This window comes from Poeciliopsis prolifica, unplaced genomic scaffold (genome assembly GCF_027474105.1).
Source record: "Poeciliopsis prolifica strain line A6 unplaced genomic scaffold, Auburn_PproV2 SCAFFOLD117, whole genome shotgun sequence".
In the NCBI taxonomy this organism is placed as follows: Eukaryota; Metazoa; Chordata; class Actinopteri; order Cyprinodontiformes; family Poeciliidae; genus Poeciliopsis; species Poeciliopsis prolifica.
The window spans coordinates 677,174-821,352 of NW_026562492.1; the positions used below are offsets into that span (position 1 = coordinate 677,174).

General features: G+C 36.4%; 3 protein-coding genes and 1 long non-coding RNA gene across 14 annotated transcripts; 2 read left to right on the forward strand and 2 right to left on the reverse strand.

Annotated features, from left to right (window-relative positions):
- Window positions 1-874: 874 nt before the first annotated feature.
- LOC129354771 (vesicle transport protein GOT1B) lies at window positions 875-16,854 on the reverse strand. 6 transcript variants are annotated; one of them, XM_055024261.1, is made up of 6 exons: window positions 16,559-16,854; window positions 11,748-11,839; window positions 10,872-11,050; window positions 10,665-10,746; window positions 8,722-8,759; window positions 875-1,325 (listed from the first exon to the last, which is right to left on the reverse strand). In XM_055024261.1, the coding sequence occupies exons 1-5, from the start codon at window positions 16,656-16,658 to the stop codon at window positions 8,751-8,753; spliced, it is 462 nt and encodes a 153-aa protein (XP_054880236.1). In that variant the 5' UTR covers window positions 16,659-16,854; the 3' UTR covers window positions 875-1,325; window positions 8,722-8,750. The 6 variants fall into 6 exon arrangements, with proteins under 6 accessions (XP_054880236.1, XP_054880234.1, XP_054880240.1 ...); XM_055024259.1 differs by lacking the exon at window positions 8,722-8,759; XM_055024265.1 differs by lacking the exon at window positions 8,722-8,759 and having other exon boundaries at window positions 16,563-16,660.
- recql (RecQ helicase-like) lies at window positions 6,975-33,946 on the forward strand. 4 transcript variants are annotated; one of them, XM_055024256.1, is made up of 17 exons: window positions 6,975-7,396; window positions 7,478-7,755; window positions 15,894-15,945; window positions 18,282-18,500; window positions 18,623-18,802; window positions 21,994-22,100; window positions 23,177-23,375; window positions 24,340-24,506; window positions 25,510-25,591; window positions 25,695-25,843; window positions 26,088-26,205; window positions 27,785-27,923; window positions 27,995-28,086; window positions 28,180-28,396; window positions 30,862-30,991; window positions 31,983-32,127; window positions 33,386-33,946. In XM_055024256.1, exons 3-16 carry the CDS (start codon window positions 15,921-15,923, stop codon window positions 32,085-32,087), a joined length of 1,929 nt encoding a protein of 642 aa, XP_054880231.1. In that variant the 5' UTR covers window positions 6,975-7,396; window positions 7,478-7,755; window positions 15,894-15,920; the 3' UTR covers window positions 32,088-32,127; window positions 33,386-33,946. The 4 variants fall into 4 exon arrangements, with proteins under 4 accessions (XP_054880231.1, XP_054880230.1, XP_054880229.1 ...); XM_055024257.1 differs by lacking the exons at window positions 6,975-7,396; window positions 7,478-7,755 and adding exons at window positions 13,959-14,304; window positions 16,140-16,182; XM_055024255.1 differs by lacking the exons at window positions 6,975-7,396; window positions 7,478-7,755 and adding an exon at window positions 13,528-13,605.
- Window positions 33,947-34,337: 391 nt separating this feature from the next.
- Window positions 34,338-93,478, forward strand: ppp6r2a (protein phosphatase 6, regulatory subunit 2a). Of its 3 annotated transcripts, none has more exons than XM_055024226.1 (24): window positions 34,338-34,747; window positions 51,635-51,794; window positions 52,041-52,295; window positions 53,364-53,550; window positions 53,642-53,779; window positions 53,851-53,916; window positions 54,020-54,132; window positions 54,541-54,654; window positions 62,902-63,028; window positions 63,971-64,123; window positions 64,263-64,475; window positions 65,250-65,314; window positions 65,406-65,521; window positions 65,610-65,695; window positions 67,025-67,093; window positions 67,168-67,265; window positions 67,461-67,518; window positions 68,356-68,486; window positions 68,566-68,690; window positions 68,777-68,921; window positions 69,105-69,187; window positions 79,426-79,606; window positions 91,924-92,028; window positions 92,103-93,478. In XM_055024226.1, exons 3-24 carry the CDS (start codon window positions 52,069-52,071, stop codon window positions 92,149-92,151), a joined length of 2,649 nt encoding a protein of 882 aa, XP_054880201.1. In that variant the 5' UTR covers window positions 34,338-34,747; window positions 51,635-51,794; window positions 52,041-52,068; the 3' UTR covers window positions 92,152-93,478. The 3 variants fall into 3 exon arrangements, with proteins under 3 accessions (XP_054880201.1, XP_054880203.1, XP_054880202.1); XM_055024227.1 differs by lacking the exon at window positions 34,338-34,747 and adding an exon at window positions 50,371-50,429; XM_055024228.1 differs by lacking the exon at window positions 51,635-51,794.
- Window positions 73,018-74,797, reverse strand: LOC129354751 (uncharacterized). Its single transcript, XR_008605192.1, has 2 exons — window positions 74,065-74,797; window positions 73,018-73,854 (listed from the first exon to the last, which is right to left on the reverse strand). It is a non-coding gene; the product is annotated as an uncharacterized LOC129354751 (long non-coding RNA).
- Window positions 93,479-144,179: the final 50,701 nt, after the last annotated feature.

Here is a 144,179-nt window from a genome sequence, read left to right on the forward strand (position 1 = left end):
CCTAGAATAATAATAGAAACGTACACTTTATTGTAAATTACTTTAACAGCTGGTATACAGATGGAAACGAGTATTTTATTACCTGCAGTCGGAGAGGCCTCCTGCTCTGACTGCAGGAGGCCTCTAAACAATGTAGGGAATGTGTGCGAGAAAGCTGCTGAGAGAAATCGCCTGATCTGAAATACCTGGAACCTGCAGCTAGTCATTTCCTAGCTTGTCTGCTTCTGTGGTCGCAGTGGCTGGCCGTTCCAGGATGGCTCAGGTTGATGTTTGCAGGGAAGACACTGTGTCACACCGAGAACTGCAGAGAGATGGAGGAAGATGGCGGAATAGCGGAGCAGGAAGAGGCTGCTGCAGCTGTGGAGTGTCTCTGGTGTTGAGGGCAGCCACATCGGTCCCTCCAATGGCCGGAGATGCAGGTGCCAGGCTGTAGCCCTACCAGGCGGAGGACAGATTCCAAAACCTCCTGGCTCTTCTAGACTTTGAGGGACTGGATGTTGGCACCAAAGAGGGCATCAGGTGGTCCTCTGGATTAGAGTGGCCCAGGCAGCGATTCGTGAGGAACAAATCGCTGAGATGGCGCACAGGTTGAGTATGGTGTCAACCGCTTTGCAGAGAAAGCTTTTAATCTCCTCTGGCAAGGCAGCTTCCTCCAACCTCTTGGAGATGCTGTACGCCAACAATGCAACATTTTCGTGACAGCCATTATCTGATAGGCACACTGGTGGGCCTGATCAAAGAACCTGGTAATCGATGATCGTGCTTAGAAGGGGGCACAGGCCACAAACCCAATTTGACACAGGTTTGGAATGAACAAAACTAAGTATGAAATAAAGTGGTACACTCATCTTTTCAAAAAAAAAATTATCCTTAAGCAGTATCTGTCAACCATGACATGAACCAAATCAAACAGCTTAAAGGCAGAAACAGTGACTTAATAAAATTACTGCAAAAAAGAATGAGCTTTAATGCTGTGGCACAAAAATGAACTTTGGCAAGCTGAGAACCAACTCCTGCATGAAAGCATCTGGTATGCTAATAATAATTTGTACTTCCAACATTCTCAAATGAATCACTCTGAAGAAGGATAGATAGGATTTATGATAACATTAATGAAGCCATACTTGACACATCAGTGATTCAGAGCTCAGGAGGTCCATGACATAAAGGAAGCAGTCTTTGTCTGGTGGAAAGTAGAGTCTGACCATTTAACTACAGCTGCTTTCATTCAGGATCATTAGGAACTGTGTTAGAAAAACTGCTGCGGTGGAACCGGGTCCAAACAGTCATACCATGGTGTTGCCCTCAGTCACTTTGTCCATATACTGAAAGGAAAGAAAGGAAAGTCAGTTTCATTAATGTATAAAAGACGACATCGTAAATAAATAATGCATGTCTGTAACCTTGATGGTAGTGACGGGCCCTATCACCACCATTAAGACACAGACATTTTACAAATTTATGCTCTCATTATTTCTAGGTTATTTTCATAGTTGCACCATTCTAGAAGCCATTCTATTCAGATGTCGGAGCTGATTGCCTGACTGAAATTTTCTCCAGCTGTATGGTGGAGAAGACTCCACCATACAGCAGTGCACAGCATCTACTTGATGCTGTGTACACTGCTACTCAGCTGCCTGAAGTAAAGCTCCTGAATTTTCCTTTTTTTTAAAAGAAGTTTGGCGGGAAATTTTAAAGGATTACAACCTATTTTTTAAAGGATTACAACCTATTTTATTCAAGGATTACAACCTATTTTATTCAAGGGCAAGGTACTGTAAAACCTAGAGTTGGGGACTAGTGGCAGCTGAAAGCCGGATGAACTGAAATAGTAAACGCTTATGTTTGTGTTGCTCTAAAAACCAGCAGAATGGTGAAAAGAAGGAAGTTTGCAGTTCTTTTGCAGTATGGGTTGTTGACCTCGATTTATCTGAAAACAACCAGAGCATTAAGCAGGTGTATATACCCTACTTTTTACTAAAGTATGTGACACAATCAAAATAAAGACATGTGACAACCTCGTTTTCAAAGTAATAATGTGTTGCATTAGTTTATCAGGAGTAGGAACAATTGCTGTTTTTTCCCCCCTCTTTTTAAAAAAAGCAGTTGTGTTTTTGCACTCATTATTGTGACAGTGCATTACCAGTCACTGTCAGTAAACAGAATGAACGGAAGGCTGACAATCACTATTATATCAGATGAACACAAGCAGAATGTCTCTAGTCATTCTCAATAATTTATTAACGCTTATGTGTTTGTGTGTGGATTCACTAATGTCACTACACAAAATAGACATATATCCCTCAGAATTGTGGATCTCTGCAGATCAGCTTTTATTGTATTTCAGTATCTACCCTAACCCCTAACTATTTCATTAAAAGCCACTGATACCTTCTGCAACCTTTCAATCTGAAATTATTTGTCTTTGAATTGTCAGATTGGGACCAACAGGATCCTCGTTCTATATTTACATCTTCTAGCTCAGCTAGTGTCTCAGTTCAGTCATTTTTAAGCCACTACAGTTATCTCTAATGGCCTCTCCGCCAAAAGACAAGAAGCTGAGGCAATGTTCAGCCATTATCTTAAGCACAATAGCTGTGCTTAAGATAATGGCTGAACTAGAGAAATTTAGAGAAAAAATGCAAACCATAGAAGAAGACAAACGCATAAACGTAGAACAAGAAGCTGCTGCAATGTCACAACGCCATCGATAGGAAAGTGTGGAAATAGAATGCAAAAAGAGAAAAGGAGAAGGCGGCTATGATAAAGAGACAACAAGAGGAAAGTTCTGCAAGTGAAAGGTCAGTTGAGGACTTAAAAAGATCAATTGAAAGGCTGGAAAATCTGAAAGGACTCAAGGCAGCAAAGGCAAAATTACAAGTTTATGAAGACTACTTTTTAGTAAAGAATCACTCCAAATCCTGCAAACATACAGGCAACTTAGTTAAAGAACACTGCTAATCAATCCACATAACCACCACAGTTAAATGTTGTTCACGAGAGCACAGGTGAGCTTGTAAAGCTTTTGGCAGAAGCTATGTCATCTAATAGCTCCCGATTCCAGAGCCCTCAGAATTTTGTGGGGATCCACTTAAGTTTAAACATTAGAAAGCATCTTTTCAGACTCTAATTGAGAGAAAGAACATTCCCATTGCAGAAAAGATATTTTTCTTACAGAAGTATGTAAAAGAAGCCTTAGATGGCTATTTTCTGATTGGCTCTGAAGATTCCTATATTGAATATGCTTAATGAACGTTATGGAGAGCCTTTTGTCATTGCTAAGGCCTTTAGGGACAAGTTGCACACATGGCCAAAGCTCCAAGGTAAAGACACTGCAGAGTTAAGAAAGTTTGTGGATTTCTTACAAAGCTGTCAATCTGCAATGATTACCAATGAGAATCTGAACATCCTCAATGATGATAGAGAATCAAAGATTTGCTGCGAACCTGCCAGACTGGTTAAGCAACAGATGGAACCGAAAGGCTACAGAGTATCAGCTAGCGCACATACAGTTCCCACATTTCAGTTACTTTGTAACACTCCTGTAATTGGAGGCAAGTTTTGCATCCATTACATCATATCAAGCTATAAGACAAAGTGACTTTGACAAACCAAAGACAAAACCTCAACTTACACCCATTATAAGAAGCAAGATACAGCGAATATCTTCACAACCAACTACAGAAAGAAGCATGGTCTCTTGTGTGTTTTGTAAAAGAGTAGGACACAGCTTACACAAATATTGTAAGTTCACTGAGAAACCAGTCACTGAGAGAGTCAAGTTCATTCAAGGTGAAAAACTATGTTTTGGCTGCTTAAATTTCTCCAAGAACTGTAGCAATCGGATGACATGCAACACATGCTCAAAATAACATCCCACATGTCTGCATGAAGAAAGACAAAGACACGAGACAAAGAAAGAACAACCTAAAGAACAAGAAGTAGCTGAAGAAAAGGAAACGAAGGGACAGGTAACACAATCACAAGACGTAGTTAACGAAAGTACATCTAACAGAGTGACTCATGAAAGTAGACATCTGCAATAGTACCTGTCTATGTATCCACACAAAATGAGCCAAGCAAAGAAATACTTACCTACGCTCTGCAGGACAAGCAGAATGATTCATTCTTTTTCTCAATGAAGTAGCAAACAATCTGGACACAGCTAAAACCCAGTTTAAACTCAAATTATCTACAATGACATCCAAGAAAACAACTGTTGCATGTACAAAACTTGAAGCTCTGTAAATAAGAGGATTGTTTTCCAAAAAGAAACTCACTGTGCCCAGCTGCTTATACACATGATTTTATATCTGTCAATCGTAGCAGGAACAAAATTGCTGGAGTAGGAATGTAGGCCATGGCCATGCCGTGTCTGGCCAGGTCTTGAACACATTGCTCCACCATTGGACTGTGAGATAGGACTCCTGTTAGGCTATAACTGCACACAAGCCTTAATGCCCAGAGAATTCATATGTGGTGAAGAAAACCAGCCTTATGTCCAGAAAACAGATTTGGGTTGGAGCGTCATAAGTTACTGTATGATCCAGGTAGTGATGCAATTGGAGTAAGTCATCGCATCACTATAAAGCAAGTAATACCAGACCAGTGTCTGGTATTACTTTATTCTTTAGCTTTGTGGTTGGCTCAGTAGCCAACCATAAAGCTAAAGAATAAAGTTCATTACATATGCAAGACACAAATGAAAGAAGTAACAGGTAACTCAAATCAGATTTTACAGAGAGAGCAGTGGAAGAGACAAGCATTTCACAAGAAGATGTGTGTTTCATAAGAAAGCTACAAGAAAGAATCAAATAAAAGCAAGACGGACATTGTGAAATCCCCCTGCCTTTCAAAAATGACAGACCAAATCTTCCCAACATGTCAAGTGCAATACAACGGTTAAGCAGTCTCAAACGCTGATTTATAAGGGATCAAAAGTACTACTCTGATTATACAAAGTTTATTTAGGACATTATTGCATGCAGTGACGCAGAGAAAGTACCGGAGAAGGAACTCTATAATTCCCCTGCCTGGTATATTCCCCACCATGGGGTATAACACATTCAAAAGCCTGGTAAGATCCATGTAGTTTTTGACTGCTCTGCACAATATCAAGACACTTCGCTGAATGAACACCTGCTTACAGGGCCTGACCTCTCATACACTTTGGTGGTAGTACTCTGTAGGTTCAGGAAGGGCTCAGTGGCTGTAAGGTACGACATGGAGCTTATGTTTCATGAGTTCCATGTAACACCTCAAGACCAGGATTATTTACGCTTCTTATGGTGATCTGAGTGTTCTCAGTTTTTTGCGTGAAGGTTTACCTGTTTGGCGTAGCTTCTTTACCTGGTTGTGCCAATTTTGGTTTAAAACATCTAGCCACACAAGGCAAGGGAAAGTTCTCTCCAGACACAGTAAAGTTCATTCAAAGAAACTGTCATGTAGATGATGGACTTATAAGTGTTACATCAGAAGCAGAAGCAATAAAACTAGTTAAAAAAGCAAGAGAGCTGTGTAACACAGGTAAACTAAGATGACAAAAGTTCATATCAAACAGTGACAATGTGTTAAAGTCACTGCCCAGAGAGGAGTGTGCTGATAGTATTAAAGATTTGGATCTAGTACTTGGAGAGCCACTGATGGAAAGAGCACTTGGTGTTCAGTGGTGCATCTCTTCTGATGAGTTTCAATTCAGAATAACAGTCAAAGAGCACCCAATGACAAGAAGAGGAATCCTGTGCACAGTAGCATCAGTGTATGATTCACTGAGATTTGTGGCACCCTTCATCCAAAAAGGAAAACAAATCCTACAACAGAATTATGTCAAGAGAAAGTCAGATGGGATGAGCCTCTTTCGGATCAGCACTACAGAAAATGGGAATCCTGGCTCCTATATCTTCAAAATTTACCAAAGGCGAGGCTATGGACAATGTAGCTATTTAAGAACGGTCACATCCAAAGGGGATGTTCATTGTGCACTAGTCAAGGGAAAGGCATGGGTTGCCCCAACCAAAGTCACTATTGTCCCTTGATTTGAGTTAACAGCTGCTGTAGTTGCAGCAAGAACAAGTGTAATGCTAAAAAGTGAACTGGAGATCAGCAATCTTCAAGAATATTTCTGCACAGATTCCAAAGTGGTGTTAGAATGGTGTCAGATCTACCAGAGGACAGAATGGAAACAACACCCCCATTCTCTTACTGTGGTGTTGACTGTTTTGGACCTTATTATGTAAATGCAGACAGAAAGGAACTTAAAAAGTATGGTCTTTTGTTTACATGTATGTGTTCCAGGGCAACGAAAGATGACGAAAGGTCATCTTTCATTTAAGATGCCCTTACTACTGATGCTTTTACTAATGCATTGCGTTGTTTTATTTCTATTTGTGGACATGTAAGACAAATCAGGTGTGACCAAGGAACTAATTTTGTTGGTGCTAAGGGAGAGTTTTTGAATGCACTGAAGGACTGTGACAAAGAACAGTTGAAACAATATGTATGTGAGTTTGTTTTGAACACCCCGTCCTCAAGCCACATGGGAGGTGTTTGGGAGAGGCAGATTAGGACCATTAGAAGCGTTTTAACTGCTATTCTGGATAAAACTTCTCAGAGACTCGACAGTTCTTCCTTTCTTTCTAACAGTAGAAAACCCAAGTGATCCAAGTTCACACTAAATCATATTCTCATGATGAAGTCCAGTGTTATTCCACTCCCTCCTGGTGAGCCAGGACTTGTACCTGAGAAAGAGGTGGCACCAAGTTTAGTTTTTAGCCAATGAATTCTGGACAAGGTGAAAGAAAGAATTTCTTCTTAATCTTCAACAGAGACAAATCTGGCAAAGAAACAAGAGGAATGCAAAGGTAACAAGGAGAATTGTTACTCTTAAAGAGAACAATTCTCCAAGAAACAAGTGAAAACTGGCAAGAGTAACAGAGGTATATCCAAGCGCAGATGGAAGGATCAGGAAGGTGAAGCTGTTACTAAGTGACTCGACCTTGGATAAGGATGGAAAAAAGGCTGTCAAGCTAGTGTATCTTGATAGACCAATGCATAAAACTGTGTTGTCACTGGAAGCAGAGTAAATGCTAAAATGTAAATATTTCTATTGTAATGTTATTTGAAATCACCATAGGGGAGTGGTGGTAGTTTTACTGTCATAATTTTAGTTAACATGTTTTATTTTGTATTATTATTATTATTATTTTTGTTATTACAACTATTATTTTGAAAGGTTAAAGTAGGAAGTGGAATCAAGCATGTTGCTAGGGAACCAGAGAAAGAAGATGCAGTGATATGAAAGCATAACTTTAGCAACTGGTTTTAGAAAGGTGATTTAAGTTTAAAGAATTTCTGTATTAACCTAATTTCTGCCTCAGAGGAAGGGTCAGTCAGTGAGGTATGTTTATATGTTTTATATCTTTTTTTTTTGCTATTGTATTCATGACACCATCTCACTTAAGTTTATGTTGTATTTTAGTTCGACGTTGGTGTCAGTGAAACAAAGTGAAGCCGTAACAAGAACAACTTTAAAGAGTTTCATAAAGCTGACTTCACACCAGCAGTGCAAAAACTCTTGATTGCCATTAAGAAGAAGAGGTGGAAGACCTTTAGTTCCACTTTCTTCAGTTGCTTTTAGTTACTGAAGAAAGTTATTTCAGTGACTAAAATAGCATTGTTATGCCAACTACAAGATGCAAATGGAGAGAACAAGTGAAGATCAAGATGATGCCAAAAGGTACAAGATGATGCCAAAAGGTAAGATCAGAAAAAAGTGTGGAAGAGAAACTGTGATCACCAGCTGACAGAAGACTGAGGCTGCACAGCTTAAATTTACCTGTAATTCAACTAAACACTCTTAAAAATGTTCTTCTGTTGGAAAAGAAAAATGTTTTTTCTTTTAAACATGGCAAAACTTCCTGGTTTTGTGTTGTAGACACAGAATCATTAATGTCCTTGATGTGCTGAACATTTTAGAAGAACCACAACAGTATGATGGAAGTAGTAAAGAAATTTAAGTACGTGTTTTTCTTCTCTCTTCTGCCACCCAGAGGCAGAAGTAGGCCATCATGCAAATGAATAGTACCAACTGGTGGAGAGATGTTACTGAACGAGAAATCCCACTAAACTGCTGACAACAGAAAGTTCCTGCGTTGCTTCAGCATTAACACTGCTTCCCTTGAATTGTTTCATTTGCTGTCATCTGGTCTGGGGACCACAGTTCAAGAAAGACTGGTGAATGTTCATGTCTTTGTACAGCTGTGCATTTTTTTCATTTTCATATGATAGACTGATCAGAATTTTGTGAAATGGTAAAAATATGGGATATTGTTCTAGTGTCTAACCCTCATTTAAACTTCTCCCCTATGTCACCCTGACCTGCCTCCTGGGTTCCTGGGTTTCTGAAAGTGTGTTCAATACTTCTTTCATATTTCATTTAATTTTTTACACATAACTGCATTCCTGGTTTCTTTTGTATGTGTGGGTAATATCTGTCCTTGTCAACATCTTGTGTAAATTAGGAAGTAACTAAAGAAAGTCTGGGTTCTTGGCAGGAAATTATAAATAACTGAGAAATGGTTGGTAGACATTGCAAGTAAAAATCTAAAGTACATGGAAAATAGTGACAGTCATAATACTTCTAATGATGCTATTTTCTTATCTGAGATAAGAGACTGTGTTTGGGTGGGATTTAGCATGTAGTGGAAAATTGCAGTGACTGACCACAGCTGCTGGGTATCCTCAGAACCAGCTTACGGAGGCTTTAAAACAAACAGTTAAAAGAGACATAGATACAATTTAACCTTAATTGTTAATTCTCAAACAACAACATAATAACAACATATTTATATTTAAAGAATGAGGTTTATGTCAGATGCATTATTTGTTGATGCTGGTGAGACATTCTTATAATAACTTGAGCTTGAGTGAAAAAGAAAAAAAACTAATCAAGTTTATTTTAAATCAAATAAAATACATATATATTGCTGCAAAAATATGCAAAAATAATATAGCAGCTTGATTGGTAAAGCAAAAATGTAACATTTAACATCTGTTCAAGCTTATTTAGATTTTTGTACATCAATTTGAACAAAAATATAGAACAAACATTAAATTTAATAATAGTTTACAAGTGCTCATTGTACAAAATTTTAGAATACCAGGCTGACATTAGCTTCTTAGCATGTGTAGCTATCTGCTCATGTTGCTAGGCAGTAGACTGCTGCTTGAAGATTTTAACTACCATTTTAAAGCAGTCTCACAGAAAAGCTATGGCATGTAACTTGTAATTTTTTTTTTACATATTTGTTGAAACTGTCATTATGTTTCATAACAAATTGTGTTGTCCCGATGGACCGAGTCCACAATTAGTCTGAGCTGAACCAATACGAGAATGGCACGCACTGATCATGGCTGGATGCGTGCCACTTTTCCTCCTCTTCCCCTTGCTTTCTGCTACCATACAGCTTCTAGCAGTTGTGAATGCTAAAGCTAGTTAGCATGGGTAACGATAAAACCGGATAAATATTTTTTCTGTAATGGTAAGCTGATTCTTTCGCATTGAACAGCAAGTTCACAAAATTGTTTGTGGTCGGAAGCCTAACCCATAGTATTGTGGTTATGGTTAGGCTTGTAAGTTAACCAGCTTATAAAACAGGGCAAATGGGATATTAATGCTAAACTGACTTTGTTAAGTTGCAATAAATTGTATCTTGCTCAAGCAGCAAAACAATCTGTTGGTTCTTTTATGTTTTTTTATTGTGTGGTTATAGTTGTGACTGTGCCATTGTGCATAAACTTCCGGCCACTTAAAGTTTTATTAACCCCCTTCTGAAAGCATAACCTCAACCCTGGCAAATTTTGAAAAATTCCATATGGCTGAGTGTAAGAGGATGGAGGAGACGAGTGAATTGATAATAGAGGCACTGTTGTCAACTTACCCACTTTGTCACTATATTTATCAATTTTACAGACTCTTCCAGTGACCTTTGTCAAAACTACTAGTTGTTTTTTTCAGAAACAACTAGTCTTTGAGACTCTAGTGACTTCTTTTCAGTGTTGTTGGAGACTTTTATGGCAACAACGTTCTGCAGCTTGACCGCAGGCAGCCTTTCTGTCCTGAGTATGAAAGAAGCTATTGGCGACTCGTCATTAGCTGCCATTAGCTTCTCCTGCTTCCTCAGCACTGCAGCCAGACTCACACAGTCATCCATTCAACACCAAACCTTCACCAATAGTCAGACCAGAGGAGACACATTCTATTTAGTGTCCAAATTGCAAAAAAATCACACATTTGTAAGGCTGAGTAATGCTACTACCAGGTGCCACGGAAACACTCCAACTCCTGACTTGCTACCAGGTCAGGAGTTGGTGGGCAAGAGGGAGAAAACATCTTACCGGAACGTCACTAATTCTAACACCACACATATTTGGAGAACTGAGTTATTTTCTCTTTGTACTCTTAAACTATATGTTTACAGAACAAGAATTAATGCAGTCTCATAAACTTGCAGAAGATTTTGGATGTTGATATTTAACAGCTATTCGTGATGACAGCTGTGGCAATCGGCTGCTGTTGAGAGACTTGAGCAATGACCAATAAAATGATTCATGCATGTGAATATAGCACAGCTGCAAAGACTGCTGCAGTAGTGGTCAATACTCACAGCACTGATGAAGGGGAGGTTCAGGATAGAACCAAGAACTGGTATTCTTCTGATGAAGCCAACCACAACCGGGAAGAAGCCCCTGCACACAAACCCAGAAGCAGAGAGAGTGTCAGGAGAGAAAAAGCAAATTCAGAGTAGAGATCTGGGGTCTGAAAAAGATTGTGAGTACATAATGAAGTTGTAGTTATCTTCACTTCCTCTTACCTAAAAAGAAGGAAAAATCCATAGATTTCCAGCACAACTCCAATGATAGGCCAGCCAATAAGGACTACAAACACTCCTCCCAGGAAGAAACTAGTGGCCTTTAATTTGTGCTTCTGAAAGAAGAAGCGGAACGTTCGCTCCAAGCCGATGACGAAAGCCAGGCCAGCGACAAACAAGATCTATGGAGAAGAAAATGGTCAGTGTATCGTATAAAGGACAAAACAGCTAATCCACGTGATAGATAACGAACCTCCACCTTGAACAGATTTGTTCCAGGGTTTAAATTTTTACACCTCTCCAGACTCAAATTTCTTGAGTTGTCATTTTTAAAATAAGAAATAGAGCAATTCAGTGGATAGATGGATGTTTTAGATACATTGACAGAGAGTAAAGAGGGAAAACACAAATATTTTTAAGAACTTTTTTTTTCTCTTTTGTCTCTCATTTGGACCATGAAAACTTGTCAGACTGCAAAGAAACACCTGGTCAATCAGATCATCTCGGAAGAACTCAAACTGTAAATCAATACTATCTAGCGAATTTTTTCTTCCTTCTTCCCCCAAAAGACAATCAGAAGTACAAGAATTATGCTTCAAGCAATTGTTACTAAGCTTTAGATTTTAACTGGAAACAAAAAGTACACTAAAGTGCATGTATGACTGATCGACATCTGTTTATCAGAATTAAAGTGGAAGAGGGTTCTTAGTTTTGAAGGATTGGATGAACTATAAAAAAATCTGGTGAATTGGTTGAGTGGTTGGGACATCTCTTATAACCAAGTCACTAGAATGAACATACATTGCATTGCATTGTTGCCATGGATGACACTTCACATGTAGATTTTACAGCATTATTATCACAAAAAGCAATACTCACATTTCCAATGGCCAAAAGTGCTTTGTCAAAGAACAGGATCATCCCAAAGAACAGGAAAAATACGCCAAAACCTGTTAATCCCATTCCAATTTCTGACAAACATGCATGCACGCACGCACACACACACATATGGAGAGACACACACAGACACATATTCAAATCACTATAGCAGCCTGATGTTCATTCAACAATTTATGTATATTTTTTTTTTTACTTTTTTGCTGTTGCAATCCAAAAATATGGTTGTTTGAAGATACTTACAGGATAAACTGGTACTGATTAGGTGTTCTCTCCTATAACATGGACATCTTTAGTCTGGTAAAAACCAGCATCTTGTACTACGCTATTTGCTTTGTATAGAGGGTGCTGTTAATGTTAACTCGATATTTGGAAGTGTAGCCAACACAGACTTAGTGGCTTTGTTCATTTCCTCTGCTGCCATTGCCAAAACTACAGGCAGACTACAACGCAGAAAATTTATATCATTGATCACCACTTTTCCTGTTTGCTAACTAGTATGGTAGAAAATCTACCAGAGACAATTCAAGTTAGGGGAGAGAGCTGAGACTTGTCGAGTGGAATTGTAGAGGAGGGCAATGGTCAGGCTAATACAATGTTTATATTTATTTGTAAGGTCGTGATTGCATATAAGAACAAAAAGGTTACATATAGGTTGAAAAATGTGATGGAAAAGGTAATTTCTCCCAAAAATTCAATTCAAAAACTGAACTGATTCATTCCAGTTCACTTGTTGAACAGAAATATTTCTGTTCATTTAGAAACAGTATGAGTATTCTCACTCACGTAAGTTTGCAGGTATCCTATGCAAACTTTCTACCACCTCTTTCTACCACACTTTTCCCCTCCACTTAACGTTCCATTAATGTGTCTGAATAGTACTGACACTCTGAGCTGACAGCTTCTTAAAACAACCTAGTGTGGCTTATCTCCCTTTTGGATATCAGTGATTACTCTTCTTGTAAAAGTGTAGGCAACAACATTTCAATACCAAATATAGTTTTTATAGGTGTAAATAATGGTAAGTTATGGGTTTAAATAATATATAATGCCTATTCGAAACCTTTCTGCATCTGATCATTTACATTTAATATTATTGGTATTTTTTAAAATTATAACAATAATATAGGAATTTTATTCATTTATTGTGTTATTTAGTCGTTTCTTTATACTTTATATTTTAACATGTTTAAAATAAAGCCAGCCAAATTATCAGTAGCACCATTGGTAATATTTCATTATAAAGCAATAAAATAATAAGACTGCTTGAAAACTTCCTCGTTCACCTTGATTTTTACTTATAACTTAAGTATCTTACAATTCACTAAACAACAAGATGTTGGTGAAAGTAAGAGGTTTGCAAAACTGTTTAGCAATACGAAAACTTATTTCAATTGAGCCTATAAGTGAGACTGTTCATGACATGAAAAGTGTAGATTGGAAGCTTCTGTGGCTGAGATGGTGCCAGTTTGACCTGGCTACTTAGCTACAATTTCTGTTCAACAACTAATATCTTACTTTGAGAGTCCGTTAGCGAAATCATCCTGATGCTGAATTAGTAAGGTATAAAACAACACAAACAAAAATAATAATACAAATATATTTGAAATTCTTCTAATGGCTTGGATGACAGCTACCACAGAATCGGCAGCCACATCTTCCGGAAACACTTGTTATAGAATAGTAATCTTCCGGGACACCTTCGCGAGCTACATTACACACAGCAAACTTTATTTAACGTCACTCCACATGCATATTTTGGCGATGCAAAAGTATGCATGCGGACTTCAACCACGGAAACATATGTATTTGGATTTGTTGCAAAGGTCTGGAAAAAAAGGTAGTATTTGAGGAAATAGGCTACATTATAGAAGTCTCTATGTTAAGTTTCTTGAATGCGGCACACGAAGGTTTCGTGATATCTATGCCCTGTGAATTGTGTGACAGGCAGTACTAATGTAGCCGGAACCATGTAAAGTGTTTGTTTCAGACCAGACTTTACTCTTTATATGTTAAATGTAAACTGTAATACATTACTTTGAAAATTACACGTCGTAGCGCTCAAGTTGAAGAATCTGTGACATTTTTGGAAGAAATTATCTTACCTTTCTAAGGCTCAGTTCAACCAATTCGTCTAATGACTAACCTGGCGGACTTAATTTAGGGAATATTTCCATTTCCGTTTCCTGTGTGTTCACTTTTGCTATTGTAGCAACAATAGCGAGTAAATGAACCAAGGTGTTTGACTGGTTATTTCGCTGTTGGAATTAAGTTAGCGAAGCTTACTAAGCCAACCTTTAGCACATAGTTTCAACCAGGAGAAAAGCTAGCTTGTGGCATGTTAGAATGCTCAGTATCTTGATTTTCTGACAAAATCAATCAATCATCATCCTATCATTAAACTCTTGTAATTTTTTTTCGAGTTGACCCTTTCTTGACCGCCTTCTGTTACATGTGCGATATGTGAAACTGTTACTAAGGTCGACCACTTTTCGCGAGCAAAAGTCAACAAAAATAAGGTTGGGAAAGCTTAAAACCTGTAAGTATAAGTTTTCTTGATAATTTTTTGCAAAATGCAATTGGTACACTTTTTTAAAATGTGTGCCTAAGTACAGAATCACTTTTACATATTCTGTGACGTTACGGTGACTAACTTTGATGTATTTTATTGGAATTTATAGTGATAGACCAACAAACCTGTGAAAGCACTTCACATGATACAAATAGTGTATCATGTATGATACAATAAAATGTATCATTTTCACCATGCTTGAAAAGTGCAGCATCTCAGCTTCTGTAGACATTAAATCCAGTTCAACCAATTATATGTTAAATGTAAACTGTAATACATTACTTTGAAAATTACATGTCGTAGCGCTCAAGTTGAAGAATCTGTGACATTTTTGGAAGAAATTATCTTGCCTTTCTAAGGTTCAGTTCGAACCTTAGAAAGGTTCGAACTGAACCTTTCTAATTGTATTAATTGAGTCCATCTGTGTATGATTTAAAGAAAATTAATGATCAAGTAGTGCTGTCTACCCAAGGAACAGGGTAGACCGGTTCAGAGATAAAATTTAAAGGTATAGACTGATATATTTTATAATAGATCAGTCACAAGGGCTCAAACAAACGCTACAGATTTAGTTTGTATGAAGGAAGGACAAGAACATCTGCAGCTGCTCTCAAGATATAAAGGAGACACAGCACCCTGAACACACTCAGCAAAGACAGACTTGGTCATACAGCCAAAGCTACAGCATGTACACATTCATTAATTAGTTTGCAAAAGTTATCGTCTCTAAATGTGTAAAGTTGTTGGAGCTATTTCTCCAAAAGACTTAATAGCTGTATTTGCAGTGAAAGATAGGTGCACAAACCATTGACTCACAAGGAGCTTGAAATAAATTCTTATACACATGAATCTATATGACCACCAATACTACTAGTCCTGGGTGCTGTGGTTCTGAGTTTCCACTTTTCTGGTGGTCAAAATTAGGGTTATCAATTGACGCTGTTAATTGAGTTTTGTAGTTTGTCAATTGATTCTAAATCATTAGTGTCTGAATCTCAACACATCAACTAATAGGTTTTGTCCCTGCCAGGCAAATCATCACTCCTTCACCCAACCATGCTTGAAAGCTGGTTATAGTGTTTGAAGTGATTGACATCTTGTTCCATGGGTTTATGGCTCTTTGAGATGCAACTTCTCAAAATTAAGTTGTGCCTTCTGGCAACAAACTCACTTAAACTATGTTCATGATGGTTTTCCTCCCTTGCATAGTCACAACAGCACCTGTATGCTTTAGATTACTCAGCTGCCTGGACTCTGTTGGTGATCAGATAATTGATCATCATTTTGCTGTTACTTTTTCTCTTCACATGGCTTTTTAATTTGCTGTGTAAATTATGACTGAGTGTTTTTCTGTACTTGGGGTTATATCTAAATATTAGGACCTCATAAAGACCAAATAACTTCTTGATCATTTCTAATACTAGAATAATAAAAACAAAATATAACAAGCAATTTAAAAAAACTGACTGTAGATCATTTATACAAAATTAGAATGAAAGTCAACTTTGCTTCTGAAATAGACTTAACTAATGGAAAATCTGATTGTGGTTTAACAGACTGAAGATTGAAACATTACTGGAAAGATGGATTCTGGTGTTGGAACTAAAGGTGAGTGTTTCTTTAAAATTTATAATAGTCACCCCTAACTGAAGATAGAGATTGATGCTACAAGTGTAGCTCCCAGTCGTTTTCGTAGCAAAAATATTGTGAAAGTATGACTGCTTGGCAAGACATCACAGCTGCCTTATAGTGAAGACCAAGGAGGTGGATTTCAGAAGGGATAAGGATTCTCTTCATTTCAGATACTTTGGAGGAGCTTCTATTGCTGCCATGCCACAAAGTGATGTAAGTGGAGAGAATGCAATATATATACTGCTCAAAAAAATAAAGGGAACACTCAAACAACACAATATAACTCCAAGTAAATCAAACTTCTGTGAAATCAAACTGTTCACTTAGAAAGCAACACTGATTGACAATCAATATCACCTGCTGTTGTGCAAATGGAATAGGCAACAGGTGAAAATTATTTTCATATTTATTTCATTCATTCAGATCTAGAATGTGTTATTTGAGTGTTCCCTTTATTTTTTGAGAAATAATAAATAATTATATATATATATATATATATATATATATATAATATATATATATATATATATATATATATATATATATATATATATATAATATAAAAGGTATATAAAAATTTCCTTCTCACCCACCGCGGGTGGTTCTTGTCCTCTGAGCTCGGGTCCTCTACCAGAGTCCTGGGAGATTGAGGGTCCTGCAGTATCTTGGCTGTGCCAAGGACTGCACATTTCTGGACTGAGATGTTGTTCCTGGGATCTGTTGTAGCCATTGATCCAGTTTGGGGGTTACTGCCCCGAGGGCCCCAATGACCACAGGCACCACTGTGGTCTTCACCTTCCAGGCCCTCAAGGAATTATTCTAAAATCAGTGAAACTTGTGTTCATTGCCATATAGCTAAGGCAAATTTATCCCACATGTTCTGGACCTATAACACACTGTGCAACTTCTGGTCCACAATTTTTCAGATCCTATCTGAAGCTTTTGAAATAGGTATCCAACCCAGAGGTGAATTGGCAATATTTGGAATTCCAGGGGAGGGAATATCATTAACACACAATTTTAAAAATGTACTGGCTTTTTCAACTCTCCTCGCCTGAAGAAGAATATTATTAGTGTGGAAATCAGAACACCCACCCCAGGCTTCTTTTTGGTTAAAAGATCTGACCCTGTTCCTTAAATCAGAGAAGATAAAATTTTGTGTTAGAGGTTCGATCCAAAAATTTTATTAAACTTTGGCCCCTCTGTTATTTTATTTTGAAAGATTGGATGCCCTCCCTCGAGCCTGAGAGTTGCAGGAGAGCCAGCTCTGCTGTGTGTCTGCCTGTGCCTGTGCAGTTTTAAATAACCATGTCCTGTCTTGTTTTGTGTGCCCACACTTGTTGTATTATTACCTCATGCTGTCCACGTTTAAGTTCTTATCTTGGCCCCTGGGTTTTTTATGCTTGTGGGGTTTTTTTTTGTGTTGTTTTGTTTTTCAGCTGTATAATTATAACAATAGTTATTGTTGTTGTTTTTTATTATGTGCCTTTTTCCCCCCTTTTTCTTACTTTATTTTGTTGTTTTTGTTGTTTGCAGCCGGATATGGATGGATGTGGAGAGGTGGGGGATAGAACAAAAAGAATGAAAAGAAGGGGGTGAGAGGGATGGGAAGGGGAATGGAGGGAAGAAGAAAAAAGAAAAACAATGCTATGTTTGCTTTGTCCCTGTGTTTAATGTCCTGTTGTTGATAGTTGACTAAATAAAAAAATATATTAAAACCCTTAACCCTACCCTAAAAAAAAAAGGAATGATTTGTTCAGAGCAATGTGCAGTGTTAGGTTTCTGGAATTTTCCTGACAACAGTGGACCACACAAAAACACACACATATTACTAACGTTTTTTTTTTTGTTTTTTTGTGCTGTTGTAACCGTTAAAACATCTCCTCTTTAGTTCAGTGGAGATACATTGTTAATGTTACCATTATTAACTTGCAATTAAGTATTGTGAAACATCAATGTCATTTTTACAGGTGGTGGAGCGTTGTTGTTAGCAGCTGCTGAAAGTAACTAAAAAAGTTACTTTTAATGTAACTTAATTACTTTCGAAATCAAGTAGTCAGGAATCTAACTAATTTACTTTTCAAGGAGTAATCAGTTACTTTTTCAAAGTAACCGGTCCTATGTATGACAGTATGTGTGAATGTTCCAATAACCATGTGACTTGATCAGTGACAAACAGACCCCGATAACCCATCGAGCTCCTGGAAAAAAAAAAAAAAAGATATATTTCTATGTCAGTCACATGGCTTTAATGTTCAGTTTGTTTCAATGAGTGCTATGGATGCATTGCACTCATTGGTTTTTGTGTGCAGATGTGCAGGCAGAGTTGGACTTGGTGGAGGCTGAGCTGGAGGAGGTGGAGCTTCAAGTCACAGAGCTGCTGAAAAAGCAGGCCCAGTTGACGTCTCGCAAAAGCAATCTGCTGCTGCTACTGGAGGAGCCCTGCAACGCCATCGGTTCCTCATCCTCTACGACCTCAGTTCCCGAGTGGACGATGAGCAGGCAGGAGCTTCAGCGCTATGATGGCTCAGGTACCGGACAGCCATGCACCTCTGCTTTTTAAGCACCTCTGCTTTTTAAGCAGAGGTGCATGTCTGGATCCCAGTTTGATTACGGAGTTGTGGAATAAGTCATGGTTGACTCTTCTTGATAGATTTCCCTTGGTCCAAAGAGGTGGAGCAGCATCTGATAAGCTCCTTTGGTCTTTCTAAGTTCAGACCTTTGCAGCTCACAGCCATCAACCTAACCATGGCAGACAATGATGTGTTTTTGGTCATGCCTACAGGAAGAGGAAAAAGTCTCTGCTTTCAGCTGCCTGCAATCTGCTCAAAGGGTACAAACACACACACGCATAAACACCCGTGCATACAATCTGTGGTCTTCTGGATCTTTTTGACTTTTAGGTTGTTTTTTTTAAGACAAATCTGTTGCTACTTAACTGTCACCCACAAAACACTTCAATCAGTCAAGTTTATTTATATAGCACCTTTCAGCAACAAAGCATTTCAAGATGCTTTACATCACTATCACACAAAAGTACAACATCATAGAACACACAGTCAACAATTGAAACATTACATTTTGTCAAGTGTCATTGTTACACATCACAGTGTTGATTAATGTTTCATTTATGATGTTTCAAAGGTAACTCTAATCAGGTAGATTTAACGGCACTCAGTGTTTTGTGTGTTTTGCTGTTTTCAGCCTAGAGCCAGAAGACCTGAGAAGTCTGGAAGGTTGATACAGCAGCAGCAGATCTTGAATGTGTTTTGGGACTAAGTTGTTCAGTGATTTATTAACTAACAAAACTATTTTCAAGTCTATTCTCTGAACAGGGAGCTAGTGTATGGACTTTAAAACTGGGGTGATATGCGTTATCCTCCTGGTTTTGGTAAGAACACGAACAGCATGCAAATCAATGGGTTGATGAGGACACCATCAAGGTGTTAATTAGGCCCGAGGACCAAAGCGCTGCGAAGGCCTATTGTTTTTGCACTGTTTATTAGGCCCGAGCAGCTAAGCGCTGCGAAGGCCTATAGTTTTCATACTGTTTCTTATTATTAGGCCCGAGCAGCTAAGTGCTGCGAAGGCCTATTGTTTTTGTACTGTTTATTAGGCCCGTGCAGCTAAGCGCTGCGAAGGCCTATTGTTTTCATACTGTTTCTTATTATTATTCTTCCACCCAAGTGAATTGGCTTTTTGGGGGCTTTATCATATTGAAAAACTGACCAAACCTGGTGGAGGCCTCAAGCCTGTTTAAAAGTTTCGTATTTTAAAGTCGTCGCAAAAATCGCAAGAGAAATGGCTCAACGGCGCCACCTACAAATTTTCAAAGGACCCTTTGCTATTCACTTACTTCATCGTAGAGACATGAAATTTTGTACACTTGTAGAGCTCCCCAAGATGCTCTAAAATTAGAATTAATGTCATAGTGCAAGTATCACAGGAAGTCGTCCATTTTGGATTGAAGTTCCGATTTTGACCCCATTTTTGCCAATTACAGCCTTTGTATTTGATCGAACCATACGTTGCCATACGTTTGGCTCTCAATTCCACATGCTGCTTAATGCTTAAAGAAATATATGAATACTTATAATAATTAATATAATTATATATTTTGTAACGGACTTCTACAGTTTTTAATGTTTGCCTGAACTCTTGAACTCTGAGTAAAGAATTTATTATCCTGATAGCCAATACGCTCCCTGTCTGAAAACCCTCCTTAGGGAGTACAAGACTGTCTTCTGATTAGAAATTTATGTAAGTTTCAGAGAATCACCAGTTGTTTTAGTTTGGATCTTTATCTAAGTTTGTCTTAACGTAAAGGTTAGCCTATTTACGCTTGTGCTAATATAAAACCATATTTCAACAAAACCATTTCAGTAATTCGCCACTTGGGGTCAGTTTTACTCCACCAATGAAGAAACTTGCATGAGAAACACAGTGATGATGTGTTTCTCATGCAAGTTGATGAATATGAATTAATAATAAATTAAAGCCGCATGATGATGAATAACTATACTAGTATTTTGCCAGTAAGGGTCAATGTTACTCCACCAATTGCAAACAGATCGACGGGCGGATGGGCATGAAAACTGCGAGAGAATCTGCCTGATATTTCCAAAAGGACGTCATTTTCTCTTTTTTATAGAGGTGTATGATCTAACTCATCCCACAGTTTTTCAGATACAGACTCACTCCACCAATGAAAGAACTTGCATGCACAGCTAAAGATGATAAATAACTGTGCTAGTATTTTGCCAGTAGGTGTCAGTATTACTCCACCAATGAAACAACTTGCATTACAAAGACAGCTAAAGATGTCAAAACAAATCGACGGGCGGATGGGCGTGAAAACTTTGCGAGAGTGTCTGCCGTGACATTTTCAAAAGGAAATGTTTGTTGGCTTAAAAAACGCAATAAATGTGCTGGTTCTGGGAGCCACCATGTTTGGAACTGCTATTCCGAGCACGATGCTAACCGAGTCCCTCAGGCCTACAACGTTTGTAGAGCTAACGGAGTGCTTTTTGAATTCAAGAGACTGAATAGTGTGTTTGATACATTCAGCCTTGTTTGTTGTTACGTATAAAAACCTGTTTAAATGGTTGTTTCGAACAGCTCTGAGACAATGCTAAATATCTTATTACCAATCCACTGGGGTTGTAATATTTAATTGTAGCACTTGCTGTCATTAATACCTAATTAATGGGTGGGATTCAGCCTGTGCTATTGTTCTAATGTGCTGAAAGTTAACTGTGCTTTGTTAATGTGCATTGCCCTAGGTTTATTACTGACCAGTACGGTTTATTAAACTGGTACATCTTCAACTTTACAATTTTCCTCACTCATATTAGGATAAGGTTAAAGTTGCACTGCATTTAGAACTCAGATGTAGTTATCTTAGTCTTGTTATTGTGTTCAGTTACGCACACACACTGTTGCCAGTTAAGAGACATATTTCTCATTGTGAACTATTTGAACATTGTGAACTATTCTCAGGCAGATTCTCTCACCTGAGAGAATCTGCGTATTGTTCATAGGAAAAACTGAAACAGTGGTTACACTTACTTTTAAAGTTATTTATATGGATTTCTTTCAATGCAAAGTGACTTAAAATGATAATCTGATGAACTCTGTCAATGCTGTCTGCTGCCTGAACGATGTGGGCGTGGCTAAGTGTCAAACTTTGAATATTCGTCATGAGACATCAAAGTTCAATAACTTTGAACTTTTTAGGTGACACCTGCATAAGACTTGATATGTCTCAATACAAAGCAGTCCTTTTCACATTGTCATGGTCAGCTGATGTCATCACCTTAGCTCCGCCCACTTCCAACAGAAATGAACCTGTTTTGCATGGTGTTTATCTGCGGTGGCGGGCGGCGGTGCCAGAACCCCCGCAGTGGCCAATAGGCCGGAGTGGCTGCGCCTGACGCCACTATGCGGCTTGTTTGCATCGCTAGGGATCTTCTTTTTCCATTTACCTGTATGGCTGTGATTGACTGGTTGGTCATTATGTTGCAGGTCTCACATTGGTTATCACACCACTCGTGTCTCTGATGGAGGACCAGATCATGCACCTGAAGTCTGTTGGTATTCCTGCAGTCATGCTGAATGCATCAAGCAGTAAGGTAACTGGTAGTAACTGGTAGAATCTTAGATCATCTCTCAATCACTGGAGTATCATTGGTATGCAATAATTGGCCGAACTGTTGGTGCAGAGTCTCAGTCAATCCAGAGCACTCCACTGTGCCCCTGATCCACCTTGCATCATCGTCATAGATGTAAAAGGTGATATGAGATTGCAGAATGTGTGTGACGTGGTGATCTAATGCAAAGTTACTGAAAAAGACTGCTTGAGTGCAGTGCTTGGTAGGACATTACATTCGAAGTAATATGCATTCACAATATGCATGTACTTCCATACCTGATTTAGTTCTTTAGTGCCTGAGATGCTTAAACTCACAGAAAGCATGTATGTGGGGGGAGAGGGGTAGCCCATGTAATAAATATTGCAATTTAGCTCAATAAAAGCCAAATAGAATATTTTCCTAACATTCTGCAGCCTTATTTCTGTACTTCTTTCCTTCCTCTCTGCCTGCCTTTTTAAAAAATCCATCTTTTTATCCCTCTACATCCCTTCTGTTGATCTTTTTTATTTTCTTACTGCTTCTACTGTTTCTTCCTGAATGTCTTCTTTGTATCTTTCCTTCCTCAGTATTTGTGTGTCCATCATTCATACTTTTCAGTATACAGAGTTTGCAGATGACTTCTGTATCTGCCAAGCATTTATATAAAATTTTAGTTTTTATTATTACAAGAAGGATAGAAAACTCCTTCTGGACTAAGTTGTTCATGGATTTGTCCAATTCTGTGCATGGTTTACAATTTGCCTAAACGTAAGAGACTGGACTGGACTGTTTGCTGTTTGTCTCTTTTTTTTTTTTTTTGAAGTTTCACTTCTCAGGCTTCTTTAGATCTAATGATGGATGAGGAGCATCAAATTAATAATTTGCATGAAACCCATTAACCATAAACAGAATATTTACAGGGAAAATGTAAGTTCTCATCTTTATTTAACAGAAGGCTTCACAACAGAATTAACACATACTTTCTTGACCTCAAAAATGGAAGGCACATACAAAATAAAACAACAGTAAATTCAGACAGATTCTTCATATTTTATATGGCTTTCCTTTAACTGCAGGAGCATTCGAAGATTGTCATGGCTGGAATGACGGATGTGAAAGTCCCCTTCAAGATGGTGTATGTAACTCCAGAGAAGATTGCCAAGAGCAAGCTGCTGATGTCTCGACTGGAAAAAGCCTATAATGCCAAGCTGCTGAGTCGTATAGTTGTGGATGAGGTGCACTGCTGCAGCCAGTGGGGACACGACTTCAGACCAGGTGACAATTATTTTATTAGCCAACTATTAAAGTATTATTATTATTTTGTTATATTGTTTTCAGTGAAACTACTTCACATAATAAATGGATATAATGTCTTACTACAATTAGCACTGAAACGATCAAATATTGAAATAATCGTAAACTAACTTAGTAGTCACTTAATTAATTGATTGTGAACTTGAGTATACAGACTCAAAAGAGGCCATTGGCTAAAAAACACATGTTCAAAGCAAAAATTAAGCCACAAGTGTACAAAAACATATAAATTTTCCGTCTAAGGGAAACAACCTTGGCCTATAAATTTTATCCAAAATTCCATAATTCACCTGGTTCAGAAATACTAAATGAATGCTTTGTTACTGCATTTTAGATAATGTAATATTTATTCTCTTATTTTAAAATGAATTTAAGTATTTATTTGTTTATGTATTTTTGATTTATTTATAAAATTGTGTAAAGGCTTAAATGAAAAATCTCTAGAATTAACCATTTTTAAAATCTGATTAATTGTCAGAATAGATTAATTGCATAGATTCCTCAATTACTAAAATAATTGCTAAATGAAATTATTTTAGTAATAAAATAATTACTAAAATAATTGTATTTTATTTTACTAAAATAAAATACTGAACATTTTGATCAAAGTTCTCCAATAAAATACTTCTGCGCGGCGTCATACGTTAGTACAAACTGCAGCACAGCTTTTTATTCCACTAAAGTAATTTGAAGATGTCTCGTTTCTTTTAGCGCCTCGGTGGCTTTGACTTCACATTGTGGAAGCTCTGCGATGTGGAGGACATCAAAAATTAGCTTCAATTTGTGACACTTTTGTATTTCATTTTACTAAAATAAAATACAATTTTACTAAAAGTGGTCAAAGGTAGCTTGGAATCAATAAAGGTAGCTTGAAATCAAAGTATTTTTGAATTTGAATGACTCGTGTCTATTTTTTACTTTACAGATTATAAAATCCTGGGTATCTTAAAGAGACAGTTTCCTTCTGTGCCTCTCTTTGGCCTCACAGCCACAGCAACCAGCAGTGTCCTCAAGGACTGTGAGAAGATATTATGTGTGAAACAGCCAGTCATTATCACTGCCTCCTTCAATCGAACTAATCTCTTTTATGAGGTAACCATGACAACTGTGACAGCTAACATTTTTCAACAATATGCTTCATAGATAAGTGCATGCTAAACATCTGCGTACACATATTACATCACAACCACAAACTTCACAATATATTTTATGGATTGTATACAATAGATCAACACAAATTAGCACATAGCTACAAGCACAACGTGTTTTGGAAATGTTTTGGAGAAAGTTTGCAATAAACTCACAATTGTGCATTAGTGTGAAAAAATTTGACCGTCGTCTGATTTTTGCATGAATTTCCATGACTGCGAAAGTACTGGAGGGGAGATTAAAGCTGTCAGTGATCAATGAAGCGCTTACTTATTGTTTTTTCACTGAACATTTTGATCAAAGTTCTCCAATTACCTTTTATCTAGAATTGTTTCCTTGTGTGGGGCACAATGGAACCTGACAGTCTGAACTAACGTGTAGAGACAAATGTGACTGGAAGACCTTATGAGGTGAAAAAAAATTTAAAAGTTAAAATGGTATAAATACTTTAGCATGGCATTATATGCACTGCTCATTGAAAAAGTGTGGATTAAACACATGAAAGCACTCATTTAGTATTTAAGAAGCAATCTAATTTACTTTGCAAGAGTAAATCCCCACAACTCATTTTCCCCTAACAATACATCATAAGTGGTTTGTTTTAATCCCACACTTCCTGTTGCTTTATTTTCAGCCAATAGAAGTTGATCCTTTTAAAAAGCATATAAATCCACAAAGTCAAATTTTATGAAACAATATATTAGACAAATAGCTAAAGTCTATTGTCTATTTTTTATAAATGTCTTTCGTGCGCAGGATCAGTCAGAAAAGCTTAAATTCATTTTGACTCCTTGAAATTCTCCTTTTCTTTTGATCACAAAGACCAAATTAAACTCGTCAGTTATTGAATAAATAAATTAAGAAAGCATTCAATTCAGTACATCCCAGAGTGCAGTTGATGTGTACATTATATGCATTTTACTTTGCTTGCTTTGTTTTTTTCTAGGTTCGCAATAAAGACTCAGATGGTGATGCTTTAATGAGCGACATTACCTCTCTAATTAAAGGCAAATACAAGAACCAGTCAGGTAATTGTGCTTTGAAGTTAGTCGTTTCTTCTGTGGTTTTGTTTTCAGCTCACATATTGACATAGAGAGCAGCTACTTTGTGACAATGATGTATGTGCCACAGGCATTGTGTATGTGTTCTCTCAGAAGGATGCTGAGATGTTGTCTTCTGAACTCAAAAAACGTGACATCTCAGCATATCCTTATCATGCCAATATGGACCCAGAAGACAAGTCGCAAGTTCACTGCAGATGGACCTCAAACAAAATCCAGGTGATAAACTTGAGTGATCTTACAAAAATGCTGTAGTTTAACTAATTACATATACATATTAATACATGCATGTTTTATCATTCTGATATGTGTTTTGAATTTTACTGTTGATTGAGTGATTCTATTTCTATGGGATAAATTAGCTGATCTGTTTTAAATGTTTATGTTTTAGAGGTCCAACGACCCATTTGATTGTGGGAATCATAAGTGAGCATTTTCCTGAAATATCTCTATTGGCTTTCAGGTTGTGGTTGCCACGGTGGCGTTTGGCATGGGAATTGACAAACCAGATGTCAGGTTTGTCATCCACCACACCATGAGCAAGTCTGTTGAGAACTACTACCAAGAGAGTGGGCGTGCAGGTACACATCATATTAAGGGGTGCACTGATAAATCAGCCTTAATTTCCTTCATTCTGAGCAATTGGCTGACACTGGCATGACAAACCTATCTTATCCACCAATCTTATGCCTATGCCTGGTGTGGTGAACCAGTTCAGCATTAAGAGCCAAGTTAAACTCTTTGTCACCAGAAAGAACCACGTAGCAATTCAAGATTAGCTTTATACCACATTGCTGAAACTGTATTTTGTTAGACCCTATACCTTTAGTGGAACTCAAGGAAGTTTTTATTTTTTACCAATGTCTTTAGGTATGGTTTTTATTCTGTTATAGCTACTTTCATGTATATCATCAAGTACAGGACAATGATTAGAGTAAAAACTTATTCATCGATGTACAGAAAATATGTCTTTGTTTGCCAAACTGCCAGATGTGGAAGTGTCTCACGCAGGACATTTTTGAAACATGTAAGGGCAATTTAGTCACGGGGCTCAGATGTGTATCTATTTAAGGATATTGTGGTGACCTTGCATATTTTACACTGTGCTCAAACATTATTTTGGTGTAACATCACTGGACCCATTGAGCCCTGCTCAGTAGACTTAAGAAGGCCTTTAATTTAAACATTAATATTCAAACACTAATACTTTTGAATATTTGGAATGTGACGCGCTAAATTAAAACTCAATCAAAGGTTAAACACAGCAGGTCTGACGCACGTTATTAAATATCATTATTCATTTAAACTCAAAGGAGTCTTTGTTTCTTTCTGATTTTTCTGACTTTTGTTCTATTATTTTTGCAGTAGAAAAATTGCTCCATATCTCAAGTACATAGTTCTGCTACTCTGCACATCAGCGCAGTGCACACAGTATTGATTGCGTTATTGTGAGCAGAACCAGTTTGTTTTTCTCAGTGGCAGATTCTCAGCGGCACCAGAACCTGCTGCGCAAACTCTGACATAATGTTTGCTTGTATCTTTTTTACTGGTGGGAATGAACCACAGTCTTCTGAACTTGGATGTAGTGTGAAATGCACTGACTTGAAATAATGCAGCCAATAGAAATACAGAGATCTGTTGAGAAAAGCTGTTGCCATGGAAGCAGATTTTAATACTAAATGATTCAACTCCCATCTATCATCTAAAGTCTCCCAGACTGACAACTACTGGAGACTGGTAGCACTAGCCAGCACTGCTTTTTCCAGTGCTGCCTTCAGGGAGTGTGGGAAATTTTAGTATGAAAGAGCTGCACAGGATGCATCAGAGTTGCTGCTCAAGAGTTGAAGATTTGCCAGTCCTGGTATATGCAAAGATCTGAGAATCAGCCACTATTCTCTTTGCTCTGCCGTAAGAGAGGACTGACTGACTGTCCCACCAACCAGCTAGAGGTATACACAGAGGTAGAGGTAGCTGACAATACAGTGTTGTAGTAACTTTTTAGGAATAAAAATGGTGTCAACCAAAAATCTTAGTTAAAAGATCAGTGATCAGCTAGAAAAATCCAATTGGTGAACCCTAATCCTCTTACATTTAAGTTCTAATAGCAGTTTCAGTGCTCATTCATTCTTTGAAATACATAATGTTATTCTGAGACCTCAGGTCGGGATGATCTTCCAGCAGACTGCATCATATATTTTGGCTTTGCTGATATCTTTCGGATCAGCACTATGGTGGTCATGGAAAATACCGGCTACCAGAAGCTGCTGCAAATGGTCGCTTACTGCCAGAATGTTGACAGGTAACAAGCTACATGATTAATCTCTTGTTCACCCTTTAGCTAGAGATTATCTGATTGTTGGCTGTGTGAAGGTGTCGGCGCTCTCTCATGGCTGTCCACTTTGACGAGGTGTGGGACAATGAAAGATGTAACCAAATGTGTGATACATGCCGCCATGAAAAAGGTTTGTATACATAGCATACTTACACCTTGAATTTAGAAAGATTTTCAGTATGAATGTGTGTAGAGTATAAGTGTCAGCTCTATACCCCTTCAGGCTACACTTGTGTGGATATTACCCAGCATGCAAGACAAGTGGTGCTAATTCTAGAGCAAGCAGGGTCCATGAATGAAAAAGTGACCCCACTGAAGCTGGTGGAGACATGGATGGGGAGGGGCCCAGCCAAGCTCAGGAAGATGATCCAGACCACGGCTCTGTCTCGGCTGCAGGCTGAAGCTGTGATTATTTCTTTGCTTCTTCAGGGATATCTCAGGTGACTCATCCTGTTTCTGTGTTTAAATTTTGGTTACAGGGGCTAGTAAAACTTCCTAACTTACTTTTGCTTATTCTGACTGAAATGATTCAGTCAGAATAATCAAAAAAAATGCAGTAGAAAAATTGCTCCATATCTCAAGTACATAGTTCTGCTACTCTGCACATCAGCGCAGTGCACACAGTATTGATTGCGTTATTGTGAGCAGAACCAGTTTGTTTTTCTTAGTGGCAGATTCTCAGCGGCACCAGAACCCCCTGCGCAAACTCTGACATAATGATTGCTTGTATCTTTTTTACTGGTGGGAATGAACCACAGTCTTCTGAGCTTGGATGTAGTGTGAAATGCACCTGACTTGAAGGAGTGAAGGAGGGTAGGTCTGAAATTTTGCAGAATTTTCCTTGTTTATGATAGTTTTGTTTAAAAGAAATAAATAAAACAAGAATTCACATTAGTACATTTTTGTGATGGCAGAGTGAAGCAAGAGCAATTAAGATACTTTGCCCACCAATTTTAAAACTAGGGAGCAGCTTTCCTAAGGTCCAGTGACGCAAATGTTTATGGTTACTTTATACTTTGGTTTTTAGAGCAATGGTTCATAAACAATCTATAACATATATTACATCAATGGCAGAATTACCATTCCTACCATAATGACAGCACCAGATTAGAAAATGAACTTCATATTTTGTTGTATTATATCAAGCAAACAAAAGAGGGGGAAAAAATTGCCAATACTTTATAAGTTGTGCAGTAAAGTATCTGGTTTGAAGTTATTACAGCCCTGATTAGTCTAATAGTTAATAACTTAATTAATGAGAATTTATTAGGCCCGAGCATCAAAGCGCTGCGAAGGCCTATTGTTTTTGTACTGTTTCTTATTATTATTCTGCCCCCCTAAAGAGAGGCCTTTTTGGGGGCTTTATCATATTCAAAAACTCATCAAACTTGGCTGACGCATCAAGGGAGTTTCAAAATTTTGTATTTTAAGGTTGTTGCAAAAATCGCAAAAAAAACGGCTCAATGGCGCCACCTAGCAATTTTCAAAGGACTCTTTGCTATTCACTTCATTGTAGAGATATGAAATTAGGTGCACTTGTAGAGCTTCCCAAGAAGCTCAAAATTTCTAATTAATGTCATAGTACAAGTATAATAGGAAGTTGGCCATTTTGGATTGAAGTTCCGATTTTGACCCCATTTACATGGTCAGTTGATGACATCACTTTAGCCCCGCCCACTTTTAACAGGCAGTCACCTGTTTTTTCTGCTGTATGTTTTACTTTTATTCTATCATTTACATAGGTTTCATCCTGTGAAAACTGACTTAAAATGTTAAGATGATTAACTGAATACTGGCTGCTGACTGAAGCGTATAGGGTTGTAGATATGCAGTCCCTCGCCATGTGCATACGATCGGCTCTAAATCACACATGGATCAGCCGACTGGCGCCAAACTGGATATGTATGACCTTTGGTCACCTTGAAAGAGCCCAACAATATTTCAATGTAATTTGACTCCACTGCGCCTCGTAAGTTAATCCATTAGCTGTATCTCCTCTCTACATCCTCCGATCTGCACCAGATCTTTTGTGCGTCGCCGGGCAGCGCCGCCGACCATATCCATAAGTACCGCCTGGTGGACGGGCGTGGAAACTGTGCGAGACCTTCTGCGTTGTCTGGTGGGGAGCAGTGCTGAAAACTCAGCGAGAGCTTCTGCGGTGGCGGGCAGGTGGCGGTGCCGGAACCCCCACACTGGCCAACAGGCCGGAGCAGCGCTTAGCTGCGAGGGCTGCATGACTTCGCTTCGCGGCTTTAATTTTATTGTTACTTTTTAAAGCTTTCCCCATTGGTCCATCTTATAAAAAAGTAATGAAAATGTTACATTAGAACTATTGTTTTTTACTCTAACCTGGGAAGAAATGAATAAGACTAACTGGGAAGAAGACTAAATTTGCTGTATTGTTTTTTGTCTCAATTTGAGTTTTTTTTTTCTTTTAGTAAATTTATCCTGTTTATACTGTAAGTTTATAGTTTTGCTGCCTCTAACAGTTTTAAACCTACTTACTCTTCATTTTGAAGTCAGAGGTTAAATTTTGAAGTACTCAGGCTAAAGCAATAAAATGATATAATTAATGTGAGATTAACAATATAATATATAAAAAAATTTATGTCATGGGAATCAAGGTTTGTACATCAAATAACTCCCATTTGATGTAATGAAATGGGAATAATTTCATTCCCATTTCTTGATTACAGCGCCTCATTCAACTAGCATTGTAGTTCCAACTTACTAAAACTTTTTAAAAGATGACCCCTTTTTAAGCCACGTTGGGCTTTCAGTTGTGAGCTGGTCAAGCTGCCCATGTTACACTATAATGTTCAGGACTACCTGGTCACAATAAGACTATAACCTTCACTTCAGCCATCTATAAAAACAGCTCTGTTGGCTTGTGTATTGACTTTAGAGAGGATTACAGCTTCACCCCATACACCACCTACTTCTATATGAAACTCGGCCGCAAAGCTCCTCTGCTCAAGAAAGAGACTCACACAATCAACATGAACATGTGGCCAGCTGGAGATGGACCTTCTCTGGTGAGTGTTTAGTTTAAAAGGTTTGTTGTCTTTAATCAAAAAGGAGGGTTTTAAAGGTTAACTACAAATTCTTTTAAAGTTCCCTTCTCAGGTGAGTTTCACTTCTCATAAAATTTGGTCTGGATGGAGTTTCAGAAAACATTCCTCATTCAGGCTGGGCAACAAGGCTGTTTTAGAAAGGTCGGCAAGATCAGAAATGGGCCAGTTACCTGTCAAGTGTACAAAGGGTCTCCAAGTATGCCTGATGCTTAGAGTAACAAATTACTTTCCCACTGTCACATATTGCTCTTTTCCATCACTTTCCAGAAAACACAAGTATTTCAAATTGTAGAAATCAAAACTGAAAGTGCACCACTCTTATTAAGCTAATCGTTTCAAATCTGCTGTTTACATGCTATGAATTTTCTTAGTGAGTTCAGGTGAGTTGTACTAATATTATGGCATTTTTACTAATACAGAAATTATTCAAGTATTTGAAAACTGATGACATTCTAGTGAACTTGGGAGCAATAACAAGGAGTTATTGGCCTACCAATGGCCCAGAATTCCAGTAAAGTATTGAGAAAAGTTTGAGGAAGGAAAACCACAAAGTTTGACCCAAATCATGCAGTTCAAATGTAATGCTACTAAACACTGAGGAAATGTATGCAAACTTCTGATTTTGTAGACATAATTAAACAAACCTCTGATATACATTTTCTTGTATTATTATGGCAAATAAATAATAGAAATACATCTAGCAAATAGAAACAATTCTGATAATTGTATCTGACCTTAAAACAAGTGGTTTGGCGTTATTTGTCTTCTGGCTTCTACAAAGCCAGAAGACAAGTTAAATAATTCACCTAATACCTAATAAGGTACTAGGTGTATGTAAACTTCTGGAGGGAGTCTGGCATTAAAAATAAGAATGTGGTGTTCTTGCAGTATTCTTTTGGTTCACTCTAGCTGTGGACCATCTCAAATAAAGACTGTTGTTAATGACTTACAGGTCAAACCTGCAACTGATAAGGAAAAATCCAAGGAGGAAAAGAGATCAATTCAAAGCTCTGGGGACTCTCATGTGTCCAAGAAAGTCAAGACAAGACTTTCCTAGTCCCCTCAACCTCTACAAAGCCAGAAGACAAGTCAATAAAGTACAGTCCATCATTCTATACTCTGTTGTCTTCTGCTGCTATTGGCATCCCACCACCCTGATAATTGTGCTTGATGTTTGAAACTGAATGTTCGAGGTTGGTTTGGTAGGGAGGTAATTCTTGTCTAATATTAACAGGTTAAATCAGTAAAATCATTTTCACCAGCAAGCTTGGACAATGCATAGACAAAATTAACTTCCATCCACAGCAAATCGATGGCTAAATTTAAATTTCTTTTCAAGTGTCCAACCTCTGGAAACAAACTCATGAGGCCTGAACATGTTTCCATTGTATGAACAAATTAAGATATTACGGTAAGCTTTAGAATTCCTCTTAGCAGTATAGACACTGGGGGCAGTCTACCAAAAATTATGGATGATTGTAGTTTCCTGACTAATTGTTAATCTTTAAAAAGCCTGACCTGTCAATTTTGACTTTGGCCAACATCAATGATTTTCCTGAAAAACTTAACTTTGCAACCGTGGGATGAGTATTGTTAACTGTACAGACATGACTTTGTGGGGGGGTCTCTTAGTCTCTCTCATGGCTGAGTATAAGGGGACAGTGGATGATTTTCAGACTTTTGTATTGGCAAGACTGGTGGATAGGATCAGTTTTTAATGTTATAAAACCTACCTTAATCTTCGACAAAATAAAATGGACGAAATGAAACTTCCACAGGTAAAATGTGTTGATAAGAAATGAGTAAGCAGTATGTGACGTAGTATCGATGTGCACATGCACATTACCGCGAGGTAGGACAGATTCATGGATAGCACAGAAAGTTAGAACACTGGTTAAAAAAAAAAAAAGTGGAACACCAGAATGCGACTGCCCCAGGGCTTATCATGCATCCAGCATTTCAATAGGACAGAATGGGGCATAATAATGAAGTTGAACAAAGCAAATATTTCAATAAGTACTGGGAATTTTGAAAAGAAGTTTATCATTAAATTTAGAAATTATGAATTTAAAAATGTAAAGAAAGAATTTTTCTCAATCCAGTTTATTAGTCATTGTCCAAGCCTACTGTTCATTTCCTATATTACACCTTATATGTCACTGACATTTCACCCATTATCATATAACTGGTCAGTATATGCTCAGTATCTACACTTGTGAAACCTACTGTTGCTGATTGATGCTTTAGAAAACTGAATAAAAGTGATCTGTATTACTTTCTTTTTTTAATGCTTTTTGTCATATTGAGCCCTTTTTTGTTGCTATGTTGCTCATTTTCTATATTTCACACATATAGGACAAATCAGCTACTGAAGAGGTCTGTATGAGCCCTGATCCCCCTTCCATGAAGAACAGATGTCCCCCACACAAAAGAAACAAAAAAGAAAACAGAAGCTGCGGAAACGAGCTAAAACAATCCAGACAGGGAGCACAAAAGGACCCTGCTCACAGAAGGAGAGGAATAAGGATAGGATAATGTGAAAAAAAAATCAGAGCAGCAAATCAGAATTTTCAAAGATACAGCCCTGTCCTCACTGTGTCCAGCTCCCCCTCCCAGGTTTCACTAAAGTGAAATCAGAAAAGAATTTCACTTTAGTTTCTCGCTTAAAGAGTAAATCATTTCTGTCATACGAACAAACTCCTTCACCTTTTCGCCTAAGAATAGAAAAACATTTAATTTAGTTTATCGACCATATTCTGATACAGTGGTCCTCGTGATGACCATGAAGACTACAGCTTCTGTAACTTTAGGCTTATTGTTTCTTTAGTTTACAAATCGGTTTGTACCCTATCATCCTGTCACATTTCACTGACGTTTTTTTAAAATAAAATTTTCATTGATGTAATAAAAGATTTAAGAAAACTGACTTCCACTGACAATATTTCTTTATAAAAGTTGAAGCATTTTTTCATAGATAGCAAAAATGTAGTTTTCGGCATAACATCTCTGAGGGAACCTTCACAGGGATAAGATAATCCCAATGAATAATTTCTTCTTATCCCACTCAATAAGAAAATTTTTCTTTGATGGCCCTTTCGGTGAAACACATTAGGAACACATTATATGTATGTAAGTTCTTAATTTCTACCTGAACTCTAATATTTACTATCGCTGTCATACAATAATGGGATATGCGTTTTTATTATATAAATATATTCTCTTCATAAGTCTAGGTAAGCAACCTGACTCACCACGAGTGTATATTCAATGCACGTTCGCGTCTGTTGCGCGCCCTCGTCATAACCACGTCGCCATTTTGATTCGAAATTTATGACTTGAGTTTTTCCTGTCTTGCTTGCTAAACTTAGCCGCGCGTTGAATATCTTTAGTGAGCCCAAATCATACCTTGGACATATGCAATAATACGTATTACTGTTAATGCAAATGAGCTATTAATGCGTAAAAGTTGAGGATTTAATTGATTCCAAATGTATATTTGACTAACGTTAGCTAAGTTGGTCGAGTTCATGTTAGCCCAGTGCTGTCTTCAGACTGAACCATTTTCAAAACAAACCACTCACACGCTATCGAATGCTCGCCAGTTCTGCTAGCTAACAATTAGCTGGATAGCTTGTGACCTAGAACACTCTGCTTATGGATAAAACCCGCTAACGTTTAACAGTGAAGTAAGGGACAACACTGGATTTTCAGTGAAAGGTAAGTCTGTGCGTAAACATTTTCATTTAATGTAGTTAACCAACGAATGCTAGACTGCTACGGTAACGACAAAGTTTAATCTAAGTTCGGAAGCTGAGTTTGCTAACTTCGCTCAACAGTCAATGGCTAGTTAGCTTACACGCTAATCAGAAGAAAGAGGAACTAGCTAAGACGAGCTTGATTATTCGCCTGAGTAAGACCATTAATATTGTTAATAGGCTGATAATATTACTCAGTAGGTCGGAGTTTCTTGATAAGTCTATTCAGGTGTTGAGATCAATTGTTGCTATGTAACATAACATAATGGCTATGATTTGGACTGGTAAAGTTGCTGCTGTTGAGTGTGGTAGATTTTCCTATTGCAGTCAGATCATAATGCTTTGACTTCTTTTCTTTGGTGTATTGCCAATAATATGAAAACCAAGAAGGAGACGTTTGTTTTGTGTTTTTTTTTTTTTTTTTGCACACGGTCTTACTCGGCTGAGGCGAGGAAGAACTCAGCTTTTCTTGTTCGTGTAAAGTAAACATTGGCTTGTTCAAGCGAAAGTTTAGTCCGCGGAGTTGATTTCGAATTATTGTTTTGACATTGGGATTCATTGATTTTCGTCTGCCACCGGTCCCTCACTTGGTTTGAAGTAAACAGAAATCTGAGCTCCTACACCAAGTCAGTTGATGTGCATTTCATGCCAGAGGCTAAGTAACCTATTTTTTGTCATTTAGTTTTACTGAGCCTCTGCTTATTTATTGGTTTTATTTCAACCTATAGTTAAGGTGAGACCCTCTCTTGTCACAAAATATCCTGAAAGGTAAATACACATTTTTGCCATTCATTGTGATACAGTGATGGGATATGTGTTGTAATTACATACACACAAACACAGAATGCACAAAAACATTACTATATAGATTTTATATACCACCAGGTTAGTCCACCTCATTGTAACCCCATTGTCATTCCATGCACCTCCATGGAGGTACATGGAATCTAAACATATATATTTTCTACTTATGTACAATAATAGCACATAAATTGTGTGTCATTAGTATCTAATTGTGCAAATGAATGTAAAATGTTTCTGAATGTTCACATTTATTGTATATTATTTTCTAAAACTGTGTTAATAATGAAGTTCAGTATTACTCTGTTTTAAATAATTTTGATCCATATTCCTTTTTGGTCAGCTATTGCATAGGTAGTTGACAGATTATTACTTGAGGTGCACCAGTCAGCCTATTTCTGTTTGATGCAAATTTATGGTTTTTGTGTTTTTCTTTTCTATTTTTTTATGTCTTACCTGCTAATTTGGATTTTTTTCTTTTGTTACTGTTTTCTAAGAACTGTAACAAAAGAGAACGAGCATACTTTAGGAACTTTTATAGTAGACATAGAGTTGAATCTAACAGAAAATGAAGGAATTATGAGATTATGCCATTGATGCATAAAACTTAATTTTCCCACATTTTTCAGTACACAAACGGCTGGTCACAGATCAGAGCGGATAAAGAGTAAACTGTCTAATTGTGATCTTTAGCCTGTTGAATCACTAATTAAGATCCCTGGTCAACCCACAAACACTCAAAACAACCTTCTCTTGATAGCTATTCTTTAACCCTCTCAGGCTCAAATTACTTGAAAAGACTGTCTAAGTTGTTGCAAATCTGCAACACCTACCTGGAGAGGGCAGGTGTTGTAAACAATAGCTTACAACAAACTTTGAGTTGGCTGTGCCTCAGCAGAAACAGCAATAAGAAAAATATGAGTTAGATTCCAGCTTTCTTCTTAACCACATGTTAAAGTGGCTTCAAACAAGTTGCTTACTGATCTGTGTATTAATGGGTGAGTATGTGAATGAGACAAGTGGTCAATATGAGTAGAGAAGCACTAAGTAAGTTCAGCCTTTTTTACCAGAGATGTCCAACTCTGGTCCATGGGGACCGGAAACTTGCAAGTTTTAGATATGTCCCTGGGCATTTTTACACTGCATGGCACAAGGGTTCGGGTTTTGACGTGTTTGCATTTGTCTTTATAGAAGAGTTACACCACAGTCTCTGAAACCCTGAAATTTGTAGTTCTCTACCACTGATTGGTTCATTGTTGCTGTGGTGACTATCCTGATACTGCTTTTTGCGGTCTCGTTTTTCTTTCTTTCTTTCTTTTTTTGCTGTCTCATTTTTCTTTCTTTCTTTTTTTTTGGTGTCTCGTTTTTCTTTCTTTCTTTTTTGTTGTCTCATTTTTCTTTTTCTTTTTTTGCTGTCTCGTTTTTTTCTTTCTTTCTTTCTTTCTTTCTTTATTTATTTATTTATTTATTTATTTATTTATTTATTTATTTATTTCATGTCTTTGATGGATTCCATCAGAGTTGCTCCCATTGTCTGGTCCAATGACAAGGTAAATGTTTAACAAGCAGGTATATATGGGGTGAAAATAGTCTCAAAATATCTGTGTGTGTAAAAATATTTGGGTGTGTGAAACTATCTGTGTGTGAGTAAAAATATCTGTTCGTGTATAATACTGGATTTGTAAACCTTAAAAATAAAATATAACTTCTCCTACGCTTACAAATGTTGAAAAAGTTCGTACAAGTCACCTGTTACACACACAAAACTGCATTTATGCACAAATCCAGTTACGAGTGCATGAGTAGTTTTGAGACTCATTTCACACTTTGGGAGCTCCCAGATTTGTGTGTAGTTGGTGCATTTACATGCTAGTAGAAAGCTGGGTCATACGAGTTTTGCTATGAGTCTAGTGTTTTTATCTTCTAAATGTTTCTCACTGTGCTTGTGCTGAAGTGGCAAATACGTTAGTTTGGTGGGAAACGGTATATCTCAGCACTTACTTATAATTTCCCCAAATTATTTATAGACATATTGTGCATTTTTGAGCAGTACAGGAGACTAAGTGGTCTGAAAAATGACGACTGAGTGGCGGAATGGTTCGCTGCCCAGAAAAATAGGCAGGCAAACCAAGAAGTGAGACGGAGTATCCCGGCGGTCTGCCCTCTGAATTAAGTACAAGCTAAACAGGCAGCCTTTTCTCTGTGATTATAATGAGACATGAGACAATTATAAATAATTTTTTCATATTACGTTTTGTATGTCTGGTACTCTGCCCTTCTTATGTTTCTGATGGTGGGAGCTAATGTTTATGTGAGCTGTGCTACTTTAGCTGTTCACAGCTAAGTCCGTGTATTTTTAGTGTCACACTCATCACAGTTTGATAGTCTATCTTCAGTCTTAATTTTAACCCAGGTTGATCTAGTTTTATGATCCCAAAGTTGGCAAGCACCTTCAGGAGATTATGACAGGTCTACCTTCAGGTATACCTTCGGGTATACCTGCTTCTGCAGGAACATTGTGTGTTGCGAGACTCTATTTACCAGAACAAACTGAAAGGTACTTCATTTGTGTTGACTTTTCGACATATTTAAGGATTCTGTCTAATGTTCATACATAGGCCTGTCACAGGCCTATGTGTGAACCTCAAGCTTCAATAAGTCAATTAATCAAATGATAAATTAAAACAAACTCAATCATTTCCATTGGCCTGATTTATCATTTCTTTTGTTTATGTCTGGATCTCTGAAATCCACAGAGAACCCATTTCATCAGCCCTTAAATAAATACGTACCTCATCTGCAAACCAGGACAAACCTGCTCTTCCTGATTACCTTCATTTCAAGTTGATTAACGTAGATGGTAAAATGTATTCAGATGGTTTAGATTTTCAAAAGCATTGAATTGAAAATTTCTTTTTCTATTGATATTTTGACTTAATTAAAAGCTAATAAACACATACTTGAGAAAATAAGTATTTTATGCATTTATTTAAAGCACCACTGCAAAAATAGCCTCCAGAGTAAAACATTTAATGCACAAACATTTGATCAACATAAAAAGAAAAAATTCAACACACATAGTAACAATTCAAGTAATTTTCAGATTCAGCAATGCTCTGTTAAAAGCCAGGTTTGTCGGTGCGTCAGCTGGTCAGGAAAATCAAAACAAAAGTTTTCTAACACTAAGTGTATATTTGTACTTTCTTCTGCATCTTCAGACAATGCAGCAGCTGAGATTCTGGGAGGTTTAACACCAAAACCTCAAGCTTTAAAGTGAGCTGTCAACTGGACCAAGACACCTTTCAAACAACTACAGTAATTAACTTGCTCTGTTGGTCGTCGTTGGTCGTCTTTGAATACACAGCTTTATGATTTTAATTGATTATAGTAAATATTTGAACATCTATGTAAGTTTTAAGATATTTTATTGTTAACCTTATGTAGTTGTGTTAATCTGAACCTATTTTGTTAAAGATTCAACAGATTTGTTGCAATCTTGAATATTTAAAGTGTCCTTTGTGTGCAGTGAAAGGAACATTCAAGTTAATTTAGAAAACACTTTTGACATCTTCTTTCTACAGTGTAAATCGAATGATGCCTCTATTTAAATCATAAATTTGTAACGTCAAACTTTCTGTCATAAAGCAGTGGTCAAACTATGGGTAAATGTTTATAATTTACTTTCAACAAATGGAAACCAAAAAGGTTTTAAAGTGAAGACACTAAATACTCCTCATCTACTTCAACACAGGTAAAGTTTCCACTGTATGCAAGTAAATGTAATTACAATTGAGTGAAAATAGTACAGCAGGGCTTTAACTCCAGTTCAGGAAGGTCGGTGTTATCCAACATTTAGGTATCTCTTCTTTAACGCACCTGAGTCAAATCATGAGGTCAGAGCTCATTGGTACAACTCTGGAGAACCTGACAGTTCTAAGCAGCCATTTAATTCAGGTGTGTTGGACCAGGGCATATCTAAATGTTGCAGCGCTTCAGACATTGATGCCTGGATCTGAGGATTCCTTTTAGAGGATCAGTGTGTTCCTGCAGCAGCTCCATTGGAGCATGTAAACGCACCATCTACACACAAATCTGGCAGCTCACGAAGCGTGAAATGAGTCTCAAAAATAACTGGATCTATGCGTAAAGGCAGTTAAATAAGAGAAAGGCAGTTGTGTACCAGGTGACTTGTGCATACTTTGTCAACATTTGTAGGCGTAGGAGAAGGTTTATTTTATTTTTAAGGTTTACAAATCTACTATAACACACCCACAAATGTGGTACCCTTCTCATCTTTAAGGCCTCAAGTACACCCCATTGTAGTGCAGTGCAAAAAGGCCCAACACACACAGGAGTGGACAGGCTTAATTGCCTCCTCAGCATGTCATCAAGTTCCTCAGAGAATGTGTCATGATTGGTTTTCAGGTGTGCTAAACCAGGGAATAAAATCTTCAAGACAACAGCTGTTGAGGACTGACTTGGGACACCACTAATTTAGACAGTTAAATTACTTATTGTCAAAGCAGTTATCTCCCGCTTTGACAATGATGCATGGTGAATGCAAATTAATGTGTCTGACATAACCTGTTGTTGCTGGCTCAGTTTCATAACAGGAAAATTTAATTTAATTAAAAGGTGTACAGTTGTGAAGGTGGAAATGTTAAAGCGTTTTTGTCATTTAGTATCTCAAATAATGTCTCAAATTTAGGTATTCATATATCAAATTTATTTTTTGCCGCGCGTGGATTGTGAAATGATTTCAATCCAATATTAGGTGTCCAAAAACATAAAACTAGGTTGCTAGTCAGAAATAGTTAAAAAATTTTCTCAAAACTATGGGAAGTCCTCCTGTGCAATTTATGTGCTCTGTAATCACAGACTCACAAAACTGGGGCGCTGTAGGAGTATTTATACAGGTGAGCAGACTGAACACAGTGGGCTGAGTAGTTGATGGTTACTTTGTAAGTGTAGCTTTACGGATGAACCGCACAATAATTTTTATATCATCCTGGTCTGAACAAATTGGCGTAACGCTTCGTTAGCGGTACATGGCTGATAGATGAGTTTTCTAATTGACGAACAAAGGTGCTCCTCTCCATCACCATCTTACATTTGTTCGTTCGCCTGCCCCCCACCGCTATTCCAAGCCCCCCACTCCAGGCAACATTTCCTGTATTCTCAAACCCAAAGCTTGACAGGTATGGGGCAAGGTGCTGCTGTGTTTAGGAACATTTCCTGTTTCATGGGCCCAATTGTGGCTGACTGATATATTTCACTCTACAGTGAAATGGTGTATGGTCAGGTGCATGGTCAGGTACCCCATATCCTTTGAACACACTTTAAAGTGAAAGTGACAGACCTTATAGTCTAGCAACTTACAATGCATAGCAACTGAAATATAGTAGCCTCTCAAATGTTGCATTGATGCAGTCTGTTGCAATTACAGTAACCTGTAGTGTGAATTAGTGCTATTTTAAATCACTCTACAAAAATCTATTATTAGTAAATCAGGCTTATGTCAATGCCAACATGAACAATTTGCTCCCAACCAGTTTATGGAAACACACCTGTTTTTTGTGTTGTTGTTTTTTTTTTAGTTCTTTGTGACATTTTAAAAATTTGCTTAAATTTGCATGACAATTGAATGGAAACATAGCTATAGTTAAGAACACGCCACCCAAACTCTGAAAAATAAGCCATAGGAATTTCTTGAATCAAAATGTAAAGGTATGTGCATCTTCCTTTATTTTTAAATGTCTAACAAGTTAGGCAAGATGTAACCAGCAATATCAGCCTGATTATGCTAACTGACAAAACTCTTGGAAGAAAGTTTGAAAGTTAAGAGTTTTCACATGTAAATGGAAGTTTCCCTTTATGTTAATGCTTTTTACTTTGATAAGTAATGTTTCTTTGGCTCTATATAACCACATACGCATGGGCCTTTTAGATGCCACTGGTCCTCTTTATTATTGCTATTATTGAAGGAGCCTCTCATGACTTCTGTTTAGATGTAAAGTCAAGCATTTGCTTTTGTGCACAGTCCACAGGGAGTTCTTAGTGGGTTTTTATTGCTCTTGTGTATTCTGTAAATGTATGCCAGATGGACGCTGGTAGCTCTTCTCTTGCCATTTGTGCAGAAACCCGTCCTCATAGAGATGCATAAGTAAAAGGAAGGAAAAAGAAGGACGCACTTAACTTTCATGATTAAGAGTTGAATTTTTGCTCAGAGCAACAGTTAAGCAAGTTTCCAAAAATCTGTTTATTGTCTTTTATATTTCAAAAGAAACAGAGACAAATAACTCACAAATGCACAAAACAACAAGCTAAACCAAATGAAAACACATGAACAACTTAAGGCTTCAAGGTGACAAACATATTGTCGTGCTTTTTGCTTTCTGTTGTTAAGGAGGCGCGTCGGTAATTGAAGATAGACGACAAAAACGAAGGGTCTCTTGCAGGAACTTTACTCCTTCCAGCACAGATGAATAAAAATGAAAACTGAGTTGTTCCCACAGAATAACTGTGTGGCTTCTGGCCTCTAGCTCAGGCACAGACAGCATTTAGCGATGTCGGGGCAGCGAGCGGTGAGTGCCATAACCAACAACAGTAAAAACATAACGGATCAGCTGTTAGATACTGGTTGCTAAGGCAACCACCAGCTGTCAAGAACAGAATAAACAGAACTTAAAACAACGAATCTCGTGATGCGACCTTCCTTACACTATCCCCCCTTTAGGAATACTGAGTCCCTTCAGTACAGCTTATACAGCCAATATTTAGAAAGAAGTAGTAGTTATAATAACTTAACTACTGAAACATGTGTGCCATAAGGGCAAGAAAACAAAACTAAGTTATTTAAATTCTCTAATTGTAACATTCAATTAACTTTCTAAATTAACTAGTGCCTAAATCTCTGTGGTCTATTGACTAAACGACCACTAGATGTTTTAACAGTCTTTTCAGACGTGTGTGAATCCCCCAGTTGTCCATCTGGCTGGCATCCCAGATCCTTGAGATGGAGGTCTTCATCCTGATCATCTGACAGCGGTAGCAGAGGAACCAGGGGAACATCCTCTTCTCTTTGTTGGAATTCTTGGTCTTGGTAATTTTTCAGCAGCCTGTTTCTTTGGAGTAAAACCCAGACTGGTATCACATCGCTGTCATATGGCTTGAGCCGATCGTGGTGCATCACTGTGCTGCGCTTGGGGCCCTATATTTCATACAGCACAAGACCACGGCAAGCTCCAATAATTAATGGGCCTTTCCATTGTTTCTGAAGTTTAGGGCTTAACCCTTTCTTCTTTTCATCATCTTTGACAAACACCAGGTCTCCTACACTGTAGAAGTGTTCTTTGGCCCGGAGGTTGTGAGCTGCGATAAGCTGCTGTGAGTAGTGGCAGTTGTTCGTCCTGATTCACATAACATCGAAGCATCTGTAATAAGGTCCTGTTGAAACGTTCTACTTGTCCATTGGAGGAGGGGTGGTAAGGGGTAGTTCTGGTCTTAGTGATCTGCAGGAGCTTGCAGACATTCTGAAACAGACAGCTATCAAAATTACAACCTTGATCTGTGTGTAGCTCGAGTGGAGCTTGTTAAGAATTAAAAAGATGAAGAACTTGATCTTAGCTCGTTAATTAATTCTTAGTCCCGAATTCCTGTGTCTGTGTAAGTGTGCAGAGAGAAAAGAGCAATCATACGACGTCAGACTTCAGATATTCAGAGTTTTATCCAGAGAAAATCAATCCAAGAAGAACTTTACAATAAGCCTCTCACCTAGAGCAAAAGTCCAAGACATTACCAAACAGAGACAAAGAACTGAGTAAACAAAAAGACAGAAGATGCATCCTCCGGGAAACTCTCACTCAGCACAAAGAGATTCCAACTTCTGCTGTGAAACAAACCATTTTTTATAGACTGCATATTCTCCTCATTTAAATATATGGATTAGGAGGTGTGTTCTTTTCCTTTGTGTGGGCTGTCTCAATGTTAATTTTATTACCTCCTGCTAAAGAGCCCCAAAAGCAGATATACGGCAAACCCTTCTCGTATCAGCCACTGTCCAGTTTGATATATGATTGCAGCTGCAGCGCTATCTGTGCCTCAAAATGTTTCCACAAGAAAGTAGTTTGTATTTTTAACCAAGCTTGCACACAATGTAATGCTAAATAATGACTATAAGTTTGGATCTAATAAGTAACTAATTAAAAACATGCTTAAAGAAATATAGTTAATTCTAATATAGATAAAATTATTTATAAAAAGTTTTAAGATCCTAGTGAACTTTTGAACCATGCTAAGGAATTTGTTAATTGCCTGGCAGACAGACTCTGTCTAAAGAGATTCTAGGCCTGTCTTTTCTGTAGAATCCTCCCTAAGAATTTATATAAGTTCAGAGATTCAGCAGTTGTTTTAGTTTGGATCTTTATCTCAATTTATGTGAATGTAGAGTGTACTTTAACTTTCTATGGTATATTTCATATGTATCAAAACTATCCTGTGCAGTATTGTGCTAATTTAAAATATTATTTCAACAAGCTCCAAACCTGGCAATGAAGTCGTAGACTTGCTTCCTTGCAGTTGTTTCAGCACTTTGATTAGGAACAGGAAAAGCTTCAACTCATCTTGTGCACTGGTCAATAATAACAAGAATGTATTTGTTCCCAGTGCTGGACATGGGGAATGGCCCAAGGATATCAAGATGTAGATGGTCCAGAGGTGCTCCAACTTGGTAGCTTTGCAGTTTTGCTCTCTTTGCCGGACCTGTGACCTTGCATGCAATGTGGGCATCTCTTGACTAACAGGTGAACATCTCCACCCATGCCAAACCAATGGTAGCTCTGACACACACGCTCCAAGGTTTTGGCTTCTCCTAGATGGCCAGAGTATGAAGGGTTATGGCATGATTCCAAGACTTCCTTCTGCATGGACGAGGGAACTAATAACAGCAAGTTTGGATGCTGATCTCCAATTCTCTCCCAGGAGTAATAGAGCACTCTTTGCTTCAGTGTGACTTGAGGCCAACAGAGCCAGAACTTCCTCACTGCAGGGCTCTCCAGCGCCACTTCATCTTTGGTAGGAAGTGTCCCTGTTTCTTTCCATTTGTGAAGAACAGCGAGAACAGGATATGTTTTCTGGAGTGTTGACAGTTGCTCAGGACTAAGGGATTCAAGCCAATTGACTTCCGGCCTCTCTGGTAGGGACACACATGTCTGATCCCCTAATGTGTGTGATCCATTAATGGTGCTGCTTCTGGGCTGGATGCACCTTATGGCTAAAGGCACAGCATCATCCACGTTATCTTCAAACTTGGCCCACTGGATGTAAATTTTTTGGCAGTACCTGCACCCTTTACATGGCAGGTCTGACAGGTTAATCTCTGCCTGGTAACAGTCACAATTCTCCATCTTTTCTCCTGGCATCCTTGACATGGCATCTGCATTACCATGTTGTTTGCCAGCTCGATGTTCAATCTGAAAGTCATACTGGCTTAATTCTTCAAGTCAACGGGCTAGTTGTCCTTCAGGACATTTGAACCTAAAAAGCCAGTTGAGACTGCCATGGTCGGTCCTAAGTAGAAACGTTCTACCTAGTAGGTAATGCCGAAATTGCCATGTGAAACGAACAACAGCAAGTAATTCACGGCAAGTGACACAATAACCTCTGCTGAGCCGGTGAAAGGCGGCTACTAGCATAGCTCAGAACTCGTTCCTCTCCCCATTGTACTTGTGACAAAACTGCATCAACACTGTTGTTTGAGGCATCCGTATCAGAATGAACTTCCCTTCAGCTTGGGGATATCCCAACACTGGTGCAGTGGCCAGTCTCTCTTTGAGCCTCATAAATGCAGACTGCTGCTCATCAGTTCATACAAACACTGTCCCTTTTTTGAGCAGTGCGGAGGGTGCTTGTCAGCTCTGCAAAATTGGGAACAAACTTCCAGTAATAGTTACACAGCCCAAGAAAGGTTTGTAGCTCCTGCAAGTTATTGGGGGAGTTCCACTGCTGAACATTCTTTATGATGGCTGGATTTGGACTGATTCCTTTGCCACTCACAACGTGACCCAAGAAGAGAACTTCTTGCAGCAGGTGACATTTTGATGGTTTTAGTTTTAATCCATAGCTTTGGAACCTCTGAAAAACCTGCTCGAGCCGATCTAAACTTTGATCTACTCCATTTCCGATGACAATGACATCATCCAGGTAGATGAGAAGAGTTTCCCACTGAAGGCCCCCGAGAACGAGCTCCATTGCTCTCTGAAATGTACTTGGAGCGTTGCATAGTCCAAATGGCATTCGAGTGTATTCATAAAGGCCCCATTTGGTGATAAATACTGTCTTTTCTTGAACTTTACTATCCACTGCAATCTGCCAATAGCCAGATTGAAGGTCGAGAGTAGAGAACATGATGGTTTCACCCACAACATCAAGACATTCTTCGATCTGGGGTAATGGATAAGAATCCTTGATTGTTAGGTTTCAGACAGCGGTAATCTATGCACCATCTTACTCCTCCATCCTTTTTTCGAACTAGGACCACTGGAGAAGCCCGCTCAGATGCTGAGGGTGTGATTATGCCCTCCGCCAGCATTTTTTAAAGATGCGCTTCCTCCTCGCCTTGAAATCCAAGAGGGGTTCTTCTTACAGGTTGACGCACAGGTCTGGCAGACCCAGTGTCAATTTTGTGTGTAACAGCAGAGAAGTAGCCATGGTCAGAGTCACTTTTAGCAAAGATGGATTGGTATGTGAGGAGTAGCTGAATGAATCACTGTTGCTGTTCCTCACTGAGGGTCTCACTTATGGTAGCCACCAAACTTTGAAGGTGCTCAGGAATGTCAGAGATTGTTGCTACTCTCCCAACCACCAGTGATGGTGCAGGCATTGCATCTGGTTTTGGTGCAAATGGGGGCAGAGGATAAACTTCAACTAAGAGTCCAAGACACACTCCTCTCTGTAGACCCACTTTACAGAGAGTACTGAACAATTGCACACTCTGATTGGTACCTTTGGCTTCATGGTGACAACAACACTTCCAGAGCCTACATTGTTTGCAGTGTTCAAGGGTTCCAATAGTGCTGTAACCCCTGGCTGTGGGTCTTCCACTTTACCCCACACAACACATTCAGATTTGGCTGAGATGATTTTGGTTCTTTCCAGAGTTACTCTAGCCACACAGTAGTCTGATCCATCATCTTGCACAATTTTTGAGGGGATCAATTCATCCCCAATGAAAACTTTGCCTTGGGTATAGATGACAACATCATGGGCCTTCATCAGATCCAATCCAAGGAGGACAGAGTCTCTTATAGGGGCTACATGCATTTCCCAGTCTATGGATTTGGACCCAATCTGGAAGGTCACTGTGAGTCCATGTTTAGCTTTCATGCCATCTCCAACTCCTGCATTTAGTAGGTAGGTATGGTGTAAGTCTGCGGGTGCAGGATTACCGTTCAGGATTCTCTGATACAGCTCCTCTGATATCACAGTTGTCTGAGCTCCAGTATCAGCTACGGCCTGCGTTGGGATACCATTTAGGGTCAGAAGAATTTGCAGACTCTCACCCTTCTTCTTAGTGCAGCCAACCTGTCTGCCTTGAAGTTGGTAATCTGAGGTTGTGGTTCCATTTGACTGCGGCAGATTGTCTACATACTTGTATTGTTTCTTGCAGTCACAGGACTGGGAGCCCTAATGCAGTCCTTCCTAAAATGCCCTGTCTCTCCACACTTTAAACAAGGGCCAGTTGTTCCACGATTTGGACTTGGAGTTTGAGAACGCCCTCTGCTGGGCTGCATGTGCTGATAATTTTGTTTTCTCTCCGTTGCAGGGCTTTGGGCTTCTTTGGAGTTTTGGGATCTGACACTTATGGGCTGAAAATTGGCAACCTGGAGCTGTAGGTTCCCCACAGTGCTAACAAGGGTCTTCACCTGTTCTGCCAACGCAGCAAACTGATCAGCCTTGACATACTGGGGAGTACTGACCCTGCGGGACGTTGTTGGACTGTCATTGCACATGTCCCCCTCATCAACCCATGAAATGTGCCTTGCTCTGTTTTTTACTTCTGTGTCCCTACCCACCGTAGCTCTAAATTTATGCTCATGAGCCTCCACAAACTTTTGGGCCTCTACGAAGGAGCTTGGGTCACGATTCATGACTTCGTATGCTACTTTCTGGTTTCTTAAGCCTTTGAGGAAAGCATCAGTTGCCAATTGGTCCTGCAGCAGGAGATCTACCCCTGGATATGCAAGGGTGGTCAGGCGTCTTACCTCCTCTGCAAACTCAACTGATGTCCCCCGCCCCTGTCGAGGTTCTCCTAGTCTTCTTCGTACTGTTGTGGGAGGGTATTTTTTTCCCAAAGCGTTGAGTGAGCTGTTCCACCAAGAGAACATAATCTTCCATTGTGCGCTCTGGTAATGAACAAACATAGCGTACTGCAGCTCCCCTCAGACACTCGTGCAGCCAGTCCACTCGTTCAGCAGCACTTCATCCATGTTTCCTGGCTTGGCATTCGAACGGCATCAGAAAAGAGTCCCAGTCCTCATTTCCATCATATGTGGCTAATTTAGGCCTCTGAAACTCTGACCACTTGTTATAATGGCCTCCAGTATTATTTTGCCTTGGCATGTGTTTCACATGTATGCCTTTCTCTTGTAGAATGTTTTGGAATTAAGTCATCACTCCTCTCAGGAACAGTACCTGATGCTTGGGTTTGCTGTACAGCTGATTGTCCAGTTATATGTAAAAGGACAGGAGCCAACATCATTTGAAAGTGTCTTGTTTGTTGATTTTGGTTTTCCAGCAAAGCCTGTAAACACTTTGGAGTTGTGTCTGCCTCTCCCGGGCAAGCTGTAGCACCTTGTAAATTTACTCCTTGCAGCACAGATGAATAAAAATGAAAACTGAGTTGTTCCCACAGAATAACTGTGCGGTTTCTGGCCTCTAGCTCAGGCACAGACAGCATTTAGCGATGTCGGGACAGCGAGCGGTGAGTGCCATAACCAATAACAGTAAAAACATAACAGATCAGCTGTTAGATACTGGTTGCTAAGGCAACCACCAGCTGTCAAGGACAGAATAAACAGAACTTAAAACAACGAATCTCGCCATGCAACCTTCCTTACAATATGTTGATTGCAGTGAGACAGAGTACATTAAGATTGTCATCTCAGGGACGTATTTTGAAACTATGTCCAAGAGATTTAATTACTGACCACAAGGTAGGTGTAAGGTGATGGCATCGGCCTCCCTGGATCTAGGCATCCAGACATCAATGGTTCAGTTTTGTCCATTTTTCAAGTCGCCTTTTTAGGGGCACCTGCTGACCCCCAGTGGTCCGGGGACCACAGTTTGAGAAAGAGACTGCTCTACAGGTACCAGGGTAGTTCTCGGAGCATACCTTCCCCCACGCTAGCAGGTCTGTTGGAGGTATGGCCGAAAATGTACAGGAAGGCGACTATTTTGGGTTGTTTTCTGCAACCTGTTGGTTTATTAGTCTGGGTCTTTTGTTCAGCATCCAACCTCCCAGTATTTAAACTCCTTGCTAGTTCCTCCCTTCACTTTCTGTTCCTCTCTGTATACCTCGTATCTCCTTATGTTATCTAGTTATTTTATGTTTGGATTATGTTTGCTTTCTGCTCTAGCTCGATGTGTATTTTTTCTCGTCATTTTCATTAAGTACCTTTTCATCATCTATTCCAACTCACCACTGTTCTGCATTTTTTTATTCACAGTCATCCAACATGACAGCACAATTTTTCGACTAATTGAAAATGTTCAGTTTGTTCTACCAAAAAACAACATTTGTAGAAAAAAATGTGACGGTGGTCCCATTAAGAAGATTATAATCCATTAGAAAGGGGAGAAATTACAAGATTATCCCCATTTGTGTCCCATGTCTCTTGGGATCATTATTGTATTTTGACTAAACCCCCAAAATTTTAATTTGTGCTCGTTGCTGGGTTTCAGATGATGTAGCACCGTCACCCAATGCAGATGGAGAGCCGAAAGTAAATGCAGCCCATTTGCATCAAAATGCCTAAAGTCTGTGTCCTGAACAGTTGTTCCAACCATTCTAATAGACAAAAAGATAAACATTATTTTCATATTTCAAAGGTAGTTGGTCACAAGGGAGTTCATTTAAAAAAAAACTTGCCAAAAAAAGAGGAGAAAAGTGGATCAACGATATACCGCCATATGAAAACTAACAATGCCAGAGATGGCAGCACCCACTTTCTAACAGGTAACAATTGCATAGTTTAAATTGTATTTTTAGATATTTTATTTAACAGCTATTTAGAAAGACAAGCATTCATATGTAAGGTAATATATATTATTTTTTACGACCTAGCGTTTGTAGACCTCAGAGTGGTAAAGTTGTTACCAAGCCACGGACAGAATATATGTTTATTTAATGGGACTTTCATGTTAAAAAAAAAAAAAAAGCTATATTAAATATAACCCACCGAGCCATGCAATCACAGTGAGCTGTGACTATTCCCCACATGGTTAGTATCTGGCCAGATGCTAACATGGGATTTCTGTAGATCACTGTGAATGGCTGACCTACATTGGACCTGAATCCAGTATCCTACAACATTAATGCACAACTTAAGCATGATTTTGGGTTTACAGACGCTAAATAAATTATTTACCAGGAAATCTGAGCTCATAGAAATAACATGGATTAGGTCTCTCCAAATTCTCCCTAGGTTTGAGTGTGTATGCATGGCTGTTTGTCATGTCTGTCTCTGTATTGCCCTGCGACAGACTGGCGACCTGTCCAGGGTGTACCCCGCCTCTCGGAATGTTAGCTGGAGATGGGCACCAGCACCTCCCGACCTTACAAGGATGTAAGAAAATGGATGGATGGATGGATAGTTTGTTGTTAGTGATAGCATCGTTGTCAGAGTAATTAATTAAAATAGCACAACTCACTACTCACCTGGCATCAAGAAGTCAACAGCCATTTAACCCTTGTCGCAACCCTTTCATGCATGAATTATGATCCTTTGTGTTAGAATTTTTTTCAATTTTTTAAAATTTTCTTAAGGTATAAAACGGTAGGAAAATTAAAAAAAAATTTAGGTGATCAATTGTAATTTTCTCCAAATACAAAGTTATTTGAAAAATACAGTAGTATTGTTCTTTAGAGGTTATCTGATGTCACAATATTTTTTTTTTCCCTGCAAGAGTTGACTACTGTAGAAGAAGGGACAGGGTTGGTGTGCTTATTATTAAGAAATAATTTTTGAATTTAACAAAAATTATTTCTTACATTTGCAGCTGATGACCAGTAGTTAATAGTGTATTTTATGATGCATTAGTGTCCATTTCAGTGATGTATATGCATTTTGTAACATAACAATCCACAAGAAGCACAAGAAAATGGCTTTTAGATAGCTGTCCACTGTAGTGACCACTATGCATGAAAGGGTTAATGCTTCTTTTGATCCTAAATGCTTGACCCAATCTGAAACTAAATGATTGTATTCTCCATGCTTTTGACAACTTTCTTCTGGCTCGTCATATAATATGAACTCTGCAGTTCCATATAGTTATGTGGATCGCCGAGACACCTGTTAAATCCTCATTATTATAAGAAAAGTATTTTTTTACCGATAATACGGATCATATCCTAAATACATGCATATTTTTTCTGAGGTGCCTCGCCCGTTTCAGCCTATTTAGGGCATTAGTGTACTCATGATCAATTTTGCTTTGTTTTGAACCAGAAAAATCCACTTCTGGATTTTATTTGAATTTCGCGTGTCATCTGGGTCAAATGTCTGAAACCAATCAATTGTTGGTTGAAGACGATAAATTGAAAATGGTGGAATTTCTTAGTTTTGTTACATTTCATGTACAACTTTTGAGCTCTGCCTGTTTATTTGTGCCTATAATTCTTTTCAAATAATGGGGCTAACGCAAATAGCCTCTACCAATTTTGAGATTATAAATGAAGGCCATATCATAAGCTAGCAAAGGTTAAATCTCTTAATGTCCCTTTTGTTCTTACAAATAATGTGATAAAATATATTTTTTTGGTCTTTTGCAGGTTATGGTGAGTGTCATCTCCTAAAGAGGCCTGTGTTTTAAGAAAAGACCGATGCTGATAAATGCAACACCTCACCACACACTCTGTTGTCTGCATAAACTCAAATGCCTGCCTGCCTGTGGGGGAGGTCTGATTAAAGAGATCCAGATTTCATCCACTGGTGTGTGTGAGCTCTTAACAGGGCACTTCTGGCCTTTTGAAGTTGTACAAATGATGATGATTGCATTTATTTGCAACAGGATTATATTATATTGTCCTGAAATGCACAGAATTATCTTCTACATTTAATATTTTTATTATGCTTTTAATAATATAAAGATGCTCATTGTTCCTGATAACTGTTTCCATGAAGCATCCAGGAGTTCACTACTTTTTATTTAATTTATTTATTTTTTATTTTTTCTAGGCCTTTGTTCCCCACTCCAGTGGCCAACATGTTTTGGAAGTTTGACCTACACACCACCTCCCACATCGACCAGTTGCTGGACAAAGAAGACGTGACCTTAAGAGAGCTGATGGAGGAAGATGACGTCTTGCAGGAGTGCAAGGCCCAAAATAGACGGTTGCTTCTCTTCCTCTCTCAGGACCACTGCATGCAGGAGCTAGTCAGCCTCATCACCACAGAGCCCCCTGCTGACCTGGAGGAGAGAAGCCGCTTCAAGTGAGACTGACTGCTAATGGTAGCAGGGCAGAAATGTATTGATGTGTACTATATAAAAGCACTATATTCTGTTTAGAACACCATGCTGGCTGCAAGGAAGGGTAGAAAAGAGACTGACAATTAGAATATAAGCCTGATGGTTAAAAAAAAGAGAAAATATATTTAATTCTGTAATGTGTCAAACATTTAATTTTGTCAATTTTGGATTAAGGGTAGCTAATAAATTTAGTGTCTCAAAAAAAGATGATTAGCCCCTGCAGAAAACCGTTAACTCAGAAATGTCAGCCTGCTAAGAAAGAGCATTAATTTGCTGTACAGAACATGAATATTTGGCCAGTTTATGTTTTTGCATAAATTATGGAATCAATGCTACATGGAATGGGAGAGATGGGCCTGAGGAGCAACGGAAGCTTTGGTTGCTTTAATAGTTTGCATGTTCTCCCTGTGCGTGCGTGTCCCACAGTCCAAAAACATGACTGTTATGTTAATTGGTCTTTTTTTCCAAATTTTCCCTGGGTGTGTGTGCATGGTTGTTTGTCCTGTTTATTTCTGTGTTCCCCTGCGACAGACTGGCAACCTGTCCAAGGTGAACCCCGCCTCTCACTCCTGACCCCCTTAGGTGAATAGTAAATTGATGGATGGATATACTGGGAGAGACCTAGGACCTGTGTGGGGAGTTCTCCAGAAATCAACGTCATTGCCACTGTTTGGAGCGGGTCACACTGCTCCAGTAAATGAGCTGATCCTACTAATGTTTTTCTGTCCGCTTATCATTGTCCCTGATCAGACCAATAACAATGGTTAACTTCTACTGAGTATAGTGCAGAGGACCCAACCTCTGGTTGGTACCGGTGCTTATCATCCATAAGCCTCTGTTCTTTAGAAATAAAAACTTTAAATTACACTATGAGCCACTAATCTGTATAAAATGATTTTTCCCTTTTTGAATTTCATTTCTGAAATTAGTTGACTGTTTCGTAATTTTTTTTTAAATGTAATATTTGATTTAAATTATTACGAGAAAATACTTCTGACTGTATTCTGACTGTCATGATTTTGTCTTGGAAGGTTTCCAAATATAGCATGTGAGCTCCTGACCTCAGATGTGTCCATTATAAATGATAAGCTTGGTGGGGATGAATCTCTCCTTGAGACGCTCTACAAATTCCTGGATAACGAGCCGCCCCTTAATCCTTTACTTGCCAGCTTCTTCAGTAAAACCATTGGCAATCTGATTGCCAGGAAAACAGAACAGGTTCATGAAAAAAATCTAAAAATTCTGCTTTGAATCAATTGTTTGGGTCACCATGAAAATTCTAATAATTTTTCATTGTTTTTATTTTCAGGTTATCACGTTTTTAAAGAAAAAGGAAGGCTTTATTGGATTGGTGCTTAAACACATTGATGCCTCTGCCATGATGGACCTGCTTCTTCGCCTTATCAGTTGTGTGGAACCTGCGCCTTTAAGGCAGGAAGTGCTTCATGTAAGTTACCAACAACGCTTGCTTTTAAAAGTCTTCAGAACAATCTCTGAAAGCATTTTGTCCTTTTCCAGTGGCTAAATGAGGAAAAGCTCATACAGAGACTCATACAACTTATTCATACTGGCAATGATGAAGAAGTATGTAATCTCAGCTGGACCTACTCAGTCTTACCATCACTTAATACTTTAGTGTTAACTGAAACATTCCTCTCTGAAATTAATGAATTGTTTTTATTTTCAGAGACAATCAAATGCGTCCCAGACACTTTGTGATATCATCCGCCTTAGTCGAGATCAGGCCAATCAGATGCCTGATAATGTGGAGTGTGACCCACTATTGACTGTACTGGAGTCGTAAGTTTTGAATGACTGTTAGTTTCATAGAACAAAATCAGCCATTGCAAGCACAAACAAACCTAACTATGTCAATACTGATCTCCAGATACAAAGGAAAAATCCTGAGTATGATTATTCCCAGGAATCATAAAACAAAAAATACTTGGAACATATCTCTTTATGTGTCTTGAATCCTTTTTAGAGTCATTTTAAAAAGTATGTTTACGGTATACTTATTCAGAGACTACAGATGTAAAAGGAAGGGTACAGTTAATTCTTTTAGTGAAGCCCGTTGAAGAGTAGTTTTTCTTTAGATAATTCTTATGTATTTACATCAGAACAGTTCCTTATGCTACAGGAACCGATGAAAGACTTGTGGTTGTATACTTGCCTTTTTTTTTAGCCTGCTATTTCTGTGTTTTCCAGGCAGGAAACTGTAACAGGGCTTCTCAAGAATATGTTTGAGGGGGAGAAGAGTGAGGCCTCCATTGTTAATGGAACTCAAGTGCTACTTACCTTATTGGAGACCAGGCGGTCTGGGTGAGTACCATGTCAAACAAGCAGTCATGAGGTGATTATCCACCTCTCGTTTAGTGGTACCCTCTTTTGCTACCGAACCAGACTAGACCAGCTGAAGTATTAAGCCCACTAGTCTTTGAAATTCTGCTCTATTACTCAGCTGTCAGGATTAGATATTTTACCAGTTGAAAGTTAGGAATTAACTTTCAACTGGAATTGAAATTGAAAGGAATTATTTGTTACCGCATCTCAACACGTTAGATTACACAGTGCAAATTTAAAGTCCAGGTTAATGCCTTGAAGTTGAAATTTATGCACTTTTAAACTGCAATATACAACTTTCATAAAAAAGTTATATATATATATATATATATATATATATATATATATATATATATATATATATATATATATATATATATATATATATATATATATAGTTAAAACTGTCACCATGTCAGACAGTGTAATATAAGATGGATAATTTGTGGAAAAAAAATTGATCTCTGCCTTTTCCCAGTGCTATTTTTGCTGTCTGCAGAAATACACCACTCCCTGTCAAAAACTACCAATCAGATCTAGAAGGAAGGCCTTAAGGCTGTCAGTTTCCTTAATGTATGTGCTGCCGAATGTACTAATTGCAGATAAACAACTTACTATTCTTGGAAAACTGCGCAGTGTGAACACAATCATGTTTGACAGTACTAGCACCCCCCCACCCCCCACTAGCCAAATGCAGGTAAAAATATGAAGTGGCGTGTGAATTTGAGCAACGCACTCGCTACTGTCAGGTTGGCAATTTGAACAGAAAAAGCCCTGCGTTCAGTTTGATCTTCCATTCAGGGGAGGAGTGGCCGTTTGGCATCCACACTGATGCACATATATGGGGCAGCCCATGGCTGTCATATTTTAACAAAAAAAGTGTATTAAAATAAATTTTTATCAACCACAATATGATTTTATTGATTGACATTGGGCCTTACCCAAAGAAATCTCTCAATCCTCCTTGGTCCGCCTCTCCCTTCTTCTCCTGCAAAGTTTCAGCTAACTGGAGTTGGAGAGAAATGAGCGAATTTGTGACAAGGTGGGTCAGCAAAACCTAAAAAGCACCTGAAAAACACCTAAAATGTGTTAAACTAACTGATATGTTTACCACACAAACTGACTGCTGGGGAATATCCAGAAACAGAGAAGGAGGGTGAATTCGTGATTCAGGGGATTTGTTGTTATTGGAGGAAGATGATGAGAGAGCTACGACCAGAGACAGAATGAGGAAGCGGTCAGATTAGCTGCTGTCAGCCCATGCTTTATTAAGTTAAATTAGACAGAATAAGAACTTATGTATGGTAAACTTATCAGTAAACCGGTTTTCTTAGAGTTAAAAATAAATCATGTTTTATATAATTTGTTTGTAGTAATGGGGTTTGTAATTAAAAGAAAAATAGAAAAAATAGTGGGTGGATTTTTTTTTTTGAGTGGTTGGTAAAAATGTTTAAAAATTTCATCCCTGACGTGGCAAAGCCAGGAGAAAGTTTGATTGATTGTTTTTTGATGGGACTGGGAGAAGGCAGTGGAGCTCAATTTTTTTTTTCTTCACAGATTGTCATGACGTCATGACAATACTCTCATGACGTAATACTGTTATGACAGTATTGCATGATGTCTCCTGACAATTTGAACAAATACGTAAAAAAATATTTTTTATAATATACATACTTGTAGTTTTAACTAATCGCACTTAAAGCAGGCACTTTCTTAAAGTGCCTGTAGGAATCCACCAGGTTGTGCTGCTGCACCTTTTGTGTCATCTGTATTTGGCGTAAAAGAGGCTGAACTATTTTACACCACACACATAAAAGTGTTTGGCATAACAATCTGAATTAAAGCCGCAAGCGGCATCATGCGGCCCTCGCAGCCAAGCGACGCTCCGGCCTATTGGCCACCGCGTAGTACTAGCAACCGCCGCCTGACGCCAGCCACCACAGAAGCTCTCACGCAGTTTTCAGTACCTCTGCCCGCACCGCGAAAGCTGTTGCGCAGTTTCCAGCAACACCGCCCACGTTCCAACGCAAAAGTTGTTGCGCAGTTTCCGCGCCCGTCCACCAGGCGATACGCATTGATGCGTTCGGCGGCGCCCCTTGATGACGCACAACAAATGTGGATTTGGTGGATTTAGTGAGGAGATATAGCTGGTGTATTAACCTAGGGGGCACAGTGGAGTCAAATTACATTTCAATGCTGTTGGGCTCTTTAGAGGTCAACAAAGGTCATACATATCCAGTTTGGCGCCAGTGGGATGATCCATGTGTGATTTAGAGCCGATCGTATGCACATGGCAAAGGACTGCAGTTCGCCATTTCTACACCCCAATGCGGTTCAGTCAGCAGCCAGCATTCACAGAGTTCCTCATCTTGTCGTTTTAAATCAGTTTTCACACCATGAAACACATATAAATGACAGAATAACAGTAAAATATATAGCATAAAAAACATGTGACTGCCTCTTAAAAGTGGGCGGGGCTAGGATGATGTCATCAAGTGACCATGGAAATGTGTTCAGGACTTTTCTATAGAGAGACAAAGGAAGTCTGATGCAGCTGTGATCTTGCATTTGGAAGTTATTTAATGTTGATGTTTCATGGCGAATAGTCAAAGTTTGACACTAAGCCATGCCCACATGCTTTGATGTTAAGTAACAACTGAGATCTAAATGTGTTGCAGCTTTAACCTTATCTTAAAATGAGTGAGTAGGCCTGTCGCGATAAACGATAAGTCAATTAATCGCACGATAAGTTAAAACTATCAACCTCATTCTAATTATCGGCTATATAGTGTCATCTCTTACTGTTGATGACACTGAATAAAAAAAAGGCTCAACTCCGGTGCTCTCCACTGACCCTCTCTTCCTTATTTCCTTCGTGTAATGCCCAGCGCGCGCTGCACAATCTGATGTCGCGGATTGTCGGCCCATTATCAAAACCTGAGAGACACATTAGCCGACAGAAAACCTCGGTATAACGGTTCGATCGAAACCGTGTTGTGTCCAACAATGGACACAAAATAATAAGTCCAGTTCACTAATTTTGAAACCAGGCATTAATCAATTCCTTACTACAATCTACCTGCAATGCATGTAGCTACTGTCAGTCTGACTGAATGAAAATCATTATGACCTATTTATGTCACGTTAACGAAGAACAGCTGAAAAGTTACCGGGTTTTCTGGTAGAAATTTTGCTCCAACTCCTCCCCTAGTGATTTATATTTCCTTTGCACTAACTGTTGAATAAACATTCATGTTGTTTCCGATGTCTGCTGGACTTCGGGTTGCACCGTGTCAGCTGTTCGGGATGCCCTCCGTGTTTCCCCTCAGAAAGCACGAGGAGAGTCCGCGCTTTCTGATTGGCTACCGGTCACATTCAACAGGTGCGTTACGCTCCCAGTCCTGGATAAATCCTTGATTTAGATCGGAGCGGCCACGACGATCTACCGTAACACACAAAGGACAATCTTAGAACGAATCACGTTCTAAGATTGTCGTTCGGGTAGAAAAAATCCTGTAGTTTGAACTATTGCATCAGGCAGTCTGATGTCTTCTCTATTTAAATCTAATAATTACTGAAGGGCAATATACTATACAGACTTCATAATCTGCACTCTTTTGGCTGAATGCAGTATTTATTTCCACTTTGGCTTCATGGTGTTTAGTTTTTATTCAAGTACATTTATTGTTAACGGAGACTAAGAATCTATTTTATTTTTGGTTTTGGTTGTTTTATTTATTTTGTGTATCAGTTCCAGTGTTAAGTGTCTTTTGAAAGTAAAGTGTATCTATGTTTTGCAGGAAATCGCAATTTCCAATAAATCAATGTAAAAAGGTCTTCAAACAATATGACTGTTTATCACAATAATTTTTGAGACAATTTATCGCCCAGCAAAATCTGTTATCGTGACAGGCCTATGAGTGAGGAAAATGGTAAAGTTGAAGATGTACCAGTTTAATAAACCGTACTGGTCAGTAATAAACCAAGAGCAATGCACATTAACTGAGCACAGTTAACTTTATCATTTAAAGTTTTCTAGGGGGCGCTATAGAGAAATTAGGCCATGCCCACCAAATATTGCGATAGATTCCCGTCGGGGAGTGGATGAGGATCCATCCTTGTGAGTTTGGAGCAGCTGGGCCCGAAACTGTGGAATTGAGAGCCAAACGTATGGCGATGGCGTTACAGGTGACTTCGCTACGCCGCCACGCCCTCTTGCTCCATCAAAGCTGGTTGGGGTTGGAATCCTCCACACACCAACTGTCTTCTGTCTCTGGAAACAGTTTCATATTGATGAGGTCAAAGGGGTCAGATAGCGACCATTCACAGTAAAATATGACACTTCTTCCTGTTCTCAGGGGGCGTGGCCTAAGTGATGTCATCATTCGACCATTGGGTATTGTAGGGGACCCGATGATCATCAATCACAGTGACTTTGGTGCCTCTGTGAGTTTTTGTGTAGGAGATATAGCAGTTTATTTTTTCATGACCAGTCAGTAAACTTTGACCCCTGGTCACCCCCCTTCAGCATGCTCAAAAACTCACCGTTTTGATAATTTTAGATGGGACATGCCTTATGAACAGACTGACCGAGTTTGAGCAATCGAAATCTCTAGGAGGAGTTCGATCAAATATGAAGGCTGTAAACAGCAAAAATGGGGTCAAAATTGGAACTTCAATCCATAATGGCTGACTTCCTGTGATACTTGCACTATGACATTAATAGTAAATTTTGAGCGCTCTACAAGTGTACCAAATTTCATGTCTCTACGATAAAGTAAGTGAATAGCAAAGGGTCCTTTGAAAATTGCTAGGTGACGCTATTGAGCCGTTTCTTATTCTATTTTTGCGATGACTTTAAAATACAAAATTTTGAAACTCCCTTTACGCGTCCGCCAAGTTTGGTGAGTTTTTGAATATGATAAAGCCCCCAAAAAGGCCCCTCTTTAGGGGGGCAGAATAATAATAAGAAACAGTACAAAAACAATAGGCCTTTGCAGCGCTTTGATGCTCGGGCCTAATAATAATAAGAAACAATACAAAAAGAATAGGCCTTCGCAGCGCTTAGCTGCTCGGGCCTAATAATAATAAGAAACAATACAAAAATAATAGGCCTTTGCAGCGCTTAGCTGCTCGGGCCTAATTAATAAAAGAAATCACCAACAATACATCAGAACTATACAGTGACATTGGTCTCAATTTGTTTTACTTTTGATATATTGGCACACATTATTGCCAATAATGTGAGCATGTGTGAATCACCAAATGGAACAAAGTAAGATATTTTCTGAACTGGTAACTGGTGTTTGTCAAAGTAATTCCCAAATACATTCAAAGAGTCACTGTTTCCCAAACTCCCACAGTTCACTATAGATTTCCCCAACTGAACCAATGTTATGTGATGTGATAAAATGGCATATTTTTTTTTCAGTTTCACTTTGATGACCAGTCACTGTTTGTACATCCACTATTTTCCGTTTATAGATTCCATTCCTTACTGGCTGAATATCCGGTGCATTCTTTTACACTCCCCTCCTATGTCGTATTTTAACTTTACAAAAGAAATGTACTGCCATCAGATGTTTAGAGCCAGTCTAAACATCAGTCTGTTTACACTTTTTCCATTCAAATACAGCAAGCTGTTGAACTTATTTGCAATACTTCATTAAATGTAGTCTATTTGGGAATTTTCAGTCTTTTGTTCTCAAGACTTTTAATACTTACTTACATTTTCATTTTGAAAGCAGGATTTATGTCTTTCTTCTCAAAACTTGTAATGTTTGTATTCAAACCTTTCTCCTGGCAGCCTTGCAGAACTCGGTTTGCTTATAAAACATTTTCTGCTTGAGTATTATTTTTTTTAATCTTTTTTTCTCCGAAGAGTTTTTGCGGCGCCAATGGCTCGTATTTTCGACAGTAGGCAGACAGGAAAGAGGGCGAGGAGAGGCGGGAAGATTGCGGCAAAGGTCGCCGGGACCGTGAGTCGAACCCGCGACGTCCGCGTTGAAGACTGAGGCCTCCAAACGTGGGGCATGTTAACCCCTGCACCTTTTAAACAAAAAGTACATCGCCTGGCAACCACCCCAGTAGATTGAAATTGTTGTACTGGGCGCGTTTGTTTCCTTCTAGCGAGCGTGCCTGTGTGGCTACTAATGTTGTTGTACTTGATACTGGTCTTGACCGCTTGTTGATGCTCGGACTCAACCACAGTCTCTATTGTCTCAGTCTCTGCCGTTGAGAACTTGAGATTTTATTTCAAGATCGGTCAAGACTACAACTTTAAAATTATCACTTAACTGCCAGCATATTGCCCAATTTATTTCTTAACATCTATGCAAAACATACCAATTAAAATCCAAGCAACAATGTGACTTACTAATTTTATGTTTCTGTTACCGCTGTCACACATTGCCTCTCCATTTCACTCGCACGTGGTGCTCCACATGCGCAGGTGTTTTTTTTTTTTTTTGAGCGGCAGATATCTGTCTAATCGTCAGCGATAGAGTCCCACTACATAAACCATAAAATATGACGACATGTAAATTCAGCAGCGCTTTACTTTTACAGACTGTGGGGATTACATCTAACTTTTATTGTCACTTAGAAAAGAAGCTTAAAGAAAGGTAAGCTATGTAGATGGTATGTTAACAAAACTAGCTGTGAAGGGACAAATTGTATGAAAAAAGATGTCACTCACTGCGCTGGTGTTGAGTGATGTGTCGCATATATGGGACAACGCTGTGACCAAAGTCTGCAGTTCTGTGATGTGACATTCACACATGATCCAATTCTTCTGAACAGCTCTTTACTAAGAAGATAGGACTGGAGCCTCACTGAGAGCTGTTCTTTGTTCTTGTTCTCTGTTCACTGCAGTTATTATTTTATTTAATTATATAGATTTATATTTATATAATTAATTAATATATAAAACAGAAGAGCACGCAGAGCATGCTCATTCATCTTTAGATTGTTCTTGTCACATGTCATGGTGGCAGACATTACAGCACTGTGCTGCCTGGCTTCATGCAGTGGGAAAGGGAGAAATAACAGTGAAAATGCATGCCTTGTGCTTGGCTACTTCTTGCTTGTGACTTCTTGGTCAGTGTTCATAGTTGAACATTGTTTACCATTGGGACATTGCCTTAATTGCTACATTTAATGGTGCAGACAGTGGTGGTTTCTGATATGGGCAATATGGGCGACCGCCAGGGCGTTCTCCTTTTAGAGATGGCACGAGACCTCCGGATTATGGCACAGAGATGGAAGCAAAGCAGAACGAAGAAGAGTTTGAATTGATAATGATATTGGTTAAATTAGTTTAAGCTCTAAGTGTTCAATGTATAGGTGGTTTTATGAAAATGTGGATCTCTCAGATTAATTTAAGAAGCAATTTGGATCATATTTCAGATTTTATTTTGTTATATAGAGCGCTCGTCTTGGTCTTGACCTGGTCTTGACCTCTCGGTCTTGGATTCGACTTAGTCTTGTATCCTAAAAATCTTGGTCTTGTCTCTGTCTTGATACACTCTGGTCTTGGTCTTGACTTGATCTTGGTTTAGGGGGTCTTGACTACAACACTAGTGACTGCTATCAATTGTAGCAACCTACGACAACCACTGGATGTAGGGAGAAACAACGACCTCAGCTTTCTGCTCTGTGTTACACTACACATCTGCCAGCTTCTGATCACAGCCTTCTATTCAACAGTGTTACAACATAGTCACGACATCATATCTATCTAGCTATATCCATCTATGTCTCTATTTATAATATTTATCTAGATACTTAGCTATATCGGTATGAAGATAAATATAGATCTATCTTCATCAAGATAAAGATAGATCTATATTTGTATATATGTTTCCCCCTTTCATTCTATTGGCTGAGATGGTGCCAGATGGTGGTGCATTTTTGTTCCAAAAGGAAGCAGAGAATGTTTCATAAGCGAGCAGAGTTCTGCAAGAGTGCGAGAAGAAAGGTTTGAGAACAAACATTCTAAGTTTTGTGAAGAAAGACATAATCCTGCTTTCAGACTGAAAATGTGTGCTCTTGAATTATGGCAGAAACATTTCCTGAGAGTAGTCCCAATTTTCTGCTTTCAGTATTTTATTAGAGAACACTTTCTTCAAAGCCTTTTCAGAGAAAAAAACCCGAGTCTGCTTTAATTTTAAATGCATGTGGTGACATTAACTGATTTTGTATCTCTTCTATTTTTGTTTCTTCAAGGTTGGAAGGGTTAATGGAACTGTATTCTCAGGGTTACGAAAGGTCTTACACTGTCAACAGCAGTATTTTAAATGCCATTGAGCCCCATTTAAAAGACTTCCAGCAGCTTCTTCTGGATCCCCCAAAGGTAAAGAGAACAATTACAGCTCCATCTGAAAAAAATTGACTATCGTGAAACAGCTCAATGTTTTTTATCTCTTATTTCAGAAAGTGAAATTTGTATCTTCTATAGATACAAAATATTTCACGTAGGGAAATATTTCAGGCCTTTATGTCTTGGAATTGTAGATGAATTGGAATTTAGAGAATATAAATATTACATATAGTCGGTAACAATTTTTTTTTTTTAATCCATAAATTCTACGTCATTGTTTGGACTGTTGACTTCAGTTATCCAATAGACAGTCATTGATTCCCTCCACAGGATCCACAGCAGGTTCTTTTGAAAGATGCTGATTGTTTATAAAGTGCTTAATGGTTACACATTCTGAGCCATTAAGCAGATCAATGGAAAATTGAGTTAAAGAAAACGGTATGGTAGAAAAAAGGTTCAGCTGCCCCAGGGGTAACCACAGACTTACTGCATTGTGAAGCAGAATTAGTTTAATAATTGAAGTGAAACTCTTCAAGGAGTGGCCTGAGGCTGGAGTTAGAACATCAAGATGCACTACATACTGATGGATCCTACCACTGTCGCATTCCTCATATGAAGCCAGTCCTTCATGAACCAGAAACAAAATCAGAAGCATTGTACCTGGGATAAGGAGACAAATAAACGGTCTGAACTTTGGACAAATGGTCCAGAGTTTGACATGAACTTTTTCAGGACAATCTAAGTTTTTTATCAAGCTGAATATCAATGTTCAGGTGAAAAAGGTTATGCATTAAATACGTTGGTCTGCCAATCTTGGTAGCAACATTTACCAGAAGGAATCGTAAAGAAGCATTTCAAACCTTCTTTAGTCTACTGTCTATCAGCTATACTCAGACTGTTTTAGTGTACAGATTGAAACAGAAATCAGTGTCATTGATAACAAGTTTAGACCAATTTTGATTTTTCTTTCCACAGAAAAGTGCAATATTGATGACCGTTGGCATTCTGGAGCAGCCCCTGGGGAATGCCCGCCTTCATGTGGCCCGGCTGGTGGCTGCCCTGCTGCAGACCAGTGCACCCAGCATCTGTCAAGAGCTCTGCAATCTTGCCACCATGGACCTACTACTGGTAGGTCACACTTTACACTGTAGCTTTTCATGATAAATGGAATGCCTTAGCACTGGTCATTTCCGGTAGTTACTGCTTAGCTGTCTGCACTTTTTGATCACATAACACATTGACTTGGATGGTTTTTCTTCTTGGATAGGATCTGTTCTTCAAATATACCTGGAATAACTTTTTGCACCTTCAAGTGGAACTGTGTGTAGCAGCCATTTTGAACCATCCTTCATCAGAGGATCGGCCTGGCCTGGGCCAGAACCATGATGGGGATCCATCAGCATCCAGTGCAGAGGGGGAGGTAGAGCAGAAGGATACAAGCAGCTCAGAGTACTTTGTCCACAATCCTCTTGTAACACATGTAAGTGACATAAGTTGAACTAAAATCCAAAATTTGTTACTTCTGTCTAAGGGTGGATTCATCAATGCAATGCTATTAATTTTATTCAAATTCAATACTAATTTGGGAAACCTTGTGAATCACCTGCCCTGTCGGTTTGCAGTATGGCGAGCAACACTTTAATGAGCTATGCACACTGTCTAGGGATGTTTGAGATTTCATAGTTGAGTGCACCACTTGCTACATTTCCCACACTTTCTGCCAATGGAATAAACTCTGGCAGAAAATGATGAGTTAGCTTAGCACCTAGCACCATGTCTTTGTTGCTTGGCATCCATAAAAGACCAGTGTGGTACAGAGTGACTGTCAGAGTAACTGCCTACTGCTGATATGCTCAGTGTCATTTCTAAAACAGTTTGATGCAAAATTGTCGTCTTCTTCTTTTTGAGTTTGACGGTAGGCAAAAACAGCTATTTGGTGTTCATTACCACTGCCTATGGTGAAGAGTGTGGATCAGAATGTCAATATGACCCAAATATGTTGAAATATGGTTAATAGTGAATTAGGTTTAAATACACTTCTATTCAATACAATCATTCTACATTGTAACCTTTGTATTCAAAGTTTAACATAAGTATTATTTTGTTACTCTTTTGTTTTCAGATATTTACTGCTCAAAAAATGTTAATGTATACACTTTTTAAGTGATTTATACACTATTACTTAGTTCTTAACAATATCCAGTCCTACTTCTGTCCCCACAGGATGATTTTTGTGTTTGTGTTTGACCCTCAGCTTTTCCAGAAGTGTCAGCTTGTTCAGAGGATCCTGAATGCCTGGGAGGAGAATGATCAAATACAGTGAGGAACTTTTATTATTTATCCTTAAAAGATTTAACTTGGGAGAGATATGAGTGTTGTGTTACACTCCTTATGTTTATGTCACTGTTAGGGCTGAGGGTGGCACCAGAAGAGGCAACATGGGTCATCTGACCAGGATTGCCAACATGGTGGTCCAAAATCTGGAAAAGGGACCAGTACAGGCACAAATCACAGACCTTATTAAAGGTGGAGCTTTTACCATCTAATGAGTTGTCATTCTAGATGAAACGTTTATAAAAAGTAAACATCCGTATATGGGTTGATTTTACCTCAGAGCTACCAGAAGACTGCAGGGGTCGCTGGGAGAACTTTGTCGATGAAACCCTCAGAGAAACCAACAGAAGAAATACAGTAGAGCTGGTGAGGCATCGTTCAACTGAACACCCTTTTTTCCCATTTCAATAAAATACTTTGAATAGGCCCTCATTACTCCCTCTCTTCTGTTCTTTAAGCCCTTTCTGGTTGACTTTAGTTGTGATAACAGCAGCGATAGACCATGCAGTCCAACAAAGAGTCCAGATGAGCAGTAACAAGCTTTTCAACTACTGGAATCACTATTGTAAAGAAAAAGTACTTAATAACCCGCAAGATGGAATAAAAACATATCCCACCTGTGTGACTAGTTATTAATTACAAACAATATGAATGGATTTTGTCAGAGAATCCACTTGACAGCTTGCGTTCACCTGTGTGAAGGTATATGCCCTCCAAGAAGTTTATCATTCAGTTTAAGCGGATGGATTTCCTAACATAATGTTAAATGTTCTGTATTTGATTAATGCAGAGGATTTTCATTTTATTTGCTTAAGCTATGATTTTTTAAGAATGTCTATAGATTTGTTTCCACTTCAGTAACCTTTTCCAGGACCCATTATAGTTTTCTGGAGCAGTTTTTCTGTTTAGTATTTATTACTGGTTTAATATCCTGAGCATTTTGTTTCAGCCCTCCTCTTCCCGGTCAACGTCATTGAAAGTATTTAATTAGAGGAAGCACAGGCTTCTGCTTACGCAGGCCCCATGAAGACAGAATGTTTATCATTGTCTTCAAAGCATTTTTTGTTTTTTTTTTAAAGATTGACTCGTGAAGTTAAAATTTTTTTTATTGTTAATTAAAATTCAAAAAGGCTTTCTTGATCCCAAAGATAAATTAAATAAAGGTTAATGTAATATTTTATAAAATACAAATTGGAGCAATGACAGTTCCCTGGCACTGGTGATCGTTGACCAGTTCTAACACTGAATGGAGCAGACAGACTTCTATGAGACCAGTCTACAGACTTTTATTGTTAAAGATGTATGATTGTTACAAACTTGCTCTGTTAAGCAATTTTAATCACATTTTAGAGCTTAAACTCTATGCAAATTGCCATAGTTTGGAATGGCAGTATATGGCTTTTAAATTATAAATGGTAACAGATAGTGTGCTTCTAATGCTACTTTGGTATAATTTTACAGTTTTTAGTGGCATTTTTGGCTCAGTTTTTTTGCGTAGAGCAGAGCGCCACCCCATGTTGCAGCAACACCAAGAAGAGAAGCCACTCAGTGGCAGGGAATGTAAAGCTGCACAAGAAACGACCACGGCATATAAAAAGATTCAGGGAAAAGAAACCTAGGAATTAAACTCAAGAGCCCATAGCGACCATCTTTTGGCTTAAGATGAGGCCACTGAGCTTCTGCTCTGTTCTGCAGGTAAGCACCCTCAATATCCACTCATCCAGTGAAGATGACGACTTCCCCAATGATATGTCTCTGCAACAGGTATAAAAATCTTGGAAAACATCCCAATAATCAAACACTATTTGGTGAAATTACATATTCCCTATTGTCTACAGACCTTCTCAGATTATCAGATCCAACAGATGACTGCCAACTTTGCGGACCAGTTTGGGTTCCACGATGAGGAGTTCAGTGAGCATGATGAAAATATCAAGTAAGGCACATTCAAACTTTCTCACAGGAGCTCTCAGATCTACTGTCTACCCTTGTGGACTTTTGTGAATCATCAGAGCTTATGTCAAATTCTGAGTCATTTTAGTCTATAGCATTGTGGTCTGTTGTTTCAGCAATGCTGCTTCTGCTATTTGCTACTTGATACTGATGTAAAAATTATCTTCCCTTCTTACAGCTCTGCCTTTGACAGAATTACTGAAATAAATTTCTCTCTAGAAGCTGATGATAATGGTGTAAGTTTTTTATTTATTGTTATTCACAATATTGTTTGTCACACTTGTATATTTTAGATTATCCAACAAATGTTTAAGATAGCTTAAGTAAGAACACTTCTCAAAGAATGATTTCATTAAGAGAAAAAGCTGTCCAACCTGACCTGGCGCTATGTGAAAAAGCAATTGCCTCTTAAACCCAAGAACGAGTTACACCAAACTCACCAACAACAACTACCGTGAAGAGTTTGAGATAACTGCCACTGAGTCTTTTAACATCACCACAACATCTCCAGGAACTTAGGCCTAACTGTATAATTCTATGATTGTTTTGAAGCTAAAATGTGTAATAATCTGTGCCATGCGTATGTTGATGACAACCATACCATTAATATGTGACTGACTTTGTAAAGTTCTGTGTGGATAACACCACCCCCACCAGGACATTGAGATGTTTCCCTAATAACAAATCCTATGTCACGAGTGACTTGAAGGAAGTGCTAAGCAAGGAAAAAGAGGAGCCTTCTGGGATGGACACAAGGAATTGTTTAGACAGAATATACACTAGAATAATTCCCTTTAGCAACTTAAAGTCAAAATTAGAGACAGAAAGGAGGTGCACAGAAAGGTGAACGAGAATAGGACAAAATACTGATCTGTAGAATATCTGTATTTGAAATACTCCAAATTCAAAAGGAGATTTCAAACTTAGCTGAAAACAAAAAGGTTGAGAACAATAAATTTGAAAGTTTTTGTGATAAAATACATCTATTTATAGCTAATTATCCAACAAATATGAGGTCTGTTCATTGTCCAATCTTGCTATCATTCACTTTTACTGTTGCTTTTTTCCCTCAGGCCAATGTAGCTGCTTTTGAAGCCTGCTGTAATGAGAGGATACGTCAGTTTGATGATGCTGAAGAGGAGGAAGAGGACATCTGGGAGGAGAAGGAGATCAACTATGCAGCACAAGCTAAATCACGAACAAGGTGCAGCTCGTCATTTTCACACTCCAAGTTTTATTTTGCCCACAGATGGTTGATGAACTTCGTTTACTCCATGTTTCAGGTTTGGGGTATCTCAGACTTCAGAAGGAGACTCCAGGGGCAGCATAGAAAATGGAGGACAGGATCAGGCCTGTGAGCTGCAATCAGATGAGGAAGAAGATACTGAGCAAAGCACATCAGAGACAGGTATAACAGGATACAGCAACTCTTTCCAGAACACAATTGGAAGGTTCCTATGGATTCAAATTGTTCTTTTACTGTTTCTTCCACAGGTCCAGGCTGGACGGCAAATTTCAGGGATTCTGGAGGGACTGATCCACCCCAAGTGCCAACAGGGTGGGAGAGTTCAGGCACGGGTGAAGCACAAACACAAGTAACAGGCTGGGCTAACTTTATTGAGTTCCAGCCTTTCACCAGGTGAGAAACTGACCATTGACATAAAGTAGAACATATTTTACTTCTCTAACTAATTTAATATAAAGCCAGGAGGTTTTCAGCAAGACCCAGACCAAACTGATCTGCAATGAAGAAGTCAGTAATTACTCTTTATATAGACACAGTTCATTGTAATGTATGATTCTTTGTTTTTGATTTCACCAGTACTGAGACTGGTCCAAGATGCAGCTCTCCTGTAGACAACGGTGACACTGAGAAACAAGCCAAACAGAACCATGAGCAGGAGGGTGAGCATCTGGACCTTCACTTGTTATTTTTATCTTCAAATTTTCCTTTTATTTTGTTTTCACACGGTCACCAATATTCATATTTTCTGACAGATGAAGGTTTGGGTTTCCTAAACCACAGAGTCACCAAAAACCAGAAATAATATATATATTTTAAATGCAGTACAGACCAAATGTTTGGACACAACCTTCTCATTCAATGGGTTTCCTTTATTTTCATGACTGTTTATAAAGCAAGAAAGCCCACTTATTAAGAAAGTCCACTTTTGTTTCTTATTCACACCTGTGAAGTGACAATAATTTCAGGTGACGACCTCTTGAAGCTCATCAAGAGAATGCAGAGTGTGTGCAAAGCAGTGATCACAGCAAAAGGTTGCTACTTTGAAGGCGTATTTCCAGTTGTTTTACACTTTAGTACATATTTCCACATGTGTTGATTCATGCTTTCAGTGTGAATGCTTTCAGTGTGAATCTACAAGGTCAATATTTATGAAAATAAAGGAAACTCATTGAATGAGAAGGTGTGTCCAAACTTTTGGTCTGTACTGTATATTTATTATTAATATATTTTTTAAATAAGCTTGTGCAGGTGTGCTCAATATGTCGATTGCAGGAAGCTTTTGAGTCGATCTCAGCAGTAGGTGACGAACTGAACGCCACCAAGGGGCTGAGACCAGCATGCCCTCTTCTGACCCGCTTATCAAAATAATCACTTAGATCCAAAATCTTTGTCAATGTATTAGAAAATAATATATATAAAATACATTTTATTTATACTGTCAAAAAAAATCAACAAAACGTGTTTGAATTAATGACCCAACAAAAATAATAATATCAGTAATTATTATTTCAACAAGATGTTACGATGTTACGCAGTTCTGTGCATTTTGGCCCCATTACCTAAATAAAAAATCAAAAGGCGGCTGACTCTAACTAGCAGAGCAGGAGTTTGAAATTAGCTCATCAGCCAGTGCTGTGTTCAGTGGAGCGCTAATAATCGCAAAATAAGTATCAAGCCTGCAAAAACAATCTCATATCGTAACAGACTGAATGTTATGTTTTTAACGTAATCTCTGCTCGGAGGCACTTGGCATGGTAACGGACATGCTTACATGACGGAGAGAGTAAGAAGGTATGAATGGTTCTGAGTTGATCTTCTGTTCTGGTTATTTTACCTTTGCGTGACGCATTACAGTAGCTTTAGTTTCAGAACGTTCAAAAGATGACAAAATTGGACTAATTATCTTGTTCATTTGCGAGTACATGCCATTCACAACAAACATCAAATAGGACAAATATATTTCATTAAGTATTTAAACAATTGGCTCCAACCGCACCAATTATATGAAATTAAATTGTGTAAAATATATATACAAAAAAAAAATAGTTTGGTGCTCACTGGCATTTTGTTTTGAGCACAGAGTCTGAAAGGCAATTTTTCTGGCTTTTCCTCTATCAAACATGCTAGTTAATGACATGTTGTTTCTTATTTAGTGGAAAAATTGTCATTTTCCAAAATGACAATTTTTTAAATTTGCATAGCTCCACTGTTGAAAATGAGGAGCTGACATTAATAAACGACATTGAAATAAAATCCAGTCCATGGGCTTGAGATGACTCCTCTGGAACTTGATGGAGGAAAAATATCCCAACTTCAGAAGATGTGCTTAACTTAACAGTGCACTTTGGTTCTTATCAGTCTGACATTTCTCATATTGAGGTATCAAACCAAATTTCATATCTACCATGACTGATTGATATCTGCTGGCCTCAGGTTTACAACCAGCTTCTGACTATAAAAAACCATTAATATCCTCCCAGTGTCAGAATCTCACTGAGGAAGAATCTGGATTAGGTTTTCTATCACTTTAACATTTCTGCTATGACTGATGTATATTCACATTTAAAATAAGTCAATAGAGTTCGAATCACAAGTTTTATATATTTGTGTCTTGGTAGATCTCAACTGGTTGGTGAGAAAAAAGTAGATCTTGATCTTAAAAAGTTTTGGCACCCCTGTGCTAGCGTCTCTGCTGCACTGAGCATATGTTTGGCAGAGCAGAAGATGGGTTTACAGCTGATATGTCTATTTAAAGCAGAGACTTGCTAAAGCTGCAGTCAATTACAACACACGCCAGTGTAAAACTTGCCTCCCTGTTGCTTGATGACGGTCTCACGGTCTGAGTCAGAATGTCATACAGTTGTTAATAACAAAATGTATGATGATCTACGTTATGATTCTATGTTGCTGATTAAATTAAATCATAAGATAATGACAGCGTTTACTTGTCTGACTGATATAGTCGTCACTAAGTGAATGACAATATGACGGTGTATGCTGATCCGACAGAACACCAGTTGTAAATGTGTTCAGCATTAATTACATCATGCTTTTAGATCCATTAACTTAATTTAGATTTATCAGATTTGCAAATAATTGATAATTATTAAAAATTTTTTGATTATATTTTTAAGACTCTATAGCAGGGGTGGCCAACCAGACAAAGACCAAGAGCCACCTTTTTTACCAAGTTACCGCAAAGAGCCACATCATATGCATGGGCACACATGAACATCAACCCATCCCTTCCTCATACTCATACTTTTGCTCAGCCAGATTTATTATTTTCACACACTATTTTAATACTGCAAAGACCACAGGCCAGACATTTTCAACAATGAACACTGTGCACTTTCTCATGCAAACAAACTCTGTTTAACCAAATAAACAAACAATAATAGAACAATTTACAATACATTTTTCCATTTATTATTGGGGGACATGGGAATTTTTTTTTTCTTTTGCGTTACCTCGCAAGACTTTTGCGAGGTAACGCAGTACTTTAGCGTCTTGCGATGGCACGCAAAAGTATTGCAAGGACACGCAAAAAAAAAAAAAAATCCCCATGTCTCCTAGGGGGCTCCGTATATTATGTGTATTACATGTGTTATTTAATGGAATAAGCTGAAGTGGCACTGAAGGTTTGAAGCCTTAAAATGCGACAAGGACACCTGACATATAAGGCAGAATGGCTTTCCACTACATTCAACAAAAAAATATCAATTCTCCCACTCTGTCAAAAATGTTCTGTGTTCATCTTCATATTTTCGTTTTCCTGCACATTTTTTCCCTGCCATTTTGAGCGCGAAAGGTTTACTCAAATGATTTCACTCTTACTGAAAAACTGCGCACATGCGCATTTGACGAAAATACCGTATTGAACTCAAGCAAAGCAAAACTTGGATATTATAGCGACCCTACAGTATGTGCTAAATGTTGCTGGATGTTACGCTGTTTAGAGATTTAAATTAGAGTGTATGATTTCCCATTGTCCACGAATGCATCAGGATGGATGAGAGAGCGAGGGGAAGGGGGAGTGAGAATGAGGGGTGAGCAGAGGTTTGTGTGAGAGCAGAACGACTGGAAAGAGTAAAGCTGCTAGAGAAACAAAGACTGTTTTTTGTTTGTGTTGTTTTGGCGTGGTTATGGCCAACAGTAATGGCGTGCTGCTGTTGTCAATAAATGACAGTTCATTTGACTACTTCTCGTCATTATTGCACGTCTGGCAGAATGCGAATATATGAATGTAAGAGCCACATGGAACCGGTCAAAGAGCCGCATGCGGCTTGCGAGCCGCGGGTTGGCCATCCCTGCTCTATAGCTATAAGTTTAAGTATTGTAATGCATTTATGCTGGAGAAGCATGGATGCCCCAGTCATGTGAAAACGTTTGGGCACCCCAATTAATCTTAATTATTTTATTTCTAAATATTTGGGTGTTTGTGTTTCTCCCTTGTAAAGGGGAATAATGAAAACAGACACATTACTCCTTTCGTTTCCAGTGTTGTAATGGTATTTCAAAAACAGTTTTAAACAATACATTGTCACATACTGAGTGCTGAACATTGCACAAAAACATTGTGGTTATACCAACATGTAACACTCACGACGTGTTAACAGTTAAAACAACAATAATAGGACCAGTGTTAGGTTCGGCTGCTGGAGTGGAAATTGAGCTACTATATAAATGACCACAGACAAGGGAAAGTAAGTTTAACTGCCGGCTTATTATTAGTTGAAAAAGGAAAAAAAAAAAAAGAACAATAGACAATATAAATACAGACAATTGACAAACAATAACACAAAATCAATTCAAAATAATTTCCTGTTCTTCCAGATTAATCCCTATTTGAACTTTTAAACCTAATGTTACGTTTTAAAAGATGCTGTTTATTTAACCTAAATTGTAGTTCTAATTTAGTTCTAGCTAAGAAGGTTAATCTAATTAATTTTATTCTTTTAAAATCTATTTTAGGTGTTTAGTTTTATTTTAAGAGATTATGATATATAAATATATTTTTAATCTCCTATTTTAACTAACTCTGGTTTCTATTTTTACCCAACAAAAAAAATGTACAATCCACACCAATACTGTGCGTGAATACAATTCAAAAAGAAAAAATAAAACACAATAATAATAATCCAGTAAATTACTGAACAACTTGTGCTCCAATCAGTCTTTCCTTGTGGTGATTTTGAAGGGTTGATCCTGGTTCTCTAGATCCGCTTTTCTGGGTTCCTGGGTCAACGGCTCGCCATCGTAGTCCAATTCGGCAATTTGGCTCGGAAATTTCCGGTCCGGCTTGAGTAGAACTTCATAAAAAGGCCTGGTTTAATAACCACAAGCACAAAAGTCCCTTTTAACTTTTCTGTGTGTCGCGCAAAGCAACACACTAGCCAACTCCGCTCATTTGTTACATTAACGGCTTCCAACGTATACTAACGGAAATACGTTGCTCCGTTTTTTTCCGTTTCGGTCAATAGATTAACTTACAAATAACATTTATCACAGAAATAAAATACAGTCTTTCACTCACCAAGTCCAACAGACAACACTCTTAAAAAACTCCTCCTCCAAAAATGAGGAGAAAGTTTTCAGCTGTTCGTAGCCTTGCTAATCGGCGGTTCGCTTTGATCTCCCTTAGCTCAGCAAGACTCTTCACTCCCTCGCTCTCGCTCTCTCTCTCGGTCTGTCTCTCTCCCTTCCCCTAACGCAGGGATGGGGCTAGTCACCTTGACTACACAGCCATGTGACCCTTCAGAATAAGATACTTTTTTCTTACACTTGACCGTTCTAACTGCTGACAAAATAAATGAACTTCACACAGTTTCAAATAAAACAAAATAAATTACATGAATATAAATCACACTGTCTGTAACTTTTATTTTATTATTATTTATTTATTTGAAACTATTTTGCCCTATTTATTCTTTCCTATTTTCGCATTTTATAATTATTTATTATGAAATAGTAATTAGTTAATTCAAATGAAGGCTATTTTAACCTGGGTTACAAACACAGCAATAAGAAGTGTAGGACAGGACTCAGCTAGCCAGAAAGGTAATGTGAGTATAGCTCTAAAGAAAACTCAAGTTATTGCAGACACCACAAGTGCTCCCTGCTCTTTAGACAAACATAATAAACTTAATTATAGCTGTAAACCTTATTAGTCAGAATTTTACCTGTAAAGGGAAATAATGAAAACAGACATGAACATGATGTTACTCCTGTTGTAATGGAGGGGATCAGAAGCAACCCGTTCCATTACATCGATTCAGACAAAAACAATTTAGATTCAAGCTGTAAACAAACTCTTAAAACTTACAATCTAAGAAGGTTGAACTCTATAAAAAACCAGAAAAGTAACATTAAACAAAATACATTTTAAACTTATGCATACATTTATTGTACTGGTCTGTAGTTTTTAACTTTCTGGACCAAAGTAATCGATCAAAGTAATCAGACTACTAATGCAAAACAATATAATTTTGTTTTATGCTTTTATTTTATTTTTATTTTTTTATTTGTATGAAATAGTTTTATAACCACTCAGTTTGATCCAATAACTGAGGTACACAGTAATATTTCAGTATTAAAATAAAGTTTATTGGACGAAAATAAACGTGCAATATGCATGAAAACAAAATTTGGCAGGTGCAAAAATGTGGATACCCTTACTATTTTATGGACTTTAATACCCTTAACTACTTATCAATACTTGACTGAAACACGAAAATAGTTTAGTAACCTCATTAAGTTCTGAACTTCATAGAGAGGTGTATCCAATCATAAAAAAAGATACTTAAGTTGAGGAATTGCAAGTTGCTCTCCTGTTTGAATCTCCTCTGAAGAGTGGCATTATGGAGACCTGAAAACAACTCTGAAATGGTCTGAAAACAAAGATTGTTCAGCATAATTGAATGCAAATTGATACAAAAACTTATCTCAGAGATTTCCACTGTCAGTTTCCACTGTGAGGAACATGGTAAGGAAATGGTAGACCACAGGGACAGTTCTTGTTAAGCACAGAAGTGGCAGACCAAGAGGCAGAGAAGAAGAATGGTGAGAACTGTCAAAGACTCCCCATAGACAACCTCCAAAGATCTACAACATCATCTTGTATTGTGTCACTGTGCATTGTTCAACAATTCAGCGCATTTTGCACAAGAAGAAGTTATATGGGAGAGTGATGCGGGAGTAGCCTTTTCTCCCATGATCAGAGGTCGCTTGAGGTACGCAAAAGCACATTTGGACAAGCCAGCTTCATTTTGGAATAAGGTGCTATGGACTGATTAAACAAGTATTACGTTATTTGGTTACAAAAAAGGACTACTTATATGATCAGAGGAAGCTAAGTAATAACTGCTGAGTGTTGATGTGATTGGATTCTTTTGAACGGTAAAGGAATCGCTTCATGTAATGGTCTCGCTGTCGTATTTTGTTACAAAACTAACCATCAGCCAAACTCCTTTCACTCGAGTCAGATTGATTCTTCCTTTATTTCTCTGTAAAATGGAGTGAAACTCCCAAAACACTAACAATTCAGGATGAGCTCAGAGCAGCTAACAGAAGTGTCTTACATTCAGTTACATACATTAGAAGTACAACAACAACACTACCTTAACAGTGAGCTGCAATGGCCTAAGAAAAGCTTAGCAGCCTGCAAGTTAGCAATGACATAGCAAACTATGTCATTGCTTTGGGGTTACCAAAGTGTGCCCGTCAGTTGGAACCCGGCATCCTGATGCTGAAAATTAACATCAATGCTAAGCTTAGCTAAAGTATAGTCAGCAGTGTGTGGAGAATCAGAAGAATGTTGGCTAACATGGACTTACACTATTCAGTATGTTAAAATTAGTATGTGAGCTAAAATGCTGATGTTAGCCCAAATGCTGTCAGTAGTGTGTGAAGTATCAATAGCATGTTGTCTTACATTGATTTCCTCCATTCAGTGTCCTAAACATTGAGCATTGTTAATGTTTGTTAATGAACATTAACAATGCTCAAGCTTTATTTGCAACAGTTGACAGGCTCACAAAGCCTCCTATGATGTTACCACCTGAACTCTAATGCTGCCTGTAACAAGTTTTCCAACTTCTTTTCAGAGAAAATTTAAAAAAAAATCAGAGGATTAATCTGCACATTGACTCTAAAGCCAGAACCATTGCTGTACCCAAACTAAACAAATACAGGAAAAATTACCCATTTTCAACTACTTAATTATAAAACCCTAGAAGAATTTATAAGTCAATTAAGTTCAAGCTCCTACTGTCTGGATGTCCAACCCACACATTTCTTTAAGAAAGTCCTGCCTGTTATTGCTACTGATCTGATCCAAATAGTAACTCATCACTCACATCAGGCGTTTTCCCCCAGGCTTTGAAAACAGCAGTTAAAACTGTTAAAAAAGAACAATCTGGACAAATCACTACTGCAGAATTACAGGCCAACCTCTGACCTCTCATTCATTAGCAAAGTTATTGAAACAACTGTGTGTAAACAATTAAATAGTTTCCTCATGATGACCAACTGCTTTGACTACTTCCAATCTGGTTTTTGTGCTCACCGTAGCACGGAGACTGCCCTAGTCAAAGTATTCAATGATATCCATATAAATACGGACTGTGGGAGAACCACAGTGCTGGTTCTGTTGGACCTCAGTGCAGCTTTTGACATATTACTGAATCGACTGGAGAGTTGGGTTGGACTCTCTGGTTCGGTGCTCGACTGGTTTGAATCTTACATAAAGAGCAGGGATTTCTTTGTTTCAATTGGAAACTTCTCATCAAAGAGGTCAAAGGTCACCTGTGGGATACCCCACGGTTCAATCCTAGGACACCGCTCATTCAATATATATATTCTCTCACTAGCTCAGGTTATAACAGAAAATAATATTAGCTACCACAACTATGCAGATGACACACAGCTCTACATTATGATGTCACCAGGTGACCTTTGACCCCATCCAATCACTGAATAAATGCTGAGAACAGATAAATATGTGGATGTGCCAAAACTTTCTCCAGCTGAACAGAAATAAACTGAAGTCATTATTTTTGGACCTAAAGAGGAACAATCTAAAGTCAATGCACAGCTTCAGTTATTACAACTAAAAACTAGCGATCAGGCCCGAAACCTGGGAGTAGTGATAGACTCGGACCTGAACCTTGCGAGCCACCTAAAGACAGTTACAAAGTCGGCCTTCTATCACCTGAAGAACATCTCCAGGATTAGAGGACTAATGTCTCAGCCAGATCTAGAGAAACTCATCCATACAAACGCATGGAAGACGCATGGATCTTTAGCCTCATTGATTATTGTAACAGCGTCTTCACAGGCCTGTCCAACAAATCAATCATCCAGCTGCAGCTGATCCAGAAGCTGCTGCTCACTAAAACCAGGAAGATAGAGAACATAACACCAGTTTTAAAGTCCTTTGGAATTGGTTATTTGACCAATTCCAAATAACTATGTTGGTTTGTGTCAAGATTCTTGGCTGCCCGTTGATTGAGAGTGTGTTGGAGTTTCTCTGGAACACTAATGACCTCTTGATCTGAACATCTGCTCCACATCAGAACTGCCAAATAAGCCAATTAATCACAATTGTTGTTCTTATCTAGCTAAACAGCTTACTTCCCAACCCGTGTTTTGATCCAACTTTTGTGCTTTGCAAGCAAGAAAGTCAGGTCAGGACGACCTCTCTGGTGCCAACAATTTCTCTGCAAAAACAACTCCATAAAAAGTATTTCCGCGCTAACAGTGTATCTAGCCCTTTGCATCAGCTCTTCGGCTGATGCAAAGGGGAGGAATGATATAATAATAAGGAAAACACAAATACAACTAAATATGCCTAAGTGCTTACCAACAAAACACACTCACACAAACCCCTTATGAATACATCAAAGAAAACAAAACTTTCCTTCCATTAGTCTCTTCAAGCTAAATATAACAGCTTTGAACCCAGGGGCAGCACAGGGTCCTTTTTAAAATGAGCCAGAGGACGGGACAATAAGAACTCCTCTTCCTGTGACATTAAAGTGATGGGGGCAGGGGGGCATTTGGAAAGTAACTAAGTTACATCACATGTAAAATTTTTTAGTTACCGTGTTTTCCGGTCTGTAAGTCGCAGTTTTTTTTATAGTTTAGCTGGGGGTACGACTTATACTCCGGAGCGACTGATTGGGGGGGAATCAAGTTATTGATTCAAAAATACTTTGAATCAATAACTACCAAAAAGAAATTCTAATCTGAAACTGAATAAGCAAGAGAAACTGAGATAAAATTTAAAACTGAAACAGTAGCAGGCCAACCTACACTCAAAAGAGGTAAGGTTAGACCTTAAGTAGCCAGACAATAATAAGAAGCGGCCTTTACCTCCTCTAAAGTGAAATCAGTCAAAGGACGCTTGGTATGTCACTCCCTCTAAAAGATGTTTCCCTAAAAAAAAATCAAGTGGAGGATTTAGAAATAATTCTAAACCACCTCTCAAGATCATTGTTAAACATACCTTTGCGAGAGTAATCAGTCTGAGATCTGATCTCCTCGGCAATCTACATGCTCTTAAATCTGAAAACAATTTGGGGAATGGGAAGAGTGCGCAGCAACACACTTCTGGGGACAAGATGCCCCAGCTACATATGTATGCATACACGTCTGTGCACGTGTGCACGCATCTATAAATATATAATATAACAAATGTCATTTTAAGCTAAATCACTGAACCAACTTCTTTAAAAGATTAAAATTTATCAAAAGATTCAAATTTATCAAATTCACCATAATGTACCAGCACAGTTTGTTATGTTGATAGGTAATCGACGGACCTGTATGAGTTAGAGCATGTCCAGGTTCTTTTGTTTTTGTAATAAATTACTCCTTTTATTGTGTGTGTCTGCAGATTTTGGTGCCTCTTCAGGTCCTTCTAAACCAGGAGATACACAAACCGCTCCAGTTGTGGCTTCAGACAGCTGTTCCCTCAGGATATTTGAAAGTGAAAGAGGGGACAAAAACACTGATGTTCTTCCTGAAGAAGTCTCCTCAGAAATGGACTCTACCAACCAGACAGCTGACCTCAAAAGGTTTGCGCCTTTGAACTGAAATTCTTCACACCTTTCTCGAACATACTTTCTTATTAATCCAATTATGTCACAGTGTCCTTTTTTTTTCTTGTTTGTTTTTTTGTTCAAAAATGTAATTTATGCTTTAACATGAGGTACAATGTAAAGGCAATGCAATAGTTATATAATTAATAGTGTACCTTTAAAATGCAAACTTAATTGGGTTAATATATATATAATATCAATAATGTCTTCTAGTGAAGACAAAGAGGGCAGATCAAGATTATTTTGTTGCTTGGATAAAATGAAATTCCGACCTTGAAGATATTTATAGAAATGTTTAGTAGGAATGTCATGTTTGTTTTTAAGTTCTTCGAATGACATAAATACTCTTCCTATAAAAAGATCAGATACCTTAGCTAACCCCTTAGCAGACCAGAGTTTAAAACCCGGGTCAGTTCTACCTGGACCAAAGTCCCTGTTTCCAAAGATGGGTGAGAACTGGGATAGCTGTTGCTTTACTCCCAAATAATCAGGTACCTTTTGCCAGACCAGCATTGTATTTTTCAGAAAAGGGTTTTTTGTTTGTTTAATAAGTTTTTTTCTGTCTGATGAGTACAAGTATAAGTTTATAGGAATAGAGATATGCTGGGACTCCATTGTAACCCACACTGGGGGCTCTTTGGATATAAAGTAAAACATAGCTGCCCTGATCTGGGCTGCCCAGAAATACCATAATAAATTTGGCAATTGTAAACCACCCCTGTCATAAGGTAGATATAAAAGGGACAGCCTCACTCTAGGACGCTTACCGTTCCAGATGAAGTTGGAAAAAGTTTTATTTATCTCCTTAAAAAAGGAGAGGGGAGGGGAAAGTGGAACTGATTGGAAAACATATAAAAACTTTGGCAATATTGTCATTTTTATGATATTGACGCGGCCTATTAAAGAAACGGGTAGTCTGGACCATCTTTCTATTAATTGCATAACTGATTCTGTAAGGCGATTATAATTAGTTGGAATGATATCCTGTATTGTGGGGGTAACTTTAACACCTAGATAGGTAAATCCTTGTTTAGACGCTACATATGGAGTTGAAATTGGGGGATTGAGACGTTCTTTTTCTGATAGGTACAGTATTTCAGATTTAGCATCATTTACCTTATATCCTGAAAAAATTCCAAAAGACTTAATTAAATCATTTATTGCGGGCACAGTGTTACCCAGCTTAGAGCAAAACAAGATTATGTCGTCTGCATACAAGGCCACACGGTGTTCTAAGCTCCCTAATCTTATACCGGTTATTTTATAGTGTTTGCAAATTGCCATTGCTAAAGGTTCGATGGCAAATGTGAACAATAGAGGAGAAAGGGGGCAGCCCTGCCTTGTTCCACGTTTCAATTTAAAGGGAGATGAAGTTAGACCGTTGGTTAAAATTTCAGCTTGTGGGTTAGAATAAATAAGTTTTACCCAGCTAAGAAATTTCCCTCCTATGCCAAAGCGTTCCATAACATTAAATATATATTGCCATTCTATCCTGTCAAAGGCCTTCTATAAGGGGCAGATTTACTGAGAAGAATAGCTACTCCTCTACATTTTGTGTTAAAGGAGGAATGATAAACTTGACTAACCCAGCTGCGCTTCAGCTTCATGTGGTCCACGTTCTTAAGGTGTCTCTTGAAGGAAAGCTATTTGTATATGATGTAGTGCCTTACTACGCTTTACAGGATTGTTGAGCCCCCTGCAGTTAAAGCTGGTGAAATGGATTTCTTGTCCTACCGCTGTCAGAGTAGGTGAGAGTAAAACAACAAAATATACAAGAATCACCCTCGTCACCTGGAAAAAAAGAGACAAACACAGACAAAAAGAACAAAGTAACAAACACCCCAGTTTAACCTGAACTATGAACCAACCCATTCGCCAAATGGGATGCGCAACCTCCCACCCCACAAAAAAAAAATAAAATAAAAACAGCATTTACCCTACTAGAAACTAAAAAGGAAAGTTGTCTCAACTACGCATGTACTCTCTTGGAAATGTAACTATAACGATATGTAGAAAATGCACCATTTGTAGAACAGCAGGTTATAATATATTTTAAGCATGAAGAGCTCATGTGCAATCGGACACACAAAAACCCATTGGTTTGTTTCAGTAAGAGCCAAAAGAAAAAAATAAAATAAAATAAAAATAAGTTTCCAAAATAGAAATTATATCCACAGTTACGATGACACGATAACAGATTTTGCTGGGCGATATATTGTCTCAAAAATTATTGCGTTAAACGATAATATTGTTTGAAGACCTTTTTACATTGATTTAATGGAAATTACGTAATAATACATGCGATTTCTGCCAAAGATAGAAACACTTTACTTTCAAAAGACACTTAACACTGGGACTGATACACAAAATAAATAAAACAACCAAAACCAAAAATGAAATATATTCTTAGTCTCCATTAACAATAAATGTACTTGAATAACAACATAAAGCCAAAGTGGAAATAAACACTGCATTCAACCAAAAGAGTGCATATTATGAAGTCTGTATATTATCTTGACCTTTAGTAATCATTAGATTTAAATAGAGAGGAATCCGACTGCCTGATGCAATAGTTTAAACTACCGGGTTTTTTTACTCCGAACGACAATCTTACAAACATTATTCGATCTGAGATTGTCACTTGTGTGTTACGGTAGGTCGTTGTGGCCGCTTCTATCTAAATCAAGGATTTATCCAGACTGGGAGAGTGACGCAGCCTGTTGAATGTGACCGGTAGCCAATCAGAAAGCGCGGATTCCCCTCCTGCTTTCTGAGGGGAAACACTGAGGGAATCTCGAACAGCTGACACGGCGCAACCCGAAGTCCGAAACAACATGAATGTTTATTCAACAGTTCGTGCAAAGAAAATATAAATAACTAGGGGAGGAGTTGGAGCGAAATTTCTACCAGATACCCGGTAACTTTTCAGCTGTTCTTCTTTAACGTGACATAAATAGGTTATAATGATTTTCATTCAGTCAGACTGACACTAGCTACATGCATTGCAGGTAGATTGTAGTAAGGAATTGATTAATGCCTGGTTTCAAAATTAGTGAACTGGACTTATTATTTTGTGTCTACTGTTGGACACAACACGGTTTCAACCGAACCGTTATAGCGAGGATTTCTGTCGGCTAATGTGTCTCAGGATTTGATAATGGGCCGACAATCCGCGACATAAGATCGTGCAGCGCGCACTGGGCATTACACTGAGGAAATATGGAAGGGAGGGTCAGTGGAGAGCACCGGAGTTGAGCCTTTTTTCATTCAGTGTCATCAACAGTAAGAGAAAAAGGCAGGAAGAAACGATATAGCCGATAATTGAAATGAGGTCGATAGTTTTAACTTATCGTTCGATTAATTGACTTATCGTTTATCGCGACAGGCCTATCCACAGTGTATTCACAAAGTTTTGTTGAGAGCAATAATGTAACAAAAATAATTGTATTATACAGAGTATTATAGTTCCTATACAGAATGTTATTACATCACGAGGTAGCAGTACCTCCGGAATTAAACTGTCGTTGGATCAACCACATTTTTAATGTGTTTCTCAACAAAGTCTGCAGCAAGGGCTGGGTCCTCGAACTTGCAAATTTGCCCATTGGGAAGAGTGATCCGTAATATTACAGGAAAAAGAAGCTCGAACTTGATTCGGCAAGAGTGGAGTTCCCTTTTCACTTTAGTAAACAATGTGCGTCTCCCCTACTTCATAGAGTAGGGGAGACGACTCATGAGCCCTCCGTAGAATCTCATTCCGTTCTTGAAACAGGGTGACACAGACAAAGAACGGGCTCGGTGGGTCCGTTTTTGCTGGCTTGGCCTGCAATGTGCAATGAGCCCGGTCAAGAGCAGGCTTAGCATCAAGGCCGAGCAGATCCTGAAGCAGCGTTGATACAAACTTCATTGTCTGTTGACCTTCGGATCTCTCTGGTACATCCACAAGGCGGATATTATTTAGTCTGGAGTGGCCCTCCAAGTCTTTACATTTCTTGGACAGCGTGTTCACCAATATATTCAATGAGTTAACCGAGCCCTCCAGGATAGCTAGCCTCTCGTCATGATCGTTAGCCGTCCGCTCCAAATCATGTATAGCAGTCCCAAATGAGGCGATTTTAGCTTCTAGCGGTGTCAAAGCTGAGATCTCCCTCTTAACAACATTCGAAACAATGTACTCAAATCTGTTGATGAGATCAGTGCGTGAGTCGTTCAGCATCTCCTGCATCTTGGTTAGCAGTATACTATTACCATCTGGTTCAGCAGGAGACTCATGGTCAGCCTTGCTGCGAGTGGCCTTGTCGTTTTTCCTCATGTTTAACCGCGGTACTTACAAGTTGCACATCAGATACGTATTTTCATTCATTACATACTTTTTTGTAATGAAGTGCAAAAATGTACATTAAAACACATAGTCCATCGGCACACCACCAAAACACGTCCTCCATAGTCGGTGCTCAGCAGTGCCCCCCATGTCAGACAGTGTCCTAACCAAATCCCCCTCTTGTTGAGCCTTGTGGCACATTTTCAAGACTCAAGTTACTTTTCTTTAACACCCTGTTCATCAAATTATCTTCTGTGTTGAAGTTTGCTTACTTCAGTGTTTGAAGAAAGCATTGCCCTCTGTTTTTATAATCTTTCATGACTGTTATAACTGATTCCCTTTGGCAGGGTTTCCCTCCAAAAAACTTAAGCGCAGTGGTCAGGGCAACGAAGTGGTCCACCATGCTTTTTTGTTAAAAAATGTTAAGTTGACAGGAACTATAAAAATAGTGCTGGATAATTATGTTACTGGAAGACATTATTGACAATTCCTAAACCCACAGCAATAGAATCTTAGAAACAACATTTGTCTTTACTTTTAAGTAAAGACAAATTATTTGCACTCTAATGCTAATCACGTTTAGAACTACTCTGTGCTATAAACGAACTAAGCAGCTGCTTAAGCCTCCCCAGGCCCATAAATGCTAACATTTTATTACAAACCACAGATGTAGTGATATATGTATTAATTTGATTTTATGGCTTCAGCATAGATAAATTCAACAATTTTAAATTGTTTAACATTTCAATGGAAGATTTTAAGGAGTTGGCAAGTTTACTTTGGAAAACTTCAAATAACAGTCTTCATAGTACTGCAATAAACTACAATTATCACAGATCCCTTTTAAAGTTGACCAATTAAATTAGCCCCTTCCCAGTTTTTACTAAATCTATGTTGAGCCACTATTTAGTGGTGCTGATCTTCTTAGCAGCAAGAGGGGCCCCTAAATTAAATTCTTTTCAAGGCCTGACATCATTGGACCGGTCGTGAATGAGGAGCTAAATTCGCAGCACTGTGCATTTCTCTGTTGGATACAGAGAGACAACAGGAGATTTAATTTATGTGGCTTCAGTAACTGTTCCATTTCATGACTATTGAGTTTTTAATAAGCACCACAGAAACTTTTTTGGTTGGCAGAGCTTTTTGGAATGAGTTTTCCTGATAACAATCTTCATAGTTGCGTGGAGCCGTGAACTGCAACTCATTTAATATGCTTCCTAAGTGGACAGTTTGATTTCACAAAAGTTTGATTTAAATGAAGTTATATTGTGTTATGTGTTCCCTTTATTTATGTATATACTTGTAGAAGTGGTTTGTAGTTGGCTTCAAGGGTTGCAATGAAGGCTCTCAGAGTCCTGTTGGTGTTGGTATTTCACACCTGACCTACTGGTTAATCCTTCATTCTCCCTTGTGTATCTCTTTAGGCGGTTTGGCAATTTCGAGTGCTTTACTTTCTGGGTATTGGTCTTTTTATTGCAGCTCTGATAGTTGACTCTGATTTTCGCCTCTAAAATTGGGTCTCATGGTTGCTCTTCCATCACTGAGTTCCATGCTCATTCATTGGGTGGGGACTTGTAGTTAAGCACCTGACGCAGACCTTGTTTGGCCGGGCGACGTCTGAGCCCGGCCAAACAAGGTGAAAGACTGATGACTTATCTAATGAGCTACCCAGTGAGCCACAACTGAATGCCTCCAACGAATAAGGCAAGTCCTGAGAAGCCAGCGCAATGGCAAGAACAAGATCCGTGCGATAAACAGCTGTGCCTTGCCAGTAATCAGATACCCTGAAGGAATAATTAGCTGGCCAAAGGAGGAGATAAAAGCCACAGATATTAAGACTCGAAAACTACTAACAATGCATGGAGGGTTCCACCCCAAATTCAGCACCCTGAGGACTGTACACGAGACGCAAGGAAGGAGGCAGAGGACTAGTGAGTGTGAGAACCATCTAAGATTCATAGATACATCAGGGACAAAGCCTCAACACACAATGTGCTCAGTGAATGTCTCAGACAACAGGGAACGGAGGTTGAGGGGCGAGAGGTACCATCATGGGAGGACAAGCCCCTACATGGGATGTACCACCAGCAAATAACCCAAGTAGCTGATATCAGTAAATCCTACCAATGGCTGGAAAAAGCTGGACTCAAGGACAGCACAGGGGCCCTCATCCTGGACGCCCAGGACAGGCCCTAAACACCAGAGCAATAGAGGCCCAAATCTACCACACCAGACAAGACCCAAGGTGTAGGTTGTGCAAGGAGGCCCCTGAGACAGTCCAGCACATCACAGCAGGGTGCAAGATACTGCATAAGACCCTCAAGCTCCCAGGGCTCTGGTAGAGGACCCGAGCTCAGAGGATAAGAACCAACCTTGGTTAGAAGGGAATTTTTTTATTACGCGTTGAGTGATGATAAATATAACGCATTGCTATTTCAAATCAAGTAGTCAGACCACAGTTACTTTTCAAAATCACATTGCGTTGCTAACTTGTCAAGTGACCAATGTCTATGCGACTGTATCAGCAGCGAGATAAATGTAAGCAACTGAGGGAGAGGCACATTTCGTTGGTGGAAAAACAGGAACTATTTTGAGTTTCTGTCGCCAAGGCCGATTATCATAAGCGGCTTTGGTCTTTGTTACGACCCGTCTAGGGGTCCAGGTCATAACACGAGTGATCCATCCTCTTCAGATCTCGAGCGACCAACACAAACAAAGTTAAACATTTTATAACGTTTTTTTATTGTAAAAAGATGTATTTTTTGTAGACTGAAATATTACAGCTAGAGGAGCATATGTCTTCAGAGTGAGCTAAATGCCGAAAACAACAAACAAAAGAAACTATCTAAATGTTAACCAACTTACCTAATCAAAAATAAAGAAACCAAACAACAAAAACTTACCTCCCTAACTAATAAAACAGGAGAAAACTAATGTAAACATAAACGGCAGCTCACTCCTACGAACTCCAGCACTTTACATGATTTTACAAACAAGCAAACAGAGAGTGCGGCCGGTCGAGATGAGCTGAGGATGGATCACAGGAAGTGCGCGTCTTCTGCTTTTATATCCGTCACCTCCGGGAGACCACCAATAGGACGTCCGTCGTCTTCCGTCAACCAATCAGAGGCAGGCACCTGCACACTCAGATTTGCATAATTACGACGCCATTTGTAACACCCCCTTTCATAAGAATTAAACACACCCCTAAGTGTTTAATTCAAATAACTTAAAACTATTATCCTTACCCTTTTTTTGTAGATCCGCAAGTTAAAATCTTGCAGCAGCAGAGACCAGCGCATCAGTCGACGGTTGGAATTTCGCATTTGGGAGACAAAACTAGCGGGTTGTGATCGGTAAACACTTGAAGAGGTTGCGCACTAGAACCAATATAAACTTCGAAGTTCTGTAACGCAAGTAACAAAGCAAGAGCTTCCTTTTCAATTGTGCTGTAATGAAGCTGTTTATTAAACTTCTTGGAAAAGTAGCAAACAGGATGCTCTCTCTCTTGTTCATCTTTTTGCATAAGTACTACTCCAACGCCACACAAACTTGCATCAACTTCGAGTTTAAAGGGACGCTCAAAATTTGGCGCAGCTAGCACTGGTGCACTGCATAACAATGCTTTTGGACTCACGCAACTTTACAAGATGAAGACTAAATAAAAGATCTTAAAAAACTGACAAGTTCAGTCAATGGACTAACCACATCTGAAATTTTTTTTACAAAACCCGCGATTAAAAAAAAACCCACACATTCCCAAAAAGTCAACTCAGATTTTTTTTTTTCCGTTTGCGCAATAGGATACTTTTTTTTATTTTTTTTTTTATCCTCCATCTATACAAATAACACGAGTTTGGTGACCAAGACTTAATCAGCACACAGTTTATCAAAATATATCACCAGGGCTTTAAATTCACTCTTATTTGAAACAGAATAATAACTGACCATTCTGCACTTTGACAAACAGCTCCCTAATGTTCAAACTCAATTATATCTACAGGAATAATTCGAGACATCACAGTACGACATTGTTACAGTCATTCTAAACAAAGCCAGTTTCATCTAATGTAGCCACAAATGACCCAGACAAAACGATTTCACCCATTTTACGAGCTTGCGCGCGCAAATGCGCACGTAAGAAACACATCCGAAACAACCAATTCGGCAACAAGGGTAAACAAAACTGGGACAACAACTTATGGAGGAAACACTTTTCCGCCAAGCAAGTGATTACCAGGAATTAAGGAAACTCCTTCGATTGGTAACCACGGACGCACAGCTACTTACGCATCCCGAAACTAATGGTGAACACGGGTGCACCATATACAAAAGGCTTTGGTTACTCATTTTTATTCCTCAGACAAAAATATCTGAACCACAATATGTTTGCTTAGATAAAGGCAGCACAGATTACAACAAAAAAGAGTGATAAGCATTGTGATTTAGACTTTATCCTTCCTCACCCGTCAAAGAAACAAAATCCCGCGAAATAAATGGCAAAACTGGATCAACATCAACTTTAGACTTTTGTTGAATATCGCCGTGTCATTCGGCTGGGGATTGAACTAGTAATGCCACATCTGCAGGAGCGTCTATGCTTTTAGCTTCTTTTTTCTTTAAGACTGGGCACGCAGCAATTAAATGTCCAGGTGCGTGACAATAAAAGCAATCCCGATTGTTTGCTTTTAAAGCAACTGATGGCACATTTCGACTCCCTGATCTTAAATATGCATTTTTTCGTTCGGATAAATTATCCTGAAACGAATTCTGTGAAGAAAACACATTTTTATGAGTCAAAATAAACTCGTCAGCCAAAAATGCAGCATTTGTTAAAGATGACGCTTTCTGTTCATTTAAATAAGTTACAATCTTTTCAGGCAGACAATTTTTAAATTCTTCCAACAAAATTAACGATTTTAAATCATCAATAGTTTTGACTTTACACAAATAACACCACTTATAAAACAAATTATTCTTCATTCGCGCAAACTCAACGAATGTCTGATTAGCAGTATTATTAAGATTTCTAAATTTCTGACGATATGCTTCAGGGACAAGTTCGTAAGCTTGCAACACAATTTTCTTAAGAGTCTCATAATCTAAACTCTGTTCAATAGACAAGCTTGAACACACTTCTTGGGCTTTTCCAAGAAGCTTACACTGAAGTAAGAGAGACCAAAATTCCTTCGGCCAACTCAGAGCAGCGGCTATGCGCTCAAATGCGCCAAAATAAGAGTCGACTTCAGACTCACGAAATGGCGGAACCAATGTGATGTGCTTACTGATGTCAAAAGTGACTGAAGCAGAAGAATCTGTGCTTGGTGGTTTTGGTGAAGGTGAACCATTTTGGAGCTCAAGAGCTCTGATTTGAAGATGCATGGCTTCCACTTCCAGCTGCTTGTTGCGATTCTCCACCTCCCTGATATGGAGTGTGAGACGCAGATCCTCTGACAACATACCTTCAAGAGATTTAGAGTCTTTGCTGATTCCTGAGACTGCAGCAGGCACATCAGCCAGTGCTGCGCCAACAACCGCTCCAAGTGCGCCATCTCCGACTTCCGTCATTGCAGTCATTTGCAACACACCTTTTTCCACCAATTTTTCACACAGTGTTTCCTTCAGTTCCGCTTTTCGATCACTGCAAGACACCTCAACATCATAATGGTCAGCCACAATAAGCAGATCCGCTTTTCTGCATTTTTCCACTTTTACCCAAGAAGGTGAACTCACAAAATCATCAAGAGAAAATTTCTTCTCCATTATTTTCCCTGTGCATAAAATAAAACTGCCAATCAGAACAATGAACACTTACCAAACAGAACGAGAGAAGAACACCAAAATTAAAATTTTGGGAGGAATTTGAACGGACGAGCCCCCAATTTATGTTACGACCCGTCTAGGTGTCCAGGTCATAACACGAGTGATCCATCCTCTTCAGATCTCGAGCGACCAACACAAACAAAGTTAAAACATTTTATACCGTTTTTTTATTGTAAAAAGATTTATTTTTTGTAGACTGAAATATTACAGCTAGAGGAGCATATGTCTTCAGAGTGAGCTAAATGCCGAAAACAACAAACAAAAGAAACTATCTAAATGTTAACCAACTTACCTAATCAAAAATAAAGAAACCAAACAACAAAAACTTACTTCCCTAACTAATAAAACAGGAGAAAACTAATGTAAACATAAACGGCAGCTCACTCCTACGAACTCCAGCACTTTACATGATTTTACAAACAAGCAAACAGAGAGTGCGGCCGGTTGAGATGAGCTGAGGATGGATCACAGGAAGTGCGCGTCTTCTGCTTTTATATCCGTCACCTCCGGGAGACCACCAATAGGACGTCCGTCGTCTTCCGTCAACCAATCAGAGGCAGGCACCTGCACACTCAGATTTGCATAATTACGACGCCAGTCGTAACAGTCTTTTTTTTTCTTTTTTTTTTAAAGTCGCTTGCAAATTTAATGAGTCGCGGGTTGCACCTTTTTGGGCTCGTTTTTGAACGTGAAGTTGCTCATTTGGGCTTGGAAATACGCAGACTCATAATAAATCCCCGAATTCGTCCGTCATTAAAGTAGTTTTAGTCATTCTCTCCCTGTCCATCATTTCCCAGATGATCCATCCCGCTGTGTTAATGTCAAGTTAATATAGCTGTGACTGATGTCGCACTATTTAGAAAATTGCAATCCTCGAGACTAATTATGAACAGCGCAATAAACATGAAAACAGCCACGATGAACGAGTCCATAAAGTTGTGCAACTAAACGCCATTATAATCATTAATATTAAGATAAATGTCCCGAATCTGCGTAGTGGGACACCTGAATTGTGGAGCCGCTGGAGGAGCTCTGTGCACTGCACTGTGACACCAAGCACAGGGCCATGACGCACAACCTGGAGACAGGGGGCAGGGATAGGGACTTTAAATTCCTTCTTAGAGTTTTTCTGACAACAGTGGACCACACAAAAACACACATTTTAAATATCCTTTTTCGTTCAACTTTATGAGTTTAACATTGTTGTTGTTACCATTATAAAATAACTTGCAATTAACTTGCAACTTGTATTGGGAAAGATCAATGTCATTTTCACAGGTGGTGAAGCATTGTTAGCAGCTGCTGAAAGTAACTAAAAAAGTTACTTGATTTGGAAAGTAAATAAGTTGTAACTTATTTACTTTCCAAATCAAGGAGTCAGTAATCAAACTAAATTACTTTTTCAAGGAGTAATCAGTAATCAATAATTTTCAAAGTAACTATGCTATCTCTGTAAGCTGAGCATGAAAGTTCTTTCACTACAGGTCCACTAATGCACCATCTAACTGGTGAGCACATCCTTAAACTTTTAGTGAGCTTGTTGAGATGTAAATGCACACACCGCACATAATACTTCGTTCACAAAGATATATCATTGTCATTGCATGCTTAACGCGCACCTCTAAACCCGTGACTATATTTGTGATTCATAGTACAGTGCTGCTTTTTTTTTTTTAATTAAAAAAAATAATAAAAGCATTGCTTAGGGCAAGTAAAGCCTGGTGGCCCACCAGGCTTATATACACTGCCTACTTTGTTGTCAGTAAAACATTTTTGAATTTGAATTTAAGTTTAAATGTCATGTGACAGACCTATTGTTTGGCAGGTGACCTGTTTTGTGTGGCTAAGTGAGAATTTGTTCTCACTTAGTTCTCACTTTGATTGATTGATTGATTGATTGAATTTGTAATATCAATGGATTTTTATTGTAATTACTCACATTCCTTCAAAGAATAATCATTAATGGGGATGTAAGGATTTCCTCTAGTGATCATATTCACAGTTGTTATCCTCAGATCAACAGTTTTCAGTACAAAAAAGAAAAACAATATTTGACATTCTATATAATTAACTTTTTTGTATTTCTAACACAGTTGACTTGTAAATAGCAGTAAATCCCACCACCACAATTACAATTTTCTTTCTGCAGTGAGGAGTGTCCAGTGTCCCTGGAGAAGCTCTCTCTGTCAGATAAGGTTCCACCTTCACAGAAGCAAGCTGCAGACTCATCTGTAAACACACAGACTAATGAGAAGTAAGTGTTCGTGCAGCCAAATGAAGTTGGATCATTTGAGTGCTCTAACTGACTGTGACATCTTCTCTTACTAGAGAGGACTCATCACAGACCCAAGAAGTGTCTATCAATGGACCAGTGTGAGGATGCGCTCATCCAGAGCCCTATCAGTGATCATGCTGCAGGCTGTCAGCCTCCTCCAGAGTGACTCTCCCAAACAGCCTCAATGCAGCTCCAGTGTTTTTACTGGATCACATTGCCACATTATTGGATCTGGACACTGCCACCTAACACCAATAATGAGGGGGCAGAACATTTAAAACAAAAAAGAAAACTAGAAAAAGCCTACAGACGGAGCGAAGTTCAGAGAAATAATCTTTTCTCCCCCAGATGTTGCACATCACTCAGTGCAGTTTTAATGTAGCTGCAACCTCTGAAACTACATGAACTGCAGGGTAACATCTTAATTTTTTTAAACTCTGAAGGTTTTCTCCATTTTTCCACTGATTTGGATTTTATAAGGTCAAGCCTGAATGGATACCACAGGCTAACTTTTAACAATGCCTCAAGCAGAAATACCTGCTTTTATTTTTAATAAATTTTTTCTTCAAGTGTAAGGAAAAGTACTTATGTCAGCATTTACTGTATGTAATAGCACAATGTTAATCTCTGCTGGCTGTCTCATCTGTCCTCTGATCCACATCAGTGTTTCTGCTCATTGTTTAGTTTGTTTTTCCCAATTTATGGTTTCTGGTAATGAAATGTGTCATCCATCACCAAGTTGAATGTTTGACGTGTTTCAGGGGGGAGTAAGAGGGGAGTGATTTGAACAGTGCTGTAATAGGATTACTGTTTTTGCTCATGTGCAATAATGATGGTTTGCCTTTTCTTTTTTAAGAGAGAAATTGAAAACAGCATTCGGTCCAACCTTGGTGACGTTTGATGTGGTTTTGGGCAAACAAATTTGGATCTAATCTCAAACTTATTTTTCAAAATTTTACCTGTTTTCTTTTCGTCTACTTTTAGTGCATGTATATCAGGTTCTCTGTTGATCTTGCTCGTGAGCTAAGACCTTCTGATTGTAATGAACTTAAAGATTCTATTGCTATCCTCCACAAATCAGCCAAACATTATCTACCTATATACAAATATTATCTACATTTAAAAGCAATTTTAAGCATTTTTGAGATTTTTATTGTCTGATCCTTTTCTCTTGCTGTGTCTTCACCAAGCACTTATTCACACAGCAATAGGGGCATCGGACCCTGTATGTTTAGTTATGTTTGTTTTTTTCTGTTGAAGCAGTAGGATTGGAAGAAGTGCAGTTCTGGAGGCCTCCAGGTCTCTTTGATGTTCTAATTGAAATTCTTTAGCAGAGATCAACTTCTATAATTGCCGTTTTAAAAAAAAAAAAAATGATAATCCTAAAATATTTAGATTAAAAGCATCTGGTTTACCACATTTACCAACAGATTTCCTTTGCTAGTTTGATTCTTGTCTTTCCACCAGACCCGTTGAGGTGCTAGGAAACATGAACAGTTGCAAAGCTCCAGTGAGAAATCAGATACAGTTTTACATCTCTGGAACCACATATAGAGTTGTGCTCATTAGATGTGCTTGTAACTCCAAAGAATATGAACGAATACACAGAAACTTTTCACTCATGGCTCATAGTTGGGTGAAGCTGTTGTTGTCAAACAACTGTATTCACTCATTTTAAATCATGTGTCTGGTCAAAGGTTTCCACACCCTGATGATTTTACATTATGTACACAAGTTGACACAAACTGAAAGTAACCATACTCACTTGATTTGTTTACTTGTAATCATCATAGTTGTTCGATGATAGTTTCATCCAACCACTACCCATGAGTGAAATGCTTTTGTGGTTTTATTCATATTTTTTGAAAAATGGCCAAAAACTAAACAAAATTCCATGAGGGTATATAAACATGCTAGCACAACTCTAGTTTTATTTTACGAACATTGAGCATCTATTCTTATTTACTTCTTATTTAAACCCAAAATTACTATATTTTTGTATTTTTTATGCAGCTTACTGAAAAGTACATCCATTTACTGTACATTACATGTACTCAATACACGATTCATACTCAACTGAGTCCATCCAAGGGGTTTGACATGGAGGAGCTCAACCTGTGGTTGTGTTGATAGCTCCTGTTCCCTTTAATTTGTCTATTTTTTTTCTTATGGTGACTCATTTTCCTCAGAACAACACTCCGTAGATTCTCTGTAAGGTCAAGGTTAGTCTTCGAGTTTACTGACCAACCAAGCAGAGTGATGTCATCAAAGCAGGTTGTCATGGAAAAAAACTATTTCCAAACACTGTTCAGGTAAAATCACTCAATCAGGTTTATTCATGCATTGTGCACAATACAGAGAGCTCATCGGACAATCACTAAACAAGCCAGTCTGGATGCAAAACTCTGCCAGCCAGAACTTTGCATCCAAGGATGAGGAATGAAAAGCGAGAATGAAAAACAAGGGATGAGACGATCTGGTCCTGATGCAGCTGTGGAAAACAACCTTCCAACCTTGTACAAGTAACCCAAATAATTCTTTTGGTGAGAGTTCACAAACATTTCGTATGACATGAGTAACACGTGACCTTATTTTAATCTTTTCCATCACAATCCCCTCTTCTGAAAATAAATAAATATGCAAGTATTTATCATTAATCAACATTTCCCTTCTCAGTCAAAATACATAACACAACACTATCCTGGAAGACATAACGAAAGGAACATATACAGGAGATGCGAAAAAACTACCGGCAGTCACCTAGTGTACGCCATAACAATATCACTGTGTGAGGTAAAAAAAATAAAATAAATCCCCAAAAATCAAACTTAAGAGAAACTTATATCTAATCGCAAAACTCAATCTAAAATCACAACAATTCATAATAATGATTGAAGACATAAAAAACCCAAGAAACGATAATGTAATACAAGTTAATTAAGGAGGAAAAATATTAATAAACAATAAAATACTGGTAAATAAAAATACAAATTTAAAAAATCGGTGGAAAAAAAAAAACGAAGAATCAAGCTTGAGACAAACGTATCTAATCGCATAACTCAATCTAAAACCAATGTCACAACATTTCATAAAAATGAAAATAAGCGAAAAAAACTAACATTACCAGATGAAACAAAATGTTAAATCAACCATAAAATGCATATGTAGAACATGCAGATCAATGATTACACTACTACTAGAAAAAAAACAAAAAAAAAATATTACGCATTATCTTCAACATCGGTCGAGGAGAAAAAAACCCAAGTCTATCAGAATCATCACAGAGGAAGATAGGGTCACAGAACTGATCAGGTTTCTGAATAAGGAAAGTGTACTTCAAGAGATGAATATTAATTAAACTTTCTACTAACCTTTTAAGTAGTTGTGTGGAATCTACTTAAATCTCCCTAGGTGTGAGTGTGTGTGTGCATGGTTTTTTGTCCTGTCTGTCTCTGTGTTGCCCTGTGACAGACTGGCGACCTGTCTAGGGTGTACCCCAACTCTCGCTGGAAATAGGCACTAGCAGCCCTACTGACCCCTGGTGTAAGAAACACCAGTGTCTTGTTGTGTGAAATCACACAAGAAGACAATATTTATAGTATCCCCAAAACAGTAGACACTGATCTGAGAAGTTTTATAAAGAGTTTTTTCCAACCGTTAACTGAAAGTTTTCCTTTGCTTAATTTCGTTTCTGTGGCTGGCTCAATCTAGTGCTGAAACTGAGAAGTGCAACAGAGTTGTGCTCAAGCTTTTTGTGCGGGCCATATTCAATTATATTTTCAGAATTTGCTGCGGGCCGCAGTTTGGACACCCCTGCTTTAGGCTGTAAGCCTATTTTATTTTTTGCTAAGGAATAAAAGTCTTCAAGCAAGTGGGTAGCAGATGTAATTACTCATTTTGAGCCCACTGCTACTGCAAATAATTTTCTTGAGAAGATGCAGAGGGCTTATGAATTTCTCCTCTCTGTCGGTAATGCATATATGTGTGTGAGAGTTTGTGAACTTCTGTAGGGGGTTATATCAAGTCCACAGAAAGTGAGCAAGATATGTGTCTATAGATTTTTATTTCTGTTTTCTGTAAAATTATGTCTTTCCTAGGCATGTCTGTGCCAGTGCAGCCCCACACCTCCATGGAACAGCAGGTTATTTTCACCCAAAGAGCAGTGGGCTGGTGAAAAAGTTGAGAACCTGGTCTATGAACCAACCATAGGTGAGGAGCATCCCAAGTGCATCCAAGTGAAATAATCTTTGGATGCTGGTTCTGTAGTACCACAGAACCAGGAAGAGACTGTGATTGTGCTTGATCTGGTTCCTGTTTCTCCTATTGTTCCATCATAGGAACAATAGGCTCTTGTCAGAAGAAGACAAGAGCCAGAAGCACTTCTCCAGTTACCTCTCCGCCCACTCTGCCAACTGTCTCTCCTTATAGACCAGCCATGTCAACAATCATATGAATCACCTGCTGCCCATGCCATTTTGTTAAGTCAGGGTGGCCTATTTGAAAATAAGAAGAGAAAGCATAAGTTTTGTTTTTTTAGTTCTGTGACTATTTCTTTTCACATCCACCTATTTTCTTACACCAGGGGTCGGTAGGGCTGCTAGTGCCTATTTCCAGCGAGAGTCGGGGTTCACCCTGGACAGGTCACCAGTCTGTCACAGGGCAACACAGACAGGACAAACAACCATGCACACACACACACACCTAGGGAGAATTTAGAGAGACCAATTAACCTGGTTTTGGACTGTGGGAGGCAGCCGGACTACCCAGAGAGAACCCACACATGCAGAAAAACCCTGAGCTGGGAATCGAACCCAGAACCGTCTTGCTGCAAGGCAACACCTCTATCAACTGTGCCACTGTGCATTTAATGTACATTTGTGTCATACTAACCTCAAATTCTGTGTGAGATTTATACAATGATAAGGAAGGAAAACAATTGACAAGACGGTCTGGTCCTTACGCAGCTGTGGAAAACAAACTTCTAACTTTTACAAGTAATCCAAATAGTTCTTTTGGTGAGAGTCCACAAACATTTCAAATGACGTGACTAGCAGATGTGACCTTTTTGTAATTTTTCCATTACACTGATTTATGAAAAAAAAAGACCAAAAACGCTTTATTTCAAGTGAGATGCACCAAAGTGAATTTTTCAGCAAAATACTCAACTGTCAGCTTTATAATATTTGAAACAGCATCAAAATACTTAGAAGCAGTGGATTTTGTGGTGAAACAATGTGGTTAAATGTTCCATATTTTCCATGTTAAATCCACCCACATGTCCCATATTATGTTCTCCTGGTTGTCCCCATGTTAGCCTTGAAATCATATAAAAATAATATTTTACAAAGGGTGAGAAAGATGTCATCAAATAATGATGAACAACCAAGCACTGATAAAAATTCACAGAACAACAAAGGAACACTAAAAGATAAAGAAATTGACAGCAATACTGAAAACGCATATGATTTGGTTGAAGAGAAAAGCTGTAAAGTAACCCGTATTGAAGGACAAATTCAGGAAACAAAAAAGGCAATATAAAAGAAAATACAGATGTAGAAATAGTGGTGAATGAAGAGATGGCTCTAATTGGACGATAAACCACAAGAGAATAAAGTAACAAGTGACAGTTTTGTGGATATAAGAGAAACTACAAACAATCACGATGAAAAGGTGCAAATTCAAATTGAATCAATGCAATCATTGAACATAAACAGTGATAAATATGAAAAAGTTCTTTATTAATCAAATTCTAAGATCTGTTATTTTGGAAGACATTAAGAACGAACGCAAGAAGATTAGGAGGGAAAATAAGCCAAATTTGTTGGTCTTGATGGACAAATAACACACTGATGAACAGATGGATGTGAAAATGTTAATAAATGATAAAAATGTAAAAATTGCAGAAATAAAAACAAAAAACCTTTATTTCGTACATGACGAAAGCATTTTGAGTGTTAAATTACTGAAAAAGTGTTTTGAACAGTTCCAGTGTTGATCTCAGTGAAATAAGTCAAAAATGCACCACTGTGTAATTTTCTGCAAATTCATGAAAGTTCAGCTTCATAATCTTTGAAACAGCTTAGAAGTACTGAGAAGCAGTATATTTTAGTGTTTTGAACAATTCCAGTGTTGATCTTGGTGAAAGAAGTCAAAAATAAGACTAAGACGAAAAAAGCTTTCTCTCAGTGAAATAAGTCAAAAATGCACCACTGTGTAATTTTCTGCAAATTCATGAAAGTTCAGCTTCATAATCTTTGAAACAGCTTAGAAGTACTGAGAAGCAGTATATTTTAGTGTTTTGAACAATTCCAGTGTTGATCTCAGTGAAAGAAGTCAAAAATAAGACTAAGACGAAAAAAGCTTTCTCTCAGTGAAATAAGTCAAAAATGCACCACTGTGTAATTTTCTGCAAATTCATGAAAGTTCAGCTTCATAATCTTTGAAACAGCTTAGAAGTACTGAGAAGCAGTATATTTTAGTGTTTTGAACAATTCCAGTGTTGATCTCAGTGAAAGAAGTCAAAAATAAGACTAAGACTAAAAAAGCTTTCTCTCAGTGAAATAAGTCAAAAATGCACCACTGTGTAATTTTCTGCAAATTCATGAAAGTTCAGCTTTATAATCTTTGAAACAGCATAGAAGTACTGAGAAGCAGTATATTTTAGTGTTTTGAACAATTCCAGTGTTGATCTCAGTGAAAGAAGTCAAAAATAAGACTAAGACGAAAAAGCTTTCTCTCAGTGAAATAAGTCAAAAATGCACCACTGTGTAATTTTCTGCAAATTCATGAAAGTTCAGCTTTATAATCTTTGAAACAGCATAGAAGTACTGAGAAGCAGTATATTTTAGTGTTTTGAACAATTCCAGTGTTGATCTCAGTGAAAGAGTCAAAATAAGACTAAGACGAAAAAGCTTTCTCTCAGTGAAATAAGTCAAAAATGCACCACTGTGTAATTTTCTAAAAATTCATGAAAGTTAAGCTATATAATCTTTGAAACAGCATAGAAGTACTGAGAAGCAGTATATTTTAGTGTTTGAACAATTCCAGTGTTGATCTTAGTGAAAGAAGTCAAAAATAAGACTAAGACGAAAAAAGCTTTCTCTCAGTGAAATAAGTCAAAAATGCACCACTGTGTAATTTTCTGAAAATTCATGAAAGTTCAGCTTCATAATCTTTGAAACAGCTTAGAAGTACTGAGAAGCAGTATATTTTAGTGTTTTGAACAATTCCAGTGTTGATCTTAGTGAAAGAAGTCAAAAATAAGACTAAGACGAAAAAAGCTTTCTCTCAGTGAAATAAGTCAAAAATGCACCACTTTGTAATTTTCTAAAAATTCATGAAAGTTAAGCTATATAATCTTTGAAACAGCTTAGAAGTACTGAGAAGCAGTATATTTGAGTGTTTTGAACAATTCCAGTGTTGATCTCAGTGAAATAAGTCAAAAATAAGACTAAGACGAAAAAAGCTTTCTCTCAGTGAAATAAGTCAAAAATGCACCACTGTGTAATTTTCTGCAAATTCATGAAAGTTCAGCTTTATAATCTTTGAAACAGCATAGAAGTACTGAGAAGCAGTATATTTTAGTGTTTTGAACAATTCCAGTGTTGATCTCAGTGAAAGAAGTCAAAATAAGACTAAGACGAAAAAAGCTTTCTCTCAGTGAAATAAGTCAAAAATGCACCACTGTGTAATTTTCTGCAAATTCATGAAAGTTCAGCTTCATAATCTTTGAAACAGCTTAGAAGTACTGAGAAGCAGTATATTTTAGTGTTTTGAACAATTCAGTGTTGATCTCAGTGAAAGAAGTCAAAAATAAGACTAAGACGGAAAAAGCTTTCTCTCAGTGAAATAAGTCAAAAATGCACCACTGTGTAATTTTCTGGAAATTCATGAAAGTTCAGCTTCATAATCTTTGAAACAGCTAAGTCACTCTGAAATTCATGAAAGTTCAGCTTCATAATCTTTGAAACAGCTTAGAAGTACTGAGAAGCAGTATTTTAGTGTTTTGAACAATTCCAGTGTTGATCTCAGTGAAAGAAGTCAAAAAGTAAGACTAAGACGAAAAAAGCTTTCTCTCAGTGAAATAAGTCAAAAATGCACCACTGTGTAATTTTCTGCAAATTCATGAAAGTTCAGCTTGATAATCTTTGAAACAGCTTAGAAGTACTGAGAAGCAGTATATTTTAGTGTTTTGAACAATTCCAGTGTTGATCTCAGTGAAAGAAGTCAAAAATAAGACTAAGACGAAAAAAGCTTTCTCTCAGTGAAATAAGTCAAAAATGCACCACTGTGTAATTTTCTGCAAATTCATGAAAGTTCAGCTTTATAATCTTTGAAACAGCTTAGAAGTACTGAGAAGCAGTATATTTTAGTGTTTTGAACAATTCCAGTGTTGATCTCAGTGAAAGAAGTCAAAAATAAGACTAAGACGAAAAAAGCTTTCTCTCAGTGAAATAAGTCAAAAATGCACCACTTTGTAATTTTCTAAAAATTCATGAAATTTCAGCTATATAATCTTTGAAACAGCATAGAAGTACTGAGAAGCAGATATTTTAGTGTTTTGAACAATTCCAGTGTTGATCTTAGTGAAAGAAGTCAAAAATAAGACTAAGACGAAAAAAGCTTTCTCTCAGTGAAATAAGTCAAAAATGCACCACTGTGTAATTTTCTGCAAATTCATGAAGTTCAGATTCATAATCTTTGAAACAGCTTAGAAGTACTGAGAAGCAGTATATTTTAGTGTTTTGAACAATTCCAGTGTTGATCTTAGTGAAAGAAGTCAAAAATAAGACTAAGACGAAAAAAGCTTTCTCTCAGTGAAATAAGTCAAAAATGCACCACTGTGTAATTTTCTAAAAATTCATGAAAGTTCAGCTACATAATCTTTGAAACAGCTTAGAAGTACTGAGAAGCAGTATATTTAGTGTTTTGAACAATTCCAGTGTTGATCTTAGTGAAATAAGTCAAAAATAAGACTAAGACGAAAAAAGCTTTCTCTCAGTGAAATAAGTCAAAAATGCACCACTTTGTAATTTTCTGCAAATTCATGAAAGTTCAGCTATAATCTTTGAAACAGCTTAGAAGTACTGAGAAGCAGTATATTTCAGTGTTTTGAACAATTCCAGTGTTGATCTCAGTGAAAGAAGTCAAAAGTAAGACTAAGACGAAAAAAGCTTTCTCTCAGTGAAATAAGTCAAAAATGCACCACTGTAATTTTCTGCAAATTCATGAAAGTTCAGCTTCATAATCTTTGAAACAGCTTAGAAGTACTGAGAAGCAGTATATTTTAGTGTTTTGAACAATTCCAGTGTTGATCTCAGTGAAAGAAGTCAAAAATAAGACTAAGACGAAAAAGCTTTCTCTCAGTGAAATAAGTCAAAAATGCACCACTGTGTAATTTTCTGCAAATTCATGAAATTTCAGCTTCATAATCTTTGAAACAGCTTAGAAGTACTGAGAAGCAGTATATTTTAGTGTTTTGAACAATTCCAGTGTTGATCTCAGTGAAAGAAGTCAAAAATAAGACTAAGACGAAAAAAGCTTTCTCTCAGTGAAATAAGTCAAAAATGCACCACTGTAATTTTCTGCAAATTCATGAAAGTTCAGTTCATAATCTTTGAAACAGCTTAGAAGTACTGAGAAGCAGTATATTTTAGTGTTTTGAACAATTCAGTGTTGATCTCAGTGAAAGAAGTCAAAAAGTAAGACTAAGACGAAAAAAGCTTTCTCTCAGTGAAATAAGTCAAAAATGCACCACTGTATAATTTTCTGCAAATTCATGAAAGTTCAGCTTCATAATCTTTGAAACAGCTTAGAAGTACTGAGAAGCAGTATATTTTAGTGTTTTGAACAATTCCAGTGTTGATCTCAGTGAAAGAAGTCAAAAAGTAAGACTAAGACAAAAAAGCTTTCTCTCAGTGAAATAAGTCAAAAATGCACCACTGTGAAATTTTCTGCAAATTCATGAAATTTCAGCTTCATAATCTTTGAAACAGCTTAGAAGTACTGAGAAGCAGAATATTTTAGTGTTTTGAACAATTCCAGTGTTGATCTCAGTGAAAGAAGTCAAAAAGTAAGACTAAGACAAAAAAGCTTTCTCTCAGTGAAATAAGTCAAAAATGCACCACTGTGAAATTTTCTGCAAATTCATGAAATTTCAGCTTCATAATCTTTGAAACAGCTTAGAAGTACTGAGAAGCAGTATATTTTAGTGTTTTGAACAATTCCAGTGTTGATCTCAGTGAAAGAAGTCAAAAATAAGACTAAGACGAAAAAAGCTTTCTCTCAGTGAAATAAGTCAAAAATGCACCACTGTGAAATTTTCTAAATTCATGAAGTTCAGTCATAATCTTTGAAACAGCTTAGAAGTACTGAGAAGCAGTATATTTTAGTGTTTTGAACAATTCCAGTGTTGATCTCAGTGAAAGAAGTCAAAAATAAGACTAAGACAAAAAAGCTTTCTCTCAGTGAAATAAGTCAAAAATGCACCACTGTGTAATTTTCTGCAAATTCATGAAATTTCAGCTTCATAATCTTTGAAACAGCTTAGAAGTACTGAGAAGCAGTATATTTTAGTGTTTTGAACAATTCCAGTGTTGATCTCAGTGAAAGAAGTCAAAAAGTAAGACTAAGACAAAAAAGCTTTCTCTCAGTGAAATAAGTCAAAAATGCACCACTGTGTAATTTTCTGCAAATTCATGAAAGTTCAGCTTCATAATCTTTGAAACAGCTTAGAAGTACTGAGAAGCAGTATATTTTAGTGTTTTGAACAATTCCAGTGTTGATCTCAGTGAAAGAAGTCAAAAATAAGACTAAGACGAAAAAAGCTTCTCTCAGTGAAATAAGTCAAAAATGCACCACTGTGAAATTTTCTGCAAATTCATGAAATTTCAGATTCATAATCTTTGAAACAGCTTAGAAGTACTGAGAAGCAGTATATTTTAGTGTTTTGAACAATTCCAGTGTTGATCTCAGTGAAAGAAGTCAAAAATAAGACTAAGACAAAAAAAAACTTCTCTCAGTGAAATAAGTCAAAAATGCACCACTGTGTAATTTTCTGCAAATTCATGAAAGTTCAGCTTCATAATCTTTGAAACAGCTTAGAAGTACTGAGAAGCAGTATATTTTAGTGTTTTGAACAATTCCAGTGTTGATCTCAGTGAAGAAGTCAAAAATAAGACTAAGACGAAAAAAGCTTTTCTCAGTGAAATAAGTCAAAAATGCACCACTGTAATTTTCTGCAAATTCATGAAATTTCAGATTCATAATCTTTGAAACAGCTTAGAAGTACTGAGAAGCAGTATATTTTAGTGTTTTGAACAATTCCAGTGTTGATCTCAGAGAAAGAAGTCAAAGTAAGACTAAGACGAAAAAAGCTTTCTCTCAGTGAAATAAGTCAAAAATGCACCACTGTGTAATTTTCTGCAAATTCATGAAATTTCAGCTTCATAATCTTTGAAACAGCTTAGAAGTACTGAGAAGCAGTATATTTTAGTGTTTTGAACAATTCAGTGTTGATCTCAGTGAAAGAAGTCAAAAAGTAAGACTAAGACGAAAAAAGCTTTCTCTCAGTGAAATAAGTCAAAAATGCACCACTGTGTAATTTTCTGCAAATTCATGAAATTTCAGCTTCATAATCTTTGAAACAGCTTAGAAGTACTGAGAAGCAGTATATTTTAGTGTTTTGAACAATTCCAGTGTTGATCTCAGTGAAAGAAGTCAAAAAGTAAGACTAGACCAAAAAAGCTTTCTCTCAGTGAAATAAGTCAAAAATGCACCACTGTGAAATTTTCTGCAATTCATGAAATTTCAGCTTCATAATCTTTGAAAAAGCTTAGAAGTACTGAGAAGCAGTATATTTTAGTGTTTTGAACAATTCCAGTGTTGATCTCAGTGAAAGAAGTCAAAAATAAGACTAACGAAAAAAGCTTTTTCTCAGTGAAATAAGTCAAAAATGCACCACTGTGTAATTTTCTACATTCATGAAAGTTCAGCTTCATAATCTTTGAAACAGCTTAGAAGTACTGAGAAGCAGTATATTTTAGTGTTTTGAACAATTCCAGTGTTGATCTCAGTGAAAGAAGTCAAAAAGTAAGACTAAGACGAAAAAAGCTTTCTCTCAGTGAAATAAGTCAAAAATGCACCACTGTGAAATTTTCTGCAAATTCATGAAATTTCAGCTTCATAATCTTTGAAACAGCTTAGAAGTACTGAGAAGCAGTATATTTTAGTGTTTTGAACAATTCCAGTGTTGATCTCAGTGAAAGAAGTCAAAAATAAGACTAAGACGGAAAAAGCTTTCTCTCAGTGAAATAAGTCAAAAATGCACCACTGTGTAATTTTCTGCAAATTCATGAAAGTTCAGCTTCATAATCTTTGAAACAGCTTAGAAGTACTGAGAAGCAGTATATTTTAGTGTTTTGAACAATTCCAGTGTTGATCTCAGTGAAAGAAGTCAAAAATAAGACTAAGACGAAAAAAACTTTCTCTCAGTGAAATAAGTCAAAAATGCACCACTGTGTAATTTTCTGCAAATTCATGAAAGTTCAGCTTCATAATCTTTGAAACAGCTTAGAAGTACTGAGAAGCAGTATATTTTAGTGTTTTGAACAATTCCAGTGTTGATCTCAGTGAAAGAAGTCAAAAATAAGACTAAGACGAAAAAAGCTTTCTCTCAGTGAAATAAGTCAAAAATGCACCACTGTGTAATTTTCTGCAAATTCATGAAAGTTCAGATTCATAATCTTTGAAACAGCTTAGAAGTACTGAGAAGCAGTATATTTTAGTGTTGAACAATTCCAGTGTTGATCTCAGTGAAAGAAGTCAAAAAGTAAGACTAAGACTAAAAAAGCTTTCTCTCAGTGAAATAAGTCAAAAATGCACCACTGTGAAATTTTCTGCAAATTCATGAAAGTTCAGATTATAATCTTTGAAACAGCATAGAAGTACTGAGAAGCAGTATATTTTAGTGTTTTGAACAATTCCAGTGTTGATCTCAGTGAAAGAAGTCATAAAGTAAGACTAAGACGAAAAAAGCTTTCTCTCAGTGAAATAAGTCAAAAATGCACCACTGTGTAATTTTCTGCAAATTCATGAAAGTTAAGCTTATAATCTTTGAAACAGCTTAGAAGTACTGAGAAGCAGTATATTTTAGTGTTTTGAACAATTCCAGTGTTGATCTCAGTGAAAGAAGTCAAAAATAAGACTAAGACCAAAAAAGCTTTCTCTCAGTGAAATAAGTCAAAAATGCACCACTGTGAAATTTTCTGCAAATTCATGAAATTTCAGCTTTATAATCTTTGAAACAGCATAGAAGTACTGAGAAGCAGAATATTTTAGTGTTTTGAACAATTCCAGTGTTGATCTCAGTGAAAGAAGTCAAAAAGTAAGACTAAGACAAAAAAGCTTTCTCTCAGTGAAATAAGTCAAAAATGCACCGCTGTGAAATTTCTGCAAATTCATGAAATTTCAGCTTCATAATCTTTGAAACAGCTTAGAAGTACTGAGAAGCAGTATATTTTAGTGTTTTGAACAATTCCAGTGTTGATCTCAGTGAAAGAAATCAAAAATAAGACTAAGACGAAAAAAGCTTTCTCTCAGTGAAATAAGTCAAAAATGCACCACTGTGTAATTTTCTGCAAATTCATGAAAGTTCAGCTTCATAATCTTTGAAACAGCTTAGAAGTACTGAGAAGCAGTATATTTTAGTGTTTTGAACAATTCCAGTGTTGATCTCAGTGAAAGAAGTCAAAAATAAGACTAAGACGGAAAAAGCTTTCTCTCAGTGAAATAAGTCAAAAATGCACCACTGTGAAATTTTCTGCAAATTCATGAAATTTCAGATTCATAATCTTTGAAACAGCTTAGAAGTACTGAGAAGCAGTATATTAGTGTTTTGAACAATTCCAGTGTTGATCTCAGTGAAAGAAGTCAAAAAGTAAGACTAAGACGAAAAAAGCTTTCTCTCAGTGAAATAAGTCAAAAATGCACCACTGTGTAATTTTTTGCAAATTCATGAAATTTCAGCTTCATAATCTTTGAAAAAGCTTAGAAGTACTGAGAAGCAGTATATTTAGTGTTTTGAACAATTCCAGTGTTGATCTTAGTGAAAGAAGTCAAAAATAAGACTAAAACGAAAAAAGCTTTCTCTCAGTGAAATAAGTCAAAAATGCACCACTTTGTAATTTTCTAAAAATTCATGAAAGTTCAGCTATATAATCTTTGAAACAGCTTAGAAGTACTGAGAAGCAGTATATTTTAGTGTTTTGAACAATTCCAGTGTTGATCTTAGTGAAAGAAGTCAAAAATGCACCACTTTGTAATTTTTAAAATTCATGAAAGTTAAGCTATATAATCTTTGAAACAGCTTAGAAGTACTGAGAAGCAGTATATTTCAGTGTTTTGAACAATTCCAGTGTTGATCTCAGTGAAGAAGTCAAAAAGTAAGACTAAGACGAAAAAAGCTTTCTCTCAGTGAAATAAGTCAAAAATGCACCACTGTGTAATTTTCTGCAAATTCATGAAATTCAGCTTCATAATCTTTGAAACAGCTAGAAGTACTGAGAAGCAGTATATTTTAGTGTTTTGAACAATTCCAGTGTTGATCTCAGTGAAAGAAGTCAAAAATAAGACTAAGACGAAAAAAGCTTTCTCTCAGTGAAATAAGTCAAAAATGCACCACTGTGTAATTTTCTGCAAATTCATGAAAGTTCAGCTTCATAATCTTTGAAACAGCTAGAAGTACTGAGAAGCAGTATATTTTAGTGTTTTGAACAATTCCAGTGTTGATCTCAGTGAAAGAAGTCAAAAATAAGACTAAGACAAAAAAACTTTCTCTCAGTGAAATAAGTCAAAAATGCACCACTGTGTAATTTTCTGCAAATTCATGAAAGTTCAGCTTCATAATCTTTGAAACAGCTTAGAAGTACTGAGAAGCAGTATATTTTAGTGTTTTGAACAATTCCAGTGTTGATCTCAGTGAAAGAGTCAAAAATAAGACTAAGACGAAAAAAGCTTTCCTCAGTGAAATAAGTCAAAAATGCACACTGTGAATTTTCTGCAAATTCATGAAATTAGATTCATAATCTTTGAAACAGCTTAGAAGTACTGAGAAGCAGTATATTTTAGTGTTTTGAACAATTCCAGTGTTGATCTCAGTGAAAGAAGTCAAAAATAAGACTAAGACGAAAAAAGCTTTCTCTCAGTGAAATAAGTCAAAAATGCACCACTGTGAATTTTCTGAAATTCATGAAATTTCAGATTCATAATCTTTGAAACAGCTTAGAAGTACTGAGAAGCAGTATATTTTAGTGTTTTGAACAATTCCAGTGTTGATCTCAGTGAAAGAAGTCAAAAGTAAGACTAAGACGAAAAAAAGCTTTCTCTCAGTGAAATAAGTCAAAAATGCACCACTGTTGTAATTTTCTAAAATTCATGAAAGTTAGCTATAATCTTTGAAACAGCTTAGAAGTACTGAGAAGCAGTATATTTTAGTGTTTTGAACAATTCCAGTGTTGATCTCAGTGAAATAAGTCAAAAATAAGACTAAGACGAAAAAAGCTTTCTCTCACTGAAATAAGTCAAAAATGCACCACTTGTAATTTTCTGCAAATTCATGAAAGTTCAGCTTCATAATCTTTGAAACAGCTAGAAGTACTGAGAAGCAGTATATTTTAGTGTTTTGAACAATTCAGTGTTGATCTCAGTGAAAGAAGTCAAAAAGTAAGACTAAGACGAAAAAAGCTTTCTCTCAGTGAAATAAGTCAAAAATGCACCACTGTGTAATTTTCTGCAAATTCATGAAAGTTCAGCTTCATAATCTTTGAAACAGCTTAGAAGTACTGAGAAGCAGTATATTTTAGTGTTTTGAACAATTCCAGTGTTGATCTCAGTGAAAGAAGTCAAAAAGTAAGACTAAGACGAAAAAGCTTTCTCTCAGTGAAATAAGTCAAAAATGCACCACTGTGTAATTTTCTGCAAATTCATGAAAGTTCAGCTTCATAATCTTTGAAACAGCTTAGAAGTACTGAGAAGCAGTATATTTTAGTGTTTTGAACAATTCAGTGTTGATCTCAGTGAAAGAAGTCAAAAATAAGACTAAGACGAAAAAAGCTTTCTCTCAGTGAAATAAGTCAAAAATGCACCACTGTGTAATTTTCTGCAAATTCATGAAAGTTCAGCTTCATAATCTTTGAAACAGCTTAGAAGTACTGAGAAGCAGTATATTTTAGTGTTTTGAACAATTCCAGTGTTGATCTCAGTGAAAGAAGTCAAAAATAAGACTAAGACGAAAAAAGCTTTCTCTCAGTGAAATAAGTCAAAAATGCACCACTGTGAATTTTCTGCAAATTCATGAAATTTCAGATTCATAATCTTTGAAACAGCTTAGAAGTACTGAGAAGCAGTATATTTTAGTGTTTTGAACAATTCCAGTGTTGATCTCAGTGAAAGAAGTCAAAAGTAAGACTAAGACGAAAAAAGCTTTCTCTCAGTGAAATAAGTCAAAAATGCACCACTGTGTAATTTTCTGCAAATTCATGAAATTTCAGCTTCATAATCTTTGAAACAGCTTAGAAGTACTGAGAAGCAGTATATTTTAGTGTTTTGAACAATTCCAGTGTTGATCTCAGTGAAAGAAGTCAAAAATAAGACTAAGACGAAAAAAGCTTTCTCTCAGTGAAATAAGTCAAAAATGCACCACTTGAATTTTCTAAAATTCATGAAAGTTAGCTTCATAATCTTTGAAACAGCTTAGAAGTACTGAGAAGCAGTATATTTTAGTGTTTTGAACAATTCCAGTGTTGATCTCAGTGAAAGAAGTCAAAAATAAGACTAAGACGAAAAAAGCTTTCTCTCAGTGAAATAAGTCAAAAATGCACCACTGTGTAATTTTCTGAAATTCATGAAAGTTCAGCTTCATAATCTTTGAAACAGCTTAGAAGTACTGAGAAGCAGTATATTTTAGTGTTTTGAACAATTCCAGTGTTGATCTCAGTGAAAGAAGTCAAAAATAAGACTAAGACGAAAAAAGCTTTCTCTCAGTGAAATAAGTCAAAAATGCACCACTGTGTAATTTTCTGCAAATTCATGAAAGTTCAGCTTCATAATCTTTGAAACAGCTTAGAAGTACTGAGAAGCAGTATATTTTAGTGTTTTGAACAATTCAGTGTTGATCTCAGTGAAAGAAGTCAAAAAGTAAGACTAAGACGAAAAAAGCTTTCTCTCAGTGAAATAAGTCAAAAATGCACCACTGTATAATTTTCTGCAAATTCATGAAAGTTCAGCTTCATAATCTTTGAAACAGCTTAGAAGTACTGAGAAGCAGTATATTTTAGTGTTTTGAACAATTCCAGTGTTGATCTCAGTGAAAGAAGTCAAAAATAAGACTAAGACGAAAAAAGCTTTCTCTCAGTGAAATAAGTCAAAAATGCACCACTGTGTAATTTTCTGCAAATTCATGAAAGTTCAGCTTCATAATCTTTGAAACAGCTTAGAAGTACTGAGAAGCAGTATATTTTAGTGTTTTGAACAATTCCAGTGTTGATCTCAGTGAAAGAAGTCAAAAATAAGACTAAGACGAAAAAAGCTTTCTCTCAGTGAAATAAGTCAAAAATGCACCACTGTGTAATTTTCTGCAAATTCATGAAAGTTCAGCTTCATAATCTTTGAAACAGCTTAGAAGTACTGAGAAGCAGTATATTTTAGTGTTTTGAACAATTTCAGTGTTGATCTCAGTGAAAGAAGTCAAAAATAAGACTAAGACGAAAAAAGCTTTCTCTCAGTGAAATAAGTCAAAATGCACCACTGTGTAATTTTCTGCAAATTCATGAATGTTCAGCTTCATAATCTTTGAAACAGCTTAGAAGTACTGAGAAGCAGTATATTTTAGTGTTTTGAACAATTCCAGTGTTGATCTCAGTGAAAGAAGTCAAAAATAAGACTAAGACGAAAAAAGCTTTCTCTCAGTGAAATAAGTCAAAAATGCACCACTGTGTAATTTTCTGCAAATTCATGAATTTCAGCTTCATAATCTTTGAAACAGCTTAGAAGTACTGAGAAGCAGAATATTTTAGTGTTTTGAACAATTCCAGTGTTGATCTCAGTGAAAGAAGTCAAAAAGTAAGACTAAGACCAAAAAAGCTTTCTCTCAGTGAAATAAGTCAAAAATGCACCACTGTGAAATTTTCTGCACATTCATGAAAGTTCAGCTTCATAATCTTTGAAACAGCTTAGAAGTACTGAGAAGCAGTATATTTTAGTGTTTTGAACAATTCCAGTGTTGATCTCAGTGAAAGAAGTCAAAAAGTAAGACTAAGACGAAAAAAGCTTTCTCTCAGTGAAATAAGTCAAAAATGCACCACTGTGAAATTTTCTGCAATTCATGAAATTCAGCTTCATAATCTTTGAAACAGCTTAGAAGTACTGAGAAGCAGTATATTTTAGTGTTTTGAACAATTCCAGTGTTGATCTCAGTGAAAGAAGTCAAAAATAAGACTAAGAAAAAAAGCTTTCTCTCAGTGAAATAAGTCAAAAATGCACCACTGTGAAATTTTCTGCAAATTCATGAAATTTCAGATTCATAATCTTTGAAACAGCTTAGAAGTACTGAGAAGCAGTATATTTTAGTGTTTTGAACAATTCCAGTGTTGATCTCAGTGAAAGAAGTCAAAAAGTAAGACTAAGACGAAAAAGCTTTCTCTCAGTGAAATAAGTCAAAAATGCACCACTGTGAAATTTTCTGCAAATTCATGAAATTTCAGATTCATAATCTTTGAAACAGCTTAGAAGTACTGAGAAGCAGTATATTTTAGTGTTTTGAACAATTCCAGTGTTGATCTTAGTGAAAGAAGTCAAAAATAAGACTAAACGAAAAAAGCTTTCTCTCAGTGAAATAAGTCAAAAATGCACCACTTGTAATTTTCTAAATTTATGAAAGTTAAGCTATATAATCTTTGAAACAGCTTAGAAGTACTGAGAAGCAGTATATTTCAGTGTTTTGAACAATTCCAGTGTTGATCTCAGTGAAAGAAGTCAAAAAGTAAGACTAAGACGAAAAAAGCTTTCTCTCAGTGAAATAAGTCAAAATGCACCACTGTGTAATTTTCTGCAAATTAATGAAATTTCAGCTTCATAATCTTTGAAACAGCTTAGAAGTACTGAGAAGCAGTATATTTTAGTGTTTTGAACAATTCCAGTGTTGATCTCAGTGAAAGAAGTCAAAAAGTAAGACTAAGACAAAAAAAACTTTCTCTCAGTGAAATAAGTCAAAAATACACCACTGTGTAATTTTCTGCAAATTCATGAAAGTTCAGCTTCATAATCTTTGAAACAGCTAGAAGTACTGAGAAGCAGTATATTTTAGTGTTTTGAACAATTCAGTGTTGATCTCAGTGAAAGAAGTCAAAAAGTAAGACTAAGACGAAAAAAGCTTTCTCTCAGTGAAATAAGTCAAAAATGCACCACTGTATAATTTTCTGCAAATTCATGAAAGTTCAGCTTCATAATCTTTGAAACAGCTTAGAAGTACTGAGAAGCAGTATATTTTAGTGTTTTGAACAATTCCAGTGTTGATCTCAGTGAAAGAAGTCAAAAATAAGACTAAGACGAAAAAAGCTTTCTCTCAGTGAAATAAGTCAAAAATGCACCACTGTGTAATTTTCTGCAAATTCATGAATGTTCAGCTTCATAATCTTTGAAACAGCTTAGAAGTACTGAGAAGCAGTATATTTTAGTGTTTTGAACAATTCCAGTGTTGATCTCAGTGAAAGAAGTCAAAAATAAGACTAAGACGAAAAAAGCTTTCTCTCAGTGAAATAAGTCAAAAATGCACCACTGTGTAATTTTCTGCAAATTCATGAAATTTCAGCTTCATAATCTTTGAAACAGCTTAGAAGTACTGAGAAGCAGAACATTTTAGTGTTTTGAACAATTCCAGTGTTGATCTCAGTGAAAGAAGTCAAAAAGTAAGACTAAGACGAAAAATGCTTTCTCTCAGTGAAATAAGTCAAAAATGCACCACTGTGAAATTTTCTGCATTCATGAAAGTTCAGCTTCATAATCTTTGAAACAGTTAGAAGTACTGAGAAGCAGTATATTTTAGTGTTTTGAACAATTCCAGTGTTGATCTCAGTGAAAGAAGTCAAAAGTAAGACTAAGACGAAAAAAGCTTTCTCTCAGTGAAATAAGTCAAAAATGCACCACTGTGTAATTTTCTGAAATTCATGAAAGTTCAGCTTCATAATCTTTGAAACAGCTTAGAAGTACTGAGAAGCAGTATATTTTAGTGTTTTGAACAATTCCAGTGTTGATCTCAGTGAAAGAAGTCAAAAAGTAAGACTAAGACGAAAAAAGCTTTCTCTCAGAGAAATAAGTCAAAAATGCACCACTGTGAAATTTTCTGAAAATTCATGAAAGTTCAGCTTCATAATCTTTGAAACAGCTTAGAAGTACTGAGAAGCAGTATATTTTAGTGTTTTGAACAATTCAGTGTTGATCTCAGTGAAAGAAGTCAAAAAGTAAGACTAAGACGAAAAAAGCTTTCTCTCAGTGAAATAAGTCAAAAATGCACCACTGTATAATTTTCTGCAAATTCATGAAAGTTCAGCTTCATAATCTTTGAAACAGCTTAGAAGTACTGAGAAGCAGTATATTTTAGTGTTTTGAACAATTCCAGTGTTGATCTCAGTGAAAGAAGTCAAAAATAAGACTAAGACGAAAAAAGCTTTCTCTCAGTGAAATAAGTCAAAAATGCACCACTGTGTAATTTTCTGCAAATTCATGAATGTTCAGCTTCATAATCTTTGAAACAGCTTAGAAGTACTGAGAAGCAGTATATTTTAGTGTTTTGAACAATTCCAGTGTTGATCTCAGTGAAAGAAGTCAAAAATAAGACTAAGACGAAAAAAGCTTTCTCTCAGTGAAATAAGTCAAAATGCACCACTGTGTAATTTTCTGCAAATTCATGAAATTTCAGCTTCATAATCTTTGAAACAGCTTAGAAGTACTGAGAAGCAGAACATTTTAGTGTTTTGAACAATTCCAGTGTTGATCTCAGTGAAAGAAGTCAAAAAGTAAGACTAAGACCAAAAATGCTTTCTCTCAGTGAAATAAGTCAAAAATGCACCACTGTGAAATTTTCTGCAAATTCATGAAAGTTCAGCTTCATAATCTTTGAAACAGCTTAGAAGTACTGAGAAGCAGTATATTTTTTGTGTTTTGAACAATTCCAGTGTTGATCTCAGTGAAAGAAGTCAAAAAGTAAGACTAAGACGAAAAAAGCTTTCTCTCAGTGAAATAAGTCAAAAATGCACCACTGTGAAATTTTCTGCAAATTCATGAAATTTCAGCTTCATAATCTTTGAAACAGCTTAGAAGTACTGAGAAGCAGTATATTTTAGTGTTTTGAACAATTCCAGTGTTGATCTCAGTGAAAGAAGTCAAAAATAAGACTAAGACGAAAAAAGCTTTCTCTCAGTGAAATAAGTCAAAAATGCACCACTGTGTAATTTTCTGCAAATTATGAAATTCAGCTTCATAATCTTTGAAACAGCTTAGAAGTACTGAGAAGCAGTATATTTGAGTGTTTTGAACAATTCCAGTGTTGATCTCAGTGAAAGAAGTCAAAAAGTAAGACTAAGACGAAAAAAGCTTTCTCTCAGTGAAATAAGTCAAAAATGCACCACTGTGAAATTTTCTGCAAATTCATGAAATTTCAGCTTCATAATCTTTGAAACAGCTTAGAAGTACTGAGAAGCAGTATATTTTAGTGTTTTGAACAATTCCAGTGTTGATCTCAGTGAAAGAAGTCAAAAATAAGACTAAGACGAAAAAAGCTTTCTCTCAGTGAAATAAGTCAAAAATGCACCACTGTGTAATTTTCTGCAAATTAATGAAATTTCAGCTTCATAATCTTTGAAACAGCTTAGAAGTACTGAGAAGCAGTATATTTTAGTGTTTTGAACAATTCCAGTGTTGATCTCAGTGAAAGAAGTCAAAAATAAGACTAAGACGAAAAAAGCTTTCTCTCAGTGAAATAAGTCAAAAATGCACCACTGTGTAATTTTCTAAATTCATGAAAGTTCAGCTTCATAATCTTTGAAACAGCTTAGAAGTACTGAGAAGCAGTATATTTTAGTGTTTTGAACAATTCCAGTGTTGATCTCAGTGAAAGAAGTCAAAAATAAGACTAAGACGAAAAAAGCTTTCTCTCAGTGAAATAAGTCAAAAATGCACCACTGTGTAATTTTCTGCAAATTCATGAATGTTCAGCTTCATAATCTTTGAAACAGCTTAGAAGTACTGAGAAGCAGTATATTTTAGTGTTTTGAACAATTCCAGTGTTGATCTCAGTGAAAGAAGTCAAAAAGTAAGACTAAGACCAAAAATGCTTTCTCTCAGTGAAATAAGTCAAAAATGCACCACTGTGAAATTTTCTGCACATTCATGAAAGTTCAGCTTCATAATCTTTGAAACAGCTTAGAAGTACTGAGAAGCAGTATATTTTAGTGTTTTGAACAATTCCAGTGTTGATCTCAGTGAAAGAAGTCAAAAAGTAAGACTAAGACGAAAAAAGCTTTCTCTCAGTGAAATAAGTCAAAAATGCACCACTGTGAAATTTTCTGCAAATTCATGAAATTTCAGCTTCATAATCTTTGAAACAGCTTAGAAGTACTGAGAAGCAGTATATTTTAGTGTTTTGAACAATTCCAGTGTTGATCTCAGTGAAAGAAGTCAAAAATAAGACTAAGACGAAAAAAGCTTTCTCTCAGTGAAATAAGTCAAAAATGCACCACTGTGAAATTTTCTGCAAATTCATGAAATTTCAGATTCATAATCTTTGAAACAGCTTAGAAGTACTGAGAAGCAGTATATTTTAGTGTTTTGAACAATTCCAGTGTTGATCTCAGTGAAAGAAGTCAAAATAAGACTAAGACGAAAAAAGCTTTCTCTCAGTGAAATAAGTCAAAAATGCACCACTGTGAAATTTTCTGCAAATTCATGAAATTTCAGATTCATAATCTTTGAAACAGCTTAGAAGTACTGAGAAGCAGTATATTTTAGTGTTTTGAACAATTCCAGTGTTGATCTCAGTGAAAGAAGTCATAAAGTAAGACTAAGACGAAAAAAGCTTTCTCTCAGTGAAATAAGTCAAAAATGCACCACTGTGTAATTTTCTGCAAATTCATGAAATTTCAGCTTCATAATCTTTGAAAAAGCTTAGAAGTACTGAGAAGCAGTATATTTTAGTGTTTTGAACAATTCCAGTGTTGATCTTAGTGAAAGAAGTCAAAAATAAGACTAAAACGAAAAAAGCTTTCTCTCAGTGAAATAAGTCAAAAATGCACCACTTTGTAATTTTCTAAAAATTCATGAAAGTTAAGCTATATAATCTTTGAAACAGCTTAGAAGTACTGAGAAGCAGTATATTTCAGTGTTTTGAACAATTCCAGTGTTGATCTCAGTGAAAGAAGTCAAAAAGTAAGACTAAGACGAAAAAAGCTTTCTCTCAGTGAAATAAGTCAAAAATGCACCACTGTGTAATTTTCTGCAAATTAATGAAATTTCAGCTTCATAATCTTTGAAACAGCTTAGAAGTACTGAGAAGCAGTATATTTTAGTGTTTTGAACAATTCCAGTGTTGATCTCAGTGAAAGAAGTCAAAAAGTAAGACTAAGACAAAAAAACTTTCTCTCAGTGAAATAAGTCAAAAATACACCACTGTGTAATTTTCTGCAAATTCATGAAAGTTCAGCTTCATAATCTTTGAAACAGCTTAGAAGTACTGAGAAGCAGTATATTTTAGTGTTTTGAACAATTTCAGTGTTGATCTCAGTGAAAGAAGTCAAAAAGTAAGACTAAGACGAAAAAAGCTTTCTCTCAGTGAAATAAGTCAAAAATGCACCACTGTATAATTTTCTGCAAATTCATGAAAGTTCAGCTTCATAATCTTTGAAACAGCTTAGAAGTACTGAGAAGCAGTATATTTTAGTGTTTTGAACAATTCCAGTGTTGATCTCAGTGAAAGAAGTCAAAAATAAGACTAAGACGAAAAAAGCTTTCTCTCAGTGAAATAAGTCAAAAATGCACCACTGTGTAATTTTCTGCAAATTCATGAATGTTCAGCTTCATAATCTTTGAAACAGCTTAGAAGTACTGAGAAGCAGTATATTTTAGTGTTTTGAACAATTCCAGTGTTGATCTCAGTGAAAGAAGTCAAAAATAAGACTAAGACGAAAAAAGCTTTCTCTCAGTGAAATAAGTCAAAAATGCACCACTGTGTAATTTTCTGCAAATTCATGAAATTTCAGCTTCATAATCTTTGAAACAGCTTAGAAGTACTGAGAAGCAGATATTTTAGTGTTTTGACCAATTCCAGTGTTGATCTCAGTGAAAGAAGTCAAAAATAAGACTAAGACCAAAAATGCTTTCTCTCAGTGAAATAAGTCAAAAATGCACCACTGTGAAATTTTCTGCACATTCATGAAAGTTCAGCTTCATAATCTTTGAAACAGCTTAGAAGTACTGAGAAGCAGTATATTTTAGTGTTTTGAACAATTCCAGTGTTGATCTCAGTGAAAGAAGTCAAAAAGTAAGACTAAGACGAAAAAAGCTTTCTCTCAGTGAAATAAGTCAAAAATGCACCACTGTGAAATTTTCTGCAAATTCATGAAATTTCAGCTTCATAATCTTTGAAACAGCTTAGAAGTACTGAGAAGCAGTATATTTTAGTGTTTTGAACAATTCCAGTGTTGATCTCAGTGAAAGAAGTCAAAAATAAGACTAAGACGAAAAAAGCTTTCTCTCAGTGAAATAAGTCAAAAATGCACCACTGTGTAATTTTCTGCAAATTAATGAAATTTCAGCTTCATAATCTTTGAAACAGCTTAGAAGTACTGAGAAGCAGTATATTTTAGTGTTTTGAACAATTCCAATGTTGATCTCAGTGAAAGAAGTCAAAAATAAGACTAAGACGAAAAAAGCTTTCTCTCAGTGAAATAAGTCAAAAATGCACCACTGTGTAATTTTCTGCAAATTCATGAAAGTTCAGCTTCATAATCTTTGAAACAGCTTAGAAGTACTGAGAAGCAGTATATTTTAGTGTTTTGAACAATTCCAGTGTTGATCTCAGTGAAAGAAGTCAAAAAGTAAGACTAAGACAAAAAAAACTTTCTCTCAGTGAAATAAGTCAAAAATACACCACTGTGTAATTTTCTGCAAATTCATGAAAGTTCAGCTTCATAATCTTTGAAACAGCTTAGAAGTACTGAGAAGCAGTATATTTTAGTGTTTTGAACAATTTCAGTGTTGATCTCAGTGAAAGAAGTCAAAAAGTAAGACTAAGAATAAAAAGCTTTCTCTCAGTGAAATAAGTCAAAAATGCACCACTGTGTAATTTTCTAAAAATTCATGAAAGTTCAGCTTCATAATCTTTGAAACAGCTTAGAAGTACTGAGAAGCAGTATATTTTAGTGTTTTGAACAATTCCAGTGTTGATCTCAGTGAAAGAAGTCAAAAAGTAAGACTAAGACGAAAAAAGCTTTCTCTCAGTGAAATAAGTCAAAAATGCACCACTGTATAATTTTCTGCAAATTCATGAAAGTTCAGCTTCATAATCTTTGAAACAGCTTAGAAGTACTGAGAAGCAGTATATTTTAGTGTTTTGAACAATTCCAGTGTTGATCTCAGTGAAAGAAGTCAAAAATAAGACTAAGACGAAAAAAGCTTTCTCTCAGTGAAATAAGTCAAAAATGCACCACTGTGTAATTTTCTGCAAATTCATGAATGTTCAGCTTCATAATCTTTGAAACAGCTTAGAAGTACTGAGAAGCAGTATATTTTAGTGTTTTGAACAATTCCAGTGTTGATCTCAGTGAAAGAAGTCAAAAATAAGACTAAGACGAAAAAAGCTTTCTCTCAGTGAAATAAGTCAAAATGCACCACTGTGTAATTTTCTGCAAATTCATGAAATTTCAGCTTCATAATCTTTGAAACAGCTTAGAAGTACTGAGAAGCAGATATTTTAGTGTTTTGAACAATTCCAGTGTTGATCTCAGTGAAAGAAGTCAAAAAGTAAGACTAAGACCAAAAATGCTTTCTCTCAGTGAAATAAGTCAAAAATGCACCACTGTGAAATTTTCTGCACATTCATGAAAGTTCAGCTTCATAATCTTTGAAACAGCTTAGAAGTACTGAGAAGCAGTATATTTTAGTGTTTTGAACAATTCCAGTGTTGATCTCAGTGAAAGAAGTCAAAAAGTAAGACTAAGACGAAAAAAGCTTTCTCTCAGTGAAATAAGTCAAAATGCACCACTGTGAAATTTTCTGCAAATTCATGAAATTTCAGCTTCATAATCTTTGAAACAGCTTAGAAGTACTGAGAAGCAGTATATTTTAGTGTTTTGAACAATTCCAGTGTTGATCTCAGTGAAAGAGTCAAAAATAAGACTAAGACGAAAAAAGCTTTCTCTCAGTGAAATAAGTCAAAAATGCACCACTGTGTAATTTTCTGCAAATTCATGAAAGTTCAGCTTCATAATCTTTGAAACAGCTTAGAAGTACTGAGAAGCAGTATATTTTAGTGTTTTGAACAATTCAGTGTTGATCTCAGTGAAAGAAGTCAAAAGTAAGACTAAGACGAAAAAAGCTTTCTCTCAGTGAAATAAGTCAAAAATGCACCACTGTATAATTTTCTGCAAATTCATGAAAGTTCAGCTTCATAATCTTTGAAACAGCTTAGAAGTACTGAGAAGCAGTATATTTTAGTGTTTTGAACAATTCCAGTGTTGATCTCAGTGAAAGAAGTCAAAAATAAGACTAAGACGAAAAAAGCTTTCTCTCAGTGAAATAAGTCAAAAATGCACCACTGTGTAATTTTCTGCAAATTCATGAATGTTCAGCTTCATAATCTTTGAAACAGCTTAGAAGTACTGAGAAGCAGTATATTTTAGTGTTTTGAACAATTCCAGTGTTGATCTCAGTGAAAGAAGTCAAAAATAAGACTAAGACGAAAAAAGCTTTCTCTCAGTGAAATAAGTCAAAAATGCACCACTGTGTAATTTTCTGCAAATTCATGAAATTTCAGCTTCATAATCTTTGAAACAGCTTAGAAGTACTGAGAAGCAGAACATTTTAGTGTTTTGAACAATTCCAGTGTTGATCTCAGTGAAAGAAGTCAAAAAGTAAGACTAAGACGAAAAAAGCTTTCTCTCAGTGAAATAAGTCAAAAATGCACCACTTGTAATTTTCTAAAAATTCATGAAAGTTAAGCTTATAATCTTTGAAACAGCTTAGAAGTACTGAGAAGCAGTATATTTCAGTGTTTTGAACAATTCCAGTGTTGATCTTAGTGAAATAAGTCAAAAATAAGACTAAGACAAAAAAGCTTTCTCTCACTGAAATAAGTCAAAAATGCACCACTTTGTAATTTCTGCAAATTCATGAAAGTTCAGCTTTATAATCTTTGAAACAGCTAGAAGTACTGAGAAGCAGTATATTTTAGTGTTTTGAACAATTCCAGTGTTGATCTCAGTGAAAGAAGTCAAAAGTAAGACTAAGACGAAAAAAGCTTTCTCTCAATGAAATAAGTCAAAAATGCACCACTGTGTAATTTTCTGCAAATTCATGAAAGTTCAGCTTCATAATCTTTGAAACAGCTTAGAAGTACTGAGAAGCAGTATATTTTAGTGTTTTGAACAATTCCAGTGTTGATCTCAGTGAAAGAAGTCAAAAATAAGACTAAGACGAAAAAAGCTTTCTCTCAGTGAAATAAGTCAAAAATGCACCACTGTGTAATTTTCTGCAAATTCATGAAAGTTCAGCTTCATAATCTTTGAAACAGCTTAGAAGTACTGAGAAGCAGTATATTTTAGTGTTTTGAACAATTCAAGTGTTGATCTCAGTGAAAGAAGTCAAAAAGTAAGACTAAGACGAAAAAAGCTTTCTCATGTGAAATAAGTCAAAAATGCACCACTGTGTAATTTTCTGAAATTCATGAAAGTTCAGCTTCATAATCTTTGAAACAGCTTAGAAGTACTGAGAAGCAGTATATTTTAGTGTTTTGAACAATTCCAGTGTTGATCTTAGTGAAAGAAGTCAAAAATAAGACTAAGACGAAAAAAGCTTTCTCTCAGTGAAATAAGTCAAAAATGCACCACTTTGTAATTTTCTGCAAATTCATGAAAGTTCAGCTTCATAATCTTTGAAACAGCTTAGAAGTACTGAGAAGCAGTATATTTAGTGTTTTAAACAATTCCAGTGTTGATCTTAGTGAAAAAGTCAAAAATAAGACTAAGACGAAAAAAGCTTTCTCTCATGAAATAAGTCAAAAATGCACCACTTGTAATTTTCTGCAAATTCATGAAAGTTCAGCTTCATAATCTTTGAAACAGCTTAGAAGTACTGAGAAGCAGTATATTTTAGTGTTTTGAACAATTCCAGTGTTGATCTCAGTGAAAGAAGTCAAAAAGTAAGACTAAGACGAAAAAAGCTTTCTCTCAGTGAAATAAGTCAAAAATGCACCACTGTGTAATTTTCTGCAAATTCATGAAGGTTCAGCTTCATAATCTTTGAAACAGCTTAGAAGTACTGAGAAGCAGTATATTTTAGTGTTTTGAACAATTCCAGTGTTGATCTCAGTGAAAGAAGTCAAAAATAAGACTAAGACGAAAAAAGCTTTCTCTCAGTGAAATAAGTCAAAAATGCACCACTGTGTAATTTTCTGAAATTCATGAAAGTTCAGCTTCATAATCTTTGAAACAGCTTAGAAGTACTGAGAAGCAGTATATTTTAGTGTTTTGAACAATTCCAGTGTTGATCTCAGTGAAAGAAGTCAAAATAAGACTAAGACGAAAAAAGCTTTCTCTCAGTGAAATAAGTCAAAAATGCACCACTGTGTAATTTTCTGCAAATTCATGAAAGTTCAGCTTCATAATCTTTGAAACAGCTTAGAAGTACTGAGAAGCAGTATATTTTAGTGTTTTGAACAATTCCAGTGTTGATCTCAGTGAAAGAAGTCAAAAAGTAAGACTAAGACGAAAAAAGCTTTCTCTCAGTGAAATAAGTCAAAAATGCACCACTGTGAAATTTTCTGCAAATTCATGAAATTCAGATTCATAATCTTTGAAACAGCTTAGAAGTACTGAGAAGCAGTATATTTTAGTGTTTTGAACAATTCCAGTGTTGATCTCAGTGAAAGAAGTCAAAAGTAAGACTAAGACGAAAAAAGCTTTCTCTCAGTGAAATAAGTCAAAAATGCACCACTTGTAATTTTCTAAAAATTCATGAAAGTTCAGCTTATAATCTTTGAAACAGCTTAGAAGTACTGAGAAGCAGTATATTTTAGTGTTTTGAACAATTCCAGTGTTGATCTCAGTGAAAAGTCAAAAATAAGACTAAGACGAAAAAAGCTTTCTCTCAGTGAAATAAGTCAAAAATGCACCACTTTGTAATTTTCTGCAAATTCATGAAAGTTCAGCTTCATAATCTTTGAAACAGCTTAGAAGTACTGAGAAGCAGTATATTTTAGTGTTTTGAACAATTCCAGTGTTGATCTCAGTGAAAGAAGTCATAAAGTAAGACTAAGACGAAAAAAGCTTTCTCTCAGAAATAAGTCAAAAATGCACCACTGTGTAATTTTCTGCAAATTCATGAAAGTTTCAGCTTCATAATCTTTGAAACAGCTTAGAAGTACTGAGAAGCAGTATATTTTAGTGTTTTGAACAATTCCAGTGTTGATCTCAGTGAAAGAAGTCAAAATAAGACTAAGACGAAAAAAGCTTTCTCTCAGTGAAATAAGTCAAAAATGCACCACTGTGTAATTTTCTGCAAATTCATGAAAGTTCAGCTTCATAATCTTTGAAACAGCTTAGAAGTACTGAGAAGCAGTATATTTTAGTGTTTTGAACAATTCCAGTGTTGATCTCAGTGAAAGAAGTCAAAAATAAGACTAAGACGAAAAAAGCTTTCTCATGGTGAAATAAGTCAAAAATGCACCACTGTGTAATTTTCTGAAATTCATGAAAGTTCAGCTTCATAATCTTTGAAACAGCTTAGAAGTACTGAGAAGCAGTATATTTTAGTGTTTTGAACAATTCCAGTGTTGATCTCAGTGAAAGAAGTCAAAAATAAGACTAAGACGAAAAAAGCTTTCTCTCAGTGAAATAAGTCAAAAATGCACCACTTTGTAATTTTCTGCAAATTCATGAAAGTTCAGCTTCATAATCTTTGAAACAGCTTAGAAGTACTGAGAAGCAGTATATTTTAGTGTTTTGAACAATTCCAGTGTTGATCTTAGTGAAAGAAGTCAAAAATAAGACTAAGACGAAAAAAGCTTTCTCTCAGTGAAATAAGTCAAAAATGCACCACTTGTAATTTTCTGCAAATTCATGAAAGTTCAGCTTATAATCTTTGAAACAGCTAGAAGTACTGAGAAGCAGTATATTTCAGTGTTTTGAACAATTCCAGTGTTGATCTCAGTGAAAGAAGTCAAAAATAAGACTAAGACGAAAAAAGCTTTCTCTCAGTGAAATAAGTCAAAATGCACCACTGTGTAATTTTCTGGAAATTCATGAAATTCAGCTTCATAATCTTTGAAACAGCTTAGAAGTACTGAGAAGCAGTATATTTAGTGTTTTGAACAATTCCAGTGTTGATCTCAGTGAAAGAAGTCAAAAATAAGACTAAGACGAAAAAAGCTTTCTCTCAGTGAATAAGTCAAAAATGCACCACTGTGTAATTTTCTGAAATTCATGAAAGTTCAGCTTCATAATCTTTGAAACAGCTTAGAAGTACTGAGAAGCAGTATATTTTAGTGTTTGAACAATTCCAGTGTTGATCTCAGTGAAAGAAGTCAAAAATAAGACTAAGACGAAAAAAGCTTTCTCTCAGTGAAATAAGTCAAAAATGCCCACTGTGTAATTTTCTGCAAATTCATGAAAGTTCAGCTTCATAATCTTTGAAACAGCTTAGAAGTACTGAGAAGCAGTATATTTTAGTGTTTTGAACAATTCCAGTGTTGATCTCAGTGAAAGAAGTCAAAAAGTAAGACTAAGACGAAAAAAGCTTTCTCTCAGTGAAATAAGTCAAAAATGCACCACTGTGAAATTTTCTGCAAATTCATGAAATTTCAGATTCATAATCTTTGAAACAGCTTAGAAGTACTGAGAAGCAGTATATTTTAGTGTTTTGAACAATTCCAGTGTTGATCTCAGTGAAAGAAGTCATAAAGTAAGACTAAGACGAAAAAAGCTTTCTCTCAGTGAAATAAGTCAAAAATGCACCACTTGTAATTTTCTAAAAATCATGAAAGTTAAGCTATAATCTTTGAAACAGCTTAGAAGTACTGAGAAGCAGTATATTTTAGTGTTTGAACAATTCCAGTGTTGATCTCAGTGAAAGAAGTCAAAAATAAGACTAAGACGAAAAAGCTTTCTCTCACTGAAATAAGTCAAAAATGCACCACTTGTAATTTTCTGCAAATTCATGAAAGTTCAGCTTTATAATCTTTGAAACAGCTTAGAAGTACTGAGAAGCAGTATATTTTAGTGTTTTGAACAATTCCAGTGTTGATCTCAGTGAAAGAAGTCAAAAAGTAAGACTAAGACGAAAAAAGCTTTCTCTCAATGAAATAAGTCAAAAATGCACCACTGTGTAATTTTCTGCAAATTCATGAAAGTTCAGCTTCATAATCTTTGAAACAGCTTAGAAGTACTGAGAAGCATATTTTTAGTGTTTTGAACAATTCCAGTGTTGATCTCAGTGAAAGAAGTCAAAATAAGACTAAGACGAAAAAGCTTTCTCTCAGTGAAATAAGTCAAAAATGCACCACTGTGTAATTTTCTGGAAATTCATGAAAGTTCAGCTTCATAATCTTTGAAACAGCTTAGAAGTACTGAGAAGCAGTATATTTTAGTGTTTTGAACAATTCCAGTGTTGATCTCAGTGAAAGAAGTCAAAAATAAGACTAAGACGAAAAAAGCTTTCTCTCAGTGAAATAAGTCAAAAATGCACCACTGTGTAATTTTCTGCAAATTCATGAAAGTTCAGCTTCATAATCTTTGAAACAGCTTAGAAGTACTGAGAAGCAGTATATTTTAGTGTTTTGAACAATTCCAGTGTTGATCTCAGTGAAAAAGTCAAAAATAAGACTAAGACGAAAAAAGCTTTCTCTCAGTGAAATAAGTCAAAAATGCACCACTGTGTAATTTTCTGCAAATTCATGAAATTTCAGCTTCATAATCTTTGAAACAGCTTAGAAGTACTGAGAAGCAGTATATTTTAGTGTTTTGAACAATTCAGTGTTGATCTCAGTGAAAGAAGTCAAAAGTAAGACTAAGACGAAAAAAGCTTTCTCTCAGTGAAATAAGTCAAAAATGCACCACTGTATAATTTTCTGCAAATTCATGAAAGTTCAGCTTCATAATCTTTGAAACAGCTTAGAAGTACTGAGAAGCAGTATATTTTAGTGTTTTGAACAATTCAGTGTTGATCTCAGTGAAAGAAGTCAAAAATAAGACTAAGACGAAAAAAGCTTTCTCAGTGAAATAAGTCAAAAATGCACCACTGTGTAATTTTCTGAAATTCATGAAAGTTCAGCTTCATAATCTTTGAAACAGCTTAGAAGTACTGAGAAGCAGTATATTTTAGTGTTTTGAACAATTCCAGTGTTGATCTTAGTGAAAGAAGTCAAAAAATAAGACTAAGACGAAAAAAGCTTTCTCTCAGTGAAATAAGTCAAAAATGCACCACTTTGTGAATTTTCTGCAAATTCATGAAAGTTCAGCTTCATAATCTTTGAAACAGCTTAGAAGTACTGAGAAGCAGTATATTTCAGTGTTTTGAACAATTCCAGTGTTGATCTTAGTGAAATAGTCAAAAATAAGACTAAGACGAAAAAGCTTTCTCTCAGTGAAATAAGTCAAAAATGCACCACTGTGTAATTTTCTGGAAATTCATGAAGGTTCAGCTTCATAATCTTTGAAACAGCTTAGAAGTACTGAGAAGCAGTATATTTTAGTGTTTTGAACAATTCCAGTGTTTCTCAGTGAAAGAAGTCAAAAAGTAAGACTAAGACGAAAAAAGCTTTCTCTCAGTGAAATAAGTCAAAATGCACCACTGTGTAATTTTCTGCAAATTCATGAAATTTCAGCTTCATAATCTTTGAAACAGCTTAGAAGTACTGAGAAGCAGTATATTTTAGTGTTTTGAACAATTCCAGTGTTGATCTCAGTGAAAGAAGTCAAAAATAAGACTAAGACGAAAAAAGCTTTCTCATGGTGAAATAAGTCAAAAATGCACCACTGTGTAATTTTCTGAAATTCATGAAAGTTCAGCTTCATAATCTTTGAAACAGCTTAGAAGTACTGAGAAGCAGTATATTTGAGTGTTTTGAACAATTCCAGTGTTGATCTCAGTGAAAGAAGTCAAAAAGTAAGACTAAGACGAAAAAGCTTTCTCTCAGTGAAATAAGTCAAAAATGCACCACTGTGTAATTTTCTGCAAATTCATGAAATTTCAGCTTCATAATCTTTGAAACAGCTTAGAAGTACTGAGAAGCAGTATATTTTAGTGTTTTGAACAATTCCAGTGTTGATCTCAGTGAAAGAAGTCAAAAATAAGACTAAGACGAAAAAAAGCTTTCTCTCAGTGAAATAAGTCAAAAATGCACCACTGTGTAATTTTCTGAAAATTCATGAAAGTTCAGCTTCATAATCTTTGAAACAGCTTAGAAGTACTGAGAAGCAGTATATTTTAGTGTTTTGAACAATTCCAGTGTTGATCTCAGTGAAAGAAGTCAAAAATAAGACTAAGACGAAAAAAGCTTTCTCTCAGTGAAATAAGTCAAAAATGCACCACTGTGTAATTTTCTGCAAATTCATGAAAGTTCAGCTTCATAATCTTTGAAACAGCTTAGAAGTACTGAGAAGCAGTATATTTTAGTGTTTTGAACAATTCCAGTGTTGATCTCAGTGAAAGAAGTCAAAAATAAGACTAAGACGAAAAAAGCTTTCTCTCAGTGAAATAAGTCAAAAATGCACCACTGTGTAATTTTCTGCAAATTCATGAAATTTCAGCTTCATAATCTTTGAAACAGCTTAGAAGTACTGAGAAGCAGAACATTTTAGTGTTTTGAACAATTCCAGTGTTGATCTCAGTGAAAGAAGTCAAAATAAGACTAAGACCAAAAATGCTTTCTCTCAGTGAAATAAGTCAAAAATGCACCACTGTGAAATTTTCTGCACATTCATGAAAGTTCAGCTTCATAATCTTTGAAACAGCTTAGAAGTACTGAGAAGCAGTATATTTTAGTGTTTTGAACAATTCCAGTGTTGATCTCAGTGAAAGAAGTCAAAAAGTAAGACTAAGACGAAAAAAGCTTTCTCTCAGTGAAATAAGTCAAAAATGCACCACTGTGAAATTTTCTGCAAATTCATGAAATTTCAGCTTCATAATCTTTGAAACAGCTTAGAAGTACTGAGAAGCAGTATATTTTAGTGTTTTGAACAATTCCAGTGTTGATCTCAGTGAAAGAAGTCAAAAATAAGACTAAGACGAAAAAAGCTTTCTCTCAGTGAAATAAGTCAAAAATGCACCACTGTGTAATTTTCTGCAAATTCATGAAAGTTCAGCTTCATAATCTTTGAAACAGCTTAGAAGTACTGAGAAGCAGTATATTTTAGTGTTTTGAACAATTCCAGTGTTGATCTCAGTGAAAGAAGTCAAAAGTAAGACTAAGACGAAAAAAGCTTTCTCTCAGTGAAATAAGTCAAAAATGCACCACTATGAAATTTTCTGCAAATTCATGAAATTTCAGATTCATAATCTTTGAAACAGCTTAGAAGTACTGAGAAGCAGTATATTTTAGTGTTTTGAACAATTCCAGTGTTGATCTCAGTGAAAGAAGTCAAAAGTAAGACTAAGACGAAAAAAGCTTTCTCTCAGTGAAATAAGTCAAAAATGCACCACTGTGTAATTTTCTGCAAATTCATGAAATTTCAGCTTCATAATCTTTGAAAAGCTTAGAAGTACTGAGAAGCAGTATATTTTAGTGTTTTTGAACAATTCAGTGTTGATCTTAGTGAAAGAAGTCAAAAATAAGACTAAAACGAAAAAGCTTTCTCTCAGTGAAATAAGTCAAAAATGCACCACTTTGTAATTTTCTAAAAATTCATGAAAGTTAAGCTATAATCTTTGAAACAGCTTAGAAGTACTGAGAAGCAGTATATTTTAGTGTTTTGAACAATTCCAGTGTTGATCTCAGTGAAAGAAGTCAAAAAGTAAGACTAAGACAAAAAAAACTTTCTCTCAGTGAAATAAGTCAAAAATGCACCACTGTGTAATTTTCTGCAAATTCATGAAAGTTCAGCTTCATAATCTTTGAAACAGCTTAGAAGTACTGAGAAGCAGTATATTTTAGTGTTTTGAACAATTCCAGTGTTGATCTCAGTGAAAGAAGTCAAAAATAAGACTAAGACGAAAAAAGCTTTCCCTCAGTGAAATAAGTCAAAAATGCACCACTGTGAAATTTTCTGCAAATTCATGAAATTTCAGATTCATAATCTTTGAAACAGCTTAGAAGTACTGAGAAGCAGTATATTTTAGTGTTTTGAACAATTCCAGTGTTGATCTCAGTGAAAGAAGTCAAAAAGTAAGACTAAGACGAAAAAAGCTTTCTCTCAGTGAAATAAGTCAAAAATGCACCACTGTGAAATTTTCTGCAAATTCATGAAATTTCAGATTCATAATCTTTGAAACAGCTTAGAAGTACTGAGAAGCAGTATATTTTAGTGTTTTGAACAATTCCAGTGTTGATCTCAGTGAAAGAAGTCATAAAGTAAGACTAAGACGAAAAAAGCTTTCTCTCAGTGAAATAAGTCAAAATGCACCACTTTGTAATTTTCTAAATTCATGAAAGTTAAGCTATATAATCTTTGAAACAGCTTAGAAGTACTGAGAAGCAGTATATTTCAGTGTTTTGAACAATTCCAGTGTTGATCTTAGTGAAATAAGTCAAAAATAAGACTAAGACGAAAAAAGCTTTCTCTCACTGAAATAAGTCAAAAATGCACCACTTTGTAATTTTCTGCAAATTCATGAAAGTTCAGCTTCATAATCTTTGAAACAGCATGGAAGTACTAAGAAGCAGCATATTTTAGTGTTTTGAACAATTCCAGTGTTGATCTCAGTGAAAGAAGTCAAAAATAAGACTAAGACGAAAAAAGCTTTCTCTCAGTGAAATAAGTCAAAAATGCACCACTGTGAAATTTTCTGCAAATTCATGAAATTTCAGCTTCATAATCTTTGAAACAGCTTAGAAGTACTGAGAAGCAGTATATTTTAGTGTTTTGAACAATTCCAGTGTTGATCTCAGTGAAAGAAGTCAAAAATAAGACTAAGACGAAAAAAGCTTTCTCTCAGTGAAATAAGTCAAAAATGCACCACTGTGTAATTTTCTGCAAATTCATGAAAGTTCAGCTTCATAATCTTTGAAACAGCTTAGAAGTACTGAGAAGCAGTATATTTTAGTGTTTTGAACAATTCCAGTGTTGATCTCAGTGAAAGAAGTCAAAAGTAAGACTAAGACGAAAAAAGCTTTCTCTCAGTGAAATAAGTCAAAATGCACCACTATGAAATTTTCTGCAAATTCATGAATTCAGCTTCATAATCTTTGAAACAGCTTAGAAGTACTGAGAAGCAGTATATTTTAGTGTTTTGAACAATTCCAGTGTTGATCTCAGTGAAAGAAGTCATAAAGTAAGACTAAGACGAAAAAAGCTTTCTCTCAGTGAAATAAGTCAAAATGCACCACTGTGTAATTTTCTGCAAATTCATGAAATTTCAGCTTCATAATCTTTGAAAAAGCTTAGAAGTACTGAGAAGCAGTATATTTTAGTGTTTTGAACAATTCCAGTGTTGATCTCAGTGAAAGAAGTCAAAAATAAGACTAAGACGAAAAAAGCTTTCTCTCAGTGAAATAAGTCAAAAATGCACCACTGTGTAATTTTCTAAAAATTCATGAAGTTAGCTATAATCTTTGAAACAGCTTAGAAGTACTGAGAAGCAGTATATTTTAGTGTTTTGAACAATTTCCAGTGTTGATCTCAGTGAAAGAAGTCAAAAAGTAAGACTAAGACAAAAAAGCTTTCTCTCAGTGAAATAAGTCAAAAATACACCACTGTGTAATTTTCTGCAAATTCATGAAAGTTCAGCTTCATAATCTTTGAAACAGCTTAGAAGTACTGAGAAAGCAGTATATTTTAGTGTTTTGAACAATTCCAGTGTTGATCTCAGTGAAAGAAGTCAAAAATAAGACTAAGACGAAAAAAGCTTTCCTCAGTGAAATAAGTCAAAAATGCACCACTGTGAAATTTTCTGCAAATTCATGAAATTTCAGTTCATAATCTTTGAAACAGCTTAGAAGTACTGAGAAGCAGTATATTTTAGTGTTTTGAACAATTCCAGTGTTGATCTCAGTGAAAGAAGTCAAAAAGTAAGACTAAGACGAAAAAAGCTTTCTCTCAGTGAAATAAGTCAAAAATGCACCACTGTGAAATTTTCTGCAAATTCATGAAATTTCAGATTCATAATCTTTGAAACAGCTTAGAAGTACTGAGAAGCAGTATATTTTAGTGTTTTGAACAATTCCAGTGTGATCTCAGTGAAAGAAGTCAAGACTAAGACGAAAAAGCTTTCTCTCAGTGAAATAAGTCAAAAATGCACCACTTTGTAATTTTCTAAAAATCATGAAAGTTAAGCTTATAATCTTTGAAACAGCTTAGAAGTACTGAGAAGCAGTATATTTTCAGTGTTTTGAACAATTCCAGTGTTGATCTCAGTGAAATAAGTCAAAAATAAGACTAAGACGAAAAAAGCTTTCTCTCAGTGAAATAAGTCAAAAATGCACCACTTGTAATTTTCTGCAATTCATGAAAGTTCAGCTTTATAATCTTTGAAACAGCATAGAAGTACTGAGAAGCAGTATATTTTAGTGTTTTGAACAATTCCAGTGTTGATCTCAGTGAAAGAAGTCATAAAGTAAGACTAAGACGAAAAAAGCTTTCTCTCATGAAATAAGTCAAAAATGCACCACTGTGTAATTTTCTGCAAATTCATGAAAGTTCAGCTTCATATCTTTGAAACAGCTTAGAAGTACTGAGAAGCAGTATATTTTAGTGTTTTTGAACAATTCCAGTGTTGATCTCAGTGAAAGAAGTCAAAAATAAGACTAAGACGAAAAAAAGCTTTCTCTCAGTGAAATAAGTCAAAAATGCACCACTGTGTAATTTTCTGGAAATTCATGAAAGTTCAGCTTCATAATCTTTGAAACAGCTTAGAAGTACTGAGAAGCAGTATATTTTAGTGTTTTGAACAATTCCAGTGTTGATCTCAGTGAAAGAAGTCAAAAATAAGACTAAGACGAAAAAAGCTTTCTCTCAGTGAAATAAGTCAAAAATGCACCACTGTGTAATTTTCTGCAAATTCATGAAAGTTTCAGCTTCATAATCTTTGAAACAGCTTAGAAGTACTGAGAAGCAGTATATTTTAGTGTTTTTGAACAATTCCAGTGTGATCTCAGTGAAAGAAGTCAAAAGTAAGACTAAGACGAAAAAAGCTTTCTCTCAGTGAAAAAGTCAAAATGCACCACTGTGTAATTTCTGCAAATTCATGAAAGTTCAGCTTCATAATCTTTGAAACAGCTTAGAAGTACTGAGAAGCAGTATATTTTAGTGTTTGAACAATTCCAGTGTTGATCTCAGTGAAAGAAGTCAAAAAGTAAGACTAAGACGAAAAAAGCTTTCTCTCAGTGAAATAGTCAAAAATGCACCACTGTAATTTTCTGCAAATTCATGAAAGTTCAGCTTCATAATCTTTGAAACAGCTTAGAAGTACTGAGAAGCAGTATATTTTAGTGTTTTGAACAATTCCAGTGTTGATCTCAGTGAAAGAAGTCAAAATAAGACTAAGACGAAAAAAGCTTTCTCAGTGAAATAAGTCAAAAATGCACCACTGTGTAAATTTTCTGAAATTCATGAAAGTTTCAGCTTCATAATCTTTGAAACAGCTTAGAAGTACTGAGAAGCAGTATATTTTAGTGTTTTGAACAATTCCAGTGTTGATCTCAGTGAAAGAAGTCAAAATAAGACTAAGACGAAAAAAGCTTTCTCTCATGAAATAAGTCAAAAATGCACCACTGTGTAATTTTCTGCAAATTCATGAAAGTTCAGCTTCATAATCTTTGAAACAGCTTAGAAGTACTGAGAAGCAGTATATTTTAGTGTTTTGAACAATTCCAGTGTTGATCTCAGTGAAAGAAGTCAAAATAAGACTAAGACGAAAAAGCTTTCTCTCATGAAATAAGTCAAAAATGCACCACTGTGTAATTTTCTGCAAATTCATGAAAGTTCAGCTTCATAATCTTTGAAACAGCTTAGAAGTACTGAGAAGCAGTATATTTTAGTGTTTTGAACAATTCCAGTGTTTGATCTCAGTGAAAGAAGTCAAAAATAGACTAAACGAAAAAGCTTTCTCTCAGTGAAATAAGTCAAAAATGCACCACTGTGTAATTTTCTGGAAATTCATGAAGGTTCAGCTTCATAATCTTTGAAACAGCTTAGAAGTACTGAGAAGCAGTATATTTTAGTGTTTTGAACAATTCCAGTGGTTGATCTCAGTGAAAGAAGTCAAAAATAAGACTAAGACGAAAAAAGCTTTCTCTCAGTGAAATAAGTCAAAAATGCACCACTGTGTAATTTTCTGCAAATTCATGAAATTTCAGCTTCATAATCTTTGAAACAGCTTAGAAGTACTGAGAAGCAGTATATTTTAGTGTTTTGAACAATTCCAGTGTTGATCTCAGTGAAAGAAGTCAAAAATAAAGACTAAGACGAAAAAAGCTTTCTCATGGTGAAATAAGTCAAAAATGCACCACTGTGTAATTTTCTGAAATTCATGAAATTTCAGCTTCATAATCTTTGAAACAGCTTAGAAGTACTGAGAAGCAGTATATTTAGTGTTTTGAACAATTCCAGTGTTGATCTCAGTGAAAGAAGTCAAAAATAAGACTAAGACGAAAAAAGCTTTCTCTCAGTGAATAAGTCAAAAATGCACCACTGTGTAATTTTCTGAAATTCATGAAATTCAGCTTCATAATCTTTGAAACAGCTTAGAAGTACTGAGAAGCAGTATATTTAGTGTTTTGAACAATTTCCAGTGTTGATCTCAGTGAAAGAAGTCAAAAGTAAGACTAAGACGAAAAAAGCTTTCTCATGAAATAAGTCAAAAATGCACCACTGTGTAATTTTCTGCAAATTCATGAAAGTTCAGCTTCATAATCTTTGAAACAGCTTAGAAGTACTGAGAAGCAGTATATTTTAGTGTTTTGAACAATTCCAGTGTTGATCTCAGTGAAAGAAGTCAAAAATAAGACTAAGACGAAAAAAGCTTTCTCTCAGTGAAATAAGTCAAAAATGCACCACTGTGTAATTTTCTGCAAATTCATGAAAGTTCAGCTTCATAATCTTTTGAAACAGCTTAGAAGTACTGAGAAGCAGTATATTTTAGTGTTTTGAACAATTCCAGTGTTGATCTCAGTGAAAGAAGTCAAAAATAAGACTAAGACGAAAAAAGCTTTCTCTCAGTGAAATAAGTCAAAAATGCACCACTGTGTAATTTTCTGCAAATTCATGAAAGTTCAGCTTCATAATCTTTGAAACAGCTTAGAAGTACTGAGAAGCAGTATATTTTAGTGTTTGAACAATTCCAGTGTTGATCTCAGTGAAAGAAGTCAAAAATAAGACTAAGACGAAAAAAGCTTTCTCTCAGTGAAATAAGTCAAAAATGCACCACTGTGTAATTTTCTGCAAATTCATGAAATTTCAGCTTCATAATCTTTGAAACAGCTTAGAAGTACTGAGAAGCAGATATTTTAGTGTTTTGAACAATTCCAGTGTTGATCTCAGTGAAAGAAGTCAAAAAGTAAGACTAAGACCAAAAAGCTTTCTCTCAGTGAAATAAGTCAAAAATGCACCACTGTGAAATTTTCTGCAAATTCATGAAAGTTCAGCTTCATAATCTTTGAAACAGCTTAGAAGTACTGAGAAGCAGTATATTTTAGTGTTTTGAACAATTCCAGTGTTGATCTCAGTGAAAGAAGTCAAAAAGTAAGACTAAGACGAAAAAGCTTTCTCTCAGTGAAATAAGTCAAAAATGCACCACTGTGAAATTTTCTGCAAATTCATGAAATTTCAGCTTCATAATCTTTGAAACAGCTTAGAAGTACTGAGAAGCAGTATATTTTAGTGTTTTGAACAATTCCAGTGTTGATCTCAGTGAAAGAAGTCAAAAATAAGACTAAGACGAAAAAAGCTTTCTCTCAGTGAAATAAGTCAAAAATGCACCACTGTGTAATTTTCTGCAAATTCATGAAAGTTCAGCTTCATAATCTTTGAAACAGCTTAGAAGTACTGAGAAGCAGTATATTTTAGTGTTTTGAACAATTCCAGTGTTGATCTCAGTGAAAGAAGTCAAAAGTAAGACTAAGACGAAAAAAGCTTTCTCTCAGTGAAATAAGTCAAAAATGCACCACTGTGAAATTTTCTGCAAATTCATGAAATTTCAGCTTCATAATCTTTGAAACAGCTTAGAAGTACTGAGAAGCAGTATATTTTAGTGTTTTGAACAATTCCAGTGTTGATCTCAGTGAAAGAAGTCAAAAATAAGACTAAGACGAAAAAGCTTTCTCTCAGTGAAATAAGTCAAAAATGCACCACTGTGTAATTTTCTGCAAATTCATGAAAGTTCAGCTTCATAATCTTTGAAACAGCTTAGAAGTACTGAGAAGCAGTATATTTAGTGTTTTGAACAATTCCAGTGTTGATCTCAGTGAAAGAAGTCAAAAATAAGACTAAGACGAAAAAAGCTTTCTCTCAGTGAAATAAGTCAAAAATGCACCACTGTGTAATTTTCTGCAAATTCATGAAAGTTCAGCTTCATAATCTTTGAAACAGCTTAGAAGTACTGAGAAGCAGTATATTTTAGTGTTTTGAACAATTCCAGTGTTGATCTCAGTGAAAGAAGTCAAAAAGTAAGACTAAGACGAAAAAAAACTTTCTCTCAGTGAAATAAGTCAAAAATGCCACTGTGTAATTTTCTGCAAATTCATGAAAGTTCAGCTTCATAATCTTTGAAACAGCTTAGAAGTACTGAGAAGCAGTATATTTTAGTGTTTTGAACAATTCCAGTGTTGATCTCAGTGAAAGAAGTCAAAAAAACTAAGACGAAAAAGCTTTCTCTCAGTGAAATAAGTCAAAAATGCACCACTGTGTAATTTTCTGCAAATTCATGAAAGTTCAGCTTCATAATCTTTGAAACAGCTTAGAAGTACTGAGAAGCAGTATATTTTAGTGTTTTGAACAATTCCAGTGTTGATCTCAGTGAAAGAAGTCAAAAAGTAAGACTAAGACGAAAAAAGCTTTCTCTCAGTGAAATAAGTCAAAAATGCACCACTGTGAAATTTTCTGCAAATTCATGAAAGTTCAGCTTCATAATCTTTGAAACAGCTTAGAAGTACTGAGAAGCAGTATATTTTAGTGTTTTGAACAATTCCAGTGTTGATCTCAGTGAAAGAAGTCAAAAATAAGACTAAGACGAAAAAAGCTTTCTCTCAGTGAAATAAGTCAAAAATGCACCACTGTGTAATTTTCTGCAAATTCATGAAATTTCAGCTTCATAATCTTTGAAACAGCTTAGAAGTACTGAGAAGCAGTATATTTTAGTGTTTTGAACAATTCCAGTGTTGATCTCAGTGAAAGAAGTCAAAAATAAGACTAAGACGAAAAAAGCTTTCTCTCAGTGAAATAAGTCAAAAATGCACCACTGTGTAATTTTCTGCAAATTCATGAAAGTTCAGCTTCATAATCTTTGAAACAGCTTAGAAGTACTGAGAAGCAGTATATTTTAGTGTTTTGAACAATTCCAGTGTTGATCTCAGTGAAAGAAGTCAAAAAGTAAGACTAAGACGAAAAAAGCTTTCTCTCAGTGAAATAAGTCAAAAATGCACCACTGTGTAATTTTCTGAAAATTCATGAAAGTTCAGCTTCATAATCTTTGAAACAGCTTAGAAGTACTGAGAAGCAGTATATTTTAGTGTTTTGAACAATTCCAGTGTTGATCTCAGTGAAAGAAGTCAAAAAGTAAGACTAAGACGAAAAAAGCTTTCTCTCAGTGAAATAAGTCAAAAATGCACCACTGTGAAATTTTCTGCAAATTCATGAAATTTCAGCTTCATAATCTTTGAAACAGCTTAGAAGTACTGAGAAGCAGTATATTTTAGTGTTTTGAACAATTCCAGTGTTGATCTCAGTGAAAGAAGTCAAAAAGTAAGACTAAGACGAAAAAAGCTTTCTCTCAGTGAAATAAGTCAAAAATGCACCACTGTGTAATTTTCTGCAAATTCATGAAATTTCAGCTTCATAATCTTTGAAACAGCTTAGAAGTACTGAGAAGCAGTATATTTTAGTGTTTTGAACAATTCCAGTGTTGATCTCAGTGAAAGAAGTCAAAAAGTAAGACTAAGACGAAAAAAAGCTTTCTCTCAGTGAAATAAGTCAAAAATGCACCACTGTGTAATTTTCTGCAAATTCATGAAAGTTCAGCTTCATAATCTTTGAAACAGCTTAGAAGTACTGAGAAGCAGTATATTTTAGTGTTTTGAACAATTCCAGTGTTGATCTCAGTGAAAGAAGTCAAAAATAAGACTAAGACGAAAAAAGCTTTCTCTCATGAAATAAGTCAAAAATGCACCACTGTAATTTTCTGCAAATTCATGAAAGTTCAGCTTCATAATCTTTGAAACAGCTTAGAAGTACTGAGAAGCAGTATATTTTAGTGTTTTGAACAATTCCAGTGTTGATCTCAGTGAAAGAAGTCAAAAATAAGACTAGACGAAAAAAGCTTTCTCTCAGTGAAATAAGTCAAAAATGCACCACTGTGTAATTTTCTGCAAATTCATGAAAGTTCAGCTTCATAATCTTTGAAACAGCTTAGAAGTACTGAGAAGCAGTATATTTTAGTGTTTTGAACAATTCCAGTGTTGATCTCAGTGAAAGAAGTCAAAAATAAGACTAAGACGAAAAAGCTTTCTCTCAGTGAAATAAGTCAAAAATGCACCACTGTGTAATTTTCTGCAAATTCATGAAAGTTCAGCTTCATAATCTTTGAAACAGCTTAGAAGTACTGAGAAGCAGTATATTTTAGTGTTTTGAACAATTCCAGTGTTGATCTCAGTGAAAGAAGTCAAAAATAAGACTAAGACGAAAAAAGCTTTCTCTCAGTGAAATAAGTCAAAAATGCACCACTGTGTAATTTTCTGCAAATTCATGAAATTTCAGCTTCATAATCTTTGAAACAGCTTAGAAGTACTGAGAAGCAGTATATTTTAGTGTGTTTTGAACAATTCCAGTGTTGATCTCAGTGAAAGAAGTCAAAAAGTAAGACTAAGACGAAAAAAGCTTTCTCTCAGTGAAATAAGTCAAAAATGCACCACTGTGTAATTTTCTGCAAATTCATGAAAGTTCAGCTTCATAATCTTTGAAACAGCTTAGAAGTACTGAGAAGCAGTATATTTTAGTGTTTTGAACAATTCCAGTGTTGATCTCAGTGAAAGAAGTCAAAATAAGACTAAGACGAAAAAAGCTTTCTCTCAGTGAAATAAGTCAAAAATGCACCACTGTGTATTTTTCTGCAAATTCATGAAAGTTCAGCTTCATAATCTTTGAAACAGCTTAGAAGTACTGAGAAGCAGTATATTTTAGTGTTTTGAACAATTCCAGTGTTGATCTCAGTGAAAGAAGTCAAAAATAAGACTAAGACGAAAAAAGCTTTCTCTCAGTGAAATAAGTCAAAAATGCACCACTGTGTAATTTTCTGCAAATTCATGAAAGTTCAGCTTCATAATCTTTGAAACAGCTTAGAAGTACTGAGAAGCAGTATATTTTAGTGTTTTGAACAATTCCAGTGTTGATCTCAGTGAAAGAAGTCAAAAGTAAGACTAAGACGAAAAAAGCTTTCTCTCAGTGAAATAAGTCAAAAATGCACCACTGTGTAATTTTCTGCAAATTCATGAAAGTTCAGCTTCATAATCTTTGAAACAGCTTAGAAGTACTGAGAAGCAGTATATTTTAGTGTTTTGAACAATTCCAGTGTTGATCTCAGTGAAAGAAGTCAAAAAGTAAGACTAAGACGAAAAAGCTTTCTCTCAGTGAAATAAGTCAAAAATGCACCACTGTGTAATTTTCTGCAAATTCATGAAAGTTCAGCTTCATAATCTTTGAAACAGCTTAGAAGTACTGAGAAGCAGTATATTTTAGTGTTTTGAACAATTCCAGTGTTGATCTCAGTGAAAGAAGTCAAAAATAAGACTAAGACGAAAAAAGCTTTCTCTCAGTGAAATAAGTCAAAAATGCACCACTGTGTAATTTTCTGCAAATTCATGAAATTTCAGCTTCATAATCTTTGAAACAGCTTAGAAGTACTGAGAAGCAGTATATTTTAGTGTTTTGAACAATTCCAGTGTTGATCTCAGTGAAAGAAGTCAAAAAGTAAGACTAAGACGAAAAAAGCTTTCTCTCAGTGAAATAAGTCAAAAATGCACCACTGTGTAATTTTCTGCAAATTCATGAAATTTCAGCTTCATAATCTTTGAAACAGCTTAGAAGTACTGAGAAGCAGTATATTTTAGTGTTTTGAACAATTCCAGTGTTGATCTCAGTGAAAGAAGTCAAAAAGTAAGACTAAGACGAAAAAAGCTTTCTCTCAGTGAAATAAGTCAAAAATGCACCACTGTGTAATTTTCTGCAAATTCATGAAAGTTCAGCTTCATAATCTTTGAAACAGCTTAGAAGTACTGAGAAGCAGTATATTTTAGTGTTTTGAACAATTCCAGTGTTGATCTCAGTGAAAGAAGTCAAAATAAGACTAAGACGAAAAAAGCTTTCTCTCAGTGAAATAAGTCAAAAATGCACCACTGTGTAATTTTCTGCAAATTCATGAAATTTCAGCTTCATAATCTTTGAAACAGCTTAGAAGTACTGAGAAGCAGTATATTTTAGTGTTTTGAACAATTCCAGTGTTGATCTCAGTGAAAGAAGTCAAAAGTAAGACTAAGACGAAAAAAGCTTCTCTCAGTGAAATAAGTCAAAAATGCACCACTGTGTAATTTTCTGCAAATTCATGAAAGTTCAGCTTCATAATCTTTGAAACAGCTTAGAAGTACTGAGAAGCAGTATATTTTAGTGTTTTGAACAATTCCAGTGTTGATCTCAGTGAAAGAAGTCAAAAAGTAAGACTAAGACGAAAAAGCTTTCTCTCAGTGAAATAAGTCAAAAATGCACCACTGTGTAATTTTCTGCAAATTCATGAAAGTTCAGCTTCATAATCTTTGAAACAGCTTAGAAGTACTGAGAAGCAGTATATTTTAGTGTTTTGAACAATTCCAGTGTTGATCTCAGTGAAAGAAGTCAAAAATAAGACTAAGACGAAAAAAGCTTTCTCTCAGTGAAATAAGTCAAAAATGCACCACTGTGTAATTTTCTGCAAATTCATGAAAGTTCAGCTTCATAATCTTTGAAACAGCTTAGAAGTACTGAGAAGCAGTATATTTTAGTGTTTTGAACAATTCCAGTGTTGATCTCAGTGAAAGAAGTCAAAAGTAAGACTAAGACGAAAAAAGCTTTCTCTCAGTGAAATAAGTCAAAATGCACCACTGTGTAATTTTCTGCAAATTCATGAAAGTTCAGCTTCATAATCTTTGAAACAGCTTAGAAGTACTGAGAAGCAGTATATTTTAGTGTTTTGAACAATTCCAGTGTTGATCTCAGTGAAAGAAGTCAAAAATAAGACTAAGACGAAAAAAGCTTTCTCTCAGTGAAATAAGTCAAAAATGCACCACTGTATAATTTTCTGCAAATTCATGAAAGTTCAGCTTCATAATCTTTGAAACAGCTTAGAAGTACTGAGAAGCAGTATATTTTAGTGTTTTGAACAATTCCAGTGTTGATCTCAGTGAAAGAAGTCAAAAGTAAGACTAAGACGAAAAAAGCTTTCTCTCAGTGAAATAAGTCAAAAATGCACCACTGTGTAATTTTCTGCAAATTCATGAAATTTCAGCTTCATAATCTTTGAAACAGCTTAGAAGTACTGAGAAGCAGTATATTTTAGTGTTTTGAACAATTCCAGTGTTGATCTCAGTGAAAGAAGTCAAAAAGTAAGACTAAGACGAAAAAAGCTTTCTCTCAGTGAAATAAGTCAAAAATGCACCACTGTGAAATTTTCTGCAAATTCATGAAAGTTCAGCTTCATAATCTTTGAAACAGCTTAGAAGTACTGAGAAGCAGTATATTTTAGTGTTTTGAACAATTCCAGTGTTGATCTCAGTGAAAGAAGTCAAAAAGTAAGACTAAGACGAAAAAAGCTTTCTCTCAGTGAAATAAGTCAAAAATGCACCACTGTGAAATTTTCTGCAAATTCATGAAAGTTTCAGCTTCATAATCTTTGAAACAGCTTAGAAGTACTGAGAAGCAGTATATTTTAGTGTTTTGAACAATTCCAGTGTTGATCTCAGTGAAAAGAAGTGAAAGAAGTAAGTAAGACTAAAACGCTCTCTCAGTGAAATAAGTCAAAAATGCCCACTGTGTAATTTTCTGCAAATCATGAAATTTCAGCTTCATAATCTTTGAAACAGCTTAGAAGTACTGAGAAGCAGTATATTTTAGTGTTTTGAACAATTCCAGTGTTGATCTCAGTGAAAGAAGTCAAAAATAAGACTAAGACGAAAAAAGCTTTCTCTCAGTGAAATAAGTCAAAAATGCACCACTGTGTAATTTTCTGCAAATTCATGAAAGTTCAGCTCATAATCTTTGAAACAGCTTAGAAGTACTGAGAAGCAGTATTTTTAGTGTTTTGAACAATTCCAGTGTTGATCTCAGTGAAAGAAGTCAAAAAGTAAGACTAAGACGAAAAAAGCTTTCTCTCAGTGAAATAAGTCAAAAATGCACCACTGTGTAATTTTCTGCAAATTCATGAAAGTTCAGCTTCATAATCTTTGAAACAGCTTAGAAGTACTGAGAAGCAGTATATTTTAGTGTTTGAACAATTCCAGTGTTGATCTCAGTGAAAGAAGTCAAAAAGTAAGACTAAGACGAAAAAAGCTTTCTCTCAGTGAAATAAGTCAAAATGCACCACTGTGTAATTTTCTGAAAATTCATGAAAGTTTCAGCTTCATAATCTTTGAAACAGCTTAGAAGTACTGAGAAGCAGTATATTTTAGTGTTTTGAACAATTCCAGTGTGATCTCAGTGAAAGAAGTCAAAAAGTAAGACTAAGACGAAAAAAGCTTTCTCTCAGTGAAATAAGTCAAAAATGCACCACTGTGAAATTTTCTGAAAATTCATGAAAGTTCAGCTTCATAATCTTTGAAACAGCTTAGAAGTACTGAGAAGCAGTATATTTTAGTGTTTTGAACAATTCCAGTGTTGATCTCAGTGAAAAGTCAAAAATAAGACTAAGACGAAAAAAGCTTTCTCTCAGTGAAATAAGTCAAAAATGCACCACTTGTAATTTTCTGCAAATTCATGAAAGTTCAGCTTCATAATCTTTGAAAGAGCTTAGAAGTACTGAGAAGCAGTATATTTAGTGTTTTGAACAATTCCAGTGTTGATCTCAGTGAAAGAAGTCAAAAAGTAAGACTAAGACGAAAAAGCTTTCTCTCAGTGAAATAAGTCAAAAATGCACCACTGTGTAATTTTCTGCAAATTCATGAAAGTTCAGCTTCATAATCTTTGAAACAGCTTAGAAGTACTGAGAAGCAGTATATTTTAGTGTTTTGAACAATTCCAGTGTTGATCTCAGTGAAAGAAGTCAAAAGTAAGACTAAGACGAAAAAAAGCTTTCTCTCAGTGAAATAAGTCAAAAATGCACCACTGTGTAATTTTCTGGAAATTCATGAAAGTTCAGCTTCATAATCTTTGAAACAGCTTAGAAGTACTGAGAAGCAGTATATTTTAGTGTTTTGAACAATTCCAGTGTGATCTCAGTGAAAGAAGTCAAAAAGTAAGACTAAGACGAAAAAAGCTTTCTCTCAGTGAAATAAGTCAAAAATGCACCACTGTGTAATTTTCTGCAAATTCATGAAAGTTCAGCTTCATAATCTTTGAAACAGCTTAGAAGTACTGAGAAGCAGTATATTTTAGTGTTTTGAACAATTCCAGTGTTGATCTCAGTGAAAGAAGTCAAAAATAAGACTAAGACGAAAAAAGCTTTCTCTCAGTGAATAAGTCAAAATGCACCACTGTGTAATTTTCTGCAAATTCATGAAAGTTCAGCTTCATAATCTTTGAAACAGCTTAGAAGTACTGAGAAGCAGTATTTTAGTGTTTTGAACAATTCCAGTGTTGATCTCAGTGAAAGAAGTCAAAAATAAGACTAAGACGAAAAAAGCTTTCTCTCAGTGAAATAAGTCAAAAATGCACCACTGTGTAATTTTCTGCAAAATTCATGAAAGTTCAGCTTCATAATCTTTGAAACAGCTTAGAAGTACTGAGAAGCAGTATATTTCAGTGTTTTGAACAATTCCAGTGTTGATCTTAGTGAAATAAGTCAAAAATAAGACTAAGACGAAAAAAGCTTTCTCTCACGAAATAAGTCAAAAATGCACCACTTGTAATTTTCTGCAAATTCATGAAAGTTCAGCTTATAATCTTTGAAACAGCATAGAAGTACTGAGAAGCAGTATATTTCAGTGTTTTGAACAATTCCAGTGTTGATCTCAGTGAAAGAAGTCAAAAGTAAGACTAAGACGAAAAAAGCTTTCTCTCAATGAAATAAGTCAAAAATGCACCACTGTGTAATTTTCTGCAAATTCATGAAAGTTCAGCTTCATAATCTTTGAAAAGCTTAGAAGTACTGAGAAGCAGTATATTTTAGTGTTTGAACAATTCCAGTGTTGATCTCAGTGAAAGAAGTCAAAATAAGACTAAGACGAAAAAGCTTTCTCTCAGTGAAATAAGTCAAAAATGCACCACTGTGTAATTTTCTGAAATTCATGAAAGTTCAGCTTCATAATCTTTGAAACAGCTTAGAAGTACTGAGAAGCAGTATATTTTAGTGTTTTGAACAATTCAGTGTTGATCTCAGTGAAAGAAGTCAAAAAGTAAGACTAAGACGAAAAAAGCTTTCTCTCAGTGAAATAAGTCAAAAATGCACCACTGTGTAATTTTCTGCAAATTCATGAAATTTCAGCTTCATAATCTTTGAAACAGCTTAGAAGTACTGAGAAGCAGTATATTTTAGTGTTTTGAACAATTCCAGTGTTGATCTCATGAAAGAAGTCAAAAATAAGACTAAGACGAAAAAAGCTTTCTCTCAGTGAAATAAGTCAAAATGCACCACTGTGTAATTTTCTGAAATTCATGAAAGTTCAGCTTCATAATCTTTGAAACAGCTTAGAAGTACTGAGAAGCAGTATATTTTAGTGTTTTGAACAATTCCAGTGTTGATCTCAGTGAAAGAAGTCAAAAATAAGACTAAGACGAAAAAAGCTTTCTCTCAGTGAAATAAGTCAAAAATGCACCACTGTGTAATTTTCTGCAAATTCATGAAAGTTCAGCTTCATAATCTTTGAAACAGCTTAGAAGTACTGAGAAGCAGTATATTTTAGTGTTTTGAACAATTCCAGTGTTGATCTCAGTGAAAGAAGTCAAAAATAAGACTAAGACGAAAAAAAGCTTTCTCTCAGTGAAATAAGTCAAAAAGCACCACTGTGTAATTTTCTGCAAATTCATGAAAGTTCAGCTTCATAATCTTTGAAACAGCTTAGAAGTACTGAGAAGCAGTATATTTTAGTGTTTGAACAATTCCAGTGTTGATCTCAGTGAAAGAAGTCAAAAAGTAAGACTAAGACGAAAAAAGCTTTCTCTCAGTGAAATAAGTCAAAAATGCACCACTGTGTAATTTCTGAAAATTCATGAAAGTTCAGCTTCATAATCTTTGAAACAGCTTAGAAGTACTGAGAAGCAGTATATTTTAGTGTTTTGAACAATTCCAGTGTTGATCTCAGTGAAAGAAGTCAAAATAAGACTAAGACGAAAAAAGCTTTCTCTCAGTGAAATAAGTCAAAAATGCACCACTGTGTAATTTTCTGCAAATTCATGAAAGTTCAGCTTCATAATCTTTGAAACAGCTTAGAAGTACTGAGAAGCAGTATATTTTAGTGTTTTGAACAATTCCAGTGTTGATCTCAGTGAAAGAAGTCAAAAATAAGACTAAGACGAAAAAAGCTTTCTCTCAGTGAAATAAGTCAAAAATGCACCACTGTGAATTTTCTGCAAATTCATGAAATTCAGCTTCATAATCTTTGAAAACAGCTTAGAAGTACTGAGAAGCAGTAATTTTAGTGTTTTGAACAATTCCAGTGTTGATCTCAGTGAAAGAAGTCAAAAAGTAAGACTAAGAAAAAAGCTTTCTCTCAGTGAAATAAGTCAAAAATGCACCACTGTGAAATTTTCTGACATTCATGAAAGTTCAGCTTCATAATCTTTGAAACAGCTTAGAAGTACTGAGAAGCAGTATATTTTAGTGTTTTGAACAATTCCAGTGTGATCTCAGTGAAAGAATCAAAAAGTAAGACTAAGACGAAAAAGCTTTCTCTCAGTGAAATAAGTCAAAAATGCACCACTGTGAAATTTTCTGCAAATTCATGAAATTTCAGCTTCATAATCTTTGAAACAGCTTAGAAGTACTGAGAAGCAGTATATTTTAGTGTTTTGAACAATTCCAGTGTTGATCTCAGTGAAAGAAGTCAAAAAAGTAAGACTAAGACGAAAAAAGCTTTCTCTCAGTGAAATAAGTCAAAAATGCACCACTGTGTAATTTTCTGCAAATCATGAAAGTTCAGCTTCATAATCTTTGAAACAGCTTAGAAGTACTGAGAAGCAGTATATTTAGTGTTTTGAACAATTCCAGTGTTGATCTCAGTGAAAGAAGTCAAAAAGTAAGACTAAGACGAAAAAAACTTTCTCTCAGTGAAATAAGTCAAAAATACACCACTGTGTAATTTTCTGCAAATTCATGAAAGTTCAGCTTCA

Coding starts and splice junctions, on each gene's coding strand:
- recql (XM_055024256.1), top strand. CDS start 15,921: ATGGATTCTGGTGTTGGAACTAAAG. Junction 22,101..23,176: donor TGAATGCATCAAGCAGTAAG/GTAACTGGTAGT, acceptor CTTTAACTGCAG/GAGCATTCGAAGATTGTCAT. Junction 23,376..24,339: donor GGGACACGACTTCAGACCAG/GTGACAATTATT, acceptor TTTACTTTACAG/ATTATAAAATCCTGGGTATC.
- LOC129354771 (XM_055024259.1), bottom strand. CDS start 16,658: ATGTGCAGTCCTTGGCACAGCCAAGATACTGCAGGACCCTCAATCTCC. Junction 11,051..11,747: donor CACTTTTGGCCATTGGAAAT/GTGAGTATTGCT, acceptor TCTTCTCCATAG/ATCTTGTTTGTCGCTGGCCT. Junction 10,747..10,871: donor GGATTTTTCCTTCTTTTTAG/GTAAGAGGAAGT, acceptor GTTTGTGTGCAG/GGGCTTCTTCCCGGTTGTGG.
- ppp6r2a (XM_055024226.1), top strand. CDS start 52,069: ATGTTTTGGAAGTTTGACCTACACACCACCTCCCACATCGACCAGTTG. Junction 67,266..67,460: donor GAGCATGATGAAAATATCAA/GTAAGGCACATT, acceptor CCCTTCTTACAG/CTCTGCCTTTGACAGAATTA. Junction 67,519..68,355: donor TAGAAGCTGATGATAATGGT/GTAAGTTTTTTA, acceptor TTTTTCCCTCAG/GCCAATGTAGCTGCTTTTGA.